This window comes from Myotis nattereri (assembly GCF_964212035.1).
Source record: "Myotis nattereri genome assembly, chromosome: 9".
Lineage (NCBI taxonomy): Eukaryota > Metazoa > Chordata > Mammalia > Chiroptera > Vespertilionidae > Myotis > Myotis nattereri.
Genome location: NC_138084.1, coordinates 4,567,227 through 4,676,555, shown reverse-complemented (window position 1 = coordinate 4,676,555; position 109,329 = coordinate 4,567,227). Strand labels below are relative to the sequence as shown.

The window sequence follows — 109,329 nt, the reverse complement described above, 5'->3', positions numbered from 1 at the left end:
AAGCACCCCTCTGCCATCTCCCCAGAAGGTGGGGATGTATAACAGAGGGACTGGGCTGGGGGTAGGGCAGGGTAACTGAAATCCCCTCCCTCTCCTGAGCTGAGGGGTGAGTGGACAGCAGCACGGAATCCTATTCCCTCTGCTAGCGGAAATCGATAGCTAATTAATTCCCTCCCCAAAATAGTGTCCGGAGGTGGGAGCTGGCGGGGGCTGAGAGAGGCTAGGCCAGGCTGAGACCAAGACCCCCGCAGGGGAGGGAGGGAGCATGACGCTCAGGGGCTGTGCATCTGGGGGTCACTGGAGAAGGGGAGTTTGGCCTTTCCCTCCCCCAAGCCTGAGGGTCCCCCTCCCCTGCCCTGAACTGGAGTGGGGGTACATGTGTGTGGGGGTAAAGGCGTCAATCAGACTGGGAGCAGGTGCTGCATTTAATTTGATTGGCTAATTAGCCCGCGCATGTTAATTATCTCCATTACCCAATGAGCAGAGGCAGTGGCAAAGCTATATATAACCAGGCAGTGTTGAGAGGGAGAGGGGCTGCTTCCGGGGCTGCCTCACAGCCTCTGCCCCGCCTGGGAAGAGCCAGCCCTTGGAGGGGCACTGGAGTCCCTATTGGAGTTTGTAGGGTTGGGGGTGGGGCAGCGTCAGAAGGAGCCAGATAGAAGGACCTGAGAGCTGGGCTTTGGGGGTGTACTGGGGATGGCTCCCTAAACACCGGCTCCTGAAGGCTTCCAACCCCTTCTCCCTCCTGTACTCACGTCACTTCAACCACCCTGCCCTCCCCCTCGCTATGTTATTAGGGAGACCCTAGCTTTCTCTCTTTCTTCAGACACCCTGCTTCCTCCTACATAGCTCTCTGACTCCTCACCACACCCTTCCATCCTCCTCCCTCTCCAAGCCACCCACCTCCTCTTCTTCTGGTTTCCACCTCTCTGAGCTACACCTGTGGTTGCCCTGCCTTTTGTCTCCTTCATGGAGACAGATGTGCATCAGACAGATGTGGGTCTAAGTCCCAGTTCCCTGCTGACCAGCTGTGTGACCCTGGGTAAGTCCCTAGACTTCTCTGCAGGTTTCCCCAGCGGTTAATGGGAATAATGGGACTTCTCAGAGTGATGGAGTAAAATGACATTTGTAAAAATGCCCAGCATCCCGGGCCTTGACAAATGCTGTTTGAATTTGGGATTTAATTTTATCTATCTTCTCATTCCTTTTCTCCCCATCAGGCCGCCTCTCTCCTCCATTACTCCTCTGTCTCTGTCACTTTCCATGCCATTCCTCTCCTTCCACTTCCCCCTTCCATCTTTCCCTGTCTCGTCCCGTCCCAAACTCTGGCCCCTCCCTGCTTCTCTCTCAGACTTCTCCCCACCTCCTCCCCTGCCTTCCTCCCCCAAATAAAATCAATGCAATATTCAGGAGGGTTGTTGGATATAAATAATTACGACTTGGAGTTTAACGAGATGCAAATTCCCCTCCCCTGCGTGGGGTATAAATTGCTCTCTGACAGCCCGTTACAAGGGTAATCATTTCAGAAAGGCAATTTTATGCAAATGAGCCTGCCTGCCTCCTGGTGGCTCCCCCAGCCCTGAACGGGGAGGAGGGGAAGAGAACGCAGGGATGGGGCCAAGTCTGAGGCTCAGGACTGGGAGATGGAGGTTGAGGGTGACACATTTAGGTTCATGAAGGATCTGGACTGGTGAGCAGTGGGGTTGGGGCCCAGGAAAGGGTGAGTGGGGTTGGGGGGTGGGTGGGGGTTTGGAGAAAAGGAATCAGATGCCTGTGTCCTTGCCTGGATAGAGAGGGCTTGGTCCTGGATGCCTGCGCCCTGGCTGGCTTCTGTCTCTTGCCCCTTCCCAGCCATTGATACCATTGACGAATTGACATTTAATTAATCCCAATGAATTATTTAGCCACTTCATTATCCAGCATCAGGAGCTGATGAGAGGGAGCTGTGGCTGTGGTGGAGCCATGCTTAGGGCTGGGTGGCTCAGGGAGGGCGGGCTGGGCCGCCCGCAGACAGGAGGTGGGGTGAGGGCTTCTGCGTCGGGCGCCTGCTGGACTCTAAGGTGTTACCTGCCCACATCTCACACCAACAATGCGCTCGCCCTCCAGGTCCGAGGCACCCTCAAGTCCTAACGGGAAACAACTGCGCGCTTGCGGGTGTGAAGGGGAGCTAGGCACCGCCCGCCCCCCTCCCCCAACCCCTCATGAACCTTTTCCTCTCTCTTTCCCCGCAGGCATCCCTCCCGCCTCTCCCCTCGGAGCCCGCAGCCGGGGAGGGGCGCCTCCGCCGCGGCTCGGGGAAGCCGGCACCTGGGCCTCTGCGTGTGTCGCCTTGGGGCCAGGCCCATGGCACGGTGAAGCGGCCAGGGAGCCCCGCTCGGTGCGGGGGGCGCCCGGCCCCCTCCCCGCCCCATGCGCCCGCGGCTCTGAAGCCTGAGCGGGGCCGGGGGCCGGGCGGGGCCGGGGCCGCCGGAGGCATGGCGCCCGGGAGCCCGTGGCCGCTGCTGCTGGTGCTGCTGACGCTGGCGGCGGGCGCGGGCGGCCTGGAGTTCGGCGGCGGCCCCGGGCAGTGGGCGCGCTACGCGCGCTGGGCCGGCGCGGCGAGCAGCGGGGAGCTGAGCTTCAGCCTGCGCACCAACGCCACGCGCGCGCTGCTGCTCTACCTGGACGACGGCGGCGACTGCGACTTCCTGGAGCTGCTGGTGGCGGAGGGGCGCCTCCGGCTGCGCTTCACGCTGTCGTGCGCCGAGCCGGCCACGCTGCAGCTGGACACGCCGGTGGCCGACGACCGCTGGCACATGGTGCTGCTGACCCGCGACGCGCGCCGCACGGCGCTGGCGGTGGACGGCGAGGCCCGGGCCGCCGAGGTGCGCTCCAAGCGGCGCGAGATGCAGGTGGCCAGCGACCTGTTCGTGGGCGGCATCCCGCCGGACGTGCGCCTCTCGGCGCTCACGCTCAGCACGGTCAAGTACGAGCCGCCATTCCGCGGCCTCCTGGCGAACCTGAAGCTGGGCGAGCGGCCCCCCGCGCTGCTGGGCAGCCAGGGCCTGCGCGGCGCCGCCGCCGACCCTCTGTGCGCGCCCGCGCGCAACCCCTGCGCCAACGGCGGCCTCTGCACGGTGCTGGCCCCCGGCGAGGTGGGCTGCGACTGCAGCCACACGGGCTTCGGTGGCAAGTTCTGCAGCGAAGGTGAGCCGGGGAGCAGCCGCGGGGCGCCTGAGTGCGGGAGGGAGGGGCTGGAGGCGCCCGGGGTCGGGCCTGTGAGTGCACCTCCACGCGGGGGTTGTGAGGCATATCCCGTGTGAGGACGCCTGTCCCGGGAGACTGTGTGTGAATAGCCAGTGAGCTCGGGGCCGCCGGTGAGGCGGGTTAGATGGGCGTGGACAGCGTGGGCGTGGCCTCTGAGGGCCGACACCCCCCACTCCGGGGAGTCCTGTGGCTAATTGTGGGTGGGTATGTGTAGTCAGGTCCTGGCGAGAGGGTGAAGGGCTGGCGCCTGAGGCCGGTGAGGGGGAGTGAGGGATGTGGGAGTATGTAGGCGAGGCCTCTGAGAGGCAGTGGGTGGAGTCTGTGTGGGCGGGACCTCCGAGAGGCAGTGGGTGGGGTCTGTGTGGGCGGGGCCTCTGAGAGGTAGTGGGTGGGGCCTTGTGGGCGGGACCTCCGAGAGGCAGTTGGATGGGGCCTTGTGGGCAGGACCTCCGAGAGGCAGTGGGTGGGGCCTTGTGGGCGGGTCCTCTGAGAGGTAGTGGATAGGCCTGTGGGCGGGGCCTCTGAGAGGTAGTGGTTGGGGTCGGTGTGGGCGGGACCTCCGAGAGGCAGTGGGTGGGGCCTTGTGGGCGGGGCCTCTGAGAGGTAGTGGATAGGCCTGTGGGCTAGGCCTCTGAGAGGTAGTGGGTAGGCCTTGTGGGCGGAGCCTCTGAGAGGCAGTGGGTGGGGCCTTGTGGGCGGGGCCTCTGAGGTAGTGGGTAGGCCTTGTGGGCGGGGCCTCTGCGGCGTTTGGTCGGTCGGGGGGGGGGAGGCCTGCGAGGGAGTCCTGAGACATGGTAGGGTCTGTATGGCCAGGCCACTGAGGGCTGTGCGGGCGAAAGGTCGCCGGGGGTGGGGTGGGGTGGGGTGGGCACCAGCGCCTGTGAGCGTCGGCGAAGGCCTGTGGGTGGGGTCCGTGTTGGGGGCGTGGTTGGCCCCGGCGGGCGGGCCGGTGCTGGCCTCGGTGAGGGGCGGGCAGCGTGGTCTCCGAGGCTGGGCGGCGACAGGTGGAGGAAAGCCTGGGCGTGAGGGCGGTGGGCGTGCGGAGGAGGCGCGGGAGGGCGAGGGGGATTGCGCGGCGGTGACGCGCGCTCCAGGGCCGTGGGAACCGAGGGTTTCTTTCCCACAGAGTTGGCAGAGTCGAAAGTGAAGGAAAAATGCGGGAAAGGGTGGCTGAGGCTTCTGCTCGTGGCTGGGAGATGACGGATTTGCTGAGGGACGAAAACATGGCTGGTCGTTCCTCCCGGGTGAGAGACAGGGTGTGGGAGCTCCTGTTTTAAACATCCAGCCCTTTCCAGCCTGGGCTGTGGAAGGGACCCTGGTGTCTGGAGGAGGTTGGCGTATGGACTCGAGTATGGAAACGGAGGTGGAATAGGGGCTCGAAAGGGAGGTTGAAGGGAGGGGCAGCTTCCGCCAGCTCCCAGCTGCCAGGGGCAGAGAGGGGTGAGGTGAGGGGACTAGGTGGGGGGTTGCCCCAGGCCTGGGTGGGCTTTGGTTTTAGTGGGGGTGGGGGAAGGAGGGAGTTGGAGGCGCTTGTACTTTGGTCTGGCTGGGGAGTGGGGAGCGCGTCCCCATGTCCTTCACCCCTGCTCAGTGGCAGCTGTTTTCTGCAGATACGTGTGGACAGGCATGCTTTCCTCTCTCTCAGCACCCCTTGAAGCTGTGGCCTCCTAGCAGTTGTGTGTGTCTGCCCCAAGAGGTTGTCTTTGGGGAGCGTGTGCATCTGCATGTGTGTGCCCACGATCTGGTGTGGCCCTGGGACTGCTTTGGGGGTGGGAGCCATACGAAGTGTGTGCCTCCGCGTGAAGGTTGTCCGCCTGTGGACAGCCCCGGAGGAGCTGCGTCTGCAGGCGTAGCCTTGAATTTGGGAACTCTGGACTCTGCCCAGGACTGTGATTGTGTATCTGTAGTTGTGGTAGAGGAATACATAGGGAAGGTTTGTGGGGTTGTGTGTACAAGGATGTGGGATATGCCTTCAGGAGCTGTGTTTATTAAGTTAATCTGACACCTTCTCACCTTTCCCCCAAGGAGCTCAGGTGCTCCCAAAGCTGTGAAACTGCGTGTCTGTGTGTGGGTGCCTGCACGCACAGGCCCTAGGCCTGGCAGTGAGGCTGTTGGAGTAGTAATGTTTACAGATCGAAGCCCAGTGCCTAGCAGAGTGAGGACTACTCACGTGTGAGGACATGTGCTCGTGTGTAGGTGCCCATGTGTGCATGTGTTTTAAATGTGAGGCCTCAGTAAGACACCTGGACTCGATGAGGAATCCTTCTTTCTATGACCTTTGCGTGATTCTGTGGTCCCTAGGACTCCTCCCCTTAAAGCCTTCTTTTTAAAAAAATATATTTTCTTGATTTTTACAGAGAGGAAGGGAGAGGGATAGAGAGTTAGAAACATCAGATGAGAGAGAAGCATCAATCAGTTGCCTCCTGCACACCCCCTACTGGGGATGTGCCTGCAACCAAGGTACATGCCCTTCACCGGAATCAAACCTGGGACCTTTCAGTCCGAAGGCTGATGCTCTATCCACTGAGCCAAACCGGTTAGGGCCCCTTAAAGCCTTCTTAAGAAAATAGGACGAACCACCCTTCTAACTTGATGGAAGGGAAATTTGAGCCACAGAGACGGAGGTTATGGTAATCGGTCCACAGCCTCACTGTGCAGAATTGGGCCTGGGTGAATGAGAAACGCAGCCAGAGGCACCTGGTCAAACCGAGCCCTTGTGTTATTCATTCTCTGAAAGGATTCATCAGCCAGAGGCGTCCAGTGAGCCAAACAAAGTGTGTGCTTCCGAACGAGGGTTGTGTGCTTCTGTGTCTGAGATGCGTTAGAGCACCGGTGTTGAGAGGGACTGTTTTGTGTGTCCCGTGTATATGTGCTGGGTATGTACCAGGTGAATGTCTGTGTCAGCTGTGTTGGAGCTGTGAGAGGCGGCTCCATATCTGACCCTTTGTGTGCATGTGTGCGTGTTTCATGAAGAAAAAGGGAAGGGAGATATTAGGTGGGAGTCAGGCAGCTGGTAGGGGCAGGGTGCCTTCCGTGTGTGTAGTGTCTGTTGAGCGAGTGGTGCTTTGTCTGCGATAAAAAGGCAGAGAGACTCATCTCTGTATTCCCTGTACCTAATATAGTACCAGACACTTAGTGGGTGTTTGATAACGATTTGTGGAGTGAATGAAGAGATATTAATACGTATTTGAAAGAATAAAAGCTGGAAATGAGGCTGTATATGCACATGAAAATACGCACATGTATATTTTCAGATGTAAGTGTGCGTGGGCGTGGAGAGGACAGGCACAGCGACAGCTCCGATCCCCCTCCCCACCCCATGACCCCATTCCCTCTCCTTATATTTTGTCCCTTATTTTCTGGGCAGCTTTTGTAACCTCCTGTGCTCATTACACTTTTAGTACATTTTCACCTAGCCAAGGAAGAACGGAATGGGCCCACCCTCCCCCTCCAGGTATCAGGGTTAAGGAAGGAAGCCTTTAAGGCAGCGGTTCTCAACCTGTGGGTCGCGACCCCTTTGGGGGTCAAACGACCCTTTCACAGGGGTCGCCTAAGACCATCAGAAAACACACATATAATACATATTGTTTTTGTGATGAATCACTATGCTTTACTTATGTTCAATTTGTAACAATGAAAATACATCCTGCATATCAGATATTTACATGACGATTCATAACAGTAGCAAAATTACAGTTATGAAGTAGCCACGAAAATAATTTTATGGTTGGGGGTCACCACCACATGAGGAACTGTATGAAAGGGTCGCGGCATTAGGAAGGTTGAGAACCACTGCTTTAAGGGAAGCAGGCCTGGCTCCTGATCTCAGAACTCAGAGCTTCCCTGCAAGCTAGCGTCACTTCATCATTATCTGCTTTGAGTGGTTCTCAACTTTTTCCAAGATTAAGGACATTTTTAAAGTCAGTAATCCACAGTTCCCTTTCCACATAGTAGTTATTTTTATGTCTGTTTATTGTGAAAATAGATGACACAAAGCTACTATGAATTCAGGAGAGCTTCTAGATGACTTTGATGTTGTATTTGCTACTGTGGTTAATCAAATACACGTTAGAAAAAATAGTTTTAGCTTTGCATGCAAGACAAACCGATCCGCCTTCAGGTATTTGGTGTGCATATGGATTTGTGGGTCCTTTGGGCTCCCCCTGCCTTCCCAGGTCTGGGCCTACCCATTGGGTGAGAGTCTCCATGCTAGGAAACTTTCTTTTTCTCCTCTGGGGTGTCTGGCCACCGGCAATGGAAGACAGAGCTAAGTATGAGCAGCTGAGTGTGTGTTGCTGCTGATTATCTGCCGAAGCTGGGAGAGACGGGAATTTCGTAGTGGTTTGCATGTGAACTCCTCAGGCCACTCGTGTGTGTAGAGAAAGGGCTGAAAAGGGACCAAGGAAGAAAGGGTGTGCAGGTGTGTGGGAGACTCCCGAGGAGCGGGGGGCAGAGGTATAGGACAGTGTCAGGCGTGTACTTTGCTTGGGAGAGAACAGGAAACTGTGGTAAAGTGTGTGTTGGCGGGGGGGGGGTGGGGGGGGGGACGCGTGTGTCCTACATGTGGGTGTTTTGTAAGTTTGTCGGTGATTTCATTCAACAGGCAGTTTTCAAGGCCTCCTCCGTGACAGGCCCTGAGTTGGGGCTTGAAGGGGAATCCGAGATGAATGAGACACAGCTCCAGGAGCTGTTTAATGGGGGAAGCAGATAAAAACGACAAAAACAGTCCAGTGTGTGGTTGCCAGAGCAGATTCTTCGGCTGGACTGCCTGGGCAATGACCTTGGACTTAAATTCTCTCTGCCCTTATCTGTAAAATGGGGACAATAATAGTGCCTACGTTATAGATTTGTTGTGAGAATTAAATTAGCTAAATCTTGGGAAATGCTTCAAATAGCGCCCAGCTTACAGAAAATGCTGTTAAACAACAGTGAAAGGGCAACACAGAAGAATGAGCTAGATACCCAGAGAGAGTCAGCGAGGCGTGTGGCTTCGTGATTAAACCGCAGACTCCGAGGCTCAGAGTTTGAATCTGACTTCTCTACTCACCATGAGCCTGTGACAGCAGATGAGTACCTAACCTTCAGACTGATTTTTTCCTAAGTGGGGACGCCCAGGCTTCCTCACAGGTGTGCTGTGGGAATTAAATGAGGTGAGTAAGCGGTAGTTACTATTAGAGGCGGAGTGCTCTTGGCGTTTTGAAGAACGGGAGAGTTTACAGGTTGGGAGGGTCGGTAATAAAAGGCATGCTATTTAAGATTGGCCTTGAGAGCTGATTATATGATTTGGGGGAGGGCAGTCCAAGCAAAGGAATCAGTGAGAACAAAGGCATGGGCGGGGGGAAGTGTAGTCCCGTCCGCAGAGGGGCACAGGGAGTGCAGGGAAAATGGTGGCCTCTGAAGCAGGAGAAGCAGGTTGAGACCAGGTCTTGGAGTTTTGACTTAAGTCCTCCAACCAGCATTTATTGGATGCTGACTGTCTACAGAGTATGGGCAGATAGAACCAGAAAAGAATTTCAAGCAGGCTGATGAACGGTAAGCTGTTTTGGAAGCTGGGAGGGAGGTGTAGAATGGATTAGAGGGGGCAGAGTTATGTGGTAGAGAAGCCAGTTGGGAGACAGTTGAGGAAAGAGATGTTGAGGCCCTGCCCCTTGGTTGCCTGGGGGAGTGGCAGGGAAGGGGGTGGCAGCCGTGTTGGCGGCGGGGGTAGTGTGGCTGAGCCATCGCTGAGGCTGGACCTGGGGGGCTCTGTCTCTTGTATGTGGAGGAGGTGGGAGGGGCCGAGAGGATGAGACTCCGGGTGTGCACGGTTGGAAGATGGGGGGGGGGTGTGAAAGGAAAGGGGGACGTCAGCAGGGGAGCCGGTTTGGCCGCAGATCATGCATGCGCTGAGTTGGGGTGCCCCTTCGTATTCCTAGACAGCAGTGTCCAGACTGCACCGAGCCCAGAGCTTTGAACTGAAGGCGGGGCTGCAGCTGGAGACCTGGGAGTCACACGCGTGGAGCGATAGCATTTGAAGCTCTGGAGTCGGATGAGGTGCCCAAGGAGAAGGTGAAAGACTTCAGAGGCGCATCCAGTTGGGAGGAGGAGGGAGAGGAGCAGCGCAGACAGCGAAGGAGCAGTTGGAACAAAAACAAGAGTCAGATCACACAGTCGAGGATGAGAGCGTGGGGCCCGGCGGCTGGTGCGCCTGGCTGGGTGCTGAACGTTTCATCTCATCTCATCCTCACGGCCACCCCTGAGATGCGAGCGCTGGCCTCTGCACCCGCGCCCACTCCGGGACCTGTTGCCCCACCTTTGTCCGTGCTGCCTCCAGAACGGAGCCGTGGCCAGTCGGCTGTGCCCATGGCTACTGCACCTGGTTTATTGGGGTGCTTGGGGGTGGCATTTGATCAGATACGAGTAACTGCCCCAGATTTCTCGGGCCACAGCTTCTCCCTTAAGTCACGATGTGGTGAGGGTGTTCCTGTATTTGTGGGCCAGCGGTCCCCGCACTGAGAGAGGGCGGTGCAAACCCACCCGGGGAATCTCAGTCCTCTGAGCCCGGGAGGAAGAACTCACTCGCCATTAAGACACACAGCTCCCTAACGTTTAGTCATTCCGGTGGGACGCTTCCGTAGGTTGCACGGCTCGCCCCCAGAGCAGAGTACGTGGAGTGTGATTTACCCTCATCCGCTGACTCAGGATGTCGTGACTCCCCTCAGGTACTGCACTGGGTTGTCCCTTCTTTGAGGTTTGAAATGACGCTTGACTGCTGGCATTTTGACTTCTTTCTTTTTTATTATTATTTTTTTAATTGAAAAAATTTTAATTGATTTTTAGAGAGAGAAGAAGGGAGAGGGAGGGAGGGAGGGAGAGAGAGAGAGAGAGAGAGAGAGAGAGACATCAACTGGCTCCCTCCTGCACATCCCCTGCTGGGGATTGAGTCCACAACACAGGCATGTGCCCCGACTGGGAATTGAACCCAAAACCTTTTGGTGCACTGGACAACGCCCAACCAACTGAGCCACACCGGCCAGGGCTGGACTTTTGAATTCTTATCTTAGCCTTTTCTAGTTTTCCCATCCCTGTCCTTAGGAGGAGTTGTCAGAGAGCAAGTCATCTCCATCGCCCTCTCTCTGTTTGTGAACTTGGAGATCAGCAGCCCAAGCACGAACAGTGGAGTCGGGGTAGGCTCTGAGGTTCTCCCATGAGAAAATGGCCGTTTTGACTGCTCAGAACCGTTTCTCTCCTCTTGTTCTGGTCTTCATCATTGTCCTCAGTAACGAATCTGCTGGAATCACACGTCTGTGTTAGGCAAGACAATACCATCCGTGCCCTCTGGTGGGGCAGCACAACCTGTGTGTGTGAAATTGAGTAAAATGAGGTCACGTGTGTGGACCCACTGTCAGCTCTCACATCCGGTACCTGTGGTCCTGACGGTTTCTGTGGCTGGAAATAGATCGGGGCAGAATGGGACCAACTTCTCAAGAGAGCGGTCGAGGGAGTGGCTGCTGTAAGACCGGAGATGAGGGAGATGTTCTCACGGACAGCTCATATGACAGAATGGCTAAGGGCATGGGCTGCCTGGGTTCGAATCCCAGCTTTGCTACTTGCTATCTGTGTGAACTTGGACACTTTTCTTACTCACATGGTTCTTCAATGTCCTGCTCTGTAAAATGGACATTATAATGTTGTTTGAGGACTAAATGAGTTAGTGTACAGAAATCCTCTACAATGTGCCAGGCACTGTTCTTGCTTCCATGTTTATTAATCCTGGTGGTCAGGGAAGGCTTCAAGGAGGAGGTGGGACTTGGCCAGATCTTGCAGGATGACTGAGTGAGATTTGCAAGGGTGGGAAGGAAAGCACAGGGCTTTCCCATCAGGAAAAAGCCTAAATGAGGAGTCTAGTGGACCAGGCAGCGATGTGAGTCAGGGGCCTCAGGGGGAGGGGGAGGAGACCAAGACCTTTGTGCTTTGTGGGAGATTAAATCAGAACTGTAGATTAAAGGCAGCTTCTAGGAGTCTTGACTTCCAGGCCAAGAATGTAGTTTCACTGGAAGTTTTTGTTGTTGTTTTGTTTCGTTAATCCGCACAGGAGGATATTTTTCCATTCATTTTTAGAGAGAGTGGAAGAGAGAGGGAAAGACAGAGAAATGTCGATGTGAGAGAAACACATTGATTGGTTGCCTCCCGCACACACGCACCTGACCCTGGTTGGGGAGGAGCCTGCAACCGAGGTACGTGCCCTTGACCAGAATTGAACCCGGGACCCTTCAGTCCACAGGCCGATGCTCTATCCACTGAGCCACACCGGCTAGGGCTCATTGGAAGTTTTAAAGCCAAACAGATTTGGGCTCAGATTTTGACTCTGCCCCTTATGACCAGTATGATCTTGGAAAAGTTTCGTCCACTCTCTGAGCCTCGGTTTCCCCATCTCTACAAGGGGGTAGTAGCAGTATCCATGGCCAGGGGGTGGAGGTAAGGAAATGATACAGTACATGGAAACAGCCAGGCATTATGTGAGAAGTGCTTTTTATTATTCATTCAACAAACATAGCCATGTTTTTTCCTGAGCCAGGAACTGCAAGCAGCTAGATATAGAGAGATGAATGAGACATTGTCCTCGCTCCTGGATATCTCACAGTCCAGTCAGGAAGCAGAGATGGAAACACAAGACAGACCCGATAAGTGAAATAAATAATGACACAGTGTACATGGAAAGCTGGCACCGCAGAGGGATGGCCTGCTCTGCCTGGGAGGTCACTTCAGAACACAGACAGCTAGACTGACCTGGCCTGAGAGCAAGAGGCGGCTTGTTTATCAGGCTGCTGAGGATGAGAAGAGTGAGGACGGGCAAGGGCGTTTCAAGCTGAAGGAATCCTATGTGCAGAAATGTGGCCCAGTAGGGAAATGGGAAGAAACTGGGTGTGTCTGGAGCCTGGATTGTTGCAGGAAAGGCGGTTGCAGGGAGGTGTGGTCAGACTGTGAATGGACTAGGCCCTGGGAGGCCCTGAAGAGTGTTAAGCAGGGGCATGACTTGGTTGGACCACTTTGGGCTGTGAGTTGCAGGGTGAAAAGACCTGCTGTGGAGGGAGATTGCTAAGAGGCCTGTGAATGTTCTGAGGGGAGGATCTGAGGAGGGCCCGGCCGTGGGGCTGTGCTGATGGTGACGGAGGGATGAAGAGGGTTTCTAGGAGCGTAGCGTAGTTTTTAGGTTTAGAAGGTGGCACAGGTGGGCATGAAGGTTGGTATGAAGACAGAGCAGGGCCGATGGCTGGGTGCCTACCTGACCAGGGAATGTAAGGGGGGGGAGGGCCTGTGGGGGCGGGTATTGAGGTCCATCTGGGACATGTGGAGGGTGAAAAGCCCATGAGACACTCAGTGGGAGCTTTTCTGAAGGCAGGCGGATACATAGATCAAGAGGACAGAAGAGAGGTTTGCACCAGAGTCACTGGAAAGTTCTAAGTGTGTGTGCATGTGTGTGTGTTGTGTGCACGCTGATCACAGCCGTATTTGGCCAGGTGTATCTGGTACCGGTGCCAAGGGAGCCAGGCTGGGGATGGGCAGGGAGACCAACCAACAGGAGCCTAACGCAGGAAGCCAGGTGTGGCGGAGGGCTCTGGTGACTGGACAAAGGCCAAGGGGGGTTTGTGCTCCGGGGGGTTTTCTGTCCGAAGGAGGTAGGTGGTACGGCTGAGCTCACGCAGGCACATTGAGGCGGACGCGCACCGGCACATGCTGGGGCCGCATGGTGCGTGGCTCACGAGTGGGATCCCTGGAGCCTGGCAGAGTGTGGGTGGCCTCGTGGGTGCTCAAGAAGTGTTGGCTGAAAGCAGGGCCTTTGCCAAACGCAGGTAAGGGGGTGGAGATGTGGAGTGTGGTGTTAGTGGTGGAGTTGGGTGGCAGACAAGTGACTGCTGAGCGGACAGCTGAGGGTGCAGGACTGGCACCCAGAGAAGAGGTGGGGCTGCAGGCACAGTTTTGTGGGGGGGGGGGTGTCCCTGAGCCACAGCAGTGACCTATCACTGAGGAGAAGAGAGAAGAGTGTGGAGGGTGTGGGACTGAGGCTGGAGGGGCCCGGGAGGGCGGGTGAGGGGCACAGGTGAGTCAGCAGGAAGCAAAGAAAGTGAGGTCAGTGAGTCCCAGGTGCCACCTCTCAGAGCCAGGAGAGGGAGGACCGGTACAGGCAGCAAACCAGACTTGATTGTTTCGCTTCCCTGAACACAGCATGACCCTGACCCTGACCCCCCAACCCCAACCCTGACCCCGACTGCAATAGGTGGCAGGGGACAATGCCTTTTGAAACACCCGCCGTGTTGGGTCACCTAGAGGTCGCCGTGCCTCCTGGTTAGTGCAGGTGCGGGAGAGACGACTGAGCAGGGCCTTCGCACCGGGGCCAGAGCGCTCCGACACGGGGCTCTGCGGGAGAGCCAGGGCTTCCCCGAGGGCCTCCTCAGCTCCCCAGGCCCCCAGATGCAATGGGTTCCGTCTGCTTAAGAAGGCCGCGCAGACAGCTTTCGGGGATGCAGCTGTCAGGAGAGAGAGGCTGTGTGTGGTACAGAAGATGGCTCACACATGTAGATATGTGGGGGCTCGTGGGTGCAGGTTTAGAAGATGGGAGATGGTAGGTAGGTGGATAGGTAGGTGGACAAACAGGGAGCTGTGTTCATTGCAGGGTGTGTCTTTGTCCCCGGAGGGCGTGTGGGGTGGTGGTATGTATGCATCTAATATTGTGTATGAGATCACCGTGTGGGTATTGATTCTGCGTTCAGCCAGTGTGTGGATTGTGGGGGTGGCAGAAGTTATGATAAATGGCAGTGTGTGTTGCTGGAGTATAGCGAAACTCCTAGAGTGGATGAGCAAATAACACAAAATGAGGTTGGAAGTAGGAGGAGATGGTGTGTGCTTGCAGGTCTAAATATGGACTGAACAGCTTTTGGCGTGTATGCGCGTATATCCTGGGGCCCACATGTGTGTGTGTGTGTGTGTGTGTGTGTGTGTGTGTGTGTGTGTTTCCCCACTGGGTCTGTGTGTTTGTAGGCTGTGCTATTTCTATTCCCGCCTGTTGCTTCTCTACAGGCTCCCGCGGGTGGGCGTGCCAGAAGTGTCTGGGGAGGGTTGACTGGTCCTCCTCCTAAGCAGGCCAGAGCCCAGCCTGCTCCGGGAGGGGTAGCTCAGTGGGAGGAGCGCCCCTGTCCTCTCTTCCTTCTGTCCTCTCTCCGGACTCATTTGCCAAGCCCCGGCCCAGCCCAGGAAGGCCCGCTAGGTGCGGGCTGGCTGCCCGAAGGCTGTGCCATGGCCCTGGAGGGGCCCAGTTGGCTCACTGCCTTTGCACCCCCTCCCACCACTGAAGTGGCCCATCCAGTTGGGGGCCCCTTGCCTCACTCAGATGATAAGAAGGCATTTATCATAGAACCCCCCCAAACCACAGCCAGAAGGGGTCGCAGGAATGCTCTACTTCATCCCTCTCACATTTGCACAAGAGGAGCCGGGGGCTCAGAGAGGGTAAGTGACTGGGATGGGAGTCACACAGCACTTCGAGGCAGGACTGTGTTGTCTGATTTGCATACCCACGGCTCTTCTCCCCTGGGTGGGTCGGTGGGTCCTGTGTGCAAAGGCTGTGGGTGTGAGCTGTGTGAGAGATGATCAATCAGGGCCTGTGTGTGTCAGTGTGTCACTGAGCATGCGTGTGTCTCTGGTGAGCCCCATGCGAGCGTGTCCCCATCTGTCCCAGAGATGCGCTGGAAGGCAGGGAGGAGCGTGCCTGGGAGTCGGGATGCCTGCCTGCCGCTCCTGGCTCTGCTTCCCATTCTCCACGTGACCTTGAGTGGGCACTTCCCTGCCCTGGGCCTCAGGCTCCTGAAATGTAATATGAGGCTTGGGTCCTCTCGGCCCGTGTGACCCCGTGTGTGAGGCACTGACTCAAGAAACACCTCGGTCTGTCTCACCCCCAGCAGAGCCTTCCGGGTCGGGTGGCTGTGTCAGGGCCTGGGTGGGCGTGGGGACCTTGGAGCCCTGTCCTTGATATCCTTGCTAACAGCCCTCCTTTCTCTCTCTCCCTGCCGCGCCCCTTCCTGCACCTGCTGGCCTGCAGAGGAGCACCCCATGGAAGGTGAGTGGGGCTTTGGCTCACTGAGTGGCGGATCAGTTGTGTGGGGTCCTATGTGAGGGGGTATCGTTGGCCAACCAAGGGCTCCCTCCCCTACCCCTGCCCCTGCCCCGGGAAGGATGTCTGGGCACCCCCTTGGCGGCCTCGGCCCCACCTCTGGCCCAGTCCCTCCTCATTGGGTTTCCAGGCAGAGGGCAGGCCCTTCCACTTGCCCGTCTTCAGCGCCAGTCTGTCCACTGGCCTTTCTTCTTCCTTAGGGAGGAGACGGGTCTTGAGTGGAGGGATGGGGCTGGAGGATTCTAAAGCGCCCAGAGCGCGTGAGGAAACACTGCTTTGCCCAGCCCAGCAGAGGAGGCTCAGGAAAGCCCTGCAGACCCGGCGGGCGGGGCTGGGAGCGCCTGGGTACCATCCAATCCTGGGTCTGGAGAGTCCAGCAGAGGGTGGGGGCTGTCCCGGGCCAGGGAGTGGGTAGGGGCAGCTTCCCTGTTCTGACTGACACTTGCAGCAGGCCCCTGCCCCGGCCCCTGCCCTGCCCCGGGGGCTGGTAGGTGGGGGTGGCCTGCCTCTTCCTTCAGTCCAGGCCACGGGCTCTCTCTGGCGTCTCTCTCCACCCTGTCCCTGTCTTCTCTTCCTGCTGCCTTTTCTCTCTCTGGTTTTTCTCCAGGGCTCTGTCCCGGGGCCCTTTCTCTGTCTCTTGTTCTGTCCTCCAGGCTCTCTGGGTTCCCGTCATTCTCTGAACCTTACCTCTCGGTTTGGTTGTCCCTGTTTCTTTTTCTCCTCCGGGTGGACCAGGTCAGGGAGAGGGGAGACTGGGTTGGATGCCCGGGCGGGGAGGTGGGCTGCTGGGGAGCTCCTGTGGCCACCGAGAGGCAGGCAGCAAGGAGGGGGGTGGCACCCCAGCCACCACACCTGCCGCGCTGTGTTCTCCTCCTGGAGAAGCAGCGGGAGTGGGAGGGACACAGACGGCCCTGGGCTGGGAGCTCCCTGGGCCCGGCCCTGCCCTGGGCGGCACAGGGGACGCGGGAGTCCTGGGAAGGAGAGCAGGGAGGGCTCTCGGCCGAGTGTGGGCTGGAAGCCGTGGTTCCTTGTGGTGCCCTCAGTTTGGCTGGTTCCTCTGGGTGAGGTCTCTTCTCTGTGGATGCCCTCAGGCCCCCTGGTCCTGGCCTGCAGGCGCCTGTGTGGATGTGTGTGCGTGAGTGTGTGTATGCGTGTGTGCGTGCATACACACATGTACATACAGCTCTTTGTGCATGTCTGCACATACATGCTGTGCATGTGCGTTGAGTGTGGCGGTGTGGCCTCCATCGCCGTATCTTCGTGGCGTGGCCCACATCACTGCCCCGAGGAGTGTCTGCATCTGTGTCTGCATCTGTCCTCTCCGTGTGTGCGTCTCCGTGGCAGTGTTTACCTCTGCGCGTGTGAGAGAGCCTGCGTGTCTGGTGGCCGCAGCCTTCTGAGGGCTGGAGATAAGATTTAGTGCTGATGTGACTTTTACTTGCTCTTGATGTCATGTCTCCTCCGGAACAAAGGGAGAGATGAAGGGAGGAAGGGAGAGAAAAAGGGTGGAGGAGAGAGGCTTGGGGAGGGGGGGCTGGTCCAGGAGAAGGGGAGGGGTAAGTAGAGGTGGGAAAAGGGAGGACACTCACGGAGGGAGGGGCAGAGAGGCTTGAAATGGGGAGGGAAATGGCCAGGCCAGAGAAGCAGGCAGGGTTGAGGCGGGGAGAGTGACTGGGAGCATCTTTTCCAGCAGGTGGGCCAGGCAGGGGTGAGAAGGGACGCTGGGCTTTGGAGACGAGTCGGCTGAGACCTGTGACGTCACCTGGCCATTTCTTGGGGGCGGCAGGGGAGTCTGCTGGATTGGATGTGACGCGGCGTGTGCTTGCATGTCAGGGGTGTGTGCGTGTGTGTGTACATACCTAGTGTGTGATGCTTCTGTGTGTGTGTCTCTGTGACATGTCTGCTTGTGTGTCTCTCCAAGCTTGTCCCTGTAACCGGCTCCCTCCTTTCGATGCTGGCCCTCTGGGGTGTCGGGAGGAGAGGAGGCAGTGAGACAGCGTGGGAGGTGGGTTTGCAGGGGCTGGGCCCCCTTTGCGGCACTACGCTCTGGACTCCGAGGTTCCCCCTTCAGGTCTGAGTCCTCCGTGCCTTCCCCCTCTTTTCTCGCCCCTGGATGCTGTGTCTCAGGCCCAGCTTTTTCCCAGGAACCCAGCCATCCTGCTCCCAGCCTCCTGCTGAGCATCTCCTTTTGGGGGATCCTGACTTCCCCATCTCCCCCTGCCCCCCAGCCTCTTGTAGCAGAGAGAAGACACAGAAGCAGCCAGATAAAGTACCCTAGGAAGGACCCTTGCTAATGCATCCGTCACAGCCAGCCTCCTCCAGTGGCGGGAGGGTGATGCCACAGGTGGACCTGGGGGGGACGAGGACATAAAGGGGGGGGAGCTGGGCATGAGGAGGGAGCAGAGATTTCAGGGCGGGTGGGAGTCAGGCTTTAGGGAGAGCACCCTTGGGCCCGGCTGGGCTGAGCCGTGGGAGACGGGGCAGGGGACTGGCCTCCCCTCACCAAGATGGCTGGTGCTGTCACGCCTGAGGGAGCCGAGCAGCTGGTTGCCGTGGTGACAGAGGAGAGTGCGGCATGCTAATGAGGCTGCTGGAGCTGGGCAGTGGAAGGGTCTGCAAGGGGAGAGATGTCCCCCCCACCCCCCCACAGTAGGACAGGCCTGTGGGGGACAGAGGGCAGGCGCACAGCCATGGGCTTCCAGGCCTGGGTCGGCTGTGAGCAAGTCTGTTTTTGCCAGGGAGAGTGAGGTGAGGGGTTAGGGCTCTGGGTCTGGGTCCTGGATTTAGGGGTTTAGAAGAAGATGCCGGTAGTTCTTGGGGGAAGGTGGGTGGGGCATTCGAGTAAGGTGCCCCCCCCCCGCCCCCAGTGTTTTGGGAATAAAACCTGTGTCTTTCCAAGAGCTGTTCTGTCCTGAGGCAGCCCTTAGTAGCTGTGGTCCCCCTTGGCTCCCCAACCGGCCTCAGACCCAGAGGTGGGGAGAGACCAGCGCTGCGGGCGCCACGAACCACATCTCCCCCGGGAGCCAGGCCTTGGCCCCTGGCCATGCCTTCCTGCTCCCTCGTGCCTTCCTCCTGCACCCAGGCTCCCCAGCCCTCAGCTTTGTCTCAGAGCCCCCGGCCCTGGACCCTCGCTGCTCCTGCGCGCCCCGCTCTCTCTGCCCAGGGCCCGCATCCCATTGCGCAGCAGCTGCGATGGTTCCAAGGGCGTGTTCTTGCTGCAGGGCCGCACCTTCCCCACCCTCTTGGCCAGACACCCCGGCTGCAGGGTGGGAGGGTGGGGGGAGTGGGAGGGCTGAGGTTCTGGGGCCTCAGCCCAGCTGTGGGGCTGGTGTGGCTTCTGGGGACTGGGGTCCTGGTCCCGTGGGGCAGAGTCTTCCCCGAAGGCCGAGGTGCCCTGGGCCGGGGCTGACCAGGCTCTCTCAGGGGCCCAGGTAACCCTGGACCTCCCCCCGCCACCCGCTGCTCTTGCTCACAATGTTGGAAATAGGGCTTCCGTTTCTGTTTGCCATGTTCAAAGCTCAGCTTTGGGTCATCTCAGAGAGCGCCTGGCGGGGAAAGGGGGCCACAGAACAACTTAGGAGCGGGTTTGACCTCTCAGACCGGCCTTCTGCCAAGGTCTTGGCTGTCGGAGAGCGCTGGCCCCAGCCCTTGGTCCTCCCTGTGGAAGAATCCCCAGCCCTGGCCTGGCTCCAGGGTCTCTCTAGCCCAGCGGTTCTCAGCCTGTGGGTCGCGACCCCTTTGGCGGTCGAACGACCCTTTCACAGGGGTCGCCTAAGACCATCCTGCATATCAGATATTTACATGACGATTCATAACAGTAGCAACATGACAGTTATGAAGTAGCAACGAAAATAATTTTTTTTAAATATATTTTATTGATTTTTCACAGAGAGGAAGGGAGAGGGATAGAGAGTTAGAAACATCGATGAGAGAGAAACATCGATCAGCTGCCTCCTGCACATCTCCCACTGGGGATGTGCCCGCAACCCAGGTACATGCCCTTGACTGGAATCGAACCTCGGACCCTTCAGTCCGCAGGCCAACGCTCTATCCACTGAGCCAAACCGGTTTTGGCGCAACGAAAATAATTTTATGGTTGGGTCACAACATGAGGAACTGTATTTAAAGGGCCAGAAGGTTGAGAACCACTGCTCTAGATCCTGTTTCCTCCCACCTGCTTGTACACTCACTCTGTCCCCCAAACCCCAGTTCCTTATAGAAGCCAGGTGTGTGGGTGCCCGCTGTCCATAGAGGGTGTGGGAGGAGCAGCTGGGCGGCGGCAGGGGGGCGGGGGGACTGGAACTGGACCTGGACAGATGCCTTCCCAAAGCTCACTTTTGTGGGGGCTCCCTCTTCCCCTCCTCCGCCAGGATCACAGGGGTGACAGGGATGGGGGTGGGGCGGGTGGAGGTCCCCCTTGCCCACTCAATCCCACGCTAACAGGACACTCTCTCTCTCTCCAGGTGGCTTTGATTTTTGTGTCGTGTTTTATTTTCTCCTCCATCCGAATCGTTTTTCTCGTTGACCGTTTTTTTTTCTCTCCGTCTCCCGGAAGAAAAAAAAAAAGAAAAAAAGAAAAAGGAAAAAGCAGCCCTCCCAGCCTCTTGCTTCTCCTCCTTTTCCTTTTTTTTTCCGGCAAGAATGAAAAAAAGAAACCAAAATCTCCTCTCCCGCCGCAGCGACTCCCTGCCCCATCTCCCTCTGGCTCCGCCTGCACCCTCACCCCCTCTCTCTGCCCCTCTCATGCCCTCCACCCTCTGTTCCGGCATCGGGCCCCTTTCCTCAGCTCCTGGGCTGGGGGCTCTCCCCCGATGTCTGTCACAAGTTAAAAAGGGTTTTTAAATTGTGGCAGCAAAAGCTTTTTCTCCCCTCTGGCTGATTTTGATGACTCGTGTTTTCTTTGTTTCTTTCCCCTTTTCTTTCTCTCCTTCTTCTTTTTGTTTTGTTTTTCCTTTCTTTCTTTCTCTCCTTCCTCTCTCCAAGGTCCGGCTCACCTGACGTTAAACAGCGAAGGTATGGTTTGAAGTTCTGGTTTGCTTTGGATTGGACTGGATTGCCCCCACCTGCGCCTGGATCTGCTGCTCCTCCCCTGTGCTCCTTCCCCTCCTCCATCTGCCCCCCTTCCTTGCCTTCCCATCCCCTTCCTCTGCCATGTCTTTATTTATTTTTTTCGGGGTGCTGGGTGGGGGTGGGGGTTTGTCCGTGTCTGTGCCCTCCCCTCCCCCGCCTCCCCCCCACACGCCATCGCCCGCATCTCACCTTGGTTTCTGACATCAAGAGATGTTTGAACTCCTGCCGTTGTCTCCAGTCACCCCTTTTGCGTTTTCCTGGTGGTGTGTCTTGCTTTCTCTCTCTCTCATGGTTGCATTTTGTTTCCTTCCACTCATTCTGGCCATTCTTTCTTCTCTGTCCATCCAAATACAAAGAGAAAAGCAGGGGCTGGAGAAAGGATTTTAGGCATCTCGTCCCCGCCCCCTGCTGCTGTGGGATGCCCCCTGTGCCCACGATGGAGTGAGTGGGAAAGTAGGGGAGCCCGGGCGTGGGGTCCCCCTTTCCACAGCTGTCCCCCTGCAGGCCTTCACCCCTGTGTCCTTTGAACGTCCCTTGACTCTGTTGAACAGAGGAGGACATTGAGGCCGGAGCGGGGAAGTGGTCACACCGGCTAATGGGCGCTGCTGTTGGGGCTGCGCATCTATTTGTAGCCTCAGCCGAGCCCCTGCCATTCCAACAAGCCCTGGCGGTTAGCACCTGGGGCAGAGCCCAGGCGTCCGACCGTGGCCCCTGCCAGCCAGGACCTCCCAGGCCTCCTGTCACGACTCTCTCGAGCTCGTGGCCTTCTGGGCACCGCTCCCTGCCCGGGGCAGTCCTCTGCTGGGCTCATCTCCCATAGAGCGAGGCAGGAGAGGCCTGTGGACGAAGGCGGAGGCTCAGATCTGGAATTTGGGATGGATTTAGGTCTGGGAGGTAGGGGCCTGGGACTCCTGCAGGGATGCCACATTATGGCAAGAAATGTTAGGACAGAGGAAATCCCAGGTGGGGAGTCAGGACCTGGTTGGTTCACTTACATCCTTCTTGCCTGTCAGTGCCTGGTTCTGGGGGTGCTGGCTGTGGCCCACCTTGGTCATAGACGAAAGCCGAAAGATCGCCCCTCCCCGGGAGATCCACGGTTCAGGTGTTAGTCTAGCTTTAGCTCTGGGGCTTTGTGACTGGGGTGGGAATAAGGGACTTTTAAATTCCATTCTTGAGTTCCCCTCATCCCATGGGGCCTGGCAAGGTATGGGTGCCCGGGAGCCGGGCACTAGGCACACAAGTTGGCGGCAGGGGTAGGTGGAGAGCTTAAGCTGGCCTGGCACCCAGGCATAGCAACACGTGCCTGTGGGGCCTCACAAGCCGGGTGGCCCAGGGCAAGGAGGACCCCTGGGAAAGGGCTCCCCGCTAAGCAGGAGCCCCAGCTAGTCAGGACCTCCCTTGGTGTGCACAGCCCTCTGAGGACACAACGGAGGGACAGTGTACGAACAGCAACCATGGTCCTGCCCCCGTGATGCCCACAGTCTAACTGGCATGAAGCAGGTGTAGACAGAGAGCCAGGGTTGCCTGGAGGATGGGCAAGGGTCAGAGGAGGGGTGTGGCATGTGCCTTGGGGAGTTTTGGAGGAAGGGGGCCTGTGTCAGGCTTTCCATCGTGTCGAAGAGCGTGAACTCTGACCCAGCAGCGAGGGTGAGAGCGAAGATCCAGAGCGGGGAGGAGAGAGAGCCAGGAGTCGGCGGCGGAGCGCAGGGCCTCTGGGCGCTGAGGGCCGGCCTGTGCGCATGGCGCTGGCACAGGCCCCGGAACCAGCCCGAGGCCTCTGCCTCTCCGCCGCCTCCTCACTCCTGGGAAAAGGGCAGAAGCTGGTGGTCATGAGTCTGAGGGCGTTTCTGGGGTCTCGGTCTGTCAACAGGCTCTTTCCCTGGAGGCCCCAAAGCAAGTGGGTCCCCAGAGCATCTCCCCTTGCCCCGAACTTGTCCCTCCAGGCCCTGGAGAGGACCTCTGCCCTGGAGAGGGCCCTCCGCCACCCGAGGCTGGGGTGGGACTGGCTGGGTAGCCCCCTGTGCCTGACTCCCCAATTCTGCTTCTCCAGTAGGGTCCTTACTGTTCTCCGAGGGGGGGGCCGGGAGAGGAGGAGCCGGTGATGTGCACCAGCCGACAAAAGGTCAGTGACCCCACGGGCCCCAGAGAGCCCAGCCCTTGCCCCCTGCAGGCAAACTGCACTTCCCGTGGCGGGGGGGGGGGGGGGAGTTAGTGGGCAAAGGTGTGCCCGCTCTGAGGCCCACGGGGACGGCTGGGCCCGCTCCCCCAGGACCTGCCCTGGTGTGGAGGGCCGCAAACCTCCGTTCCTTCCCCAAAGCTCAGCTGTCCCGGTGACCTCTGTCTAGCACCCAGATGTCTTTTTGTGGCCGTTGTTCAGACTCATTGCTGGAGTATGTTTCTCTGGTGGACCAGGCAGTGGGGTAACCCGCCCCCCCCCCCCAGTTAATCATCTAAGTGTGGTTTGCAGATGTGGCATTTATAGTACGTATGTATCCCATGTGTCACCTAAATGAGTCTCCACGACCCTTTGTGGAAGGAAGAGCTCATTGCCCGGGGTTTACAGAGGAGGAATCTGTCACCAAAACGTCCCCCTCCCCCTCCCCCCCACCCCCCCTCCCCCAGACGGGGCCCCTGAGCCGGTCTTGGGCTGCAGGTTTTAAGCACTGAGGCTGCCTCTCTTAAGAGGTTCTCCTTCCTAAGAAGTTTGCGGGGCACTTTTGCAGCCCCTCCGGGAACGCCAGTGGGTGCCAAGGACTGGGCTAGCGAGTCCTGTCCGTGCTCTTTGCTACACGCTGTTCCGTCGGCCTGGATGGCCGCCATCCCGCCCTCTCCCCCAGCTAGTTGGTGTCTCTTTCAGCTGACTCTGGGAAAAGCAGCCAGGCCGTCCACCCGGAAGTCGCCCCGAACTGCCCCGCGTGTGCACCCAGACACCTTGGTATTCCCCTGGCCACACGCCCCTTATATCGCTCGTCTCACTGTCACTCGGCCTGTTTGCCTCCCTCGCTAGAAGGCGCTCCCGAGGACAGCGCTTGGGGGTGTCCATTTGTGCGCCCCAGCCTTCCCCCCGCGCCGGGCACAGGAGCAGGCGTGCGCTCAGCACCTGGATTCTAAGTGGGAGAATGGTCTCCGTCCTCCAGGGGCTCGTTGACATTCTAACAAATAAGTATAACACAGCGTGGGACATGCAAAGTACATGCAAAGTGCAGACTTTGTCCGGAGGAGTTAATTACTCGTTGATCCAGAGAGAGAGGGCGCGCACGCGCACACGGAACCGCACATGCCAGCACAGGAGGCGTTTATTTGTGGAGCGGTTCACAGTTTAGGAAGTCGCGCCCATCTGTTCTCTTCCGAGCGCCCACGGCAACCTGCGAGGTGGGCCCTGATGAGCTCCTCTGTCCAGGGAGGAAGCTGGGGCTCAGAGATGCTGCCTCTGGGCCGAGGTCACAGCGCCCGTGGACGAGCCCGCGTTCGTGCCCAGGTCTTTCTCGCATCGCACTTCCTCTCCGGGGAGCGGGACAAGGTGTTACCAGGCAGCAGGTGCCAAATGCGCAGAACAGACAGCTGTGGTGCTGGCGAGTGGGAGGGGCCAGGGGGCCGGAGACCTTCTCGGAGGAAGGCTCTGGGCTGGGCTGGGCTGGAAAGGAGGCAGCCGCTCTGTCCCTCTTGTGGCTCAGAAATCCAGGACCACAGCCGGTCTCTAGGCACAGTCAGCTTGACCTGGGACACTGGTGGGCTCCACACCCCTGGCCTGGGAGATAAACAGGCATCAGCCACTCCCCCCTTTCCTGTGCCTGGGGTGACTCCCCCCTTCCTGTGCCTGGGGTGACTGCCGCCCCCCCCGCCCCCTCCTGTGCCAGCCGCATTTAGGAGCTCAGCTTGTTGTTCAGGCGCTGCTGGGAGTTGTAGTTTAGGGATGGTCTGGGCTGTGAGATGGGGGCGAGCGCCCCCTGGTGCTTCAGGTCTTGCTCCTCCCAGACCTGGCAGCCTCCGCATCCTTACCCTGAGAGTCCCCCACAAAACCCTTTGAGGTCCGGCTGCCCTCCTCCCCGCTCAGGGTCTCTCCCTGTCCTTCCCACCGTCCTGAGGTTTCCTGTCCACACTGGCTCGGCTCTTTTCCGTCCCTCTCCTCAAATCCTTTCAGGCGCCCTCTGGCTGGTCCGGGCCTTCGGGGGTCTGGGGCTGCACTGGGAGTGCAGATCATGCCTCCTCTCCTAGGAGACCCGAGGAGAGCGGGAGGCGGCGAGGCCTGGCCTGTTTCTCGGCTGGGCCCTGGCCTGGCCGCGTGGTCCGGCCCCAGGCCGCCTCTCTCCTTTTCACTGGCCTCTTTTGTTCTGTCCAATCGCTTTTGCATGTGTTGCCTTATTCTTTCCTTTTTTTCTGCTTGACACTCCCTTTATGGATATTCTCTGTGACTGCAGTGAAGGTGAGGGAGTGGGAGGGAAGGCCTGGCTCCTGGGAGGGACTAGTCTGTGTGGCAAACCCAAGGTCAAACACATCCCTTCTCTGGTCCTTGAGCCCCCCGGGCCCACCCCGCCGGTGCCCAGGCAGCGGGCCTGGTTGCCATGGAAGCAGTCAAGTCCAGAGAAAGCCTGGCTGCCATTCCCTGGAGGTCGCTGTCCCCCTTTCCTCGCTGGCCCCCTTCCCATCCCCGTCCCCGTCCCCTCCCAGTGTGCGCCTTGTCTTTATTCAGACACTTCACTCTCACCTCCGGCTCCCTCAGCACTCCGAGCTGCCACCATTTCCTTTCTGTCCCGATGGTCCCTCTTTCTCCCCGCTCCTGGCCTCCCTCCCCACCTTCCCCTTCTGTCTCCGCTTGACTCCTCCCCTTTATTCTCTCTGAGCTCCCCACTGGAGCCCCCAGGTAGGCAGAGCAGGTTTCCACTGTCCCCATGTGCCCGTGTCCTCACCAGCCTCGCTGCCCTGTGGCCTCAGGAAACTGGGCCCCGCCAGCTGCAGGAGGTGCGGTGCCAGGCGCTGGGGCGGCAGCTGGTGCTTTGGCATCCGGAGGCAGCGAGGACAGAGTCTGCGGGCAGCCTGCCCGGGCGGGCGGGCGGAGAGAAGCGGGGCTGTTGTGTGCAGGGGAGGGGCGTCAGCAGAAAGTGCACCCAGAGAGCCCTGACTCGCACGTGGTGCCTGCCGCTGTGGCCTGGCCCAGCAGGTGCCTCACGAGGGCCTGCGTGCCCCCAGCCCTGTGCCTCGCTCCTGCCAGACCTGGGCCGGGCGGAGGACCCCCTGCACTCCACACTCCACTCCGTAAGGCCTTGTGCCGCATTCTCGTTCCTGTGCGGTGGGCGGGGCCCGCTGTTTGCCAGGAGGGGAAGGAGTCACTGTCAGGGTCCAGGTTCTCTGCTCTCCCTGCCTCCATGTCCCCTTCTCTACCCTCCGCGTGGGCTCTGGCTTGTGAAGCTGTGGGGCTTGGACCCCAACTTCCTTCCACCGAGTCGTTGACCTCTCACTCGTCACCCACTTAGAGAACGCAAAACATCCCTAAGGCTCTCCAGTGTTTTTTGCTTCTGCTTAAAAAGTGCCGTGGAAAGAGATCTGTGTGCGCATGCTCACACACACACACACACACACACACACACACACACTCACACACATGCACACGCATACACACATGTACACGCACACCCAAGAGAGCCAGGCCTGCCCTTGCACTTTCACCCCTAGCCACCTGCCTGGCCTGTGGGGTCTCACACCCATCCTCGGGGGCCCCAGAGGCTGTCTGCCTAAGGGCCCCTATGTGCTGCCCTCTGAGGTCGAGTAGGAAGCTGGGGTGGGGTGAGAGCTGGCATGATAGCCACCGGGTAAGCCCTGCCCATGGCCTGCCGCTACCTGGTGCACATCCCCATCACTGGCATTGCCTTCCCGTGTGTCCTCCCCTGTGCCCCCACCACACCGCTTCCCCATTCTTCTCTCTCTTGCTGCACAGCAGGCCTCCTAGCAGCTCCCTAATGGTGAGGCCTGAAAGGCCCCTGGGCTGAGAGTGAGCACCTTCACCAGGAGAGGCAGGGGTGTGTGTGGGGGGGCTGCTCTCAGGAGACGGGCTCCCAGCGTAGGGCAGGCACGCCCGGGAGGGGGGGAGTGGGGGGAGGTCAGGTGGAACCTCCTGGGTCTCCACATCCCTCCGCGAGGGGGAGGGGCTGACGGAAGGCTGTGGGGAGGAGACAGCGAGGAGTCTGCTTTGCCTGGCCCGTGGCAGCTTAATTGTCAGCTGTCAGTGTGAGAACCACTTAGCAGCCTCCTGCTGAGGAAAGGGGCAGGGAGCTGGCTGACAGCAGAGGTGACAGGGCGGGAGAGGAGGGTGGCCAGCCCCGGAGGGAGGAGGACCTAGAGCTGGCAGTCGCCACGGGGCCTGGGCTGCTGGAGGGGAGCAGGGCGGCCTGGCACACCTTGCCCGACTCAGCCTCTCCCCTCTCCCCACACCCGGCGTCCAGGCAAGGAGGAGTTTGTGGCGACCTTCAAAGGCAACGAGTTCTTCTGCTACGACCTGTCCCACAACCCGATCCAGAGCAGCACGGACGAGATCACGCTGGCCTTCCGCACCCTGCAGCGCAATGGGCTGATGCTGCACACGGGCAAGTCGGCCGACTACGTCAACCTGTCCCTCAAGTCGGGGGCCGTCTGGCTGGTCATCAACCTGGGCTCGGGCGCCTTCGAGGCCCTCGTGGAACCCGTCAACGGCAAGTTCAACGACAACGCCTGGCACGACGTCCGGGTTACCCGAAACCTGCGCCAGGTAGGGGGAGCAGGAGGAAGGCCAGGGCCCGCTGTGTGGGGCAGCATGGGAGCGTGGGTGCCAGGCACCAGGGCAGGGCGTCAAGGCGTGGGGCTGCAGGGCAAGGCTCGGCACTGGGAGCGCCCAGGGGTGTGGCAGCAGCGGGCAGTAGCTTCCAGGACCGGGGAGTGGAGCTAGGGAGGCGCTGGAGAGACGCTGTGCTCTCGGGTCATTCCCTTCAGCCAAGGCCTCGCCAAGGGCAGGAGTCCGAGGGGCAGGGAAGGGCTGGGGTTAAGAATCAGGGGCCTGGCAGAAAGGCCCCGAGGTAGGGAGACGCTGGCCTGTGGAGCAGCGGTGGTGTCCCGACACTGGGCGGAAAGGCACAGCCGACAGCCGACAGCCGAGGTGTGTGTGGGGCACAGTGCGGCCTGCTCCCAGGGGGCCGCTCTAGGAAGGCAGGGACGGGCGGAGCACAGCGGAGGTGCAGCAGCTGCGTGAGGGAGAGGACAGGAGCTTGGTCCCGCGTCTCCTCTGGGCAGCGCACTGCCTACTCTTTCCCTTCCAGTCCCTCCAGAGGAGCCCAGCTCTCCCAGGGTCCATGGCCATCTCCTATGGCGAAGTCCATGGCTGCCTCCCACGGCTCACCTGGGCAGGAGCTCAGAGGAGACTCTCGGGTCGCCCCCTGCAGGCAGGACAGGCTCCTCTCTGCAGTGTCCGCTCAGCTCCTGCTCCCAGGCGCACCCTGGGCCTTCGTGGGCATCAGCTCGGTCCTCTTGGCGGCGGCCGCTTTGCCCCTGGCGAGGCGCAGGGTGGCTGGGACAGGTGGGCCCTCTCTGGCCAGGCTTCTGCTTGACAGCGGCCCCCCTGGCTTGTTTCCAGCCCTAGACGTTCCCGCCGCATAGAGGGGCCACACCACAGCCTGTGCCAGCCGGAGAGGCCGCTGTGCACCTGCCTCCACCTCCCTCTCCTTCCCTGCTCACTCGGGGGCCAGGCTTTGGCCGGCCTCTCTCGGGTCCACTTTCCCTGTAGCTGATGGTGGTGAAGCGTTTCCAGCTCCGCCTCCCGCACCGAGTGACGCCAGCACAGCGTATCTCTCCCCCCCAGGCGCTCTCTGCCGGGCCACAGCCTGCTCTTGCTAGTCAGCGCCTGGACTTCCTGGCTCTGGCTGTGTGGCGGCCAACCCTCGTGGTTTCTCCTCTTCAGCATCGTCCTCCCGCTCCTTCTCCTCCCCTTCCTCCCTCGAAAGGCTCGTCCGTGGGGTCGGATTCCGGCCGACCTCTCACTCTTCTTACCTGGTCCTCTTCGGGGAGTGACGGCCTCACGGGATCCTCCCGGGGGTCCTCCTCCTGCAGATCCTCCCTCCCTGTGCGCTCTCCTCGGTTCCTTCCCGGCCTCCGCTGCCTCTTGCGGTCGGCCCGATTCTTAGTGCGCCTGTGCTCTGTGGGCTGACGTGCCCAGCGGGCACTCCTCCTCGGTGCAGTGCCCTCTTCATGGCACAGCAGTCCCTGACCGGGTCAGAGGTGTGTCCTGTGTGCCACCACTGTGTGAGCAAACCTGAGCGTGTCAGGTACACTTGTCATACCTTTACACGCCGCACACATGTACTGCACATAGGACATGTGTGAGGAGGAGCTGCCTTTGGCGCTTTCTTTCCCCAGGACCAGTGCTGTCACTGGGACTGCCTCTGGCAGGAAGACCCTGCGAGCTCAGAGTCCCTCTCTGTGCATCGTTTGGCCAAACCCACCTCTTGTGTCTGCATTGGGTGCGGAGGGAAAAGGCACGGCCCCTGCCTCCCCGCCCCCCAGCTCTAGAAGTGACGGGGGCGGGGGGGAGGGGAGGGGGACCGAGCGACTGGGCAAGACCCTGCACGTAGAGCTGCGTGGTAGAAACGTCACACGTTCTGGGAACTAGAGACATGGAGAGGAGGGAGAGCGTGGCGAGGGAGGGGGAGCACGGAGGGGCTGAGCCTGGGCTCAGCAGCACCGGGTGTAGAGGGCGGCCACGGCAGCCTCTTCCTGGGCTCAGAGTCGTGGGTCCAAGCTGGTAGCTGGTGGAAGCGACTCCCCCGCCTGTTCGACCAGACGGGGCAGGGCGGAGGCAGCCACGCTGCCTGGAACACGGGCCTCCGGGCCACAGGGGTCTCTGCTTAAAGACCGTGATCCAGAGACCCTTTTAAGAAGGGCTTCTGGGGGTGCTTTTTGACTCTAGACCACGTCCATAAAGCGAGGTACACCCCTTTCTGGTGACTGGCCACCGGGGAAGGTCAGCCTCGGGGCTGGGCTCTCAGGTCATTCCCTTCAGCCAAGGCCTCGCCTGAGGTGAGTCCATTCTCACCAGGCCCTTCGAATGCGAATCTCCCGGGGCTTCTGAGACGTTACTGGGTCCTGCTGTCCCTAGAGTAGTGGCTCTCGCTGGAGGAGACACTTGGCAACGTCTGAGACCTTTGGGGTTGTCACAGCTCGGAGACGGTGCTACTGGCATCGAGGGGGCAGAGGCCGGATGCTGCTGTCCCCCAGTGCACAGGGCAGCCCCACTGCAGGGGAGGATGGGCCCAGTGTCAGCAGGGCCGGGTGGAGAAACACACCCGGGAGGCCGTGTCCTCGGTTTGGAAACCCCTTAGGATCTGAGGGGTGGTGGAGGGTTGGGGGCGGGTGGTTTTAAACCAGTGTCCTGTCTCCCAGGTTTTGTGGGCAGGAGCAAGGACGGGAGGCTGTGTAAGAGGTGACCTCTGCCTCCCGTCCGGGGTCCAGGCAGGGCTGGGAACACCGGCTTCCCCAAGTGGTTAGGAGGCCAGAGCGGGGAGGGCGGGCCCCAGGACCAACACCAAGGGGCCTGCCTTCCCAGCTTTTGGGTGAGAAGCCAGCTCCAAAGACGGGAAGGAGGCAGGTCTTCCCCCCTTTCCCCTCAAATAGATAATCCGCCCTGGGATCATCAGGAGGCCCCTAGGGCACAGCGCTGGGATGGGGGCGGCCTGGCTGAGACAGCGCCTGCTCCTGCCTTCCTCTCCCTTCGAACCCCGCCTGAGGCCACTGTGACCGGAGGTGTCTCCTGGGGATCTTTGCAGGAATGATTACCTTTGAGAATTCCCCAAGGTCTAGTTTAATGCTGCTTCCACTCTCCTCCCATAGCCCGTATTCCTCCCCCACCGCCCACCAGTGCAAACCCACTTCATCATTAGCCAGCACCCAATGTGGACGACAAGCTGGCTCCCAACGCATCACATGGCGCCTCCCTGCCCAGCTCCCAAGGCTGCTTCTCAGTGCGGAGATTTCCAGGAGCTTCCGGGCCCCAAGGAGACAGTCCCCCCGAAATAGGGTCCTCTAGGCATTTGGGGCTCCCTCCCGCACCTTCCGCCCCCGGGCCATCTTCTTCTCTGGCAGCTCACAGGCTGTCATAGGATCTAACTGTGCCGCTCTGGGCACTCCGTCTGCGAGGCTCCCCAGCTCCCGCTGTGTTCCCACAGTGCTCCCACCAACAGCCCCCTTCACCCTCCTTTCTGCCCCGAGAAATCCCAGGGCAGGGGCTTGATTCAGGCAGGCTGGGTTCCAAGCTCAGCTCCGCCACTAGTTCCAGACCCGGAGGCAAGTTTACCTCTCCGTGCAGCTCCTCATCGGCAAAGTGAGCCTTTGCTGACCGAGGTGACCCCGAGAGCACAGGCCTGGCCCCTCGAGCACAGGCTCTCTGCCACCACTGTCGCTGTGGGGCCCTCACCCCTTCGGGCCTGGCCTACATGCCACCTTCTCCCCGAGCTTCCTTCGTCCTCCCGCCCCACCAGTCTGTTCTTGGCCATGTCCTGGCGCCACCATCACATTCCGCCTGTGTGGGCACTGTTCGCGTTCATTGCTTTTCTCTATTTCCAGGTGGTCAGCTCCTTGAGGGCTCAATGTCAGCAACTATGAGTCTCTTCAGTTGTTTTTCTAGGTTTTTTCCCCCCTGGTTCACTTGGGCTCTTTCTTGAAGGCAGTTGGTGAGTTTCGGACCAGAGGACCCCGCAGATCTATTTCGTACGAGCCTCGAACTACCCCTCGCCCTCTGGGAAAGACTCCCACTCGCTTCCCAGAGCCAGGAGGAAGGCTCCCGCCCCCGCTCTGCTCTGACTTCCCGCCGACCCTGCCCCTCTTACCACCGTCCTCCTCTGCCAGCCCTCGAGTTCAAGGGTCTGGTTTCTCTTTCGAATCTCACTGAGTTTTCTAACAACCCTGTGAGTGGGAGGTACTCCCTTGTTACCAAGGAGGGCATCCTTGGCCAATGAGCCAGTTAGGAAGTGTTGGCACGGAAGTCGTCCGACTCCACAGCCACTCAGGCCTCTGCCTGGTGCTGTCACTGGTGCAGAATGCGAGGGCGGCTGTAGTCTGTCTTGTGGTTCTGCCACTCTCGGTGATTCTCAAATCTTGAAGCCATCAGAATGTTCCACCTGCCTCTCGGAGAGCAGGCCCCTGTCAGCTCCGCGTGGAGCGGGCGCCTCTTTGCTTTGTCCTGAGTTTTTCTTGCTCGAGCTCCACAGAGGTTGCCTTCATGCCGCCTTTGTGATTTTTGTGTGTAATCCCCCTCGTGGCTTTCTTGAAGCGCTGGGGCTACACTCAGAGTTCAAGGTGCAGACGGGGTGTAGTTTTGTGCAAAGGCCCTTGGCCATGAGAAGTTAGCACGTGCTGCAATGACCGACTTCTCCCCTCTGTGACTCGGCGTCCTCCCTCATCGAGCTGCCGTTCCCGGGCTCCTGCCCATTCTGGGCTCCTGTGCTGGTTCTGTGCGTGGGAAAACCCTTCCCTGCCCACTTAGTCTGAGGTTCAGCTCTCTGGGTGCCTCCATTTGGGAAGGCACAGGTTGCCATGTCACTGGCCTCCAGGAATGGGTTCCAGTGGGAGCTCCACTCCAGGGTTTGCCCATAATTGCCCCCTCTGGCACCATCTCCATAACTGGGTTCTGGATCCCAATCCCTGAGTCTAGAGGGGCCCCTGTCACCTGCTCCAACCTTTCAGAGAAGCCTGGATCCCTGGACACCTTACTGGAAGGCCCAGGCTCTGAACTCACATCTCTTCCCTCTTTTCTTTCTTTTTTTAAAGTATATTTTTATTGATGTCAGAGAGGAAGGGAGAGGGAGAGAGAGAAACATCCATGATGAGAGAGAATCATCGATTGGCTGCCTCCTGCACACTCCACACTGGGGATGGAGCCCGCACCCTGGGCATGCGCCCTGACTGGAATCGAACTGTGACCTCCTGGTTCATAGGTCAACGCTCAACCACTGAGCCATGCCAGCCGGGCACATTTCTTCCGTCTTAATCTTGCTTCTGAATTTGCTCTTCTATTTGCTATAAGGGAAGTTGTCCATGAAAGTTGGAAACTTTTAATTTTAGTTTCCACAACCAGTTCCAATTCAAAAAGAGTAGCAGTTGCATCTCGCCTCCAATGCCTCTTCTCTGCCTCGCTGGACTAGTGCCGGGACCCCAGGCAACTCTTCCCTTGTTTGGGTGCAATTGTTTAGCTGCCCTGAAGCTGGCTCCTCACTCTGACTAGTTGGTGTCTTGGCTTCACGACAGTCCTGCCATCTGATAGCACCGGCCCTGGCATCGCCCGCTCTCCCCGCGCTCCAGCCTCTGCCGTGCAGTTAGATTCTCGTCCGTAAACTGCTCTGCTCACTGACAATTAATATTGGTTATTCAGCACTTCTAGCTGCTAAATATTGAATTCTGTTATTTTTAATTACGCGAGGCCCTTATTAATTGTGTTACTGAATTAGCCCTGTGCCCACTGGTTACCATAACTCTCTAATGATCTGTCCCTGGGATACTTTTCCTTCTCACAACCACCCTCTCGGGCGTGCAGTTTGGTGTTTAATGGACATCAAGCAGTGGTGTCCCCCCACCCGATGCTGTACGTGAAGCTGCCTCGGCCCCCTTGACATCTCCCCCCGACAGACCAGGGTGATTTCCAAGGCCGTGGTTGCTGCCGTCTTTGGCCAGGAGAAGAGAGAATGAATGTGGGCATAGAAGAAGCTGGTTTCTAGCTGAGGGAGGAGCAGGGATGTTAGAGGTATGCGGTGTGGAGGGGGTGAATTTCCGGTTCTGGCTGTGGGCAGTGGAGGCTCAGGGGCGGCGGTGGTGGGTACTTAATTCTGAGAGGGGGGTCTGCCAAGAGGAGCATAAGAGAACTGGGGGTGGGGTGATTGAAGAACGTGGGGGACTTTTGGGGAGTGTGGGCTCTGCAAAGTCAAGTTAGGCTGGAAGGAGGAGTCAGCTATGGGTGGGAGAGGGGAAGGGGAGGGAGGGGTTTGGGATGATTAGATATGATTTGAGAGTGAGCCCTCTGCCAGCCCATGGAGGGCAAGGTTTCCTTTTCCTCATTCTCATTTTGGTGACAGCTCACTCTCTCTTCCTTTCTCAAGGAGGAGAAACAGACAAAAAAAAAAAAAAAAGAAAAAGAAAAAATGAGGAGCTGCCCCTCCCCGTGGTTCCCTGGATCTATCTGCCTGACCTCCATCCCCAGGAAAAGCAGACAACCATATCCCTTCCTACACCCCTTGGGAACCCTTCCCTGTGTCCCCAAATGAAACCACCTCTCATTCTCGCCACTCCTGTGATTCTCTAGGGGTGTTGGCCACCCTTCTCCCAGCCTGACAGCCAGCTGGCCCACCTCCAAACAGTTAACCCATTAACTCAACATGGTCATTGGTCAGCCAGTTGGCCAGAACCAACTTGCTCTTTAGCCAGTTCTCCGGAAAGCCATCTGGTTGACCAGTTAGCCAACCAACCCACCCGTCCATGACCTAAGTCAATAGTCCATCCCGTTCTCACACCCCTTGCTCCCCTCCCTTCCTTTCCCTCAACGTCCTAACATTTCAGCCAGAAGGATGTACTAATACTGCATAAATGGGTCTGCTTCTTAACCCCCTGCCTGCCCTCTTTCACCCTCTGTTGGAAAACCCCCCTTGCCGACTCTGTGTGTGTTACTAACACGCTTATAACCCAGGGGACCAAGGGATGGGCAGGGACAGGTGGGGCAAGGTATGAGTGAAAGACTGAACTAACCTTTGTCTCATCTGCGGAATGTCGGCCATTTTTAAGTCTTTGCTTTCTCGGTCCAGTTCTTTTGTTGTTTTCTTCTCTACTAACCAAGGTCTTTAACTGTTCCCCTTCTCCACAGCAGGCTCTTCCTCCGGGAGGGGATGGGGGAGAGGTATCCAGAGGAGGGGTGGGGGCGGACTGGGAGAAGGAGGGATTTAATTTCTGTGTGTGTTTGATTTCTCCTTCCCATCCTAAGGTGGGAGGGTCTGAACAAACCACCAGCTATATATGGGCATGTATTTCTCCTCCTTCCTTGAGTTTCACAGTTGGTCATTTTATTGTTCTTTTCTTTCGTTCTGTTCTTTTGTTGTCGTCTCCGTTGTTTTGTTTTCTTTGACCCCCGCCCCTCCCCCATATCTCCGGTGAAGCACGCAGGGATTGGACACGCTATGGTAAACAAACTGCATTATCTGGTAGATATCACTCTAATTGTCTTACCGTTTGGTTTGCCGTGGGTTTTTTTAACTGTTCGATTCTCCCTCTTTTGTTTCCTCCCCCTGTTTGATTTTGGTTGTTTTGCCTTCCTTTTTCTGCGTCCTGGACAACCTTTAGATTTTTGCTTCTCCTTTAGTTTTCCTCCTTCCCTTTTGTTTCTTTTTTGGTCCAAACTCAAATCCAAAAGACAAATGGAAATCGAGGAATTTGGCCTGTCCCTGCCCTAACCCCCTGACTCCTGAATTCAGATTCCTGGCCAGAGGGGCCTGGGGCAGGCCATGCCCATTGGCTCTGGTCAGACCAGCCCCGATGCCAGGCTGCTTATTTCTATTGCTTTGTTTTGTTCATTTCCCCCCTCCCTTGTTTTTTTTTTTTCTCTCTCTCTCTGATTTAGTTTCTTTCTTGGTCTCCTGAAAATCCATGGAAAACACCATCCCATGACATGCTCCGCTCTGCTCACTGTCACTCCTGGACAGGCCCCTTGAGTTGGAGGAGGGGGCTGGGGTGAGACCTCCAGTGGCAGCCAGCGGGGCAGGCTCCCCGAGGGGGGCAGACGTGGCCTGGGAGGTGCACAGCAGCCTGGGACCAGTCCAGATTGCTCCTTCAAGGCACCAGTGCATACCAGTTTGGGGCCCCACGCTGGCTGCCAGGGAAGAGGTGACATCCCTACCCTCGCTTCTCAACCTTGCGGGTTCCTGGTCCCGCCTTCCCCACATTCTGCATGGCACGAATGGTCTTTCCCCGCACCAGGGACAGCGTCCAGTCCCCCCAGCTCTGCTGCTCTGACTAACACTGTGTTCACACTGTCTTCCTTCCCCTCCATCTCTCTCCCCCTCTGTCCCCTGCCTGTCCAGCATGGCCTCTGCCCGGGGCTGCTTCCTTCCCTGTTGCGGGGCGAGAGGAGGAGGCCCAGCGGGGGTAAAGTTGGGGTGGTTGTCACCAAGCTCCTCTGTTTGGGTTGGACTCAGTCCCCGTGAGTGTGGGTGTGGGTGTCTGGATAAATGCAGCTGGTGTGCGTTGGTGTGTGGGTGCGAGTGTGTGTAAATGTTGGTGTGTCATGGAGGGTGTCAGTGGGAGACTGTACGCTGTGTTTGTGAGATTCTGCTGGTGACTCTCCATGTGTACGTGCCGGTGTGAGCCGGGGCCGTGTGACTGTGTGTGTGTTGAGCCTGGAGAGGGCTCTGGGTGGCGGCGGTGTGGGGGCAGGAGCAGGCCGCCTTGCGTGTGTGCCTGCAGGGCCTGCTGCGCCATCCCCTGGGATTCCCTCCTGCCTGCCAGGTCTGGGCTCTTCGGTGGCAGGCGGTTAGTCATTGCCTATTAATAATGCAGAGTGATTGAGCTCCAGCCTGGCGACCCTCCGGTGGACGTGTCTGCTCCCACGGGGCCCACGCTGCGTGGGGCAGATGCCTGGCCTTCCCGGCCTCCCAGGTCTGTGTGGCTGGCAGGCTGGCAGGGAGGGAAGCAGGATAACTAGGCTCCCAACCTGAGAGGCTCCCCCACCTCCCCAGGGGGCCCTACCTCTCAGGTCTGTGTTTCCTCTGCTCGCCCCTGAGCCGGTGCCCCTGGCTATGGCCACCCTAGCTCTCCCCAAGCAGAGGTCTCATCTGGTCACGCCCAGCCGTTCCACGTTCAAATAGAGCCACTCGTGGTCCCAACACCACCCCTCCCAGTCTGTTCCCAGCTGCTGCTCCAGGTTTAGCTGCTGCCGCTCCCCAGGCCGGCCTCCGAGTCCCTGTCAGGACCTCTCTTTACAGCGCTTCCCAGGGACAGGGAGGTGGGGTCAGCCCGGCAGCACGCAGCACCCGGCACCTGGGGAAGCCACCTGAGGGTGAGGGCCTGCAGACCCCCTTCCAGTCTCAGTTCAGTTAAAAATGGACCATGTGACCTGGGCTAAAGCTCAGTCACCCAACGGGCTGACGACACACCTGCGTGGCCTGTTTCCTGGGGTCCGTGGAAGGTCAGCAGGGGTAAGGCAGGCGAAAGCCCGTGTGCTCCTTAAAGGGACCGGTAACTTTATGAAGCTTATAAAACGCTAACTGAGCGTCTCGGTGTTGCCAGGGCAGGGGTGCTTTGTAAGGATGCAGTTCCCTTCCCACAGCAAACCCCGGAGAGTGCGCTTGCTCCCCCACCGGAGACCCTATTCCCATCCCCTTAGGACCTAGTCTTAAAGCAACTGCGGGAAACCCCAGAATGCCTCAGGAATTGGGTCTGGGAGGAGGAGAGACGGGGTGCGTAAGCTGGTTACGAAGCAAAGAGCCCCGTGTGGTTCCCCCCTGGCTCAAGTCTCGTCTCCGAGGGCTGTGCTCCCCAGCGCCAGCATCGCTGTCGGGGATCGGGGAGCCTGAGTAGCCTTGTAAACCCCAATAAATCTGTCCCAGGGACCGGATTTTTCAGGGAAGACTGGAGCCGGAGGACAGGTCCCCGAGAGACAGGGTTCCCTGTTCTGATTCCCGGGCGTTCCTCAGCCCGGCTCCGCTAGTTCCGTATTTACTTTTATTAACTCTTTTCTTGTTATTTGAACATTCCTTCCTGGGGGAGAGGGTGAACCAGTTGAGAGGTTTGGATTAGTTGTGGTCGGGCCGATGGAAGTTTTCTTGTAAAAATAATAATAGTTCTTTGTACATATGCCAGGGGCTCTGGTTCCTCGAAATAGCTCTCACTTTTTGAATATCATTTAAACTCCATGACTGTCTAGATTGCAGGCAGAGATTACTCCCAATTAGCAGATGGGAAAATAGGCCCAGAGAAAGCCGGTTGTGGAAGATTCCAGGGCTTTCGTTTCGGTTGTCTCGTGTGAGCCGCAGAGTCAGCCTGGGAGGAGGGCGAGTGGTGGGAGCTGTTAAAGCCCTTTGACAGCTGAGAGTCAGAGAGGAAGGACAGATTGTTTTAGAAAACGGTGGAGGCTGAAGGACTCAGGATTTCTGTCCCTCAGCTTTTTCAGATCCAGATGCCAGGACGCACTGTGGGGCTGTACCTGCTGCTGGGCCATCCTCCTGGGGGTCTTTCCAACCAGTCTCTCTCTTTAGCTTCTCCCCACCCCAGACAGATGGCTAACCGTCAGCATGCAGCAGGCCTGCACACCTCCCTCTGACACCCTCCCCGGCCTCACTCTGGCCCCACCCCGTCAGTTCCGAGTGAGCCCTTGAGGACCTGATGACACAGAAATGGCATCTCCCAGAAAAATCAAGTGTTCAATGATTCAGTTTTGCCTACACCATCACGGGGCTTCCTGACTCCTCAAGGCCCATTCAGCCCACCCACCATTCAAAACACGTGCCCTCACTCCGTCCTATTTTCCCCCCAATGAGCCCCCGTCCGGGAGATTGGGGACTCTGTGATCACAGCAGGGAGCTGAGAAAGGCTCTGCCTGGCCTGCCTTCCTGGGGCATGGCCCTGGGGGAGGGGGCATTTGTGGCCAGGGCCTGGTTTTACATCCTACCAGTCTGCCTACGTGCAGGGAGCCAAGCAGAGGAAGGTGAGGTCAGTGGGGAGGGTGGAGAGCCCACCCAGCCGGTAGCCCATCCCTTGTAGCACCTCTAGCCACCCTCCCTGCTCCTGGGGAGTGGAGCTGGGGCTGGGCTGCTGGGCGCTGGGTTCCTGTGTCTTCTGTGCTCCCCGCTCTGCTCCCTGGCAGGGCCTGGCTTTGGGGCAGAGCTGTGGCTCCTTCCTTCGGGCCTCCTCAGCCCCGCTCAGGCCCGCCTGTCTGTGTGGAGTGGACTGGCTGAGCGGGTGGTCTGGGTTGGGTGCCGAGTCTGCTGTGTCTTGGGGCCCTGGCCGTGGTCCTGCTGATGGAAAGGATGCTGGTTGGAAATGGCCTGTGGAGACGTCCCCCTCTGCCGTCAGTGGGAGGTGTGTGTGAGCAGGTGTGTCTGGGGTCTGTGATGAGTGGTGTGGGGGGGTGGGCGGAGCGCCTGGGCCACCCTCTGGTGGGGAAGGTCTGAGTCTCATGTCCCTTCCTTTTCTTTCTCAGCCCACAGGGATCTGTCCTAGTGGGGCCCCTCTCCCCTCCTCTGCTGGAAGGAAGCGTCTCCTTCCTGTACCCCTCAGCTCTTTTGCCTCCATCTCTGCTTCCCCCTATCTCCCCGGCCTGGCCAGCATGCCTTCTCACGTGGCTGTGCTCTCTCGTCTCCTGCTGGGCCCGGCCCCACCCTGGCCCTCTAACCCGCATGTGCCCTCGATGCAGTGGCTGTTCTGTGTGGCATGCCCCCCTGCCCTCCTCTCCGCCGGCCCTACCCCTTCCAGAAGCTGTGCGGGGGGGCTGGGGGGCAGGGGCATCCTGAACCCCCAGGGTGGAGGGGGACAGGGGACTGAGTCCCCTGTTTCCTGCTTTTACTAACAAACCCACCATTTTTGTGTCTGGACTTTGATTTGTCTGAGGAAACAGTTGGGTTTACTAATCTGTCATCTCCCTCCTTGCCTTCCCCAGAGACCTTTCCTCCATCCCCTGCCCTTGGCTTCCTTTCCACCAGCGCCCGCCCCACTTCCTCTACTCCCCCCCCCCAGGCTGCCCCCCTTCCTCCGTGCATCTCCTGATGCTCCCCACCCTCCTACCCTCTCCTCCACTCCCTGGGCCGGGGCTGCTCCACAAAAATAGTTGTGAATTTGGGGCACAGATAGGAGGGTGATTAAGGCCACCCTCTTCTACCAGGGGGCACCGCGTGGCAGCGATTTGCATAAGGCTGTGGGGCAAGGTCAGATTTGTACCCCGTCTGCAGGGGAGTTGAGGAGCCCCCGCCCCCCAGTCAGGTCCTTATAATTCTGAGGGCAAAGGCAGGTGAGCTGGCCCAAGGGACTGGGCCCAAGAAAGCCCACAGAGGGAGGAAGATGCCGCCCGGCTTCCAGGGCAGGGGAGGGGGACAGTGCAGTGGCTGGGCGGGCTGGGAACGGAGTGTACTGACGGGGCCAGACGAGCCTCTTCCTGGGGAGCTTTGGGGCTGGGCAGGCCCTGCCCGCCCCCCACCCCCTGAAACAGGGGTGCCTGGTTAGAGCAGTCTGGGATGACAGGCCCTGCCCACCAAAGGCCCCCGAGGCATAGGACGGACAGGTGGCACACAGGCCGTGGCCCTGACTCCTGCGGTGGCTTGGTGTTCGCCTTCAGTGACTGTGATGTGTCCCTGGGCCTGGCTGGGATTAGGGGGCTACAGGGACATGTCAGGCCAGGTGCCCATTTTTTTTTTTTTAAATATATTTTTTATTGATTTTTTACAGAGAGGAAGGGAGAGGGATAGAGAGTTAGAAACATTGATCAGCCGCCTCCTGCATGCCCCCTACTGGGGATGTGCCTGAAACCAAGGTACATGCCCTTGACCGGAATCAAACCTGGGGCCCTTAAGTCCGCAGGCCAACGCTCTAGCCACTGAACCAAACTGGTTAGGGCGCCCATTCTTTTTTAATTAAAAAAAAATTGTTTTATTGATTTCAGGGAGGGAGGGAGAGGGAGAGGGAGAGAGAGAGAGAAACATCAATGTTGAGAGAGAATCATTGATTGGCTGCCTCCTGCATGGAGCCCGCAACCCGGCCATGTGCCCTGACCGGGCATTGAACCGTGACCTCCTAGGTTCATAGGTCAATCACTGAGCCACGCCGGCCGGGCCGGGTCCCATCTTCAGGAGCTGACTGTCTGTTTGGGGTGACCAGGTGTAGGCTCAGGAACTAGCTAGTGGCCCAGTTCCGAAGTGCAGGTGGAGGGCAGGAGGGAACAGAGTTTGTCCCAGGGAGACCCCTTCACCTGCCACCCCGCCCTGTCTTTTCCACCCTTTCAGCCCAGTCCCCTCCTCCCCTCCCTCCAGCCCCTCTGCCCGGTCTAACCTTGTCTGCATGTTTTTGTGACTAATACTTTGACCCTTCCCTTTTCCACCCAGACCCCCACTTCCCAGCCTTGGGTGGGATGGAGGGAAGAAGAAATAAACAATAATGACCAGCGCTCCCCTCCAAACAAGACCCAAAAGCTTTCACACCTTCCCTCCCGCAGAGATACCCCTTATCATCTGCCCTTGAACCTAGTTCCTCCAGCACAAGGTTTGATGGTCCCCAGGAGGGGGCCCCTGCGCCCTGGTTTTGCTCAGCCCCCCCCCCACTGGAGGGCTCCAGCTCAGCAGTAGGGGTCCGGGGGTCCTGTGGGGTAGTTCCCCTTGCTCCCTTCTGCTCATGTCCCTTAGGAGTTCCTAACACCACGCCTGCCCCATGACCATGGACTCTGGAGACCAGTCCCTGGAAGGTGGCTGGTGGCCTGTGCAGGTGGACTGATACAGGTGGGACCAGAAGGCCCCAATCTCCAGACTTTGCTGGAAAAGGGGGTGCTAAAACACTTTAGGGGAGTGGGAAGTGGGGTGACTGCCCGCATTTCCCAGCTGACCATCCTAAACCACGGCCTTCCTGGAGTGGGGGATGGGGACGGGGGGGGGGTGTCTCGTGGTCCCACAGACCTCGACTCTGCCCTATGGACTTTCCAGGGGCCAAGTTCGACATTGGCCTGGGGAGGGGGTAGTCTGAGAGTTCCCTGCATTGCCACCCCCACAAGGTCACTGCTTCCCCCAGGCCACGGCTGCCCCTTCTCACCTCCTTGGAGCACCAGGCGCTCCCCATCCTTGAGTTTCTGCCTGACTTTCCAGCCCACAGTCAAGGCATCCTGAGGTTAGCCCTGTCCCCTCTGCTCTCTAACCCGGCCGGCTCCCTAGAGTGTGATGGTGGCATCAGTGGGGAAGGCGAAGAGAGAAGGGCAGGCTGATGAGTAGGTGCAGTACCGCCCGCTCCTTGGGAGACAGAGGGTGACCCGAGTAGAGGGATCTGGGCGTAAAGAGACTCAGGAAAGGGGCGTAGTGGGCATCGGCCCTGAAGGATGCTCTGTCCCTGCCCCTCCCTCCCTCCCCCCAGGCTCCAAGGCTCCAGGAATATCTCCGTTCTAGTTCCTCACGCCCTTGCTCACTGCCACCGCCCTACTGGCTGAGGCTGGAAGACCCCTCAGCGCCCGGAGGGGGAGCTGCAGGGGAGTTGGAGCCACCAAGAAGGGCGGGGACTGGGTCCCTGCCAATCGCATGCAGGTCCAGGAGCACCTTCAGGAGGAGGGGCATGAGGGTGCCCTTCACATCCCCCATCCTGGAGCCCTGACCTGGGGTTCCCACTTCCATTTGGAGCCACTTCCAGGAACTGGTTCTGGGGGAGCGCTCCAGCACCCTCAGGCCTCTGCCTGCTGAGCTGGGCACGGGGCAGGCCTGAGCCCACCCTGAGACCATCCAATCTTGTGCTGCCTCCTTCTCCCCCTCCCCCCGCTCCCCCCACTGTTCCTCCTCCGAGACAAGCAGACATAAAAATGGGGGGTCCGGCCCCCTCCCCCACTGCCCCCTGGCCCCTCCCTTGCCCAGCCCTCGACTCTCCCCAGGGAGTTGATGCCGGTTGTCTCCTTGTCTCTCCCCCTCCCGCCCTGGGCTGGGCAGGTGACCATCTCGGTGGACGGGATCCTGACCACCACAGGCTACACGCAGGAGGACTACACCATGCTGGGCTCCGACGACTTCTTCTACATCGGGGGCAGCCCCAACACCGCGGACCTGCCGGGCTCGCCCGTCAGCAACAACTTCATGGGCTGCCTCAAGGACGTGAGTGGGGCCGGGAGGGCTGCGCGCCCTGAACGCTCGCCGCCCCTGTGATGGGGTCTGCGCGGGCCAGCCGCCCGGTCTCTGTGCTTCTGGTCCTTCTCTTTTCAAAACCCGAGGCCGTCGGCTCCGTCCAGAGGCTTCTCTCTCACGGCCTTGGCCTCGGAAGCCCCGTCCGCTCAGGGGACCCTCAAGGCAGCTGCTGGATGTGAGGCCTCCGCCCCTGTGGCTGGGTCCCAGCTCTTCTGCTCTCTGCTCTGTGACCCTGGCCAGTCCCCTGACCTGGCCTACTCTTCGTTTGCTCATCTGTAAAACGAGCACCTACTCCTTAAGGGGGGTGTGAGGAGCAGAGGGGAGTGCAGACTAAGAGGCTTGGAGAACTGGGAAATGTCAACCAGGTGGTGGCCCTGACTGGCCCTTGTGACGAACGGGCGTCACTGTAGAGCTGGGCAGGAAGGCAGGACCGAGAGCCGGGGGCAGGGGAGTGGCTTGTTCACAGCCTCTGTGTGTGGTTCTAGAACAAAGGCCACGCCAGTGGTCTGGTGGAGCGGAGCAGGGCCCCCAGGGCTGGGTGGCAGGGCAGGAGGGCCAGGCCCCAGCGGCTCCGTGTCTCCTGCCCTGCCCCTCCCTGCAGGTGGTCTACAAGAATAATGACTTCAAGCTGGAGCTGTCCCGCCTGGCAAAGGAAGGGGACCCCAAGATGAAGCTGCAGGGGGACCTGTCATTCCGCTGTGAAGACGTGGCTGCCCTGGACCCCGTGACCTTTGAGAGTCCCGAGGCCTTCGTGGCGCTGCCCCGCTGGAGCGCCAAACGCACTGGCTCCATCTCCCTAGACTTCCGCACCACGGAGCCCAACGGGCTGCTGCTCTTTAGCCAGGGCCGGCGGGCCGGGGCCGGGGCCGGGGCTGGCAGCCTCGGCGCTGCCCAGCGGGCCGACTACTTCGCCATGGAGCTGTTGGACGGCTACCTCTACCTCCTGCTGGACATGGGCTCTGGAGGCATCAAGCTGCGGGCGTCCAGCCGCAAGGTCAACGATGGCGAGTGGTGCCACGTGGACTTCCAGAGGGACGGGCGCAAAGGTCAGGAGCCCTCTGGCCCCTTCTCCCTCCCTGGCCGCTCCTGGTCCCGGCCCTGACATCTTCCCAGGCCACTTCTGTCCTACAGTTTCCTGAACTCCTCCTGTGTTTTCCCCACTGGCCTCCCTGCCCTGCGCTGTCACTCCTGTCCTGGGGGGTGGGGGGCGTGCTGGAGACCTGGGGTCACACCTCCGCCCTTTCACTTACTGTGTGGGTAACGTTAGGCCCATCACCCAACCCCTGAAGCCTCACTTTCCTCATCTACGAAAGGCGTCCCTGCATCGGGGTCAGCGAGAGGGGAAAGTGAGAGGGCGCTGTAAAGGCCTTAGCACAGGGTCCCCCACAGAGTGAATATCTCACTCCCCTAAAAAACTATTCCCAACCGTGCCTGCCTCTGCCTAGATCCATTCGACTTTCTCTTATTAATTCGCTTTAGAAATATGTACTGAGCGCAGCAGCAGCTATGCAGGGCGCCGTCCAAGGTGCTGGAGCAGAGGGCGCATGAGCTAAAGTCTTTGCTGTCACAGAGCTGGTCAGGGGGGTCAGCGGGGTCAGCGGGGTGGGGGGAGCTGACAGTGGCCCCAGTGAGGACCCCGCACAGTGACGCAGCAGAGCAGGGAGTGCCGAGGGCGGGCAGGTGCTGTCTGGAACCTCCGGCTGCTTTAGCCACCCTCTCCACTCGTCCCCAGTCCCTCTTGCCCGCCCTCTTCTTGTCTTCGGCCTAATTCACCTTGTCGAACGTGAGAGAATTATCTGGGAAAGAGAGAGCTGGTGTTCGTGAGAGCGGACATATTATCCAGTGTAAGCTCCCATCCACGCCAGCTAAGGTGTCGCGCTCCCCGCTGTCACCGCTCTGGGCTGTGCGTCTCCGTGGAGTGACGGGGCGGCCGTGGCTCCTGGAAGTGTCCGCTTTTCATGGGCTGTTAGCCGTGTCTGCCTCTCCCTTCCTCGGGGCAAGGCTGCCTTCCCTGGGCTTCATGGCCAGTGGGCCCACCCCCTCGTTTTGTCTCATGAGGCCCCACGGGGTCTCCCCGGCTCCTGGTGTCCACACAGGTGGGCAGTAGCCCTTTAGGTTGGAAAGCTGCCTGGACTCCCGGCCTCCTGCTCGCCTTGGCCTCCAGGAAGTGGTCTCCGTGGCCTCACACTGAGCTCAGAGCCCACCCACGCAGTCTGGCTGGCCCCGGGGCCACTGCCTTGACCAGCTTTGGCCATGCCCAGTGGCCAAACAGCACGCATGCTTGAGTGGTCATTCCAGCAAAGCCTCTGACCTTCCCCTGGTTTCAGAAAAATTGTAAATTATACGTAATCTGAAAGTTACCGTTTTAGCCATTTTAAGTGTACAGTGTAGTGGCACTGAGTGCATTCCCATCATGTCACCACCCCCATCCACCTGCAGACCGTTCCCCTTTTCCCAAACTTAACGTCCGTCCCCATTAAGCAGTAACTCCTCCCCCCGCCCCCCGCCCCTGGCAGCTGGCATCCTGCTTTCTGCCCCTATGAATGTGACTACTCCAGGGACTCCTACAGCTGGAATATGCAGCCCTTGTCCCTTTGGGTCTGCCTCGTGTCACTCAGCAGACTAGTTTCAAGGTTCCTCCACGCTGTAGCATGTGGCATCATTTCTTCTTACGGCAGAATGATATTCCATTGCATGTTACATGTCACACCTGTTGGCGAAGGTTTGGGTCATTTCCTTTCCGTGTTTTAGGGCGACCTGGGGGCCAGGCCTATACTCGGTTTAATTTCCTCTTGCTCTGTGGCCGCTTTGACACTCCTACCTGAGCCCGAATCTCCCCTAGGATAACCGGTCTCCCTTCCAAAGCACTTACGATTCAGAAGCTCCGCACCGGCGCCCTCTCCTGGCTGCCAGCTGGCCTCGCAGGTCCCAGGAGCTGACCCGCCGGCCCATCTTGTCCCCCAGCCACAGAGGGGCTCCCCGCTGGGGTGGAGGAGGCTGCCCTGCGGGGGGGGGGGGGGTACTTTGGCTCTGCGCCTCCCCTGCCGTGGTGCTTCGGGCAGGTTCCTAGTTTCTCTGAGGCCTGCCTGCCATTTCCTAGGGGGTCGTGAAGGACCACCTTCACAGGGGACCGTGAGACTAAGCGATATAACATGTAAAGTGCTAAGGGCCTGGCACGTGGTCACAAACGCTCAGTAGATGTTAGTGGGGGAACCTTAGATGCAAGCCTTTCAGCCTCCTCAGGGGTCTGTGCCTCTAGTTCCTGGTTTAAGGGACTGGGGGGGGGGTGGCGGGGGGAATGACCCGTGAATGATCCAGCCCTTTTGGGGTGTGTCCACCTCCTGTGCATCCTCCAAAGACTCACTCAGGTCAGGAGGGAGGAGCCTGGACCTCACACTGCAGCCGGGCTGGGGCGGGCTCACGTGAGCTGACGTTGGGGGCCTTTGTCAGGCAGTGTCTGAGCAGGCGAGCGAGGCTCAGCTTCCTCCAGGGCCGCTGCAGGGGTGGGTGGGAGGCCCGGCCACTGCAGGGGTGGGTGGGAGGTCCGGCCGCTGCAGGGGTGGGTGGGGAGGCCCGGCCACTGCAGGGGTGGGTGGGAGGTCCGGCCGCTGCAGGGGTGGGTGGGAGGTCCGGCCACTGCAGGGGTGGGTGGGAGGTCCGGCCGCTGCAGGGGTGGGTGGGGAGGCCCGGCCACTGCAGGGGTGGGTGGGAGGTCCGGCCGCTGCTGGGGTGGGTGGGGAGGCCCGGCCGCTGCAGGGGTGGGTGGGAGGTCCGGCCGCTGCAGGGGTGGGTGGGAGGCCCGGCCACTGCAGGGGTGGGTGGGAGGTCCGGCTGCTGCAGGGGTGGGTGGGAGGCCCGGCCGCTGCAGGGGTGGGTGGGGAGGCCCGGCCGCTGCAGGGGTGGGTGGGAGGCCCGGCCACTGCAGGGGTGGGTGGGAGGCCCGGCCGCTGCAGGGGTGGGTGGGGAGGCCCGGCTGCCAGGCTGTCCCCCTCTCTGGCCTGTGGCACCTCTCCGTCCGGCTGCCCCGCTGAGGCTCACTGTTTGGTGACCCCTAGGCTCCATCTCGGTGAACAGCCGCAGCACCCCGTTCCTGGCCACGGGGGAGAGTGAGATTCTGGACCTGGAGAGCGAGCTGTACCTGGGCGGTCTCCCCGAGGGGGGGCGCGTGGAAATGCCGCTGCCCCCGGAGGTGTGGACGGCGGCGCTGCGGGCCGGCTACGTGGGCTGCGTGCGGGACCTCTTCATCGACGGGCGGAGCCGCGACCTGCGGGGCCTGGCCGAGGCACAGGGGGCCGCGGGCGTGGCCCCCTTCTGCTCCCGGGAGACGCTGAAGCAGTGCGCCTCGGCCCCCTGTCGCAACGGGGGCGCCTGCCGCGAGGGCTGGAACCGCTTCGTCTGCGACTGCGTGGGGACCGGCTTCCTGGGGCGGGTCTGTGAGAGAGGTGAGGCTGCCTTCACCCCGGCCCCGCTGCCCAGCCCCGCGGCCCCTCCTCGGCCGGCCCTGCCTGTCCTCCTGGTAATGATTCTCTCGTCTTCTGTCTCCCTCCACTGGCCTCTGCCCGCCCTGCTCCCCTTCCCCCTCTCCCCACCCCCCTCTCCTGGGGCAGAGGCCACGGTCCTGAGCTACGACGGCTCCATGTACATGAAGATCATGCTGCCCAACGCCATGCACACGGAGGCGGAGGACGTGTCGCTGCGTTTCATGTCCCAGCGGGCCTACGGGCTCATGATGGCCACCACCTCCCGGGAGTCGGCCGACACCCTGCGCCTCGAGCTGGATGGGGGCCAGATGAAGCTCACGGTCAACCTCGGTAACCACCCCCCCCACCCCCCAGCGTGCTCCTGTCACCCCCGCCTCTGACTCACACCCCCTCTGTCCAGAGAAGCTCCTGCCCACCCCCTCCCCCCGCCTCTGACTCACACCCCCTCTGTCTGGAGAAGCTCCTGCCCCCCCACCCCCACCCCCACCTCTGACTCACACCCCCTCTGTCCAGAGAAGCTGGTGGTGGCCCCAGCGAGGGTTTGGAGGCGGGAGGGTGAGAGCCCCGTGAGGACGCACTGTGGGGGCACCCCGTGGCCACACCACCGCCTGAATGTGCTCACCTGGTGTGCCCTCCCACGGTGCTCACCTGGGCCTTGGAGGGCTCTGTCCTGGGCACACGCATAACAACAGCTCATTCGTGGTTGTCGCCTCACCCACTTGCTCATTCACGGCTCATTCACTGGGGAGCACACCGGTGCTGCACCCCAGCCCAGGGCAGCGGCAGATCCAGCGCTGAGACCCCCCCACCCCCGACCGCCCTCACCTGCTCCACGTTGAAAGCCATGTCTGCGTCTGGTGCGTAGGCGCCCTTGGGACACGGATGCATGGGACTCGCCACCTTCCTCATGTCTGCTTCCACGTTTGCGTCCCATGGCTGCCCTGCGATGACACCGGGTCCCCAGATAGGTGCTGCTGTCCCTGTTTTGTAGACTGTGGCATTCATGCACCCAAGGTCACGAAGCTAGTGGGGGTCGTGAGGGTGCGGGGGGCCGGACTCTGACTCAGGCATCTGCCTAAAGCACGGGCTCCCCTCATCGCCTCTAACAGAGCTGGGGGGGGAGGGGCGCCCAGGCCTCGCCATCAGAGGGCGCAGGTCTCTGCCCGACCCCCAGCCGGCGGTGCCACCTCCCCTGGCAGTGCCCTGGGTGTCATGCAGGCAGGACCGGGAGGCCTGTGGGGGCAAAAAGACAACCGCTCGCTCACTCACTGACATTCCCGGGACCCCTTGTAAGGGCCAGGCGTACGCCACACCCACACCCGGCACAGCCATGGGTGAGCTTCACCGGGAGACCCTGGAAGTGAGCGTCCTGGGCTGTCCAGGCCCGGTCACCTCTGTCCATCCCAGACGCGCCTCTCAGTGCAGAGACGCTGGCACCCGGCGCCCGCCCTGCAGGAGGTCCAGGCCGCTCAGGTCACGCGTGTCCGGGCCTGAGCAGATTAGAATCCTCGACGGAGATGACACAGAGCTTTGAGCTTTTCAGTATCTACCTGGAGTCTCCTGCTAGCGCTGGTCTCCAGGGCGTTTGTAGGAGAGACTGGCCACCACCTTGTTTATAAACGTACACTATTGGCCCTGGGCTCGTACTCTGAGGACCAGGCTTTGCAGAGCGAGGCGGGAGCGGGAGCAGGAGGTGTGCGGGCAGCCGGGGCCTCCCAGTGGCTTCAGGGTGTCCCCCCCCCCCCCCCCCCCCCCCCCCCGGCTCTGCCTCTAACCAGGATCACAGATCACAGCAGGTGGCGGCTGGGCGACGGCAGCGCCGCAGGGGGAGCTGGACGGGAAGCGCCTCTGGCCAGCGCTCGGTCCTACCGCACCCCCAACCCCGGCAGCACCCTGAGGTGCCGCAGGAGGAGGCGCCGGCCTAGGGCCCATGCGTGGCCCGTGCTGCTTGGGTGGCCTGGTCCGCGCACCAGGAGACCCCGCGCCCGTGTGTTCTGGGTGCGGCTGCGCCAGGCTCTGTGCGTGGCGGGGTCACAGCGGGATGCTGGGCCTTCTGCTGCCGGGACGCGGATGCTCTTCCTCACGGGGCTCTCGGTCCCCCGCGGAGAAACCCTGTTCCTTCCGATTAGAAGGGAGGCGGTGTCCTCAGCCGGAAAGATGTTCTCTGGGGCCTCAGGACCTTCCACTCTCAGGACCGAGCCTGCCCTTCCCATGGGCGCGTTTTCCTGTCGGTTCGACGTAAGCATGTAGACGTCCGAGAACAGGAGGCCCCAGGCTGTAGTCCAACCCCGCCTCCTCCCTGGCCCGGCCACAGAGATGCCATGTCTAACTGGCTCATGACAAGCTGTGACCAAGCTGTGCGGACGCGTGTGTCCCGCAAATGCCAAGCGACGCGAGCACAGGGAGGCGTGAGGCCGCTGTGCGATCACGCAGACTCAGCCTGCCCACACCCAGCCACCGGCCTCGGGCTGTGATGGGGCCAGAAGGTCTGGGCTCTAGCCCTGGTCCCCTTGATGGCTGGGTGAGTCGCTGCCTCTCTCCGAGCCTGTTTTCCCCTCTGCAGAATGGGAGTAAGAGTCCTCACCCTGCCCACTCTGTGTGATGGGTCTGAGGCTGAGATGGAGCAGTGGGAGTGAAGGCAGCAGACAGATGCAAGGGACACGGGTAGGCTCTCCCCAGCCTTCCTGAAGGAGAACCGCATTGGGAGAGGGGGAGGGGGAGGGGAGGGAGAGGGGGAGGGATGGGGCTACAGCTACAGCCAGCTGGGGGCTTGCTTCCTTCCACAGGACCCCACTCAGGATCCCCATTCCCATCCCCATCCTGCTCGATACGCAGGGCCTGCCCAGCCTCCCAGTCAGGCCACACCATGGAGGCCCCAGTCCTGGGCTGGACCCACTTCCGGGAATGGAAGGAAGACTGACGGGGCGTGGCCTCGGCCTGGTGGTCTCAGTGGTAGGCAGGGAAGCCGGCCAGTGCCGCTCACGGGCGCAGACTTGGTGCTGGGTCCTGAGGAGGGAGCAGTTGCCAGTGGCCACTGATGGGCGGCTGGAGGGGCACGGAGTGCCTGCCTCAGGAGACGGGTGTTTGCTAGGCCAGAGCGAGCCAAAGAGGCCCCGAGGCTGCTGCCTCCTTCCAGGCAGAGGATGCCATAGACACCGACTGTGCCTCCTCCTGCTCCTGCTGCAGCTCCTCGCAGCCCCCAGCTGGTCCCCAGAGCTGTGCTGCCTGCAGCCCGAGCAGAGGGCGGTCTGTCCCTGGAGGAAGTAGAGTCCTCTGGGCTCCACCCTGCTCAGTGTGACCCGAGTCCCTGGTTCCTTCTGCCTCAGCCGTGGCCCCTGGGGCAGGACCCAGCAGCCTCCTGTCCCTCTCACCCTCCCTGGAGTTGCCCTGCACCAGGTGTGCCCATGTGGTCCCCGCTGTCAGCGAGACAACTCGGAGGGCGCATTGTATTGCAGTGATGGCGAACCTTCTGAGCTCGGCGTGTCAGCATTTTGAAAAACCCTAACTTAACTCTGGTGCCGGGTCACATACAGAAATTTTTTGATATTTGCAACCATAGTAAAACAAAGACATATTTTTGATATTTATTTTATATATTTAAATGCCATGAACAAAGAAAAATCAACCAAAAAAATGAGTTTGCGTGTCAGAGGTTCTCCATCACTGTTGTATTGAAAGCATCTCAGAGCTGGAGGGTCTTAGAAGTTACCCCTTCAGCCCAACCCCGGGTGTGAACTGCCCTTGTCTCTCCCCATGGACAGGCGGCTCCGCCCGGCTCCCCACCCCACCATGCCAGGGGCTCCTCGCCTCTGAGACGGCCATTCCTCCTCGGCAGCAGCCTCCCCTTCTGAAATTCCCGCCCGTGGACCTGGCTCTGCCCCCTTGAGCCGGGCAGAGCAAGTCCAACTCTGGCTCGTGGTATAAGCCAAGCGCACTCCACTCACAGCCCACAGCCCTTCAATCCCGGCCGGGAGGGCACCGGCTCACCCACCGCGGCTGCTCAGCAGGTCTCCAGCTCCCTCTGTCGGCTGGGCTCCTGGCCCACAGCTCTGCATGGGGCTGCCTCCGAGGCACCGCTTCTGAGAGGAGACTGGCCAGTGGGCTCCTGGGCCCCTTGCATAGAAACCTTCCCACTGCACCCCCTCCAATCTGGGGGGCCGGGAGTGGCAGGGGCAGAGGGGGCCTGGGACGCCGCCGGTCCTTTCCCTCAGCTCCTTTCCGTGCAGGTGGCTTCCTCCCACCTGTCCCCTCACACCTTCCTCTCCCCTCCCTGGTCTCTGTGTCCAGCCAGCGCCTTGGTGCGGCTGCGCAGACCGGTCACTGTCGATGCCTGAGCCTGGTCAGTAGTTACTAGCTACGCCCCTGAGCTGTGCTGTGTCCCTGTTCGCTGCGGCTCCCGGCTTTCCTCCGCATGGTGGGGCTCCCTCCTGGGGTGCCTATCTTCAGGGGTTTGCTCCCCTCTCACCCCACTGGAGCGGGGGCTTCTGAGGGTGTGGCCGCTGCAGAGGGTGGGCCTGGAGCTGACACCCCTTCTCTGGACAGACGGACCCCCTCCCGGCGCTCCCCTGCTGGGAGGGAAAGCCCTGGGCCTTTTCCCGATGGAGTCAGCGCCCTTCCTGCCCTCTTTTCTTTTTTGGACCCTTCACTGGTGAAGACTCTGCTGGCCCCGAGAGAGCCCCCGTGACCTGACGCCAGGCCTGGCACCCCCCCATCAGCCCCCCGTTACCCCCCCATCCAGCTTCTCTTTCCCTCTGCTCCCTTTTCTTCCTCTTTTCTCTCTGCTCCCTCTACCTCCTTCCTCTTTCTGGGCCTTCAGACTTCCCCGTGCCTGCCCCCTGGCCTTCGGCCTCCTCTGTCCTCTGGGGTGCCAGGCTGTGGCTCAGGGTCCCGGCTGCTCCCCCCACTCTTCTGCTGCGGTTGACAACGCGTGTGGAGCTCAGCGTACTGCCCGAGGGACCATGCCCCCCAGAGCCACGGGGGAATCTGTTTGCCTTCCCTGCAGGAACCTTCAGGCCCGGGGCAGGCCAGGTGCCCGAGGCCCCTCGCTTCCTGGCCCCTGGGGCCTGGGCAGAGCCTGTTCCGGCAGGAGCCACTGGATGCCAGGATAGTGCTGCTAACAGCGCTGGGAACCGCCCTCTGAGGGGCCAGGGACAGCCCATTTCCCGCTCCCAGCTCAGGACCCTCTTGCTCAGGGCCCTGGGCTCACGGCGGGGAGCTGAGGCTCAGGTTTGCCATTGCAGTGAGTCTCGGCCAGCCTTCCTGCCTCCTGGTGCAGGGCCGGCTGCAGCTCCTGGTGTCAGGTCTGAGGGAGCGGCACCGGCGCTCAGGGCCCCGAGCCCCGGCCTCACAGGACTAAAGCTCCGTTCCCCTCAGGGCTGGCCCGCTGCATGTTGTGGGTCATGTGCCCCACGGTGTGTGTGTTGGTGGTGGGGCCAGTGTGCTCAGGGGCAGGGGCAGGGGACGTTGCTTGTGGTGCCTGCCTGCCCCTGACTTGCTGTGCCTCAGAAGTCATATTTGGGGGCCTCAGGGTCCCCGTCTGTGAGGCCACGGCTCCTCCTAGGAAAACACGGACACCAGTTCCTCTTCAGGGTGAGGGGCCACTGGGCCCGGTAAGCCTGGCATCCTCCCGGTTAGGAAGGTTCCTGTAGGGGTGGTGCCAGCCCCCCGGGACGTGGGGAGGCATATGGCCACGGGGAGGGCCCTGGGGCAGACCCCTCCATTTGGCTCAGATCCCGGAGGACCTGGGGAGTGACGCTTCACCGCCTGGGCTCTGAGCAGGGGGCCGTCCCAGGGCAGGGGTGCGGGGACACTGGCCTGCCCCACGCTCCCCTCCCCGAGATGAGGAGGTGTTGGGTTGGCCAGCCCCTCAGCCCCCAGCGATCCGTGTACGCTGAGATCCCCAGGGTGCCATCTCCCTCCGACAGGAGAGGCCTGGGCCCCCTTCCTGTCACCGGCCTGCCCTGCCTCCCAGCCCTGGGGAGGGTTGGAGCCCTCTTGGGGACAGGAGGTGCAGGGTCCACCTGAGGAAGGGGAGAGGGCACCTGGGCACGCGTGGTCCCCGGAAAGTGGCCCCGGGGGGAACCCCCGCCCGCAGACACCCCTCCCTGTGAAGGATGTAAAAAAAAAAAACTTGTTCTGCCTTTTTGTCTCCCCTCCCCCTCTGCCCGCCCCATGGCCCCCCCAGACTGCCTGCGCGTCGGCTGTGCACCCAGTAAGTGGCTTCCCTCTTCTGCAGAGTCCTGAGGGGCTTGGGATGCTGGCCCGGGTCTGGGGGGGCCGGTGGGGGAGGAGAGGCCTCATCACTGGCTTGTGTGGGGTTGGGCAGTGGGTGTGGGGAGGCAGGGGAGTGGGTGGATGGGGTCGAGTGGTTGTGGACAGCATGGGCCGAAGGAAGCCAAACCAGGGAGAGCTGGTGGGGGTCCGGGTCAGCATGCTCACGGGCCGGGAGAGGGAGGGCAGGAGACCTCGTCATCTCACGGCCTCAGGAGCGGGGGACAAAGTTGGTGGCCCCGCAGCGGGACGGCCCACCCCCCTTTCTGGGCAGGAAGGTGGAGAGAGCTCTGGGCCAGGATGTTCCGCTGCATCTCCCGCGGCGGCCACAAGGGGGAGCGCGAGGCACGCCGGAAGGGAGATGCGGCCTGAGGTCCGTGGAGGCAGCGTGGCCAGGGCCTCCAAACAGCCTCCCGGCTCCTGCGTGGGCAGGGCCGCCTTTCGGCCACACGGGGGCGCCCTCCGAGGTGGCAGCGAGGCTCCCGGCGGGGTGCGGTGGAGAGAGAGTGGGCGTTTCTGAGCGCCCAGCGTGCGGGCTCCGCGCTGTCTGGGGTTCCGCGTGGTGCGCCCGAGGTCGTGTAGGCGACACGGGAAGGTGGCAGGCCCAGGCAGAGGGGCTGTGTGCGCTGAGCCTGTGCGTCTGGTACCTGTGTGCATTCCCGTGGTGACCCTGCTCCCTGCTGGCCTGAGCACTGGGGGGCCCAGGGGTGACCTGGGAGTGCTGGAAGGCTCAGCTCCCTTCTAAAGAGAAGTTTTTTCTTTTAAAAATCTTCCCCCAAGGATATTTCCCCCCATTCATTATTAGAGAGAGTGGAAGGGAGGGGGAGAGAGGGGCTGCGGATCGAACCTGCAACCCAGGTCTGCGCCCTTGACTGGAAATCGAACCCCTGACCCTCCTGTGTGTGGGCCAGCACTCCAACCACTGAACAACACTGGCCAGGGCCAAAGATAAATCTTTCTGTTTTATTTATTTTTCTTCTTTAAATATATTTTTTATTGATTTTAGAAAGGGGGATGGGGAGAGAGATAGAGATATCAATGATGAGAAAGAATCATTGATCAGCTGCCTCCTGCACACCCCACACTGGGGATCAAGCCTGCAACCCAGGCAGATGCCCTGACCAAGACTCCAACTATGACCTCCTGGTTCATAGGTCGATGCTCAACCACGCTAGCCAGGGCCAAAGATAAATATTTTTGCGTTAGACTTGGAAGCAGATAATCCTGGCCTTGAATAAATGGTCATAATTCCTAAAAACACATTCCCCTGAGGCCACGCTGAGTGAGCTGTGTGTGGGGTGACCAGTGTGTGCGGGAGGGTCACCTGGGCCCTGTGTGCTGGGGGGCTGTGTGTCTGTGGAGGGTCCTCTGCCAGCAGGAAGCTGTGGGTGCCCCGTGAGGCTCTGCAGTTGGGAAGGTTGTAGGTCTACGCATGTATGTGGGGAGTTAGCTGCTGGCTGCAGACATGGACGTGGAAGGTCCTTAGGAGACGGGGAGGAGCGTGTTGGGTGTAAGACATGAGAGTCTGTGTGCAGAGCCCCAGGGCACAGCTGCACAGGCATGGGTCACGTCGATTCTCTTCGAATGGCACCTGGGATGTTGTACGGCATGGCAGTGCCGAGTGTGTAAAAGCTCTGTTCACGTGAGTGTGTGTATCGGTGTGCATGGTGTGTGGCACAGCCAACCATGTGCCGTAGGTTGTGTTTGAACTTGTGTGCACGTGTCTGGGGCGGTGAGGCCGCGCCGGGGCTGTGCGTGTGGGTGGGTGCAGAGGCCACGCTCACTCCCCCCTTGGTGCCGCAGGTAAAGGCCCGGAGACCCTCTTTGCGGGGCACAAGCTCAATGACAATGAGTGGCACACGGTGAGGGTGGTGCGGCGTGGCAAGAGCCTGCAGCTGTCCGTGGACAACGTGACGGTGGAGGGTAGGTGGCCTGGGGCCAGGGGGGTGGACACATGGCTAGTGGCCTGTGCTCGGCTCCGTTCTGGGTGACCCCTGCCTCGGGCAGCATTCCATCAAGCTGCTGCTGGCATTTCTCCCTGGGGGGTGGTGTAAATGGGGGGCCCGGACCCCAAGGCCACCCGACTCCCTGCCGGCAGCCTGTCCCCGGAAACCTGGCAGCCCAGGACCAGCGCCCCGCCCCACCGCTCCTCCTGGCGCCAGGACTGCGCTGGCGCCGGCCCCACCTGGGCGCGCTGGCTGATGTCTTCTCTGTGTGGCCCATGTGTGGAGGGGCGGCTCCTGGGGACCCCAGGCCCAGCCTCAGGAATGGCCCCCCGTCTGCGCCCCGAAGCCGCCCCTCACCTCTGGCTCCTGTCCCGAGCAGGGCAGATGGCAGGGGCCCACACGCGGCTGGAGTTCTACAACATCGAGACGGGCATCATGACGGAGCGGCGCTTCATCTCGGTGGTGCCCTCCAACTTCATCGGGCACCTGAGCGGGCTGGTGTTCAACGGGCAGCCCTACATGGACCAGTGCAAGGACGGGGACATCACCTACTGCGAGCTCAACGCCCGCTTTGGCCTGCGTGCCATCGTGGCCGACCCCGTCACCTTCAAAAGCCGGAGCAGCTACCTGGCGCTCGCCACGCTCCAAGCCTACGCCTCCATGCACCTCTTCTTCCAGTTCAAGACCACGGCCCCCGACGGGCTGCTCCTGTTCAACTCGGGCAACGGCAACGACTTCATCGTCATCGAGCTGGTCAAGGGGTGAGGTGCTGGGCGCTGCACCGCCCTCCAGGGAGTGGCCCCTCTCCCCCTGGCCAGGATGTGGCCCCCCCGCCACTGGCTGAGACGTCTAATCCCCCCAAATCACAGGCCAAGATTCAAGTCCCCAATACCAGCCACGATGGCAAAACAGCACCCCCTCCTTCTGCCCTGGTGACTCCCCAGTTTCTTCCTTGCCTGGGGTGTCCCAGTCATTTGCTCTCCCTTCCCTGTCCTGGCCGCCCCCCCGCCCCCCAGCCCTCTCTACAGGCAGAGACAGGGCCAGTCCCGGGGGCCCCTTGTCGGGAGGACCCCAGCCTAGAGCCGCTGTCCCTGATCCCAGGGGACCCTGCTGCCTCCACGAACCTCTCCCCAACCAGCTCCTCTGTGGTCCTCTCTCCACGCTCCCCCCATGACCATAGTCCTCGTGCCATCAGGGTGGGTCCCTCCACTGTGGGGCCTCCCCCTCCCCCCTCCCTCCATGGCACAGAGGACCCCCGCCAGGTGTAGCTCCTCCCTCCCAGCCTTGCCCCCACCTTGACCTCGTGTCTCCTCCCGCCCGCGGGGCAGGTACATCCACTACGTGTTCGACCTGGGGAACGGCCCGTCCCTGATGAAGGGGAACTCCGACAAACCAGTCAACGACAACCAGTGGCACAACGTGGTGGTGTCCCGGGACCCCGGCAACGTGCACACGCTCAAGATCGACTCCCGCACCGTCACGCAGCACTCCAACGGCGCCCGGAACCTCGATCTCAAAGGTGGGCCCGGCGCCTCTGCGCAAGGCCTGGCCCAGGCCAAACCCCCCCTGGCCCCACAAGGTCCCCCCGCCCCGCCCTGGGTGCTCTCCCACTAGCGCGATCCCCCTCCTCCCCGGCCCACGGCTCCCACCTCTCCCCTGCCTCCACCGTGGCCACCTCTGTCGGGGTCTGCTCACTGCCCGGGCCTTCCACAGACCTCCTGGTCCAACAAGCTTGAGAAGCCTGGGATGGGGGGCTGGAGAGAGGAGGGAGCTCAGCACCCTGCAGACGCCCCCCTAGGAGGGTGGGAGGGTGGGAGGGTGGGGGGGCCGTTGTGAGGGGAGAGGGTGGCAGTAGCTGGGTCCCCGCATGCTCTTCCGTCACACACCTGGGGCCTTGGCTGGGCTTCCCTGGTGGGTCAGCACGACACCAGGTGCCACGTTCCTCAGCCTCTTCAGCAGCCATTGAAGCGTCACCGCCTCCCCCGGGGGTGGGGGGGTGGGGACGGGGTGATGGTGGCTAGAGAGCCGGGAACAGGAGGATGAGCCTAGAAACGGGTGTTGGACGGAAGGGAGGACAGTGCCCGTGGCTACTCCAGAGCCCAATGGGGCAACTGCTTTTGCACCCCCAAAGCCACCCTCAGTTCCACTGGGACCCTGGGTGTCAGTGGGACTCAGACGTCCAAGCTTGAGGAGGATCCTCAGAGACCATTGGGTTCATCCCCTCTTGGGGAGGTGGAGGCAGAAGCTTCTGGAAGCTAGGTGGCTTGCCTTAAGTCACCGAGTGAGCAGGCAGCTGAGCAGCCAGTGGAAGCTTGGCTAGACTCCTGGGCTCGATGTTGGGCAGGGCGCTGCCAATTCTCCTTGCTCCCAGAAGGGGGCGATGTGTCACAGATAACCCACAGCGGTAGCCACCTGGTGCCGTCTGGGCCTGTCTGGGTTGCACTGCGCCCATGGCCAGGGCATCAGGGTTGCCCGTGTCTTGCTGAAGTTCTGCTGGGGCAGGGGTGGGGGGTGGGGGGTAGGGGACAAAACATCCAGGGAGTCAGGTTCGCTGTGGCCGGACACCGATGTGGGCGTCAGGCGCTCCCTAGAGCACTCCCCAGTGTGGCCCAGAGCTTCCCGCCAAGCCGTAGTTGCTGGGCTTAGAACCCCCCAGGAGGGAACGCAGAGTAGGGAGAGGCCGGGGAGGGGCCTGCAGGAGTTCTGGCAACGGAGACTTCGGAAGGGGGAGCCAGGGGGGTGTTGGGGCTGCACATCATGAAAGGCCCTGATTACAGGCCGGAACTGGATCAGATGTGTGGGAGAGAGCGGGGAACAGTCTCCTCCAGCTGCTCCCCACCCCCGCCCCCTGCATCTGGGCTTCTCTGGGAGAGGAGCAGACAGATGGCAAAGTGGAGAAGGAAGAAGGAAGAGGCGGGGGAGGGGGATGAGGCGCCGGGTCTCTGTAAGGAAAGCGTCTGGGCTGGGACCCTGCACGGCCAGGAGGATCTGAGACCGACACGCAGTCCAGGAGGGCGAAGCGAGGTCCTGACCCTCTCCCTTTGCAGGGGAGCTGTACATTGGCGGTCTGAGCAAGAACATGTTCAGCAACCTGCCCAAGCTGGTGGCCTCCCGGGATGGCTTTCAGGGCTGCCTGGCCTCGGTGGACCTCAACGGCCGCCTCCCGGACCTCATCGCGGACGCCCTGCACCGCATCGGGCAGGTGGAGAGGGGCTGTGACGGTGAGTGTGGGGGGAGGAGTGTGACCCGCAGCTGCAGGACGGCCAGCTGCCCAGGCAGACCAGGCGGCCAGGCGGCCTTCCTTCTCAGGCCTTGCACGAGCCTGCCCCCAGCTGTGGAGCAGGGGTACCCGGGCTGAAGGGTCACTTGCTCTCCCTGTTGCCTCCCACCCTGGCCCCTTATCATGGTTCAAGGCCAAGCCTGGCAGTCCTTGAGCCCCCCGTTCCCACGCCCACCCCTCGTCACTACTGGCCCCTTCAGCCTGGAAGGCTGAGAGCCGGACCCTGCCTGGCCCTGAGGCTGCCGTGCCTCCCGGGCAGGGCGGGGCGTGGCTGAGCGGGTGTGTTCCTCCTCCTGCTTCTCCCAGGCCCCAGCACCACCTGCACCGAAGAGTCTTGTGCCAACCAGGGCGTCTGCTTGCAACAGTGGGATGGCTTCACCTGTGACTGCACCATGACTTCCTACGGGGGCCCTGTGTGCAATGACCGTGAGTGCCGGGCGGGGGTCCCTGGGGGCAGATCCCGGCCTGGGGCTGCTGGGGAGGCCCTCTGAGCCTCGATGCTCGCTTCCTTCTCACCCCTTCTTGTCACGAGAGCCAGGGGAGCTGCTGGCGACTGCCCCGCAGCCTTCTCTCTCGGGCCTGAGCGGGTCTGCGGCTGCCTGACTTCCCAGGGCGACCCCTTGCTAGCTGGACTCTCGTCTCCCTTCTGAGCTGGTGGGACATGGCTCCCTTCACCCATGACCAAAGGTGTCAGCCTCTGCTGCTCCCCCCATGCGATTTTGGCCATGGGCTCACGTGTTGCATGTGTAGCTCCCACATCCACACTATTGCACAGGGCTGTGGCTGGTCAGCCTGCACCCCCTTCCCTCGGTGCCCCCAGAGTTACACCGTGGAAGCCTGTTATCTCCTCCAGAGGGTCCAGGCCCCGCAGGCAGGCTCAGGAGGTTCCCTGGAGGCCAGGCGGCTGGACAGCTGGCTTCCCTGCACGTCGGCCGAGCCCTTCTCTTTCCCACCCAGAACCCCAGCGGCAGGCTGTTTCTTGGAGCCACAAGGACACCCCCGAGTGCCCTTGCCTGCTCCTCTGCCCCTGGTTGCACCTTGTTTGACCTGCCCCCTCCAGGGCAGCGTCAGCAGCAGTTTGCAGTCCCTAGTGGTTGGTGGCCAGCAGCTGGTGGCAGAGGAGGACAGCTGGGGCAGGAAGGTGGGGGCAGCTGCCACCTTGAGGGGGTTTTTGGAGTTTCTCTGATGATGGGGAGCGGGCGGGGCGGCCCTGCTGAGAGACCAGGGGTGTGAGCACCGAGCTTCGTGGGGAAACACACACACACACACACACACACACACACACACACACACGCGCGCGCATGCGGCTTCTCCCTCCACTTTACCATCATGAAACCCGAGGCCCGGAGGGTGAGTGGATCCGGAGGAAGTTCATAGGGGACCTGGGGTCGGTGCCTTTGCCTCGGTGTCCCCCTCGGCGCCTTAGACATTAGGGCGGAGGCCTGTGCTTCCTGTGGAATGGACGGTGCCGGGATGGGCTCCGGGGTGGGTCATGGTTCTCCCTTCCTTGGCACTTCCTGGCACTCTCGGGCAGGGCCGCCCTTGGGCACCTCCACCTCCCTGCCCCGTCCCCCAGGATTTTCCTCATCTGACCTGCCATTCTGTGCAAAACCCCCGGGCCATGGCCAGCTGGGCACTGCAGCCCGGCTGCCGGAGTACAGATGGGGCTGGGCCGGCCCCTTCCCTGCAGCTCATTCAGCTGCGCTCAGATCTGAAGACGCGGCACGTTGCTGCCAATAGTAAGAGCCCCCCTGATTGGTTAGTGTTTTGGAGCCTGCAAAGTCCTCGTAACTTGTTTCTCGGAGAAGGCGGTGGGGATAGGGGCTGACCGTCCCCCTGAACTGAGGAGGAAACCGAGACCTCAGCCAGGCAGCTCCTTGCCGAGGCTCCTGACTCCCGCTCACTTCCCTCATCTAGTCCCTGGCGGCCTTGCTTGCGGGGTGCAGGGGGTCAGGATGAAGAAGCAGGCTGCCCATTGTCGCTACTGTCCTCCCATAGGGTGGAGCCTTCTGGAAGGGGGCGTAGAGATGTGTGGGGCGCAGGGGGTCATGCTGACGTGGGACTTCTCCCGGCATGGGAGGCAGGGAGAGTTGGGGCTGGGGGAGTGTCCCCTACAGCGACACTGGTCTGCAGTCTGGCGGCAGAGCGTGGAGATAAAGACAAGGTGGGTGCGACCTGGAAGCCTCCATCCATGGGCCCTTGGGCACCTCTGAGATCTCCCCTGAAGGACAGGGCGACAGGGCAGGAACCTGGTCGTTGGGGACCGTGCCCCTCTCCTCCGGGGTTGTGCCTCCTCCCAACCTCCACGCTTGGCCCCATGTCACGTTCATGCTGTCCCTCTGGGGCTGGTCTTCCCGGGGCCCTGGGGGGCACAAGGTCAAGCAGGAAACTGGCCGAGGCCCGTTCCGTTGTCCCACCCCCGAGTGTGAAGGTCCTGGGGCACCAATGGGCACCAAAGGGCCCTGCATCCGCAGAGAGGGAGGGGGTGGGAATGGCCAGTGCCCCCCGGACCCTGTCCTTGGACGGGTGGGGTCGGGGGTGGAGCTGTCTGGGGGATGAGACAGGGATGAAGAGGTGCAACCTGCAGGACGGTGTTTCTTCTCTTATGGCCTCGGCTTCTCCATCTGTGACATGGGACCGCACCAGGTGGGCGTGGTGAGGGGGTTGGGTCCCTTCGAGGCTCAGGAGTCTGCTCTGGGAGGCAGGAGAGAGAGAGAGCCAAGGGAGAGAACCCATCTCTTCGCTGAGAACGGGAGAGTGGAGGGAGAAGGGAAAGGAGAACACGAAATGAGAAAGGAAGGGAGCTAAAAGGAGGGGGGCCTGCAGCGGAAGCACAGGGCTGGGGGTCAGGACCACGGCGCTGGGGGGGGGGGGGGGCGGCCTGCTGCTCTGTCTCCCCGGCCCTCGGCTCTTCACCATCTCGGCCCCTTCTCCTCTCTCCATTTGCTGGGTTCCTCTCTGCAGCCTCTATTGATCTCTGCACACCTCCGTCCCTCCCTTCATTTGTACCCCTGTCCCCCCTCCCCCTCCCGCTCTCGTCACTTCCCACTCACTGGTATTGATTGGCCTCCAGGCGGTTTCCCTTCCTCTCCTCTGGCTACCAGCTCCTCCCTCCTCCCTCTGGGGCCATAAACCCGCTGCCTGCTCGAGCTGTGTCAGTCTGTATTTCAGAGCCAGGGGCACAGGAATGGAGTGGAGAGGGCAGCGGGACAAGGCTGGGGGGGGGGGGGCGTCCAGCCTGCATGCGTCTCTCCTCCCTCCTGGGGCCACACACCACCTGGGATCCTCCTCCTGGTACCTCTGAGGACCCCTCTCTTCACTCCTGTCGGGCCAGGGTCAGAGGGGCCTGGCATCTAGCAAGGTGGGGTGTGGCAGGAGCTACCGGAAGCTGGCCCAGGCCTGACAGCATCCGGGAGCCGGGCACAGCATGCCAGCGTGGGGCTACTGGTGGTGGTTTTGCTCCGAAACAGAATTCAGAATCAATAAGCAGGAGTCAGCCCTCTCGCCCTGGTTCTCCCTCCCCTTCTCACATCACCCCCCTTCCTTTTGCCCTGTCCCCACTTCTCACTCCACTACGCTATTTCTTTCACTCCTTTCTAGGTTCTGTCTCCACCTCCTTCCTTCTCCCCCTGCCCCCATCCTAGCAGAGTACCCTCGGGTGGACCAGGTTACTATGGGTGTGGAGGTGGATCCAGATGAAGGGAAGGGGGCACTTACCTCTTGGGCTAAGACAAGTGCTTCCCGAGATCCCCAAAGTCTGGGGGTGGCTCCCAGCGGAGGGGCACCTGGAGGGAGAAGTGATGCCTCAGCTGGACATAGTGGCCCAGGAAGCGTCTGTCCCAGGCCGGACACTCAGTGGACAGCTGCCCTGGAAACTGTGGTGGAGGGAGAGGCTGAGGCTGGGGGTGGGGCGAGTGGAGAGGAAGGACTGGAGTCCCAGGGTGTGCAGGAGGTTGGGGGCACCCTTTTGGGGAGGTGGGAGGAGACTGTGAGTGCTGTCTTACTCTTCAGGGCCTTTGAGGCTCTGGGTGCATTGTTTGTATGCATATAGGTGACCCTGTTTTGGGAGGGTGAGCCAGGGGCAGTGTCTGTGTGTACTTGGCCATTGATTGCCTGTGGCCAAACATGTATGTGTGTGTGTGTATGTGTGTATTCTTCTGTGAGCGTGTGTACACGCTCAGCCGAGTGTGAGTTCATGTGCCAGCCTCCAAGAGCACATGCATGCATGTATGTGTCTGAGCCTATGTGTGCATGCGCGCGCCCGCACAATGATGCCTATATGGGCACGTGGGTGTCTCCTCCCCAAGCCGGGCCACATCCTAGCGTCCGCGTGTTCCGAGGGGTGCGTGCGGAGGTGCGGTGGCCACCTCTGCGCGCTGGACCAGCGAGCACCATTGGGATTCATCCAGGTGCGGGGAGAGGGGAGGAGAAGGAAGAGAGCCGCCTCTCTCGCCAGCCTCAGTCCTGTTCAATTATTCAGCAGGGCCCCTTCTTCGGAGGGGGCGGGAGGGGAGCGCGCTCCCGGCGCGGGGAGGGGCGGGGCGGGGCGGGGCGCGCGCCCAGGAGAGGCGCGCGCAGCGGGCGAGCCAGGTGCCCGCGCAGGAGCTGCCCAGCGCCGCCCGCAGACCGGGAGCCGCTCGTCCCTCCGCCCTGCCCCCGCCTCCTCCCGCGCTCCCCCTCCCCTCCCCTCCGCTCTCCCCTCCCCTCCCTCCCTCCCGGGCGCCCTCCCTCTCCCTTCCAGCCTCTGCCTCTGCAGCAACACTCCGCTGCCTCCATCTCTCCGCCGGAATCTCGCAGGCTCGCGCCTCTCCTCGGCTCAGCCCCGCTCCCCTCCTCTCTCCCCTCCCTCACTCCATCCCCCTCACCCGGATTTGCTTCCCTTCCCCCTCCTCCCGCCCCCCTTCCCCGGGCCTCCGTGGGGCGGCAGCGGCGGCGGCCGCGCGGTCGGCCCTAGCCCCGCCGGGCTCCCGCTCTCCTCGGTCCCCCTCCCGGGCTCGATTTTTCCGCAGGATTTCCCCGCTGCCCCTCCCTGCTCGGCCCCGCGCCTTCCCGGCCGCGGCCCGGAACGATGCCCCCTCCCCAGGGCGCTCCCCCGGGCTGCTGACGGCCCTCCGCGCGCCCTCCCGGGATGCGGGGGGACCCCTAGCTCCCCGCGATGGGCCCAGGCGCTCTGGACCTTGGCGTCGCCGCTCTGCAGACCCCGGATTCCCCGGCGGCGTCCGGTTGATTTCGTTGGCTCCGGACCGAGGCGTGGGCTCGGCTTTTCCTTCTTCTCGCCCCTTCCCCCCTCCCGGGGCGCGGAGCCGGAGGGGGGCTGCGCGGGGCTGCGCGGGCCCGGTCCCCGCCCCGGCCATGGGGCTGTGAGGCGGCCGCCCCGGGCCGAGATGCCCCCCGGGGGGAGCGGGCCGGGGGGGTGCCCACGTCGCCCCCCGGCCCTGGCCGGGCCCCCGCCGCCGCCGCTGCTGCCGCTGCTGCTGCTGCTGCTGGGGACGGCCGAGGGGGCCCGCGTCTCCTCCAGCCTCAGCACCACCCACCACGTCCACCACTTCCACAGCAAGCACGGCACCGTGCCCATCGCCATCAACCGCATGCCCTTCCTCACCCGCGGCGGGCACGGTAAGTGCGGCTCCGCGGCCCCTCGGCCTCCGCCGGCGGCCCCTCTGCTTTAAGGCCGAGCCCCCTCACCTCGGTCTCGGGCTCCCATCCTCCCAGCCCCACCCTCGCCTCTCCACCCCGCCCCCCATCCCTTTATCGCCTCATGGCTGCCTTCACCACGTCCGTTCTGTGCCTCACCTTCACCCCCTCACCCACCTCTGGTTTGCTATCACCTTCAGGTCCCCCATCACCTCCCCTCCGTCCTTTCACCCCCTCTGCCCAGCTCTCCCTTCCCGTCTCTGCCTCCTCACTTCCTCCATCTCTCTGCCACCCGGCTTGCCTCCACCTCTGTCTCCTCGCCTCACCTCCCATCGCTGGTCTAGCATCTGTGTACCCCATTATCTTTGTCCCCCCTAACCGCCCTCCCACCTCTGTCCCATCTCTCATCCCTGCCTCTGACATGTTCCATCTCTTCCTCTCGCCTTTCAGATCTGTCTCCTTTCACCCCGTCCCCAGACAACGCCCCTCTTCCTGCTACTGTCCTCCACCACACTCCCCGGCAGCTCACCTCGGTCAGTCACCCCCCAGCCTCTCGGCTCCTCCTTCCCCCCCTCACCCCTGCCCTGCGCCCCAGCACCCTCACCTCTGTGGCCTATTGCTTGGAATGGACTTCTCCAGTGCCAGTCTCCCGGCACCTCTAGTGTCAGCCCCATCGCTTCCTGTGTCAGTCCCCTGTCACTTTCCACTACTCCCACCTCACCTCAGCCCCCCTTAACCTCCACTTTTCCTCCCAGGCTCCATCACCTTCCGCTTCTGGCCACTCTCCCTTCTCGTTCCTGCCCACCATCACCTCCCGTGTCCAGCGCCTCATCACTTCATGCCTTAGGCCCGGAGGAGGCTCTGCACCTGCCGCCTCTGTCCCTGCCCCCACCCATGGTTCCAGTCTCTACTCCCGTCACCTCCCATGCCTGACCCCCTTCACACTTGATCTCATTTCCCGGTCAGACTTGTTCACGCTCCACGTCAGTCGCTCCTTCGCATTCCACCTCAGAGCGGCTGTCACCTCCTGTCCCAGAGAACCTGTCACCTCCCATTTTAGTCCACTCATCACTTCCCCTCTCGGCACACCACTTCGCCTCCCATCTCTGGACCTTCCATCGGTGGCCCAGTACCTCCATTTCTGTACCTCCCTCACCTCCCGTCATCTCAGCCCTCCATCACCTCCCATTTCTGTACCTCCTTCACTTTTCACCCCTGTACTCTCATCACTTCTCTGCATGTCCTCTTGTCACCTCCCCTCTCTGTACCCCTGTTGCCTTCCTTCTCGGTGCTCCGACATCCTCGTACTCCCACCAGCCCTTCCCGTGACTCCCCTAATCTCTCATCACTGCACCTTCACCAGCTCTCCCTCTGTACCTGTCCATTCTTGCTTCCCAGTCTTAGCTGCCTCCAATGTCTGTACTTGCATCATTTCCCATTTCTGTTCACCCATCATCTCTCATTTTTTCATTCAATCTTGTTCCTCCCTCATCTCCCACGCCGTATCCTCATCACTCCCCATCTAGGTCCAGCATGGCCTCCCATCTCTGCTTCCCCGTTACTGCTCTCCGTCTGTCCATCCTGCTTCCCAATCTCCGTTCCCCCATATCGCTTCCCATCTTCCCTCCCCTTCTTGTCTGTTTCTCTCTGCTTTTCTCCTGCTTCATCTTTCCCTCATTTCTGATGCCTCTCCCCTCTCCTCATCCAGTTCTCAGCCCTCCCCGTTGTTGCCTTCTTCTCGCTTCCTCAGCAGAGGCTTGTCTGGTCCACTCTGTCCCAGCCAGGCCCCTCCACAGGCCTTCTCTCATCTCGTCTCCCTCTTCCACTTGCCCACCCCACACTGAACTCTGTTTCTCCCCATGAGCTCTCTGGCCTTGTGCGCCTCCTCCCTCCTCTTGATTGTCCCCTGTGGCTCCCCTGAGGCCCATGTTGCTCCCAAAGGGGCCCAGATAGGACATGGTCTTTCTGAGCAACCAGGAGAGGCACAAAGGGGTGAGACAGGAAAGGGGAGCCGGGGATACTGGGGGAGAGTTGTCGGGGGAAGAGGAGAGTTGGCAAAGAGGAAGGGAAAGGAGCAAGCCACTGGCCCAGGGAGATGAGCAGATTGGAAGGAGGGGCCTGGGTGCTGGTGGGATGTACGGTAAAGGGCTGGGAGAGCGGGAGAGAAAATGGAGGAAAGAGCGCTGGGGGTGGGCGGGAGGAACCTATGGAATGTCGGTGTTGGGATTGCCTCGGAGATGGCCACCCGCTTGGCAGGCAGAGGAGAAAAACAGCCCGGAGAGGGGCCATGGCTGCCTGCTGCCACACGGGAGCAGAGGAGGAGCGGAGGGCGCCAGGACAGAGCCGGGAGGTGGCGGGAGACTGAGTGAAGGAGCCCGGGAAGGTGAGGCAGGTGAGAGGAGGGAGGAGGGCCAGGGGACAGATGGAAGAGCAGGGCCGAGGCCACCTGTCAGGCTGCACCACCTCCGCTCCCTTAGCCATGGCGGTGGCAAAGGACAGGCTTCTCTTGGGGCCCCTCGCTCGGCTAGAGGAAGAGGTCAGCTTGGGAGACCTTTCCTCTCTGCCCCAGTGTCCCCTTACCCCCAAGGGGGGAGCCTCTCTTTCTGCATCTGCTTCTCTACTTCCCTTCTCTTGGGGGGCGGGGATCTCATTACTTTTCTTCTTTGCCTTCCCTCCCTCCTGTTCTTCACTCTTTCCTCCATGTACCCTTCCATCCCCCAGCTCCCCTGTTAATAATATCCCTACCGACCCCAGGCACCCATGACACCCCTGCATCTGATGCTGCTCTAGGCCTGGGAGGACCAGTACAACCGGGCCCTAAAAACGGCCTGAGAGGGTGACGGTCTCCTGTTCCTGGACCCCAGCTTTGGTTTGGGAGTCCCTGAGGCGCCTATCATCCCCGACCTCCATTTCTGGAACCCTCTGGAGCCAGGAGGAAGGGGTCAGTCCCAGCTCAGCTCTGGGTCAGCAGCTTCCAGGGGCTCTGGATTCACCCCGCCAGCTTACAAAGGGGGCTGGCGTCTATTTTGATTCTGGGTGTGGGTGTGTTAACTTAGAGTTCTAACTGGATGGTATATGGCCAAGGACGGGCTTATGCATTGAAGGGATATTGTGTTCCAGGTCGAGAGAGAGCTGCGCCCTGGGGGTCGGAGCTGTGGAGAGCCCCCTGGGTTGGGAGGTCCTTTGACAAGAGCTGGGGTGGGCTGTGAGCACCAGGAGCGGCCTTGCTAGACTGTGTGGGACTTTTCTACCCTCTCATGGTTCCGTACCGTCCTGGAGATGTGTGTCGTGGCTGACGCTGCAGGACGATGGGCGCATGCGGGGTTAGCCACAGGGGCAGCCCGGGTGCATGGGTGTTTACCGGAGGTGGTTCTGTTGTTTGGGCCTGGGTTAGCTAACTGTGACTAATGGCCGGTTGGCTCTTTCTCTAGAACGCAGGTGTGTGGGAACTCTGTGTTAGATTCTGGATCTGTCCTGGATCAGTGAATTTCTGGGTCCAGGAGGCAGGGGGGGGGGGGCGGGGGGAGGACTGTGTTGGGGATGGTGGACAAGAGCGCTTCTGTCTTGGGCTTCTGGGGTGTGCACACCCCTGAAACGTTATGCACCAGGAAGCTCACTAGTGGTTTCCTGGGGGGATCAGAAACCCTGGGTCGCGCCGCCCTAGGGCAGCATGTGGGCCTTGGTTTAGGCCCCTCTCTGCGCCGCAGCCCTTTCTGGAACCTTTTCTAGATGTGGCGCGAGTCCTGGGCTCCAGCGCTCGGTGCCACCTCCTGGGCGTCTGGTGGCCAGGACAGGACAGCTTGGGGGTGAGAGGCAAGAGGCCCCTGAGACCCAGGTGGGCCCAACCCGGGAGGGACCCGGCAGAGCCCGCCCCTGCCCTCCCTGCCAGCCCTCTGCGCCTCTGGCGGGAGCGAGCTGGTCAGGGAGAGAAATGTGTCCCCAGGGCCATGACTGCCCCTTCACCTTCCCCTGCTCGCCGGCTGCCTCTCTGCGCCCACCCCCCACCGGGTCACAAACGCCCTTAGGCGCTCACAGGTCCGCCGCCTGGAAACGGCTGCAGGGGGAGACCCGCTGGGCCATCAGCCCCGGGGAGGCCGGGCTGCGCGGGGCGGGGCGGGGCAGCGGCGGCGGCACGTGCGCCCCGGCCTCGGGGGCAGGGACTCGCGCGCTGTCCAGTCCAGCGTGTGCCAGCCCCTGCCCAGCCCCTGCCCTCGCGCCTCCGGGGCCTGCCTGCCTTTGTGCGCCCACCGCCATGTTCGCGGGTGCCCCGCGTCTCCTGTGGGGGGCCGGCCTCAACACGCGGGGCCTTTGTGTGCAGCGGGTGCGTCTTCGCCTGTGGGTTGGTGTGGGGCCTGGGGCCTGGGGTGCCAGTGCCACCTCTGATCCCTCCGGCCTCATGCCCTGTGGGACATGGGCTGCCTGCACCCCAGGCCGCCCAGCGCAGGAGGGCAAGAGGGCGCTCTCCAGGATGGGGTGGAGTCTGGGTTCCCGGCTGGGAAAGGGAGGAGAAAGGGGCTCCTTCCGCCTGACCTAGGAGATTTGGGAGCTGGCCCCGGGTACGTGACGTTGCCTTTGCTGATTTGAGGGGCCCAGAAACTCGATAAGCCCCTTCTTCGTCTTACTGGGGGACCCCTGAGCCCAGGGATGAAGAGGCAGCAGGCTCTGGCCCTGGGGCAGGGCGGGGTGTGGAGGAGGTCAGCATCTCAGCTCCCCGGGCCCTCCCCACCCCCACTTTGGCCATGCAGTTTGTGAGTGGAGGGAGAAGGGCGGACCCTGGTATCACGGTCGCCATGGAAACAGCCGGATTTCCGAGAGCTGGGATGGGAGTGGAGACTGCTGCTGGCTGAGGCCTACCTGCTCCCGGCCCTGCCCTTTCCAGGCAGGTGGCCCACCCTGTGTGTGTGTGTGTGGGGGGGGGGCAGCTCACTGTGTACTCTGCCCCCACCCAGCTCTCCACCCTAATCTTAGGGTCCCGCCCTGAGGAATCAGCCCCCAGCACTGGGCCTTCGCGGGGGAGGGGAGCAGGTAGGAAGGACGTGGTCGGGCGCCTGCTGGCGGTGCTGTCCTGGCCACAGGCTGTGGCAGATGTCAGCTAGTAGACTTCGAGGTGGTTCCTTCACCCCGTCCTGCCTCCGGGGGTCACCTCTCCTTTCTGGCCCTGCCTGGGGAGACAGGGCACTGGTAGCAAGGGCTCTGGGGAGTAGCCCCTGCCCCCCCCCCCCCCCCCCCCCGCCAGGCCCCTGCTGGCCTCACTGCCTCTCCAGGGCCCAGGCAACAGCCTCCTCTGCTCAGCTCCCCCGTGGCTCGCAGAAGCCCCCTCTTTTGGGGGATCTGGGAACCTCCTGGGCTAGAGTCCCCTGTCCCTGACGGCACTGCCTGAACTACCCAGAGGCGCTTGAGGTCCTGGCCTCAGCGTGACCGGTTGGGGCGCCATCTTACCGTTGCACGTTTGCCCCCCAGACCCCCAGCTCTCTGACCCTAGGTTTCCCCTCCTGCCCAGAGTTCCCCCACCTCCAGGGCCCCCCTTTCCTCCCCACCGACTCTAGGCTTTGGCCCTCCGGCCCAGCTGCCTCTCTCCTTCTCTAGATAAATCCTCTTTGAACCCCTCTGCCCCCAAGAAGTGCTTTGAGAGGAGTCGTTAGTGCCTAATGATTTAATTAAGCATCTTAGGAATCTCATCTGCCCCATTTATGCTCTAAAGAATGCAAGGTTGTCTCTTCCCTTCTCGGAAGGCCCGGAGCACTCGTCCTCTAGGCCAGCGGCCGCCAACCTTCCGGACCTCACGGACCACCAGTGGTCCACGGACCACCGGTTGGCGACCGCTGCTCTAGGCCTCCCAGACAAGGCTCCCTTCCTGGAAACTGGGTGACAGCCCCCCACCCCCACCCCAGGCATCCGTCGCCCCCCCCCCCCCAGGGAACCCAGTCAGCCGCAGGAGGGAACATGGAGACTAATGGGGTTTATTTTGGGGCTGAGATCGTTAGGGACCTCACACCGCCCCCGGCAGCCGGATAGAGGAGACAGGGAGAGAGGGTGGGGTGGGGGAGGGCAGGGAGAGGGAGCCTTCCTCTCTGGCTCCCACTCTCCCACTTTCTCTCACCTACACCCCTCTCGGCCCCTCTCTGTCCATCTGTCCTCTGCCTTCTTCCTCCGCTGGCTGTCAGTCTCACTTCCCGCCCACCCCCCATGTCTGTCTCTCCTTTTCTGGGCAGGGCTCCAGGCCCCCCTGTTTTGGGACCCAGGCAGCCCCTAGTTGTGTGTGGAAGCAGGGAGTCCTGGGCAAACTGGGGCCAGGATTTCCAGGGGCCTGGAGGGGTGCAGGGTAGGCATTGGAGGGGTGCCAGCCTGTGGGTTGTGAGTCAGAGCTGAGCACAGCTCCTGCTCCCCCTCCCGCCATCGCCGGGGGCTCCATTGCCTGGGGGCCTGCTCAGCTCTGGCTGTCACCTCCCCAGCCCCTCGGGACCTCCCTGCCCCCAGCAGTCCTCTTGGTCCTCTGCGGCCTCCCTCTGGGCTCTCTTGGGGTCCCCCTCTCTGTTACCTCTCCGTTTTGCTGTAATTAAAGCCACTGTTGCCCAGGGCGGCGGGCCCGTGGCTGCTGTGGGCATCCCGGCGGAAGCTCTGCACCCTGAGGAAGGTTGGGGGCCCTCGTGCTCCGGGCACAGCCCCGTGAACCTGCCGATGTCATATCTCCCTCTCCCTCTCCTTCTCTCTGCAGCCGGGACCACGTACATCTTTGGGAAGGGGGGCGCGCTCATCACCTACACGTGGCCCCCCAATGACCGGCCGAGCACGAGGATGGACCGCCTGGCCGTGGGCTTCAGCACGCACCAGCGGAGCGCGGTGCTGGTGCGCGTGGACAGCGCCTCGGGCCTCGGCGACTACCTGCAGCTGCACATCGTAAGGACGCCCCGGCCTCCGGCCTCCGGCCTCCGACCCCCGACCCGACCTTCCCACCCGGCCCCACCCGCCCTCACTCCACCGGACCAGCCCTCAGACCGTCCCCTCGTGCGAAGCCCTCAGAGCCTCTGTCCCTGATCCCGGGCTTTCCTCTCGGTGCTTCTGCTTCTGAGGCCCGTCCCTGCCTGTCCTTCCCGAGAGCCCAGGCCCGCTGCCGACCGGAGTCCCGCTCCCGCTCCTCGAGGCCAACTGTGTCCTCTGGCCTTTCCAAACGAAGCCAGGGCCTCGTTGAGTCTTCCAGGCTGTTCTGCAGCCTCCGGAAATGTCCCCACGGTTGACTGGCCTGGGCTGCTGCCTGCTCACTCCTAGACGGCTGAGGGCAGCCCCCCCCCCCATGTCCTCCGCCTCCCTCCCCCTCCCTGCGCCAGCAGCCGCCTTGCTTCTTCCCCCGGCCTTCACATCCTGCCCCTGCCCCTGCCCCTGCCCTGCCCTTGACCTCTGTCCCTGTGACCTTTGCTCTCCCAGCCACCCTCTGACCCTGCCACCCGCTGTCTGACTCTGTCACCCCTACAGCCTCTCTGGCTGTGCTCACACTTCTCTGACCTCTAGGGCCAGCCCCACATCCCCACCTTGACCTCTGACCCCACCCAGCCCTGCCTTTCTCTGCCCAGCGGCTCCCTGCGCCTGCTTCCTGCCTCAACCTCTGCTCCTCTCGCGCCTCCCTCTGGGCCTCCCGCCGAACCCGCAGCTCCTCTCCTCATAGTTCTCATCCTACAGCTGGCCTTCAGGCAGCACTTTTCTTCCCTGCTCTTTCCCTGTGGGCTGTGGCCTTGCTCCATTTCACTCCTGCCCTTGGCCTCCCTCTTGCCCCTCCCCATGCTTTTAACCCCTGGGACTCGCCTCAATCTCTTTTCCCACCTATACAGCCCTCTCCAGCCTCTCTTCCCTCCTGCACTCTGCAGGCTGACCCTGGCCAGGACCCCCACCTGAGAGGGTTAAGCAGGTGGCCAGGCTCTGAGCTGGAGAGGGAGCGGTCTGGGGGGAATCCCCGGGCTTTTAGGGGGTGGCGAGGAAGCCAGGGGAGAGGGCTTGTTTGCCCATCTGATTGGGACCATGGCTACTGGCCCCTCCTTATACAACAGCTTTTTAGGGACCCATAGTTGCACACCCTTCCCCCAACCAGGAGCAAAGGGAGGAGGTGTGAGAGAGATGTCCTGTGGGCAGAGTGGAGCTGGAGTGGAAGTGGCAGCTGATGGGCGCTGAGGGGCGGGGAATGGGCAGGCTGTGTGGAGGAAAGGGGTGCTGGGTGCGTGGAGGAAAGGGGTGCAGTGTGCATGGAGGAAAAGGGTGCAGGTTGTGTGGAGAAAAGGGGTGCAGGGTGTGTGGAGGAAAGGGGTGCAGGGTGCATGGAGGAAAGGGGTGCAGGGTGTGTGGAGAAAAGGGGTGCAGGGTGCGTGGAGGAAAGGGGTGCAGGGTGTGTGGAGAAAAGGGGTGCAGGGTGTGTGGAGAAAAGGGGTACAGGGTGCATGGAGGGAAGGGGTGCAGGGTGTGTGGAGGAAAGGGGTGCAGGGTGCGTGGAGGAAAGGGGTGCAGGGTGTGTGGAGAAAAGGGGTGCAGGGTGCGTGGAGGAAAGGGGTGCAGGGTGCATGGAGGAAAGGGGTGCAGAGTGCGTGGAGGAAGGGTGCAGGGTGCGTGGAGGAAAGGGGTGCAGGGTGCGTGGAGGAAAGGGGTGCAGGGTGCATGGAGGAAAGGGGTGCAGGGTGCATGGAGGGAAGGTGTGCAGGGTGCGTGGAGGGAAGGTGTGCAGGGTACATAGAGGGAAGGGGTGGAGGGTGAATGGAGGGAAGGGGTGCAGGATACGTGGAGGAAAAGGGTGCAAGGTGCATGGAGGGAAGGTGTGCAGGGTGCGTGGAGGGAAGGGGTGCAGGGTGCGTGGAGGGAAGGGGTGCAGGGCACGTGGAGGGAAGGGGTGCAGGGCGTGTGGAGGGAAGGGGTGCAGGGCGTGTGGAGGGAAGGGGTGCAGGGCGTGTGGAGGGAAGGTGTGCAGGGTGCGTGGAGGGAAGGGGTGCAGGGTGCGTGGAGGGAAGGGGTGCAGGGCGCGTGGAGGAAAGGGGTGCAGGGCGTGTGGAGGGAAAGGGTGTAGGTTGTATGGAGGAAAGGGGTGCAGGGTGCGTGGAAGGAAGGGGGGCAGGGCAAGGAGTAGCCTGGGGAGAAGACCTGGGAGTTCTGTGCCCCAGTGAGCGAGACAGACAGCGTCTCGGCCTGAGGGGGAGAGCCGGTGTGGCTCTGAGTGACAGCGGGGCGGGTGACTGTGTCAGGAGTGACGGTGTGGCCTGGGGGTTGTGGGGGCTGATGAGACAGGCTGCGTCCGTGGCCTCTGGTCGGTGCCGCTCTACGTTTGAGCTTCCCGGCGGAGTGGCGTCTGCTGGTGTCTCAGCCTCCTGACCACGAGTGGCAGGTGGGACTCTGTGTCCCTTTCTGTGGCCGCGGGCTGCGTTCTCCTCCCCGGTCATGAGCAGCTGTGCGTGGCTTTGGAGCAGGGAGCCTGGGTTTGAGCCCCAACTCTGCCACTTCCTCGCTCCGTCCTTGTGCAGTCACCCCGCCCCCTGCGCCTCGGTGGCGGCAGGATGGGAGGAGTGAGGGGCGCTGTGAGGGTTAGAGGAGGTCATGTACGGAGAGCACCTGAGACATCGCCCAGCCCTTGGGAAGGGTTCAGTGTCAGCTGATGTCCTGTGTCCGCTGACGCCGTCTGGTCGTCACCTGGGCGTGCGGGTCTGTGCATTGTGTGTCCGCCTCTGTGACAGCTGTGTCAACGGTGTAGGGCACAGGGCTCCCTGGTGCTAAGGGGAAAGGGTCGGGGGCCCCGGGCGTGGAGAAGAGACCTTCCCCTCCCGGCAGGTGCCACCGGCCTTGCCTGGTGCAGGTCACAGAGGAACAGGCTTGTGCCTGGTGCTGCGGAGGGCAGAGGCGGGGGGTGCCTGGCCCTCGGTGGGTCCTGGCGAGGGGGGGGCCGGGAGGAAATGTGGGAGCCAGGAGCGAGGCCAGCTCTCGGAGGAGAGTCGGCACCAGATGGGCTGCAGCCCCTGGGAGCAGCCCCCGGGCTCCCTCCCCCGGTGACGGTGACACATCAGCTCCCACCACAGCGGCATCGGCAGCTGAGAGCGGGGAGGCGGCAGCAAAATAAGAGAAAAGCAATTTGACGTTTCTAATAAAGCGTCGCTCCACTTTGCCAAATTAATTTTGACTCCCATAATTATTTGCTGTAGGAGCGGCCGCGTTCTCCCCACCGCCGCCTAATGAGGTAATTGGGGAATTAGGAATTAATGACTTTAACAGAAGTGACAACTGACTTCACGTCGGAGCAGCTCTGGGGAGCCGCCTCTCCCCCAGAGTGCGGGCTCTGAGCTCGGCTGCCTCCTAGGAAACCCAGGCGTCCCGCCTCCCGGCTGCCCGGCTCGCCCTCCTTCTGCTCCCTGACCCCTCACTGCCCGGATGAGCTCGGGCGGGCGGAACCCTCAGAGGCGCGGGGGCTGCGCTGGGCGGTGGAGCTGCTCACAATAGTGTGCGGAGCGTGGCGGCTCCCCGCACGTGCATGGGAGCAGATGATCTCGTCTCCCGGGGATGTCAGTGGTGGGTGGGTGGGTGGGTGGGTGAGGCTTGCTAGTGCTCTGTGAGGCAAGGCCAGCCTCAGTTTCCCTGCTTTATTGAGGAGAGCTGCTGCATGCGTACGCGTGTGTGTGTGTGTGTGTGTGTGTGTGTGTGTGTGTGGCTTTCCCAGGTTCTAGGAGGAGAACTGGACCCACAGGTGGGGAAGGGATAGGGCGTAGGTGTCCAAGTGAGCCCTGGCTGCACATCCTGCCCCCCAACTATCCAAACCCCACTCCCGACCCCATCTGTGAGCCACGATCCCCAACCCCAGTACCACCCAGCTGCTGGGTCCCACTGGTGCGGAGGTGGCCGCCGAATGGGCTCTCGTGCCCGGGACACAGGAGTGCGGTGTGCTCGGTGCCCGACTGTGACCCTGTGCCAGTGCCGGTCCTGTGGGGGAGGGGCTTGGGAACACAGGAGGCTCAGGTCAGGGGTGCGGCTGGGAGGGAGGGGAAGGGACCAGGGGCTCCTGTGAAGGCCTCATGGGCCTTCATCTGGCGTCTTTAGACACCTTTGGGTTCAAAGGTGGGCCGGCCTCGGCAGCCCCTGGACCACTCCCACCCCCAGCGATGTGAGCAGTGTCTCCCCGAGCGTTGGCTTTGGAGTCAGACCACCTGGGGTTCAGTCTGGGGTTCCTGCCTTCTGGGCTGTGAGATCTGGGGATGTCACTGAACCTCCCAGAGCCTGTTTCCTCCTCGGTACAATGGGGGTGCTGTGAGCTTCCTCAGAGGGCTGCTGTGGGGATGAAGGGAGCACGCTTTTGGGTTCGGTGACGCCTCCCTCTCACTCAGGCACCCCCGACCGAACTTCCCGGTCTGGAACCCCGGGTGGCCTCCGCAGGCTCCCACGCGGGGCCTCTCTGGGGCCTGGGCTTGGTCCCAGAGGTGGCTCAGACTGACTCTACTCCCTTTCTCCAGCCTCAGCCCCTGTCTGTCCCCTGCCTGGCCCTCCCCCCTCCCAGCCCCATCCTCTGCCCACACCCCATGCTTGCTCCCCTTTCCTCAGTTAAGTCCAACATGGTTTGTCTCCCTGATCTCTTCCCATGCCTGTCATCCCCCCCACCCCCTGCAAACACGCAGCTCAGACCCCACCTCTGCTCCCCACACGCAAGCCTGACCTCCAGGGGCCCAGATGGCGTGCTGAGGCCCTGGTGCTGATCGCGCTGGAGGGCGGGGGGGGGGGGGGAGGCTGGAGCCTGGAGGCTGGGGGTGGTGGGAGGGGGTCAGACCTTCCCCAGGCAGGGATGGACTTCCCTGGACTTCTCTGTTGGGTGTGCCTTAGGGAGGCCCCACCCTCTGTGCTCCCACAGATCCCCGTGGCGACCCTGATCGTCCTGCCTGAGGTCTGGGCTAGTGGCCCTTGAACAGAGCAGGTGCCCTGTACACGTGTGTGAATATTCTGAATAAACTAAAGGCGAGAGGCAGGTGTGGTTGGTGGAGGTCCCCCGGGCCCAGGCTCTGCACCCCCTCTGGGCAGGGGAGAGCGTCCCGCAAAGGCAGGCCTGGGCGGGTGTACCACCGTGAAGCCGAGAAGTGCCCTGGCGCCGGGCCAGGGGCGGTCCCAGGCTCCCTCCCAGGCGCTGAGCTCCGCTTTTCCGTCCTCAGGACCAGGGCACCGTGGGGGTGATCTTTAATGTGGGCACCGACGACATCACCATCGACGAGCCCAACGCCATCGTGAGCGACGGCAAATACCACGTGGTGCGGTTCACTAGAAGCGGTGGCAATGCCACCTTGCAGGTGGACAGCTGGCCAATCAACGAGCGGTACCCGGCAGGTAGGTGGGTGGCCTGGGAGCACGGAGAAGTGTGGTGGGCGGGGCGAGGCAGGCAAGGCAGCCTTTGATAGGAGCACTGCTTGCACGGGGGCGGGGCCACGCGGAGTGTCATCCCGCTGTGGGCGGGGCGAGGCTACAAGAAGGTGTGGCTTGGGGGGGTGGGACCCGGGTGGGCGGGGCTAAAGAAAACCAGCGGTTTGGGGAAGGCTGGGCTTTGTAGGGCCTGGGTGAGACCCAGGGGTCCTTGTGGTGTGAGGGAGAGGGCGGAGCTGAGTGGGAAGGCTGCAAGGCCCGGTCCAGTTTGGGGCTGAGGGAGAAGGGACGAGGAGGAAGGATAGAGGTAGAGAGACAGTTGAGGAAAGGATGAGTTCAGAATTGGGACAGGTAGAAACGAGGAGACAGATGCAGAATCAAGGGGAGAAGATCCGGAAATAGCCCAAAACACGTCTTCGCAAGTAGGCAGAGCTGTTCTAAGGACCGAACCAAGGAACAAACTGAGGTTTTCACAAAGAGCAAGTCAAGATCCCTAATAGGAAATCTAGGTAAAGGAAGAGAAGTAACCATGGAGACCCAGAGAAAAGGAACCCCAGTGGCTCGGGGCGTAAGGGGGAGAGACAGTGAAGAGAGTGAAAAATACGGTCCAGTGCATTCAGCAAACCCTTATTGATGGCCTACTAGGCGTCAGGCCCTGCGCTAGGCCCTGGGGACGCAGCGGTGAGGGGACGCAGCCCCGCGTGCAGGGGGTTTGCCGTGTTGGGGGCGGACAGGCGAGCACAGGGATGCAAACTGACCAGTTCAAGTGTGTGGCGCTGTGGTGGCCGAGGACAAACCAAGGTCTGAGGGGCACAGTGGAGGGACAGGGATGAGGACATGAAAGAAACGAGGCAGCAGAGACCCTGCAAGGTCCTGAGGGAGGCAGAGAAAGGCCTGGGAGTGCGAGGCGGCCAGCGGAGCCGCGGGGGGACAGGGACATAGTCCCTGAGCCACAGCAAAGACCAAGGCTGCTCCCGCGGTGATGCAGAGCGGGATATGCAGACGCTGTCGCACAGACCAGCAGCGCGGGGTGGACAGCCTCGGAGGAGAGGAACAGAGCTCAGTGCGGAGCTAGGGAGGGCGGGGACACGGAGCCACCGCGGGGAGGACCACAGGAGCGCAGGCGTGGAGATGCGGGCCGAGCGACCTGCAGTCACACACAGGAGTGCGGACGGAGGCAGAGGGCGCCTGCAGCCTCAGTTCCTCTCTCAGGCAGCAGTGACCGTCGAGGTGGAGGCAGGGCAGCTGCCCCAGGCTGACCTAGAGGGGCAAGAGCAGAAGGACAGTGAGGGGTGCAGGTACGAACCCTCACGGGTCCACTTATGCTGGAAGAAAGATGCCAGTGTCAGCTCACAGCTCACCATCATGCAAGCTTTACCCAAACATGGGGAGCCTCATGGCCACGAATAAGTATAGAGGCCGTGGTCACACGGGCCAGCCCCTGGCACCTGAGTGACTGCGGATACTCCTACGGTGGCGGATACTCCTACGGTCAGGCCGGCACAAGGGCACACAGCGCTGCGGGGGGCGGGGGGCGGCCTGCTCCAAGGCCCTGGGCGAGTGTGAGTCACTCAGACACACAGCGCTCCTGTGCTAAGTCCCACCCGTGCGCAGACACCACAGGTGTCTGTGTGGGTGTGATCGCCCCGTGGGCATCAGGCTTGTCTCTCTGTGTCAGCCACACACACATCAGAGCAATCTTTGTAGTAGTGAAGACGCAGCCTGTGTGGACAGGGCAGGACGGGGCAGGAAGGCCTCAGCGCAGGGAGTCACGGCTCAGGTCCTGAGCTTCTCCCGCAGAGCCCAGCGGGCCAGGGCCAGGTGGGAGGAGTCGCGCCTGCCCTCCTGGGCTCGGGCCCCTGCCTGAGGGTGGGGGACCCCTCACCTGCAAAGCAGAGTAACCTGAGGGCTGGTGGCTGCCTGTGCGCACGGTGAGCAGATCCCCGTCACAGGGGTCGCCCCGAGCGCACAGCAGGCCGGGTTCGCGTGTGCGCGGCCCACAGCCTGGCCCGGGACGCGGAGGGAGCACCGAGACCAGCTCAGGGACCTGGAGGCAGCAGCACCTGCTCCTCCTCCTGGGTCTCCTGCTCGCAAGCGTGTGGCCTTGGACGAGCCGTCTGGCCTCTGAATCTCAGGTGCCACCTCTGAAAGTGGGCGTCATCCTCCGCACGGCGATGCTGCGAGGACCCTGAGATACGCCCGGAGAGCGCTAGGGTGTGAGGCCAGAGGAGGGCTCACCGACAGCTTTTGTCAGGCGTTACTGCTCAGTGAGGCGCACGGACGGTCTTCCTTTCCTCTCGGGACACACACGGACACAAACATAGACACACAGCCACACACGGGTATCCCAGCACAGGTGGGTCCCTGAATGCCTGCTGCCCTCTGCCCTGCACATGCGCCTCCCTCCCCCCTCCCTCCCTGACTCCCGCTGGCCACACCTCCTCTCCTCTTCAGTGTCTTCCTGGGCCCCTCCCCCCCACCCCAGGAGCGATGCCCGTGCCCCTGTGGCAGAGCACAGAGCTCTGCTAGTCACCAGCAGCCTCCCTGTGTGGCCGGGGCTCCTGCTGGGCAAGGGCCAGGCCTTCATCTTTCCGTCCCTGATACCCAGCCCAGGACAGAGTGGCACCAAGGGAAGTTTGTTGAGTGACTAAAGGAACGAATGGTCCATTTTTTTTTTTTAATATATTTTATTGATTTTTTACAGAGAGGAAGGGAGAGAGATAGAGAGTTAGAAACATCGATGAGAGAGAAACATCGATCAGCTGCCTCCTGCACATCCCCCACTGGGGAAGTGCCTGCAACCCAGGTACATGCCCTTGACCGGAATCGAACCTGGGACCTTTTAGTCCGCAGGCCGACGCTCTATCCGCTGAGCCAAACCGGCTTTGGCGAATGGTCCATTTTTTACTTAAACCTGAGTGACCTGAATATGTAGGGAAGGCAGTGTCTCATTGCCTCATGGTCACCCAGGGGGGCAGCACCATGCACACGTGGACACGTGGGGTGCTCCTTCGAGGGGGGTGCACTCAGGCAGGCCCAGGCCTAGGTGTTGCTGGGCAGGCGAGCGCAGCTGTGCAGCGGGAGGTGGGGGGAAAGCCTCCACCACCCAGGGTGCAGGTTGCTATACGGCATGTAAGTGGTTTCAATGGGAGGAGCGGCCAGACTCCCAAAGGAAATCATTTCCATTCCCATGGCTGCCGACTGGGATCACCCACAGCCCACGGCGAGGGAGAGCTCACAGAACTCCCAGGCACACTGACAGACGCCCCTCCACAGACACACACACACACACACACACACACACACCCCTTCCTGCCCCAGGGCCTGCAGAATGGTGAGTGGAGAGAGGAGCAGGCGCACAGCCAGGGGACCAGCTGAGGACAGAGAAGGTGCAGGCGAGGGCCTGTGGGGGGCAGCCTGTGGAGAAAGGCCGGAGTGAGCGGGGTCAGGAGGTCAGGAGCGGGCCGGGTCCGCAGGGCAGAAGGGCCAGGGGACCTGAGCAGAGGAGCCTGAGGGTCTTGGCATGGAGCTGAGGTGCCGCCAGGCAGAGGACTGCAGGTGCCACAGGGCGGAAGCCTGGGTGGGGGAAGGGGGGTGGAAGAGGAGGTGAGATGGCAGGAGAGTGGAGAGAAGGGCAGCAGGGTGGGCGGGCTGCTGGGTAGGATCCAGGCACCACGCTGAGGTCACCTCTGGAGGGGGGGCGGGGGGGGGGGACCTCAGCGCCTGCAGTGAGAGCAGTGGTGGGCTTGGGCTCCTGGTCGGTGCAGGGGGGTTAGGGTAGAAGCTGGGGGTGGGGTGGGGTGGGGTGGAGGGGGGAGGGGGAGATGAAGGGAATGCTGGGATTGAGCAGGAGGGGAAAGGGAGCTGAGGCTGGCGTGGAGAAGTGTTTTTTAAATCTCACTGTTAAATGAGTGTGTCGGGCCACCCCCCTAAATGCCGCATAAACCCCTGCTTAACCTGCCCTCCCCGTCTAAACGCCCTCTAAATGCAGTAACCAGCCAGGCCACTGAGGCCTCGCCCCCTGACTTAAACCTGCTAAACGCCCCTCCCACCCGCTGCCCCTCTCTGGGATCGGGAGGGAAGAGGGCCACAGCTTGAGCGCAGATAAACCTGTTTAACCTCTGACCTTTGACCTCCAGCTGCCTTTTCTTTCATCCCCTTTCCTTTTCTTCTTTGTCCTTCCGTTTCTTTGGGTCGCTCCTGCCCGCAGGGTGGGCTGGCTCTGGATGGGAGCCTGGGGAGGGCGGGAGGACCAGGGGCCCATTTCTCCTCCCCCTGCCCGGGGGATGTGGCCGCTTTGCTGAGTCTCTTGAGAAATGCGTGATTACTTTTCTAACGCCTTTGGACTTCGCCGCCTGAGAAACCTACTGTCTTTCTAAACTTTTCCAAGGAAACTTTGATAACGAGCGCCTGGCGATTGCTAGACAGAGAATCCCCTACCGGCTTGGTCGAGTAGTAGATGAGTGGCTGCTCGACAAAGGTAATTAACCAGAATTAATTAATTAATTAATTAATTAACTTTAAAAACACTATCTTAAAGGTGCAGAGCTCTCTCTTCCCCCATCCGAGCCTTCCCCCTCGCCCACCCCGAGTGAAGGGACTCTTGTCCCCCCGGGTGGGTGCCCCCTTCTCTCTGCAGTCAAGGGTCTGTCCAGGGAGTGCTGGTTCGGGCAGGGGCGGGGGTTCTCCTCCAAGAGCGCTTGTCCGTCTAGGCCTGGGCTGCGACTGGGTTACCTGTGACGCCTGACCCCCTGGGAAAGCAGGCTGGAGTGCAGGGGAGGGAGGTCAGCGCAGGCTGTCCGAGGGCCAGCTGAGGGCCGCCGTGAGCGAGGAGCAGGGAGGCTTCAGGGAGCAGGAAGGGCTGATCCTAGGACCCAAAGGAGGGTAGGAAGACTGCCCCAGGGTCATCTGAGGAGGAAAGGAAAATGGGGGCCTCAGATCCTACTGGAAAGGACCCCCAAGAAAGTGGCAGTGGGCCCCTCTCTGCAGTGGACCTGCCGTGGTCTAGAAGGGCCCTCAGAGGTAGTGGAGTTGGGGGGAGAGGAGGGCAGAGGGGCAGGGGGAGCCGTCCCACGGGCGTCCGCACCAGGGGCGTCGGCGTGGAGGCTGCTTTGTCACCGAGGGAAGTTGGGGCCACGGACCAAGCCATCCCATTCCCTTTGGAGGGGGGCGAGCTCTGTACCTCTAAGGCTAAACTCTAGGGGGGAGCATAACTGTTAAACCTCCATCTAACCAGCTGATAACTGTGCTTTTAAATGTCACTGGGGCCTTCCCCAACTAAACCCCCAAATGTCACTTCCAGCCCCCACGCAGCCCGCGGGGACTAAACATGCTGATAACCAGACGCGATAAATCCGAAGCAGGACAAAAAGTTAAAGGGACTGTCACGGGCATCGCTAAAACCTGCAGCCCCAGCCGCACTGACCCTCCAGCGGGGCGAACTTTAACCCTTTGAGGAGTTCATGGCAGGCGGGGCCGAGGGGCCACGTTTGCTAACCTAGTAGCTTCCTCTCCGTTACCACCTCCCTCTCCCGGAATTAGAGGCTAAGGGAGCAGCTTGGGCTGAGGCTGGGACAACTTGTGACCCCAAGGGGTCGGGAGAGCAGGACGGGCCCGGGTGGGGGGATGGTCTCCTGGTCCAGGTGGGGAAGAGCGGGCGATGGGAGCTCACCCTTCCTTCCCCAGCTGCGTGGTCACACCTTCTCTTTAGGCCTCTGCCTCCTCTCCTAGCAAGTGAAGGACTGGCTCGATCTAGAGTTTCCCCAGCTGTGGAAGGAGGGCTCTCCCTTTGTGTGGCCTTGGGGGAGAGGGTCAAGACTGGCCCTCCCGAGCCTCAGCTCCCTCCCGGGGAGACAGGCCGCCCCCCGGCCTCCCCCCCGACCCCCCGGCCTCCCTCACAGGTGCCTGAGGGTGAGATGCAGCAGGCACAGCAGGTATTGGAGGGGAAGGCTTGGCATCCTTGGAGGGATTATGCTGTCAGCACCTGGCACGTGGTCGGTGCTCAATAAATATTTACTGAATGAATCAGTTTTCCAGTTTCAAAATGTGTCCCGGGAAGCACGGGCCCCAGGGGATGCCTCGCGAGAGGAGGCTTGCGAGCCGAGCTCTCCCGCTTGGAGGTGAACAGGAACGTGGTCCCCGAGGGCTCTGCGAAGCCCCATGAGAGAGAAACCGCTGCTTATCTGTGCAATACACTTCCCCAGCGTGTCTGCCGGCTGTGGACCCGCCCCTCCCCGTTTTTCTCGTGGTGCTTGTGCCTGGGAGGAAGCCCCGGACACGGGGACCCTCCTGGGTCTGGTGTTCCAGTTGCCATCACTGGCGCTCAGCTTCTCGGGGCTCCGGCCCCCCGACTTGTAAGATGGAGGTGCTGCCCCAGGCTGAGTGCGGTGCTGGGCAGTGGGAGGTGCTGCAGGAGGAGGGGCCGAACAGGGGGGCCGAGCAGACACAGCCCCGGCCAGTCTCCGGCCAGAGGCCACACGGGGGTGGGGGGGTGGTGTCCCCGGCATGCGTGTTTTCACAGGGAGACCGGGTTTCACAAGTTGGACTGTCCTCAGCCCGGGCTTGGGGGCAGGGCGTCAGCACTAACTCTAAACCAGATCGCTAACGAGGCACTAACCAGAGGCTAACAAGGGCTAAGCCAGGTCTTAAACCCCCCAGCGCCAGCAGCCCATGGTCCCCGGAGCCGGGGGCAGCGTCGAGTTCCTCTGCCCCCCTCCCTCCCCAAAATAAGCAAAACCAAAACCGAAGTTAAATCTAAACTTAAACATAATAAATATCTTTTCTAAAAACCAAACCAAAGCAACAAACTCAGAGGGTTAAACCGACCCCCAGATCCATTAAAATCAAAGGAACAGCAGAAGCCCACCCCGGTGGGAGCTTGGAGGGGTAGCCGCTGAGTGAGGAGTGACTTGGAGCTGGAGCGGTTTGCTTTTCTGGCTGTGAGCGAGCGAAGAAAGGTCCCTTTAACGTTTTCCATCTCTGTGCTTGCACGTCCTGGCGGGGAGGCCTCTGCGCTCCAGGGCCCGATCCGGGCGGGGCAGTGCCTGGGCCTGGGGAGGAGAGTGGGAGCCTGGCCAGAGGTCTGCGGGCCTGGCAGTGCCTGGGAGGGCAGAGTGAGGTCCTGGCGGCTTCTGCCACCCTCACGCATCCTCCTCACGCATCCTCCTCATGCACTGTCCAGTCCGCCCTCTGCCCTGACACGCACTCGCACCAACACTGACGCAGCCTGCGGCCTCCTGTCTTGGCCTCTGCGCCTCTCTCTGCCGCTTCCAGGGCCTCCGGGCCGGGGCTGGATGCTGGGTGTGGGGCACTTGGGGAAGCAGATATGGCAGATGGGGATGGGAGCAGGAGAGGAGAGGAGAGGAGAACAGGGGAGAGGGGGATGGGAAGGCCAGGGCATGAGCATGGTGAGGGGGGCGCTGGCTCCCTTCCCAGCCCCTGTGTGCCCTGGACCCTCCCCCCTGGGGTCCCACTGGCTGGGCTGTGGCTGTGGCTGACAAGGACTTTCCCTTTGGTCTCTGCCCTTCCTCGTGTCTCCCTCTCTCCCTTCCCCCACTTGCTGGTTTCCACCTCAACTCCCTTCCCTCCCCTGACTCTTCTCCATTCTCCCTTCCTTTCCTGGTCTCCCCCCACTGCCTGTCCCTCCTCTATCTGTCACCCTTGCCCGCGCCCCCCCCCCCCCGACCCCAGGCCGCCAGCTGACCATCTTCAACAGCCAGGCTGCCATCAAGATCGGGGGCCGGGACCAGGGCCGCCCCTTCCAGGGCCAGGTGTCCGGCCTCTACTACAATGGGCTCAAGGTGCTGGCGCTGGCCGCCGAGAGCGACCCCAACGTGCGGACCGAGGGCCACCTGCGCCTGGTGGGGGAGGGGCCGTCCGTGCTGCTCAGTGCGGAGACCACGGCCACCACCCTGCTGGCCGACATGGCCACCACCATCATGGAGACCACCACCACCATGGCCACCACCACCACCCGCCGGGGCCGCTCCCCCACGCTGAGGGACAGCACCACCCAGGTGAGGCCCCGCCCCCCGCGGGCAGACCAGTGGCAGGGCTCTGGGTGGGGCACCCGGGGAGGGTCCGAGGGCCTGGGATCCTTGTGGTGGTGACGGCTCTGGTGAAGCGGCCAAGGTCTCCTTTCATGACGTGTCCTTTGCCCTGGCGACCCCGATGGAGGTGCCCACTATTTCTAGGGGACCGTCCCCAGAGCTGAGGGGCGGTTTGGTACCCAGCTAGACCAGGGAAGACTACCCCCACTTAAGAGGGAGGAAGTCTGAACTGGGGGGGAGGGCGGAATGACCCTTCTGCCCATTGGTAATGGAAGCCATGCCCAGTGCTGTGGGCAGCTGGTGGAGACGTGGACCAGATGGCATTGCTCTGGGCACAGAGGTGGCAGCACTAGAGGAATAGTGGTTCACGGGCATGGCAGCCCCTGGAGGCTGGCGCGGGCCCAGAGCGGCCTCTGACTGTTGGAGACCCTGCAGGGGGCATGCAGGTCCGGGCCCTGCTTTCACACATCCTGTGACCCTGGGCCAGCATCGCCTGTCGCAGCCTCGGTGCCCTCAGTGGGTGCGGGGGCTTCCCCTCCCAGTGCCCGCCCGCCTGCTCAGGTGCTTGGCCGGGCCAGGTCCTGCCCAGGGGTTTGTCTTCTCTGGTACCCAGAGGAGCAGCAGAAGGGGCAGGCCTGGGGAATGAGCCCCCCTGGGGCAGGCCTGGTGGCTAACGCCATCCAGCATGTGTGACTCACTGAGGCAGCCGGGGGGCCTGGCCTCGTTGTGGCCGCAAGGATTGTTGGTCCAGGGAGTGCGCGTACCCGGCACGTTGGACCTGGCTTGGTCACCCTGCCCCCTACCCAAGCTGCTCTGTCCCCCGCTGCTGTGGCTTTTGGGCCTCTGGGCCTAGAGGGACCTCTGTCCTCCCAGGCTGAGGGCGGGGTTCCGGCCGCATGGGGGCGTGCCCTGCCTCTGGCCTCTGTCCCTGAGGCCTGGGCTCCGTGAGCTCCAGGTCCCACTCGGCCAGTCTGTGCTGCAGGGACCCTGGGACTGGCTGACAGGCGGACCGTCCCTCCGCTCTGCCTTCGTTACCAAGAACACCCAGGGCCCTCGGACGCCAGGCCTTGCCCCAAGGGGCGGGGAGCCCTGGGAGAAAGGCCTTGCTTCCCCCAAGGTTGGGCATCCAACAAGCCCAGTGCCCTCAAACATGGGCCAGAAGAGCCTTCAGATGCAGTTGCGGGGTGATGGGCAGCAGCAGAGGGGGGACCCTGGGGCCATGGCTGTGGAGAGGGCCCCCAGGGGAGGCTGCCCAGCCCTTGGGTGAGGGCGGCAGTGTCTGAAGATCAGGGGGTGGGGATGAGGCAGGATCTAACTCCTCCCCTCCCCACCCCAGACTTCTCCCATCCTGACCTTCAGTCAGGCCCTCCCCCCACATCTGGCAGTCTCCCAGGCTCCCTTCCTGCCTGGACCCTGGGTTTCCCTCCCAGGGTCTTTTCCCCAACACCCCCAGAGGGCCCCCCTTACACTCACTCATCTTGGGGATTCTCTTTCTTTGCAATCAGGAGACAAAATGCTGACAAAGTCGACTCCCGTTGTCATGACAACCACAGCCCTAATTATTGTGTGCAGCCTGGTTCCCCGGCTCAGGGAAGGGGGTTGGGAGAGAGATGAGGGTGATGGGGTTGTCAGGCTGGAGCTAAGGAGCCCCCCAGGCCCTGCTCCCCGTCTCAGCCCCTGCTGGCCTCCAGAGGCCCCTGATGGTGGGGACCTTGCCTGAGCCCTGAGGTCCCAGGTGTGTCCAGTCTCCCCAGATGCCCAGGAGCTGAGGGGAGCCGCTGCAGGGCGTGCTGTTTACTCTCCCTTTGCAACGAGGGAAATGAAGGCCCAGGTTACCCAAGTGATGACAGAGCTGGGCACGGACCAGGGTGTGGTCTCAGCCCAGGACCCCTAACCATGTGCCATCCTATACCTCAAGAGGTGGGGGTCTGCTGACCCACCTGTACCCCTCTTCTTTCCCCCACCCCTCCTCTCACCCCCAGAACACAGATGACCTCCTGGTGGCCTCGGCTGAGTGTCCGAGCGATGACGAGGACCTGGAGGAGTGTGAGCCCAGTACTGGTGAGTGCCTTTCCCCCCTCCCCTGCCCCGGGCCCACTGTGACAGTGACGGGAGGGGGGTGACTGTCCCTGCCACCTGGCCAAGCCCAAGGGGCCTGCTGCCAGCCCTTAGCTTTCCCTGATAGCTCCTCTCCCTACTGCCCCCCCCCCCCCCCGCCCCCCAGGTCCCTCAAGTGCCCTCCGGTGAGGCAGTTGGTGTTTGGTGCCCCAGCCCTCAGAGGTAGCCGGGTCCTTAGCTTGGGGTCTGGGGTTGAGAGCCAAGGGAGGCTGGGAGGGAAAGAGGGAGACCTTTCCCTAGAAAGCTGAGTGACTGCAGCTCCCATGAGCCCTGGGGGAGAGGGGATGGGGAATGCAGGTTTAAGAACTACAACTCCCATCAGCTCTTGGGTCCAGAACTGCAACTCCCATCAGTCCCTGAGCCTGGTGTTCTCTTGGTCACTAGTAGAGGAGGTTGCTGCTAGATCCTGAAGCTTCCTCATCCTCAGTCTCGGGGGGTGGCAGACATTCTGCCAGGGCTGCCAAGCCAAGCCAGGGCAGTAGCTGGATAGGAGGGCAGGGCTGGGAGGGAAGGCTTCCCGGGGGTGGCTGTCCAGCCTCTGCTTGCTCCTTCCAGCGCAGCCCCAGAGAGAGACCAGATTGGCAAAGCAAGGGTGGGCCTTGAGTGCCGACTGAGAACTGTGGGGCGGGGAGTGGCACAGGGGGTGCAAGAGCTGCTCAACTGAGCAGGTGGAGGGTGGCTGAGAGGAGCCGAGGTCCTGGTGCCTGAGGCTGAGGGTGGGAAAGGGGGAGGGACCAGATTTCCCATCCGGAGCAGGGGCCCTGCGCAGCCTGGCCCAGCCCACGGAGCACGCATCCCCTGCTTAGGTTTCCAGAGGCGTCTCCCGACGGCCTTCCAGCAGCTGGCACCTGGGCTGCTGGTACCGGGAGGCTGGAGGCTGGGCAGGTACATGCAGGCTCAGGGAGGTGATGTGGTCAGCCGAGGTGGACAGGGTGACCGGGGTCCATCCTGTGAACCTGGCCAGGGGGATGGGCCCGGGGGGTCTGCCAGCCCCAGAAAAGATGCTCACATGGAGGGTGGGCTACAACCACGGAAGGGGTATGGGTGGGGCCTTGCGGCAGTGGCTCAGCTTTTGGAGACCAAAGGTGGGGTTCTGGGGTGCAGGCCTTCACGCCCAGAGGCTGAGGCCCAACTGCCCTCTATGTCCCCCTGTAGACCAAAGCTGAGGGCATCTTTCTAGTGGCCCTGGGCCCCACGGCACTTGGGGAGCCCCAGGCTGCTGGGCTGCAAAGGCCCCCCCATGTGCAGCCAAGGGCCTGTGCTCTTGGAGCAGACGCCCTCCGCCCTCCACTGTGGAGTCCGCTCTGTGCGGCTGCTCCCTCCCTCGCACCCTCACACTGCACGTAGCGTTGGCATCGGGCAGCGGGAGCCCAGCACCCCTCCTCCACTGGCTTTATCCCTCCGACTCGTCACTCCCTGAGGTTTCCTGTGGGTGCCCGTGCCTCCGTGACGGTGACGGATGGTCCATGAGAGCCCTGGGGTAGGGCTCTGGGGTGCAGGGCTGCACTTGGCCCCACCTCGCGTGTTTGCACACGTGCGCTGTGTCCACACTCTGGGATGGGGACTGCCAGGGTGAGAGGAGGTGTCCAGGACCCCACAGAGGAGTGAGGACCAGGTGGCCACCACGCAGAGACAGGCTCCCTGGGCCACACCAGGGCCACACACTGTCCGCCGAGGTCCTAGCTTCCCAGCCCCAGCCCGACGAGTCTTCGAGGGGCCTCGTGTGATGCTGAGGGTGCAGGTGGCTGTGCTGGGAGGAGGGGATGAGGAAGGGCTGAGGGGACTGCACTGATTGCTGACAGCTCTGCCTGGGAAAAGGACTGCGTACGTGGTGGAGGTGAAAGGGATAGAAGTCAGCAGGTAGGGGGAGGGTGGTGGGCTAGCCTGGCTCCCAGCTTTAAAGTAAGAGAGAGAGAAGACAGAATGCACGCTGAGCCCCCGGAGGAAACCCACAGAAGCCACAGGCTCCCCAGACACGTGTCACCCGCCTGCACTTGAAATGCTTCAGGTTGGACTCTTGTCATCCTGATGGGGGGCCAGGCAAGGACCAGGACAACTGCAGGGTTCCCCAGGCGGATCCAGATCAGGCTGCCCACTGCAGGCTTTTGCTCTGGCACAGGACCAGGCCTCCTCGGGCCCGAGGTCAGCATTGGAGGTGGAGGCGGCCTGCGGGAGACTGTGGCTGCCAGGGGCTGAGCCCAGGATGTTTGCACCCCTTCCGCCTGTCAGATCCTCCTCTCTGGGTCCAGGTGTGAAGCCCAGGATCATCCCCGCTCATCTTTCCACCCTTTCCCATGACCTGAGCCTGCACAGACCCCAGGCTCCATGGCCCCTCCCCTAGCTGGGTGAGACCATCACCTAACACGGTCATTTTACCTGAGGTTGGCAGCCCTGTCACAAAGGGTATTGCTTGCTGGACGCAGTGTTTACATTCTTTGTGTGGGTGTGCCTTCGGATGCACTCCCAGTGGGTAACGGACCCACCGCCCCGCAGTCTCAGCGCCTGACCCACACACTGCTGCGGGCCTGGCCACTGTAGGGATCTGAGTTTGCCCGCAGGAAGCGCCTGGCTCACATCCATACGCACGCACAAGTCTGGCCAGAGGCACGCATGAGCACATCCATGCACATGTTTACGGACCTACCAGCAAGCTCACATGTGTCCACTTCCACAGGTACATGCATGTGTTCAAAACTAGAAGAGCACATGCCATTTGTACCCAGACCAACAGAGGCACACACATGTACTCAGCTACAGTCTTGCACATGTGTGCTTAGAGCTCCAAATATATGTACACATAGGCGTGGACTCACAGATGCCCACCTGCTCAGACCCACAGTTTCATACCCAGGGGCTCAGCCACACAAAGATGCACATGCAGCGTGTCTTGAATGCACCACAGCACTTGCATGTGCTCAGAGCTGCACATACATGTGCAGACCCACTGTGGCACGCTCGCGCACACATCTGTCGAGGCATGCACAATTCCTCATGCATATTCAGAGCACATGAGTGTACATGTACGAATGAGCTGTTAGTCTGAACTGAGGTGAGCCTCTCAGGCTCTCTCCTGGCCAGTGGGGGAGGGGTGCCGGTCTGTAAGTCAGAACAAAAGTGTGCAAGGACATGGATCCCTGGATCTGGGCACACAGAGCCTCCCTGGAACGTGCACACGTTACCTCGTGGTCACCGTGCAGGTGCATTTGTGTGCACACAGACACGCTCTGTGGGAATGAGTGCACATGCTAGATCTATAGGAGCACTCGCATATTTCAGACACGATGCTCTTGTATGTTCAGGCCTGAGCATGTACACACACGTACGTGCTCAGAGCCATCGAGGCACATACATATACATGTCCTCAGATTCACAGAATTCCACATCCATGCTCAGCTCACAGGTGCACACATGTGCTCAGACCTTTACGATCCTACACACACACAGACTTCCAGCTGCTCACAGAGGTTTTAGAATTGCAGGTGCATGGATGCATGTTCAGAACAGCTACACACACAGTGTGCTCAGACCCGCCCAGGTACAGGTGCACACGTGCACAAACATGCAGGAATTCGGGCTCACAGCAGTGTACGTTTTAGCTCCTCCCAAGTACACACTTGTGCTCAGACCCTCAAAGGGATGCTCTCAGGTGCCTACATGTGCACTCATTCCCACAGAGCGTGTCTGTGTGCACACAGATGCACCTGTGCGGTGACCACGAGGTAACGTGTGCACATTCCAGGGAGGCTCTGTGTGCCCAGATCCAGGGATCCATGTCCTTGCACACTTTTGTTCTGACTTACAGACCGGCACCCCTCCCCGACTGGCCAGGAGAGAGCCTGAGAGGCTCACCTCAGCTCAGACTAACAGCTCCTTCATACATGTACACTCATGTGCTCAGAGACACACACACATGCTCAGACCCCTCAAGGCATGCATACACGTGCCAAGTCCCACAGTGATGCTCACATGCACACTCACACGGGTCTACATTGGCCCACACAGCTCCTATTGCACTTAAGCCGTGCAACTGCGTAGGGAGGGGTAGGCACATATTCTCGGACTCACACTGAGTTCAGATTCACGCAGGCACAGATGTGTTAAGGTAACACTAGTTCTATAACAGGTGCGCTGCACAACATCCGTGGTGTAACACAGATTTATTTCCCCGTCACGTGAACTTATGCACAAGTGTTCCTGTGTGCGGGCAGCTCTTCCCCAAGTGCAGACGCAGGGCCCAGGCTCCTTCCGTCTTGAAGCTGCTCCATCTTCACGGGGTGGCTTCCCGAGTGTGGGAGGCTCGCGAAGGGGCGGGTTTGTGGGCCAGGCCTGCGCGGGAGGTGCACGTGGCTCCTGCCGATTCTGCCCTTTGGAGCTGTCACATGGCACAACCTACCTTCCAGGAAGGCCGGGAGGTGTGGCCTTGCTGTGCCCCCAGGAGGAAGCAGACACAGAGAGTGACCAGCTAGTGATGTATTTGCTGCGTCTGGTTGTCAGGTCACCAATGATCCATTCCATTCTTCCCACCCACAGAGCACACCCACCCCTCCCCAAGGGGGACACCGAAAACCCACCCACTTAGGGCTGTGACCTCAAAGGTGAGGATGTCGGGGAGGTGGCCGCCCACTCCATGGGGCACTGGCCTGGCTCCTCGGCACCCATGTGGGGTCTGGCACCCACGAACTGATCTCACAGCTCAGCACACACCCAGAACACAGTGGTGGCCAGAGTCCCCACCGTCAACCTCCCACTCCAAAAGGGCAGTGGGAGGCGGCGGCGCCTGGCTCCCGGCTCCCAGCTCCTGGCTCCCGGCTCCCGGCTCCCGGCTCCCGGCCCAAAGAAGTCCACCAGCACAGAGCACAGGGCAGCGCCTGCGGTGGGCAGGGTCGTCCTTAAACCCCCCTCTGCTGCTGGGAGAAACGCCCTCTCCTCCGGGGCCCTGGCGCTCCCCCTGGAAGGCGCTTCCTGGTCTCCCCTCCCCAGGGCCATCTCTGCAGTGGGTGTCAGAGGGTGTCGGAGGAATGTCCTCTGGGGCCTGTAGCGTTGACATCCACTTCCGGCTCCTGCTTGTTTGAAAGGCCCCAAAGGTTGTGTTAAGGCTCACAGTGACAGTAGCCACACCCAGGGATCCTTCTAGACCAGCGGTTCTCAACCTTCCTAATGCCGCGGCCCTTTAATACAGTTCCTCACGTTGTGGTGACCCCCAATTTCAGTGTTACAAATTGAACATAAGTAAAGCATAGTGATTCATCACAAACACTATGTAATTATATATGTGTTTTCCGATGGTCTTAGGCGACCGCTGTGAAAGGGTCATTCGACCCCCAAAGGGGTCGCGACCCACAGGTTGGGAACCGCTGTTCTAGACCATTCCCAGCAGCTCACTTCCTGTTCCTGCGCCCAGGCCTGTCTTGACTTAGAGGTGACTGTCTTGAGGGCATTGACTCAGCAGTTGGTGGGAGGCGGCCACCCCGGGCTGGGCCGGGGCCGGGTGGAAGCTCCGGGCTGTGGTCCCCCAAAGCCGGTTTCTATCTTGTCTTACGACTTGGGGTTTGGGAGCAGCGGCTCCTCGGACACTTCAGGCCCCGCATTTCTGGGCCCCTCTCTTCCCTTCATCTCTGCAGCCCCACATTCTTGCCGGACTTTGCCTCCTGCTTGTCTATGTTACAAAAAGCAGGCGGCAAAGGCCGGCAGTCGCCCCGGCTTCTTTCCTGGCGCGGACCCCGGTGCCTCTGCCTCGGCACGGCCGCCTTCTGGTCATCAGGACGCTGGTGCCACAGCCTTGCAGCCGCGTCACCTGGCTCCTCTGTCCAGCCGCCGCTCCGTGTCCCTGGGTGGTTGCATGAGGGCCGCAGGCTCCGGTGGCACCATTTCTGGGGCAGTGCCTGTGAGAGCAGCATCCTTTTCTGTAACAGGTGCCCTAGGATCTCACTCCGACAAGGGAAGCTTCTACGCAGGGGAGGCCCCGGGCGCCTGACCAGCAGGCTCTGCCTCAAGGGCGCTTTGCGAATCCAGCCTCCTTCCATGTGGGGGCTCCCCCGTTTTCAACAGGTGGTCGCAGGGTCCCGGGAAGGAGGGGAAAGGCGTGGAGGGTCACGCACAGGAGGCTTTCACGGGCCGGTACTGCCACTGCTCAGTCACACGGCCACACCTAAGTGCGAGGGAATCTGGGAGGTTACTCTCGCTACCCAGCGGACGGGGAAAATGAGTTTGGGGAAAGAGGTGACCCCGGAAGCACAGGGCGTGCGCGCAGACCCGCGGGGCACGTCCACGCTTCCACACCTGCGCACACGAGCTCAGGCCAGAGCCAGGGGTTCGCTTATGTACACACATGTCTGTTCAGAGTCAGATTCGCTGACATGCGCACTCACATGCTCAGACCCATCGAGGTTCAGGTATGCACGTGCTCAGAGACACGCCCAGTGCCCAGAAGCAGGCCCTCGGAGGGTGTGTTCCTGCACATGTGCACACAAGCGCCTCCGTCTCTGACCTTGAATCCACCTTGATGCTTACCCTTGCTGGGCTGGCGTTTCCGGGGGGGGGAGGGGCCCTGTCCTTCAGGTCACGGCGCACGGTTACGCGGGTGGCTCTCTGCTGGATAAGGTGAGTGAGGGCTGAAGTCTAGCCAGCGCCCTGCTTGCCCAGCCGTGGGCCCTGGGCCCGGAGGGCGGGGCTGTGTTCACCAAGAGGACAGGATGCCTTTGTCCAATTGCACCCGAGATGCTGTTCGCACCTGCAGGCTGTGGCCGGCCAATGGCTGCCTTTTTTCTCATTTGCATCAAATGCCCTGTGGGCTACTGGCCTTGCCCTCAGCCTGGGCAGGGCACCTGGTGGTTGAGGCCTTAGCCAGCTGATTGCTTGGTTTCTGACATCCAGCCTCAGTTCTAGACACCCCTTTGGGGGTAGGTACATCCTGTTTGGTGGGAGTGGGATTCGTGGGTAGATTCCCAGTCAGGGCTCTTCTGTTCCCTAAAGGCAGCGGGGCTCAGCGTGTGGGCCTGCGATAGGGGGGTGAGGGGGGGTGGCTAGGGGAGGAGGTGCCTAGTGATGGCTGGTGGTCTCCTTGCCAGAAGGGAATCCTCTAGCAAGTGGAACTGAAATCCAGTTTCAGAGCAGAGGGGGTGGCATCCGTGGTAAGTGCACCTGCATTTCCCAAATGCCGCAGCTGCCTGGGGGAGGGGAGGGAAGGGAGGCTGCTGGCGTCCTTACCAGACCCGGGGCACCCCACCCAGCGTGCACCCTTGGTGTGGAGCTGCACCCAGGGTCCCAGGCACCAACATCTTTGTGAGTCTGCACCCCCACATGCTCAGCGGGAGGGGCGGCCTGGGGAGCCCCCAGTTAGACTTCCCCAGTGAGGAGTATCTGGGGACCCACCCCTCCTCCTAAGTCCTCACTGGGCAGGCTTGCCTGATGCTCCGGGACCAGTGTACGGCCCAGGAAAGCCCAGTACCCACGTTGTGTGAGACTTGACGGCCCCAGAGCCCAGGCCAGCTTCAGAGCGTCAGGGAAGGGAGGCAGCGTGGGGTCTGATAGCCGTTCTCTTGCTGGGGGTGTGTGTGGGGGAAGCAGTGAAGGCAGGACAGCCTCCCGAGATGCTCTCAAAGCCTTGGGCAGATGAAGGCCCTGAAAAGCCCCCAGGAGAGCAGGGGAGGGACTGGCACCCAGGCATGGAGGCCAGGGAGCAGATGGGAGTTGAAGGGAAGGGGAAAGAGGTCCGTGTGACTAGGCCTGGGGGCTCTAGAGGCGGCGCAGGGGAACCTGGGAGCCAGTGTGTCCTGAGGACCTAAAACCCAACAGGTTGGAGGAGATGGTTGTGGGGCCCCAGGCTGGGCAGGATTTGTCTGTGGCCTGAGGCCTGATGCCCCCGCATACCCTCATCTAGATGGGGGTGAGAAGGAGGGTAGGGAGCCGTGGCCTGTGCCCTGGTCAGCCTCTAGGGCAGTGGTTCTCAACCTTCCTAATGCCACGACCCTTTAATACAGTTCCTCATGTTGTGGTGACCCCCAACCATAAAATTATTTTCGTTGCTACTTCATAACTGTAATGTTGCTACTGTTATGAATCGTCATGTAAATATCTGATATGCAGGATGTATTTTCATTGTTACACATTGAACATAATTAAAGCATAGTGATTCATCACAATATGTAATTATATATGTGCTTTCCGATGGTCTTAAGCGACCCCTGTGAAAAGGGTTGTTTGACCCCCAAAGGGGTTGCGACCCCCAGGTTGAGAACCGCTGCTCTAGGGCATGAGGTGTCCCCAGCAAGTACCCCTGATCCTATGCCCTGGGCCTGGCAAGCCTCAATCCTGAAGTTTCCAGGAACAACTGGTGGTCTAGTTTAAGGTCTAAAGTAGGGATGGCTCGGGGTGAGAGCTGGGCCCGCAGGGCAAGGCTCCTGGGTGGGCTGGGGAAACGGTGTTCAGGACCCGGCTGCCCTGGCCAGGGAGTGGGGCTCTCACCCCCTTCCAGCCTGGCCTTGCTCAGAGGAAATGCTTGATGAACATGCCTTCCCTTCCTGGACAAGACCACGAGCCCCCTCTCTGGCCAGGCCCAGTGCTGGGTGTCAGGGAGACAGAGGGGCCGTCGGCCTTTCCTGGCAGTGAGTTCAAACCCGGAGGAGGAGGTGATTGGCTGGATTCGCACGATGAGACATCAGCAGGGGAAGGTGTTCTGAACAGAAGGCAAAGGTCAGGAGGGGGCAGGTGGGGTGGGCCAGCGGTGAGGTCCCCACATGCGTTTAGGGTCCATCCAGAGGGGTGTCCTGCCAGCTTCCTTAGAGCTGAGTTTGCCCCTTACCCAGGGACCAGGTGCTTGGCATCCTCTGGGTCTGGGCTCAGACGGGGAGGGGAGGACAAATTGCATTCATCTGTCGGCCAGAGGCGATTGGGAGCCAGGCCTTGGTCCCACCCTCATTTTATAAACGAGGAAATGGAGGCCCAGAAAGTGAAAGGAGCCCACGGCCACGCAGGATTTAACGACAGAACAGGTCTGTGGCCTCCTAGGTTCAGCCGCCTGGCAGGCTACTAAGCACGGAGATGAGCCTGGTCTCCTCTGAGACTCGGCCCTTTCCTGGCCTCCCAGAGCCACAGAGGGACTGGGTAGGCCAGTGGTTCACCGAGCCTGATGCCCACCCCAGGCTCAGCATTCTTCAGGAAAGCCAGGTAGGATGGTCCCAGCTCCACAACACACCTCTGCGCTTGGCTGCGTGATTCAGTGTGGCTGAGCCCCCGGAGGGCCTGGCGGCCTGGGGCTTCGTAATCTGGGGTGCAGGTGAGCCGCTGCTCAGGGAGGGATTGGAGCTTGGTGAGAAAAGCAGCCCGAGGTACTCAGCAAGACTTCGAGTTCAACGGCAAGATCTTGGTTGCTGTTGGCTAGTGCGGCCGAGGATGGCTCGGCCAGGTGGCTGGAGCTTGTGGTCTGAAGGATCAGCAGAGGTGTGAGCCGCCAGCCGGGCTGCAGAGTGGCAGACTGGCCTGGCAGCGGAGCCCTAGGGTGCTTCCTACAGGGGTGGAGGGCTTGTGGTGCCATCTGTGAGGAACACACCCGGCAGAGACCAGGGAGAAGCCCTCAGATGGGGCCAGGGCTTGGGAAGTGCTGCAGGGGGGCTGGAGAGAAACACCCAGCACCCCCCCCCTGCCCCCCAGCCTCCCTGAACCGGGCTCCAGCTCCCTTCCACCCAACATTAGCAGATGGCAGCACTTTGGGTTGAGGGGGGCCCAGTAGGCTGATGGGAGTTGTAGTTGCTGACCCAGGGGCTGGTGGGAAACGTGGCCCATACCCCTCCAAAAGCTAATGGGAGTTGTAGTTCTCACCCTTTGGGGCTGATGGGAATTGCAGTTTCTGCTCTGGGGTCCCTCTTCATTAGACCTAACCCCCCAAAAGCCCTCCCCAATAGTTCCCTTGGGCCCTATATTAGCAAATGCTTCCTTCCCAGATGGCTGTGTATGTATTCTTTTTCTTTTTTTGCTTTCTTCTTCTTTCCGTTGTTTTATTATTGTTTTAACAATAATAAGAGGGCCAGAGGCGGTCAAGCTCTGGCCAGGTCCTGGCGGCCCATGGGGGTTTGGGGAGGGGGACGGGGGGGAGTCAGTGGGGGTCAGAGGTGGAGGGTGAAGAAAGAGAAAGTTGGGAGTTAGGGAAAGCTCAGGAATCGTGTGTCCCTGCCCCGCCCCCATCTCCCTGCCTCCACGTGGCTTCTCACGCCATTCCCAAGGTCCTACGGGACAAGACCCTCTGCCCACGCTTCCTCACGGACCTGTCACCTCCCACCTTCAGTTTCTCCTCTGCTCATGGCCTTCCAGGCTCCTTCCCATGCACATCCCCCCATCCTCACACCCTGTAGCAATCCCCACACATCGCCCCCAAATCCTCCTCCCCACTGTCCTCCACACACAGCCGCCCTCCTGTGCCTCCTCCCCAAATCCTCCTTCCTGCTGCCCCCCCCACACACAGCTGCCCTCCTGTGCCTCCTCCCCAAATCCTCCTTCCCGCTGCCCCCCACACACATCGCCCCCAAATCCTCCTTCCCGCTGCCCCCCACACACACAGCTGCCCTCCTGTGCCTTGTCCCCAACTCCTCCTTCCCGCTGCCCCCCCCCCCCCGCCCCGTCCCCGCACGCGGACACCCAGGGGGGTGACAGCCCCCTCAGCACCGCTCCGCAGACTTCAGCTTTGTCACTTGAATGCGGGGAGAGGGCACCAGCGAGGGAGGAGAGAGAGTGCAGGAGCCAGGCGCACAGGGAGAGGAGAGCGAGGGAGGGAGACGCCAGGCAGGCAGACAGGAAACGTGGTACGGAAAAGTTGTTTTTTCTTATTTTTTTCCGGGAGAACCCGCTTACACAGCTCTGTTTGTAATTTTTTTCTTCATGCTAAAATCACACGGCCTATTTGTTGATGTAAGTTGCCTGAATTCCGTGGTATGCTATCTTCTTTTTTAAAAACAAAAGAAAAAAAAAAAACAAAAGCCAAAAAAGAACTATCTAGAAAAAACCCTAAAAGATACTGTCGTTAGGCTTGTTTAAATGCTGCTCTTGTATGTGTTTAAAGTCGTAAGCCAGTAGAGTTTCTTTTCCGTTTCTTTTCGGTTTCCTTTCCTTTCTGTTCCTTTTGGTTTCTTAAGACAATCGAGACCCCGAGGGCCAGAGCCCGGGGTGCCCAGCACCCGCTGCCGCTTAGAGCGCGGCGCGGCCGGGCGAGGGGGACGGATGGGGGTGAGGCTGTTGTTTCTCGCTCTGTGGCGCCGCCCGCGCCCCGGCCCCCGCTGACGCCCCCTCTTCTCTCTTCTCTCTCTTGTTCTAGGAGGAGAGTTAATCTTGCCCATAATCACGGAGGACTCCCTAGACCCCCCTCCCGTGGCCACCCGGTCCCCCTTCGTGCCCCCGCCCCCCACCTTCTACCCCTTCCTCCCGGGCGTGGGCGCCACGCAGGACACCCTGCCCCCGCCCGCCGCCCGCCGCCCGCCCGCGGGGGGCCCCTGCCAGGCCGAGCAGGACGACAGCGACTGCGAGGAGCCCCTCGAGGCCTCGGGCTTCGCCTCCGGGGAGGTCTTTGACGCCAGCCTCCCCCCCACGGACGACGAGGACTTTTACACCACCTTCCCCCTGGCCACGGACCGCACCACCCTCCTCGCCCCCCGCAAGCCCGCCCCCCGGCCCAACCTCAGGACAGAGGGGGCCACGGGCGCCCCCGGGGTGCTGCTCGCCCCCTCGGCCCCGGCGCCCAACCTGCCGGCGGGCAAGATGAACCACCGAGACCCGCTGCAGCCCCTGCAGGAGAACCCGCCCCCGGGGCCCGGGGCCCCCACGTCCTTCGAGCCGCGGAGGCCCCCGCCCCGGCGCCCCGGCGTGACGGCCGCCCCCGGCTTCCCCCCTCTGCCCACAGCCAGCCCCACGGGGCCGGGGGAGCGCGGGCCGGGCGCCGTGGAGGTGATCCGCGAGTCCAGCAGCACCACGGGCATGGTGGTGGGCATCGTGGCGGCCGCGGCGCTCTGCATCCTCATCCTGCTCTACGCCATGTACAAGTACCGCAACCGCGATGAGGGCTCCTACCAGGTGGACCAGAGCCGCAACTACATCAGCAACTCGGCGCAGAGCAACGGCGCGGTGGTGAAGGAGAAGGCGCCCGCCGCGCCCAAGGCGCCCGGCAAGGCCAAGAAGAACAAGGACAAGGAGTACTACGTGTGACCCGCCACTGCCGGCGCCCGGCCGTCCGGCCGCCCGGCCGCCCGCCCGCCCGGCCTCCGCCCCGGAGGAGGGTGCGCCCGCCCGGGCGCTGCGGCCGCTCCCTGGCTGCCTCAGACTTCTCTCATGAAGAGGAAACGCAAAAAAAAAAAAAAGAAAAGGAAAACCCGTGCTCGCCCCTCTCCTCCTGCCGTCCGTCCGTCCGTCCGTCTGTCCGTCCGTCGGGGCGGCGTCAGTCCCCGCGGCTGTCCCTCAGCGCTGCTCCTGGGCAGGGCGGTGCTCACAGCCCCGGGTTGATTTATTTTTTTAAGAGGTAGTTTTATTTTGGTGGGGTTGGGCGGGAAGGAAGGCTGGGGGTTTTGTAAAGTGTCCACTCCTTGTCCTGTTAATTTCCCCAACTTTTCTTTCTCCTCCCGCTGTCCCTCCTGCCTTCCTTCGCTCCCAAGCCCCCCCCTCCCCCCCCCCAGGCTTGCAGTGTCTCTCGGCCCCATCCTTCCCATTTCTGTGTGTGTCTGGTTTCTCCCTTCCTTTCCTCCTTTGGGTTTCCAGAGTCGGCGGGAGAAGGGGGGAGGGTGGGCGAGTGGCCCAGCGAGGGAGTGGGGGGCGGGGTGGGGCAGTGGGTGGCCCCCAGCCCGGACTCCGTCGTCCACCTGGGAGAGGTGCCTTCCCGGGCCGCCGGGGAAGGGGCTGGGGCTGGGGCCTGGGAAGGCCTGTTCCGTTGTGTGCCGCTGGCGGGCGAGGTGCATCGCGGGGGAAGCTGCTGGAGGAGCAGGTGGGGGGCGGGGGGAGGGAAGGCACATGCAGATATTATATTAAAGACGAATATCCAGATGCCCGAGCAGCAGCCTGGCACCCGCCGGGCGCCGGCAGCGGGAGAGAGGAGGCAGTGCCCTCCCGCTGCTGGGGTCACTCGTCTGCCCACGGGCTCCCTGCTCCCCCAGTTTTTTTCTCTCTTTGTTAACAAATGTGTCTAAGTCTTGGAAAACACCCCAACCCCGGAAATGTGTGGGAAAAGAAAACAAAAACTTTCCAAATCCGAAGGCCCCGTGCCGTTTGTTCGGGGCGGGGGCTGCTGGGACCTGGCCCTGGCGCCGGGCTGGGGGCTGGGCCCAGACGGGGGCGTGAGCCTCGGTACCTTACGCAGCTCCCAAACTTTGGGGCCAAGCATGGCGTTGGGCTCCGGGGACAATTTGTCTTTGTCTGCGCAGCTGACGGGCAGGAAGCAGCCCGGATGGTCGCTGGCCCTGGTTGGGTCAGCCCTGGAGGACCCCCGCTCCTCCGAAGGGGGACGACGCCCCGGGGCCGGGAGCACGGAGTTGTCCCTGGGGTTGCCGCCGCCCCCGGGCAGTGCTGCTCCTGGGTGGGGAGAGCATCCCTGCCTGCTCCCGGGTCTCCAGGTGGGTGAGTCAGTAGCCGGGTCCAGAGCTGCCCCCGGTCCTGCCTGACTGCAAGTCTGCTCCTTCCCAGCCTGAGGGGTCAGGGCCCTGTGCCCACCACAACCTCCAGGGTCCACTCTGACTGGCCGTGGGCACCGCCTGACCTGCAGAAGGAAGTGGCCCTGGCACACCTAGGGGTTTGCTCCTTCGCGGAGACACTAAATAGGCCCACGGCCCCGACGAGCGAGAGACGGCTCTTGGTTTTTGTTGTTTTAGAAAGAGAGGAAGGCAGAGAGGGAGAGACAGCCATTGGTTGGTTCTTGCAGTGCCTGGACCAGGAGTAGAACCGCATCCTTGCACTTTAAGGCGATGCTCTGACCGACAGCTCTTCCGCCAGGTCTGTTCCTTAAGCCCCCCGGTTGCGAGGTGGGGTGGCAGGTGAGCCGGGTGGCAGGCACCCTCAGGAGAGCCGCGTGCAGGTGGTGGTGGCCCGCCAAGCCCTGAACACGAGAGGTGGCTCAGCCACGCTTCCGCCACTCAGGGCGCCTCCCCTTCTGCTTGGGGAGCCTGCCCCTCTCCCGGCTCTGCCTTCTCGCGCCCTTGGCTGGCCATCACCCTTCCCTGCCTGATTCACCCTGTTTCAGCTCTGCTTCTGCCCAGCTCGTCTCATGCATTTTCCAGCTCACAGACCTGGCCCATGTTTCAGCTTAGACACCCCCCAGGCCCTTGGGCTCAATCCCTGCTGGAGCCCCACCCCGTTGGCTCAGCTCCCCGCCCTCCTGGGATGCAGCCTTTGTCCTGGGACCCTCCCCACCATGGGGCGTAGCCTCGGGTCCTGGAGTCCTCCCCGAGTCCTATCAAGGGTAGGAGAGCGGGTCCTCCCGCAGTTGCCTGGGTGTGGGTTCCCATGGTCTTATCCTCTCCTGGCCTCCTAACCAGCCCCTCCAGGAGGGGGAGGCTCTGGTCCCCCCTTTCCCTCACTGCTCAGTCGGAGCCTGAGGTCAGCATCCCCAAGGCCAGCTCCAGCCCCCTGTGGACGCCTGGCGGAGGCCCTGGCTTGGGACAGTCTTGCCAGGCTGTCCTATCCCCGAGCGGGCGCTGGCCTCGCCCTGGGTCCTCTGCCGCTGCTCTGTCCAAGGGACGGAGACTTCCCCAGGCGCCCCGGCCCGTCACCACCAGCCAAAGAAGAAACAGGCAGGCAGGTGTCCTTGGGTGTCAAGAAGGGAAGGAGCATCCTTACTTCAGAAATTCTAGAACAGCCTGCACAGCCCGTCAGAATCGGGGCCGGAGGGGGCCGTGCAGGAGCCGGAGGACTGCGGGCCGAGTGCCCCTCTGCACAGGGAGGCAGAGCTCCCGGCCAGGGGGCGGCTCAAAGGCTTGGCTGTAGGAGGAGAGATTCCCGGACCTGCCGTTGACTCTGTTTACCCATTTGCAGGAGACGGTCCCCTCGGGCTCACCTCCTTGTTCTTGGGCCCCTGGTGTTGGACTTAGCCCCTGGGCCTGAGCTGGGCCTGAGCTGGGCCCTCGGGGTCTGGCTGGCCCGGGGGTGGAGTCTGCCTGCGGGGGAACAAGGGGGGGGGGGAGCTAGCCGTGAAGTCTGGCTGAAGCCGTGGACCTGGAAGCCCTGCCCTGCAAGCCCCCAGGGAGGGAACACCAGCTCGGCCAGTGCGGGCTCTTCTGGGAGGATGTCCCCTCCTGGAGGTGGACATGGAGCCCGTGGTGCCCCAAGGGAAGGCCTGCCATCAGGGGGCTGCGCCCAGCTGTCATGCAGGCCCGTGGCTGCTGCCAAGGGGGCACCCGTCTCCCTCCGCAGGGTGCGCACTCGGCCAGGGTGATGACACTCCCTAGTGCCCAGAGGGCAGGGCCTTGGGCCCCGGAAGCTTGTGACCGCCTGGAAGGATGGCAGCAAGGCCCCTCAGGCCATTTGGTGCAGGGGCATCGCTGGCCGCAGGACCTGAGGCCTGAGCTGGGCTCTGGACGCCTGCAGCCCAGGGCTGACTCCTGACTCGGCCCCTCCTGGCTGAGTGACGGGCAGTCTGCTTCTTGGAGCCTTCGTTTTCCCATCTGTGAAATGGCAACGTCTGCCTCGAAGGCTTCAGGAAAAGATGGAATGAGATGATGCCCTGAGGTGCCAGCCTGGTGCCTGGCCCACAGCGGGGGCGGGAGATGGCAGCCGCTCAGGGCCTGGGCAAGGGCCACCCAGCCAGGAGCCCCCACCCGGCAGCCCCGGGCCCGTCGCTGAGTCGGTGAGAGCCAGACATTTGTTCCTTTATTCACGCTCTCGTCTCCCTCCCACCTGTGCCCCCCGCCCGCCTCTGAGTGGGAGCTGGGGACTCCCCGACCCCCGGGAACTCTCAGGCCGGGGCCGTGGGTAAGGGTTTCGTTAGATCCTCGGGCTGGGCCTGGGGCCTGGCATGAGGACATTGGCCTGGGTCTGGGAGGCTGGGCGTTTGTAGAGAAGGTGGCAGGGGGATTCCAGGCAGAAGACGAGGCCGCCGGGCGGGACTGGCTGTGTGGCCGGAGTGTGTGTGTGTGGGGGGCGGGGGGGGGGGGTTGGGGGAGGAGCAGGAGCCGCCTTTCGGGTGAAGCTGAGGAGCCAAGATTCCATCACTGTGAGGCCTCGGGCTGGGTGAGAAGCTGGGAGGCTTTGACACGGTGATGATCCCCTCGGAGCCCGCTGAGCCCGGGCAGCAGGAGGGCAGCCGGGATCGACAGGCTGGCCCGTCCCCCGGCCTGGCCTCGCTCCTCTCTGCAGCCGTGAGTGAAGGTTAGGTGGCCTCCTGCCTGTCACACCATCATTGCCCTTTCTGTGTTGAAGGCGGCTCCTCGGTGAGAGCAGGGCTGGCTGGAGGGGCAGCCCCCGGACCCCCCAGAAATCCAGGCCTTTGCTCTCCTGCCGTCAGCGGAGGACAGCAGGCTCCTCCCGGCCGCTCGCAGGCTCTCGGGAACCTACAACTGCGTGGATTTCAGGACAGCAGGCCCCCGGGCTCCGTGTGCTGCCTTCTTCACCGACCTGTTCAGGAAAGATGCGGACGGGTTGTGTCTCGAAGGTGCAGTGACCCCTGACCTCCGACCTGTGTCCATCCTGAGGATCCAGCAGGTCCTGCTGCTCTCAGGGCCCTGGACTGAGCTCCCTGCGCACACGGTGGAGGGCGATGGGCAGTGACAGCCCTGAAGGCATCTTGGGGCTATAGCCGTAGAGTCTGGGGCCAGTGAAGACCCAACAATGGCCACCCTGCCCTCGGCTCCCCCTCACATAGGGCTCTGCTCCCTCCCCTGATTCTCTCGAGGTGGAGCTGGGGTAGCTGGGCCATTTGGGCCTCACACAGGAGAACGAAGAACGGGGTACACAACCCACACTGTCAGCCGGGAAACCCAGCCCTCGGCCTCCACTCTCCCAGATGCGCTGTGTGCTTTCGGCCAGTCCGCTCCCTCTCTGGCCTCTGCTTCTCCTCTGCCCAGGGGTGGGGTGGGGGCCAGGCCCGCCTGCTCTGGGCTCTGGTTTACTCACTGGTTCTGCACATCCTGGATGGTGTCGGGCAGCGGGAGGTGCTGGGTCTCGGGCAGCAGCAGCGCGGTCAGGCCGCTCAGCACCGGCACCGCCCCGTACACCAGCAGGGGCAGGGAGGGGTGGTGCACACCCAGCAGCCGGACCAGGGGCCCCAGGATGGCCCCCCCTCGGGCCGACATCTGGCCCAGGCCCACGGCGGTCATCCTGCCGGCACAGGGGCACTGTGAGGGGCCACGCTGCCCACCCACGGCCTTGGCCACCCCCTCCGGCCCAGCCCTGCTCCGCCCAGGGAGGTACGGGGGTCAGCCTGAGACCACATGGAAGAGAGACAAGGCATGAACACCCGTCCTGCCCTCCCAGCCCAGGGCACCCTTGCTCGGGCCGGGCCCAGCCTCACCTGAGCACGGTGGGGAAGAGCTCCCCCGTGTAGATGGAGATGCAGGTGAAGGCCACCCCTATCCACCCGAGCCCCAGCAGGGCCAGGGCTGAGCGCAGGGGCCTCATCTCTGTGGGCGGAGACGGGGATGGGCGGGGCCCAGCATCAGCTGGAGGCTCTCTCCCTGACCTCCCCCATGTCTGTGTCGCCCCCACTTGGGTGTCCCCAGACCCCACACACGCACCACGTCCTACGTGACCTCATGGCCACATGCTCCTATCCCCCCAATCTGTTTCCCGCTCAGACACCCAGAGCCAGACCCGGGGGGTCCTCCCTGACCCCCGCCCCCCATTTCCCTGCCCCTGTCCCTACAACTCATCACCGAGTCCTTCTTTTATCTCCACGGTTTTCACCGTGTCGCCCACCCCACTCCCTCCCTGCTCCCCTGCCCAGTACAGGCCACCCCCCCCTCTCTCCAGACGCCTCCTTCCTAGCTGCGCCCCCTGCTAGTCCAGCACCCGCAGGGGAGGGGCCGGGGTCTGTGTTCCTGGCTCAGGCCCCTCCCCAGGGAGGCTCCTCGGCCACAGCCACGGCGCCCAGACCGGCCCGCTCACCGCGGGGCACCAGCGCGTTGGCCAGGATGCAGAGCCCGGCCAGCGCCAGCGAGGCCGCCTGCGTGGGGCGGCGGCCCAGGCGGCTCAGCAGCAGCAGGGCGCCGAGCTTGGCCGCCATGTCCACGGCGCCGAGGAGGACCTGGAGCAGGAAGAGGTTGCTGTCCAGGGCCTGCAGGTCCAGGGCCAGGCCAAAGAAGGTGAAGCCGAAGGCGAACCTGGGGCGGGGCAGGCGGGTCAGGCTGCGGCGGGGCCTTCCACTGCTGGTTTGTTCTGGACCCACTTCCGCCCTCCTGTGCGCTGGAGGGCGGAGGGCGGCCTCTGCGGACCGCATTTCCCAGGGCCCTGCCAACGCTGCGCCTCCTGAGGTTTGGCCATGGGAGGCACTGGTGAGAGGCGGGAGGCGGGGCCAGGGGAGAAGCAGGGGGCTCCCCCCTCCCTTGCCCTGGGTGCCCTGGGTGCCCTGTCCCCTCCAGGCCCCCCTCGGAGGCCTCGCTGGTTTCCCTCTTCGCTGGGTGGCCCCGGCTCCCGGGCTCTGAGAATGCCCCGCCCTCCTGGTCCCTCCAAACTAGGGCGGGTGTGCTCTCTGGTGTTGAATCCCGACTCCTCATCCTGCAGCGCCTTCGTTATGAATCCTCCTTATTCCCCTCTTCTCTCCGCACTCAGCTGCCTGAGCCACTGGGCCTGGGCCGGAGCCACCCTCCGCCCCCACCCCAGACCAGCGGGACCAGCCGAGAGCCCTCAGAGGCCCTGCCTGACGCAGCAGAGCCCTGACTGGGTCCCCAGCAGCCGGGGCGCGGGCGGAGGGGCCCAGTGGGCGGGGGGCGTCTACCAGCACAGAGTGGAGACGCCGGTCCGGAGGCCCAGTCCAGGTGCGCAGAGCAGGTGGCCCAGGCTGGCGGGAGCCCGGCTCGCACTGAGCTCCTCCTGCATGGCGGAGAGCACGACCTTGGGGGGGCAGGGGGGGGGCATTGTCAGCACTGGCAGCTCCAGCAGCTCCCCCCCCCCCCGCTTATCCTAGGGGGCCAGGCTCTCCCGAAGGCCCTGTGCAGGGTCAGGGAGAGGGTGTGGGGTCCAGGCCTGGGGAAGCTCGCCCTGCCTCACCTCCATGGTCAGTGCGTCCCCCACTGCCCTCTGCCCGTTGATGGCGGCCACCCGCTGCAGCTCCCGCAGGCCCTGCTCCAGCCTGCCCGTGATGAGCAGCCACCGCGCCGACTCCACCATCCACCTGGGGCGGGAGGGAGGGCAGAGTGGGAGGGTCCCTGCCTGTCACCCCAGGGCCTGGCTCCAGTGGGTGGCCCAGGGTCCGGCCTCCACCAGCCTCACTGACCCTCTCACCCTCTGCCCAACGGGGTGGCCTCACTGGTGTCCACAGGCCCTAGACTCAGGAGGTGAGGTCAGCGGGCAGGCAGGACGGGCACTGACATGTGGCAGCCACACCATCTCAGCCGCCGGCCTTCCCAGCAGGCCCTCCTCCCTCCCTCCTCCCTCCTCCCTCCACTGGATTGAGGTGGGGGGTCCCTGTTCTCCCCTCCTGCCTCCCTCCTGACTCCATGGCCTTTCCCTTGCCTCACCTGGGAGCCAGGTTGGGGGGGTCTGGGTGCAGTAAGTTGCCCCCCCCCCTGCCACCAGTAGCTACAGGGGCACAGTCCTGCCCGCTGCCATAGACCCCGAGCCTGCCAGGGCCCCTCCTCTACTGTCAGTGCCCGGATACCTCAACCCTCCCCTTGTCGCCATGGCTGCACCTCCTGCCTGAGCCCCCGCCCCCGCCCCCACACCCCTGCGAACAGCTTCACGCTCGCCCCGGGGTCAGGCCTGGAGAAGGGTCTTTGGTCCCACATCCCGCCACCCCCCAGGCAGTCACAGTTCCCAGCACCTCTCGCTCCCCTTGCACTCGACTGGCCCCCGCGGGAGGCGTCTCCCGTTCCCCTGGGCGGAGGGTGGGCCGGCCGGGTGGCACCCACCAGGAGTACACAAAGCAGAGGAAGAAGGGCACGGAGACCGCCAGCTGCAGCCGCGCCCAGTCGCGCACGCCGTAGGCCACGGCAGCCATCAGCACCATGCCGAAGCTGTAGCCCAGGGAGTTGAAGGTCATGGCCAGGACCCGGGCTCGCGTGGACGTCCACTCCATCACTGCAGGGGGACACGCAGGTCACCCCCGGAGCCTGTGGGCCTCCCCTGCTCGCCCGGGCGGGGGCACCTACAGAGCGTGGCCGTGTTCATCATGACGCCGGCGATGGCCAGGGCCCCCAGGAAGCGGAAGAGGCAGTACAGGGCGAAGGTGGGGGCGAAGGCGGTCGCGGTGCCCCACACGGCCATCTGCAGGTAGCTCCAGGTCAACACCAGCTTGCGCCCGAACCTGTGCATCGGGAGGCGGGGGGGGGGGGCCACGGCGGGCCACGGATTGGCCACGGAGGTGACACCGGAGCCCACGCTGTGCTCGCTCACTGAGCAGAGGGGAAGCTAAAGACACCCGCGGCCCTAGCTGGTGTGGCTCAGTGGATAGAGCGTCGGCCTGCAGACTGAAGGGTCCCGGGCTCGATTCTGGTCGCGGGCACATGCCTGGGCTGCAGGCTCCATCCCCAGTGGGGAGCGTGGAGGAGGCAGCCAATCAATGATTCTCTCTCATCATTGATGTTTCTCTCTCCCTTCCTCTCTGAAATCAATAAAAATATTTTTTTAAATAAATTTAAATGGCACCTGGGGCCAGACCCACATTTTTTGTTGTTGTTAATCCTCCCCTGAGGATATGTTTTCATTGATCTTTTAGAGAGAGTGGAACAGACAGACAGAAACAGCCATGTGAGAGAAACACATCGATTGGCTGCCTCCCGCACACACTCCAACCAGGGCCCAGGCCGGGAGGAGTCTGTGACCAAGGTATGTGCCCTGGACTGGAATCGAACCCAGGACCCTTCAGTCTGCAGGCCGACGCTCCATCCACTGAGCCACACCAGCTGGGCCAGAGCCTCGCTCTTGGTCCGGGAGGCTCCTGAGCACAGGTGGGCACGATGGTGCCTCAGGGGAATGCGCTCCTGCCAGCGGGGCAGCCAGGCAGCCGAAGGCGGGCGGCGGCCGCAGGTGTCTGATGAGAGCATAGCCCTCCACAGCCCCCAGGAGACTCGGGGAAACCAAGGCCAAGAGGGTGCGAGCCCTGCGCCCAGCACAGCCGGGGGTGTGGGAGGGAGACCCGGGCGCGGGCCGGCCTGGAGGGGAGGGGTCCACACCTGTCGGAGGCTTGGCCGGTCACCGCGGCTCCCACCAGGACCCCGGCCAGGAAGATGGACTGCGCCATGGGCTTCAGGGCCTGCGCGTCACACACCAGGTCCCACTGCGGGGAGAGGGGGGAGCCGTGGGGGGGGGAGCTCGAGGGGAAGGCCCCGGGGGCTGGTGTGTGGGCAGCCTGGTGCCCTCTGGGGCTGGAGGGCAGGGCCTGTGGGACAGCCAAGGCTGTCACCCCTGCCTACGCCCCTCCCTGGCTCCCTACTGCCCCCAGGCAAGGGTCGAACCCTTTCTGGACTCATCTCCCTCCCTCCCACTTCCCTCTGGTTCTTTACAGAGGCCCTTTCCCGCCGGCTGCGGCTGCGGTGGCCCCCCTCCCGCGCCCACATTTGCCCATGCGCCTGGCGGGTCACCCCTGGGAGCCTCATGACTCTTCCCTGAGCCCCGCTGGCAGGCGGAGCAGCTGGGCTTGCATGTCAGGGAGCCGCCTGCGTCACCGCTGGGGAGAGGGTGCCCTCCGTGTCACCTGCTGTCCCACCCGCCAGGGCCTTGGCACCAGCCCCCCTGCCCGGGGAGGTGGCCAAGGAGGGCTGGCCGGCGAGAGGAGCTCGGGGACCCGGCCAGTCCGCATGCTGCCGACCGCAAGCAGTGACCGGCCGCGAAGGTGCCAGGCCTGGGGGAGGCGGTCGGGGGCCCTACCTGGGCCACGACGGTGGAGGTGAAGGTGCTGTGGTCGTAGACCCAGCCGTCCACGCACGGCTCCGTGGCAGCCTCGCTCCAGTTGGTGGCCGTGGCGTTGGGCTCCAGGAGCTGCCACTGTGGGTGGCGGAAGCGGCGACACGGGTGGGGCCCGCGGTGGGGGCCCGGAGGGATGGACACGGCCAGGAGGGCGTCGGGGCCCAGGGCGCCGGGGGCGCTGGCCGGGGCCGTGCCGTTGTCCAGGAGGGGCACCCAGCAGCGGTGCGCGGGCACGGCCGCCGAGAAGTTCTCCAGCACGTTCTGCGTGGTGAGCCACATGAGGGGCACGGCCAGGGCCACGGCCTGCAGCGCCTGGAAGCGGCCCAGGCTGCCCACCTGGTCCAGGAGCTCAGAGAAGGCCATGGCGCTCCCCCGGGGGCCAGGGCAGGCGCCCACGCCGCAGCGACCGGCTCAGGGCCCGGGGCGGCCGCCAGCGGGCAGCGAGGGCGTCTCCCGCCCGGCAGCCCAGAGCATGGCAGCGGCCCCTCCGCTGGGCGGGCGGCTCGCAGCTGTCGCCCCGGGAGGCTCCAGGGACCCGAGGCTGCGCGGGCGGCCCTGGCGCCGCTGGCACCTCCTCGGCATGAACTTGAGAAGTGCGGACAGCCGAGACGGCGGTCACCCGGCTGGAACTGAACGGGCCAGGTGGCACTTGGGGAAGAGGTTGGCAATCATTTCCTCGGTCAAAGTTTAACCTGACGTGAGGGAGCAGTGCCCTGCGGGGCTGGAGCCCCCGGCGGGTGTGGGCTGGGCTCTGCCCCGGGACTGCAGCCCCCTCGAACCCGGGTCTGCCTCGCTGGGATCCTCCTGATCTTGGGGCTGGCGTGGGCCTGAGTGACATCCCGTGCACAGGACCTATGTGTGGGCAGGCGTGTGTGTGG

The 109,329-nt window shown here is 62.1% G+C and overlaps 2 protein-coding genes across 10 annotated transcripts; one reads left to right on the top strand and one right to left on the bottom strand.

The window, feature by feature from the left end:
* Nucleotides 1-2,780: 2,780 nt before the first annotated feature.
* Nucleotides 2,781-99,653, top strand: NRXN2 (neurexin 2). Of its 7 annotated transcripts, none has more exons than XM_081099782.1 (22): nt 2,781-3,186; nt 15,320-15,337; nt 20,375-20,404; nt 22,512-22,583; nt 26,899-27,200; nt 34,612-34,635; nt 42,112-42,273; nt 42,905-43,349; nt 46,359-46,745; nt 46,911-47,114; nt 52,969-52,995; nt 54,858-54,977; nt 55,380-55,761; nt 56,329-56,519; nt 58,048-58,221; nt 58,587-58,706; nt 70,630-70,811; nt 76,064-76,235; nt 80,659-80,748; nt 83,958-84,283; nt 86,299-86,377; nt 97,737-99,653. In XM_081099782.1, exons 1-22 carry the CDS (start codon nt 2,796-2,798, stop codon nt 98,618-98,620), a joined length of 4,782 nt encoding a protein of 1,593 aa, XP_080955908.1. In that variant the 5' UTR covers nt 2,781-2,795; the 3' UTR covers nt 98,621-99,653. The 7 variants fall into 7 exon arrangements, with proteins under 7 accessions (XP_080955908.1, XP_080955907.1, XP_080955909.1 ...); XM_081099781.1 differs by having other exon boundaries at nt 34,612-34,656; XM_081099783.1 differs by lacking the exons at nt 22,512-22,583; nt 52,969-52,995; nt 80,659-80,748.
* Nucleotides 99,654-102,243: 2,590 nt separating this feature from the next.
* Nucleotides 102,244-108,814, bottom strand: SLC22A12 (solute carrier family 22 member 12; the record flags this gene model as incomplete). 3 transcript variants are annotated; one of them, XM_081098088.1, is made up of 10 exons in its annotated part: nt 102,244-103,006; nt 103,505-103,708; nt 103,902-104,010; nt 104,495-104,709; nt 105,324-105,439; nt 105,596-105,719; nt 106,456-106,624; nt 106,696-106,850; nt 107,719-107,822; nt 108,413-108,814. In XM_081098088.1, the coding sequence occupies 10 exons, from the start codon at nt 108,812-108,814 to the stop codon at nt 102,943-102,945; spliced, it is 1,662 nt and encodes a 553-aa protein (XP_080954214.1). In that variant the 3' UTR covers nt 102,244-102,942. The 3 variants fall into 3 exon arrangements, with proteins under 3 accessions (XP_080954214.1, XP_080954215.1, XP_080954216.1); XM_081098089.1 differs by having other exon boundaries at nt 106,798-106,850; XM_081098090.1 differs by lacking the exons at nt 106,456-106,624; nt 106,696-106,850.
* Nucleotides 108,815-109,329: the final 515 nt, after the last annotated feature.

What these genes read in the sequence shown, in the direction of transcription:
- NRXN2 (XM_081099781.1), top strand. Translation starts at nt 2,796, where the DNA reads ATGGTGCTGCTGACCCGCGACGCGCGCCGCACGGCGCTGGCGGTGGAC. An exon ending in TTACCCGAAACCTGCGCCAG is followed by an intron (nt 27,201 to 34,611) that starts GTAGGGGGAGCA and finishes TCTCCGGTGAAG; the next exon opens with CACGCAGGGATTGGACACGC. An exon ending in CCAGAGGGACGGGCGCAAAG is followed by an intron (nt 43,350 to 46,358) that starts GTCAGGAGCCCT and finishes GGTGACCCCTAG; the next exon opens with GCTCCATCTCGGTGAACAGC.